Genomic DNA, 144,179 nt, shown 5'->3' on the forward strand with positions numbered 1-144,179 from the left:
CCCAGCTGCCCCCTCATTTTTCTGCTGAGGGACATTCAGGGCTGGCTTGATGTAGGTCCAGGTATTGTGTGTGTATTTGTGCGGGTGTTTGTGTGGTGGTGGTTGTGGTGAGATCGAGGGAAGAAAAGGGAAGGGAACATGTACTAAGTAGTTCACTTTGCTATTCATGTATAGACCTTACTGTTCCCAGCATGGCCCAACCCTTTTACTTCCTAATCTGGCCAGATCTTGGGCTTTATCCTAGAAAAAGGCATGTGTGTCTCACAGGTCTGCAAGGTTCATTAACAACCACAAACAGATGATTTCTGCCTACTTACAGGGCAAGAACATGGGTGTCCTGAGCACTCAGGCACAAATCAGCTTGCTGCTGCTTATTCTTCTTCTCTAGTTGTTTATTTTCTTTCTCACTATAGCTATTCCCTCTTTTTTTTTTTTTCTTTTTTTTTTTTAACTCATGTTTCTGATCAATTTATTACATTAAAAATCTTGTGTTCCATCATTATTTCAAGTCTTTTTCCGTTTAAAATTTAGTTTATCATTCAATAATTAATTCCCAAGAGTTTACACTTTTGCCTTATCACAGACAGAATATGCAAATGATATGTTAATATTTCAGAAAAGTCACAGTTACTAGAAGAAACCTCTTGAAAGTTGAGTCTCTTGGAAGCTTGTTCTGTTTGACACTAGTAAAAAGCAAAAGTCCTAATTAAAATAAAATGACAGTTGTTTATATAAACAGATCATAGTTATTTTAATTATTGCTTTTGGCAGCATCCTAGAAGTTTAATCTTTCCTAAATCCCACTAATGTCTGCTGGCTAAAAGGTCTAGTTACCGTGAAAAAATATTCAGCCACTACTTAACCTAAATACAGCTATACACTAGCATGATGTTACCCAAGATTTCACTTGGATGAAATGGGAAGATTGTTCTCATTTACTAATTCAATTAGAAGTCTGAGGAACATGAGATACATATAAATCTAATTTATTCAGCATACTAATTTAAATAGACTTTAGGTCTTTGAAGTTAAAAGATCTTATTTATATTTCCTTATGTAGAGCAGTTGGTGCAGCACAATTTGCTCAGTCACCTTTTTTTTTGAAGCCAGTTTTATAAGAACAAAAATAATTCATTCATAATATAGAAAAATGGTTAAAATGGTCTGTCCGTTGGGAAGGAACTATAATTCCACACCATCAACATGTTCTTGAAAACATAACACAAAATATCAGAAATCATCAGTAGGCTGGGTTTTCTGGGGTTGCTGAGCTGCATGGTGGGTGCAGCTTGAGTCGAACCATCAGCAGACAGCAAACTCCAACACCAACGGCCAAAATAACAAACAATGGTCAAAAGGAAATTTCCTCACACTTCTGTGAGATTTCTTTAATGTTCTGAACTATTACTTCAAAATTTATTTTAACTACATAATTAGCTGAAATATTTATTTTGTTAGATTTTCTTGCATGAGGGATGATTTAAAGCTACCACTTGACAATACCTTTCTCTTGGATCCTTTCATCATCATCATGCTTTAACAACCTTTCTCTTTCTCCTTGCCCTGTGATTGCCTCTTTTGCAATGGCTGGTGATAAAGTTCCCATTTGTTTTTTATTGCAGCTCAATGTGGACTAAATCTCTTCACTTCTGTGCCTTATTTCTGCTAGACGAATGTTTGGGTTTTGCAAAGGTAATCAAAATTTAAGATACAACTCAAGACATATTTTCTCCTACTGTTAAAAGTGAAATGAAAGTTTGCGTTGGACTCAAAAATATTGCATCAAAATAAAATACAAAATAAAAATCTAATGCTTCCTGGTGAAAATTTTCACTGCTGTCAAACCTTCATTTTTTCAGGTAAAGTTTTCACTCAAAAAGGATCAATCAGATATAGTGGCCACACCGTCAGAGTATACAACTATTAAAGCAACGACTGCACATAGCCACGACATGTTCACATGAGAAGTGTTAGTACTGAGAGCAGCTGGACTACATCCAACCATGTTATGCTGAGATCATGCATCATCACTGAATAAGCATTTTGTTACTTTAGTATAAAGAAGGGTGACATCAGGAAAAAATAAATGTCTGCAAAATGTTTGATAATCACTCTCTGCAAACAGCACTTTACTCTAAGAATGACTAAAACCCCTCAGTATTATAGTGCTAAGAAACTTTACATTCTTGGAGGAAACATTTTTCAGATAAGCTATAAAATTCATCACTCGTGATAACTGAAGATCTTTGATAACATGTATTTTTTATTTTTATCAGAATAGCATAAAAAGAGAAGGAAAAACAAACAAACAAACAAACAAAAAAAAAAACAAGGAAAAAAAAACAAGAAAAAAAAGTTTATTTGGAAGAGATTATTTTAAATCAAAACAATGGCTATCTATAGCTGTCTTCTATAATGACTAGGAGCAGCTTAGGGAAAAAAAAAAATTACATACACAATACATGGTACATTTTACAGAAGCAGGGATCTCAGCCACATCCAGGAAAAAATTACTGTTTGGATTAAACCATTAAATGACTTATAGCTACTGATTATTTATTTACTTGTTTAATATTTTATATCATTTAGCATTCAGTAAAGTGGCCCCTAAATCTCTCTTTTTTCCAATGTGTGTTGCCTTAGTGGGTGTTCTTGAACCACATTAGTGAGTTCTGCCATAAGAATTCAAAGGAGGATAAAGGAAATACATAATCCACATACAATTCTGTAACAAGAATTCATACACTGTGTCAGAAATGATATCAAAGATAGTGACAACATTTTCGGAGGAGCCTAAGAGGAAAGATGGATGTGTACGGAGGTTAAATGGAATAAATAAAATGGACTAAGCTATTTCTTTTACATTAAAATTTGAATCTAACTCTTTTCTAAATGCCTTTTGGGCTGTTGGATATAGATCTCCTGACGGCTGCAGATGTAGTCATAGCAGTATTAGAAAAATACAGATTTTTTTCTTCCAAAGTTCAAGACCTAAGCACTGCCTAAAAAGGGAGACATGCCTTCAAGCATTGAACTTTTGATATTCTTCTGACTTTAATGCATACCAACACTTGGAGTTCAAAGCACAGATTTAGTAACTGAAGGAAAAAAAAAATAATTTCAACCATGATTAAATAAAAATGCATAATACAACTTACCTTTTACTTGTGAAACCTTGAAAATGTATGGCTATCATTTTGTTTTTTTCTTTTCCTTTTGAAAATGGAGCAGGGACAGAAAATGGTGTTATTCACAATCTTCTGAAATACTTCAAAGTGAGCAAACATTTCTAATACATGTAAAAGTGGAGATTTGTAGCAGGTATCAACATGAATGCATTCAACATCTATATTACATGCTTCCACACTGAGATTGATGGCTATCCACCCATACAGACATCAATGCAGATGCATAGCTGTCCATTTCATCTAGGTTACTGTGCTTAAAATCATGTGCTTAAAATCTCTTGAATGTATAAACTACTTAGACTGTTGAGACAAATGTCACGTCGTTAGTGTTGTGTTGTCCAGAACTCTACAAGAAATACATACATATATACATATATATATACATATAAGGTTTAGTTTACAATGTTTGATGCTTGGAAAAACAAAACAAAACAAAACAATCAAACAAAAACACACCGCTACCACAACAACAACAAAAAAGAGGCATTCTTTCTAGTGGTAACCAAACAAAAGTTTCACAACAGGGGTGTGCTGTTCACCTTCCCTTGTGGGCATGAAAATGCTATTGAGAAGAGTCAGAAGAGTACAGTCTATTCACTCGGAAGTACTAAATCTAGTATAATCCTTATTTTTACAGGTGCATATTTCTTACTTTGGAAAAAAACAATGAGAGAAAATAGGTGATCAAATCCATTTGATCTAAAATCAAATGGAGTCTTTATTTAATGTAAAAATGTTCTCATGTCCTGGATTACAGTAAAGTCCTAGTCTCCCTGAATCTGGTTGATTTCAGGCAAACTAGTCAAAACTTACATTTGTTTTAAGAAATAGTTACCATCTAAAATATACTTAACATTTGACACAGGGGAGCCTTGAAGTAACTTGAAGGTGAAGCAAACAGAGCTTGGCTTCCAGCTGGACCACTGACCCTGCTGGCCACACTTGTATTTATAATAACGTTCCTCTTTGCTCATTTGGCAATGTGCTGGGTCTTTGAAGTCTATATTTCCTCTCAGCATCTCTCTCCAACTAACTAAAGACATAGGGCTCTATTCCAACCTTGCCTTCAGGTCTCTCTCGCAGGGCTGTCACTGGTGTTCTGCACATTCTCGTTCTGTGGCAGTCAGCACCCATATAGCAGAGCCCCCAAGGCCCTGAACGTTGCAGCCAAAAGGTGGCTGAAAGCCACTGTTTCTCCATAACACTGGTTCTTCTTAATCTACGCTGGAGTTGGGCAAATAATTTCTCTTTGCCTTGGGAGAAACCCATGAGATGTGGGGAGAAACATGTTCTGCCTCAGCACCTTGAAAGAGAACTCCAACTTCAGTCAATAGCTCTTACCTGGCCAAATATGCAGTGCAATTAAAGTCACTAAAAAGATCTTTTCTGGCACCAGTGTGAGACTTTAATGTGCCCTGAAAAATATCACCTGATCTTCTTGAAACTTTTTGTCATACTCGGGGGTACCTATTCTATTTATTCTTTTTTATTTTCTATGTATCTATTATTGTTTATTATTATTTATCATGCTTTTTATCTCAAGTGAACTTCGATTCAAAAAAAGAAAAAAAAAAGCAAGAGATAGACATTTTCTCACATTAAAAATGCTAAATCCAGAAGTAGGCACTGAAACCTTTTGTGGAAATCTCTCACCAGGTATTTATGTATATATGTACATAAATATGCATATATATAAGATTAAAGGAAATTTTATTCACAGAGTTAGGGGAAGACAGGAATAAATATTGCTGGCCTTCGCATGGCCCTCATATTTATGTTTACATATATTTAAATTCTACAAATGTGTACTGCTTCTCATTAAAATGCAATTAGTTTTTATAAATACCTGTATTTTTAAATTCTTGATGAATGAGGCAAAATATAAACAAAAAGTTCCAAAAATATTTTCCAGGTCATTGTCTAATTGTTTTTGACAAATTAAACCAAAGCATTGTAACCTTAATGAATTCCTAGAACATATTACTCATGGTTTTTTTTGAACCATAGCAGACTGTTTGCCTCAGAGTATATTCTCATTAAGTTCCCATCTTATTACAGCACCAATGTTAAAGGAATGCTCTACATAACTTAAAGTATTTGGAACAATGAGAGCTAAGTCTTTGCTTCGAGTTAAAAATGTAAGTGCTTTGCTGGACCAAAGCCATCATATTTAGCACTGTACCAGGTTTGCCAACATTTCTTTCTGTCAAAATGCAAATTTGTAGAAACCAAAACAGTTTTGGTTTGGCAAAAAGAAATTAAAAATATTGAGAATAGGTAGAATTTCTAGCGAAAGCATGTCCCTTAGCATAGTTTAGCCTAGGGAGTGGGTTTTACTCTGCTGGTAGAAGACAGGGGTTTAAACATTGGCTTCAAGCAAAGACTTTGTCTCATCACACTCTGAATTATAAGAGTGTGGACTTTTAGTATAGAATTTCTTAACACCAAGTTTGTAATAAGAGCCCGTCCCAGTAGGGTGCTCAGTTTTCTTAGTAGCTTCCCCTCACCTGTTTTTCTTGAATTTATTCTGTGCTGACACAAAAAAAAGATTTCAGGATATGTTTTCTGTGTGACAAAGAACTGTTCCTAGTGAAGATCTATCCAGTAATTTGAAAAGCTCAGCCCTCAGTGCGAACAGATTCTCTAACAAACAAACCACACAACGAAGCTTGTAGTATTGTTTTAAGGTAAATATTCACAAGACTATTGTTTGTAAAATAAATTTATTTTATGAATTGTTAAGAAACTGTTATTCTTCAATCTTCCTTCTTCTTTTATGGTCACAGACAGACCTATCTGAAAAAAAGGAAGGAGATCACTGAGTGATTCTACATATCAGTCTGAAGAATATGTGGGACTTTCTGAAGAATTTTGAAACAATTTCAGTGAAATTGATTTTAAAGTCAGCAAGTACAGGACCAGTCTAAAATATCTTTATCATACCAAGCTATAAAGTTTTCAACCATAAGTTTTCTTTGGAGATGGTGGTCTACAAAAATTCAGCTATAGTATGCTGGGTGACACTTCAGGTCCCTCACTTCAGAGCAGGTACATCTGTTGACAAGAATAGCAGTGGATAAAATAAAGGAAATCTGCAGTTCATTGAAAATGCTGAAAGGGGTTGATTTAATCTAGTTGGGATGCAAACCACATCAAAAATACAAAATCCAACCAAACCAACCCAAAACAAAACAAACAAGCCCAAAAGAAAACATCATATTTTACAAACCAGAAAACCACTTTCAAGTGACTCTACTCTTAGCCTGTTTCTTGTTGTAATGGTTTCAACAGTTAAGTAAAAACCCATCAACCCCCTTACCCAATTCAAGATGGAGGGTGCACTGCAGTTCAAGTCACTTAGCAGAACCAATTTAACAATCGCAGAAGACAGATTGGAAATTGCAGATCACTTAATTGCTTTCTGGTGTGACTCTAGCTGGCCACTGATAACTCTAAACCATAGAATTTAATGATGATGTCAGGGAAACCTATTTTTCAAATTCATTTTTCACAAGAAGTTGTCATTTAGCAGTCATAAACAGCAGCAAAACAATATTGTGGCTTGACACTGTTTTGGTTGTAGCAATGATGTGGTAGGAAGTGGGTGTCAAGTTTCCTTGGCAACAAATGGGGGATAAATGACACACTCTGAATCACCAATGAATCATTAACTGAGTTCTGCTTCTGATTTTTGGCTTTTATTTCCAGATTACAAAATTACAATAGTTTTAAAATGATCAATGAAGGCGAACATTTCACAGCATTCACAAGTGTGTGGTAATAACAAAATTGTTATTAGCCTTCTTAATACCATGAAAACATAAAGCTTTTTTTTTTTTTTTTTTTTTTTTTTTCCCTTATTCTTTTTGCTAACTTCATTTAGTATTAAAGAGTGTCCAGGTTCTTTGTAGAAAAACAGAGAGGATGAGGGTAAAAATATGAACTCTGAGTGACCAAGAGCAGAACCACTAAGTTAAGCACAGTTCAGCTTGGTCTGGACTTGACTCACATAATTTATAGGAATTCACACCCTTCAAGCACGTGCTGTGTTACACACTGTGCAGGAGAATGTACTACTCTGTCTTTCACTGCAGTAAAAAAAAAAAAAAAAAAAAAAAAAAAAGTGAATTTCTATACTCTACCAATATAAAGTAATAGCATACCCTAATGTGAACAACTGGGAGCTCCCTCAAATTTAAGGCACAATGCCATAAGTGAAAGTAAGAAATATTAGGCTTTTAAGGGAATTATTAGGTTATCTCTTTGTGTGTGTATGTACATATAAATACATAGGTTCATTATCATGAGTGTTAGTGTTGAAACTGTTTTAAACAGGAATTACAAAAGTTCAAAATATCACTTTTCAGTGTGCTTAATTACATAAATATTTACATATTTTCTATAAAGATGTGTATAAAGTTTATTCTGCATTGATTCTTAATTCCTGTGGGAATTCATTCACATTTCTGTGGTAGCTCATTCAATAGCACCCAGACCAGTCAGAGATCTGTGCTCTGTTGCCCTGGCAAGTTAGAATCAGACAGCAACCAGATCCACCACTGCATCTCAGTGAACCCTATCAACCCTCCAATGATTTTGTCCTTTTGGTCATATGTGACCAAAAGCACTCACTGAGTAGGCAGGACCAGAGAAGTTTTAGTACAGCAAGTGAAGGAATGAGTTCTGCTGGTTTTTCATCTGGGCATTTGTAGATGTGAATATGAACAGCAACTTTGGGATATTTATTTCCAAACTCTGTATTGGCTTTAGAACTGTTTTCTGTTATTGACTGATTGCATTAAATTAGTCATAACATAGAACCGTAATCTCTGCAGCCCTCTATGATAGTGGTCATGTGCACTTTACAGTGCTGTTGAGTGTACAGAACAGTTGAGTTACAATGATACTGAATCCTAAAATGCTTTAGGATTTTTTAGAACTATGACATAGCAACAGTGTAATGACTATGATGAAAATGAAGTGTGCCTTATAGACTCGTAATTTTATGTGCTCTGTATTAACACTTGCATTTCTCCTGACAGAACTTTTCACAAAAGAGAAGCATCATGTTTCATGTCAGTTGGATTTATCTTTTTTATCATCTAAGCTCAAATAACTTCCTTGTGAATTATTTAACTCTGGTTAAAAGAAAATTAACGAATTTAAACCTGTTTCTGGCTGCCATCCCATGGCACAATAAGGAGTAGGTTTAAACTAATACATAGGTTATTATCTTGGGAACACCACCACCACTGCTTTTCTTGACTTTTCTGGTGCATGTTTTAAATTATAGAAGCACGTTTGACTGTGAAAGATCTTGCTGGGTCATTCCATACCCTTTGCTTTCTGAGTTGAATTTGATTGTAAAAGCTTGCTTCCAGCAAAAGCTTTCAAAGCAAGGACACGTTGTTCTTAACTAATGCTCTCTTTTTGTCTTATGAAATCATACATATATCCTGCCAACTTGGAAATCAATGTTGCTAAGAAAAGGAGAGATTATTGATTTTTTTACTGGAGTAGAGTTGCTTCTTCTTCCATATCCATTACACTGAATGGTGGTGAATGAATCTTTCTGCAGATTCAGAAGTGAAAATTGAAGCCAAATGCTTCCAAAACTTCTCCCACCTGTAAAGGCATACTTGAATTTATTTGCACAACTGAATGTTGTACAGTCAAAAGCATAATGTAATCCATATCATGCCAGTTCTTCATGTTGAATAGAATTCTGTGAATCTTAACCATGATAGCATGAAAAACTATTGGCCCAGTTTGGAATAAAGTCTCCATAACCATAAAGAAAACTGATGCTTATAATTTTCCACTGATAAAACCCCAAATTCCTGTGCACTTCAAATTAGTGGGTATGGGTGCAGTGATGTTGACTCAAGGGTTGAGCAAGGAGGGCTGATTATGGTCAGCAGACTACATTTTTGCTGATTCCTAATATATACCGCAAGCCACTCAGCATAGCTTTTTTGTACATCATGGGATTCACCCGCGCTGGAAATTACCAGTGAAGCTTCATCAGGTACTTCTCATGGACTGCTGAGATCCATTCTCCCAAATGCAGAGAACTCCTCCATGTCTTACAGTTATCAACTAAATCTTCACAGAATAGGGCTCTCATGGAAAAAAAAAAAAAAAAAAAAAAAAAAAAAAAAGTGAATATCTGTTTATACAGCAGCCCCCATTGCTGCTTCTATTAGTAACAGTATCCCTGGTACTATTTTTCCACATCTACTTAAGAACTGCACATCTATTTAAGAACTGTTTCATGTTGGCTGAGTTATGCTGGAAGATAGATTTAACCTTGTCTAAATTGAATAAATATTTTAGAATACATTTACATTCCAGAGAGCAACAGAATTCAGCTATGACTGTCAAAAACCTACATGTAATTCTTCAAAAACTTAAAATTACATGGATGTACAACTTTTGTTTTTGAATGGATAGGCTTCTGAATCCAAATGTTATCCATCAACCTGAAAAGAGAGATTGTGTTCAACCTACAGCTAATAGTGTGGTTTTGGTACCTGGGTTACTTGCTGGAATTGTAGCAGTCACTGATGGAACAATATTGGTTCCAGGCTTTATTGTAGCCTAAGAAGGACTGACCTCACACTTCAGAAGCATGTCCTAACAATTAGGCCCTAGGACAAGAGGTTTCACCTTAAAGGGGTGATTGCTGAAGCTGCCAAAGTTAGTGGGAGTGGTTGGCACCATCTGTCTCACTACGCTGGTAGTCCAGTTCTGAACAAAGCTACCAGTAAAGTACCAGATTGCCCCAACCTGTACCAAAGCAAAGTTTTACTAATTCTGGATCTATGTCGAGAAAAAAAATCCATAAATTTTGGTGAACAAACCCAAACATTTGTATTCAGCATTTAAATGTTGACAAATATAGTAAGTGCTTATCCTGACATTTAAATTTTACAAGTACAAAGTTTCTGCTTTTACAGACTCATCCATCTCTAAAGCAGACAGTCTTTCATTTGTGATATTGTGCAATATCTTTTTTTTTTTTTTTTTTGCTTCTACTTCCTTAGTTAAGGGGCAAAATAAAAAGCAATACCTTGGGAGTTTAGGAAGTTATTAAGAAGAGAAACTTATTCAGAAAAGGAACTTCTTGTTTCTCATAGATGCCAAACAGACAGAAGACATCTCTTTTTTTTTTTTTTGTCCTTTTTTTTTTTTTTTTTGGCTACAATATAGCTGAATATTTAATTCATTATTTTCCAGTACAGGACCTAACTGAACATTGTCCTTTGTTTATACTCTTCAAACAAAGCCCTAAGTCTGAATATACAGCCTTTTCCAGACAGATGTTATTATTTTACAGTTGCATCCTCTATAGTTTCACCTGGACAGCTTTGCTTCAGTATTTCATCAGTGTCACAGGTGTAGACCATTTGCTATGACTTCAAGGTTATTATTCTTTCTCTTTGCAGATGAGAGGTAACAGATAAGCTATTATTGTCCCTGAGGGAAAATTATTTTCTCTTGTACCAGCAGTGAGTCAGCAACATGTTATGATGTATGTGATCATCTCACTGAATGAATTTTCAGACAACTGTATGCAGGGTGTTAACTTGTTGGCTGTGCACTCCCTTTTTCTTATTGAATTATTGCATTCAGATAATCCTTCTGGGATGAAAGAACAACACCAATAAAATGGTACGAGAAAACAAAAAGAAGGGCTTATATAGACAACAGGAAAGAGTTTAACTTCATTTTAAACAGGCTTTGTCATATCTTTACCTTCTAAATGTATTTGTTTGTAGTTACAGGATGCATATCTGCTATGTGTTTGACTTCATTGCTTGTTTTTATTTTCTTGATATCTGGAAACACCTGTACTCAGAAGGGTCCCATAGAGGTGAGCATGGCCTCCACACTCAGCATCACCAGAGAGCAATCCAGTGCAGAAGAGGCCCCAGCTCTGGAGCCACCGAGATATGCAAGACAACTTTCTTCTCTGTGCATGGAACTTTAGGGTTCCACAGAGGAGCGTCTAGCAGAAAGTCCAGCTTTTGGGCATATCTCTAAGAACCAAATCATGCACTTTCAGCCATTCAGATATCATTCCCAGATTTGGCTACACTCACTCTGTTCTGTGATGACTGGCTTTTCACCTGCTTTTTTTTCCTTAGCTTCATTTCACACTTCCTTTCTTACCTGTTCCCTTAAACACCATACTCTTTTTTTTTTTTTTTTTTTTTTTTTTTCCATTTAGTTTAGTTATTTCTAGTCAATAAGGAAATCAACATGAAAATACTGCCTTCACACAGCACCAACATAATTATTTTACCACTTCCTCTACCTCTACCTTGGGTCTTCCCTTTTTATTTTTATTTTTATTTTTTTGATAAGCTTTACAGGAAACCTGTTTCTGTGTATTTGAATAGATACTAGGCAGAATGAAGCAGGGCTTCATTCTTTGATGGCCCTCAGGCACAATCAAACTGTATTATATCTTCTTAAAATTGAGAGCTATACTTTGATGACAGGGAAACTCACCTGCAAGATGAGCTTCATTCATCTTTCTACTTTCTCTTTTCCTCTTAGATCAACATGCAAACTTGTAAGCTAAGATTATTCACCTGAAACCATGGTGTTACATGGTTAACAGTCTGACCTTTAAACCCTCATTTTGAAGCTATTTTGTCCAGTTAATGTCCAAATGGAAGTCAGGCACAGAGTACAATTACACTAGTTTGTCAAAGTACTGCACAGTAGCAGAAGCAAGGTAAGTCTTTGAAGGAGATCATTTAGCCTGTGACACAAAGAGAAAACTGGTGTAGTTTTGTCAATGTTATATTGCATTTACAAGTATTTACTCTCATCTTTTAAATTCTTGATGACAAAAGATTGATCTGTTTGGAAGACCATTCCAGATGACTCATCTAATAAGCCAAAGAATGGTTCGTCTGCCTTATCTGCATTTTTTAACATTATTCACAGAAGAAAAGATTAAAATAAGAAAATCCACTAAAGAAAAAGAAAAAAAAGGACAACACTTTAAAAAATATGCTTATATTTTGAAAAGTTATGACTATAATCAGTCAACCCAGTTGTCTGAGACAATTGTGTTTCACATACCTGCCACAAGACTTATCAGGTAGAGAGTTAAAGGTTAATAAGAGTTTTGCACAGCAAATGTAGCCCTTGTAACATGTACTGTTACTTCAATACTACAGTGAACCTTTAAAAAATGTAGAGCATGCTGGCAGGAATGGGAAGAGTGTAAGATGAGAGACCAGGGAAAGAGAAGTGGCTGGAATAGGAGCTGGGAGCAGGGAAAGGGGTGGAGATGATCTGTGAGAAATCACTTGTTGATTGTACTGTGCAGATGGTGCCTGGCATGCTAAAATTAAAAGAAATAACCGGGGGGGGGGGGGGGGGGGGAGGGGGGGAAAGAGGAGGAATGATATTTCCTTAGTTCTATGAGACAGAATAAGCACGTTTGTTTAGACCATGCTTGAATCTGAGTTATTTCAATATGAATTGAATTACCTGCATTGAATGGAGTGAAAGAGCACAAAGAGAAACCAAGGCAAGCAGCAGCTGGACCTGGCCAAGTTATGCACTTGGCTTCATCATGAGATTCACTGAAAGTCTCAGATGGGTTTGCATAGTGAAATGATAACTATTTGTTCCTGCTAGTTTTCTCTTTGCCTACCTGATAAGTTATACCTCAAGTTCCCTTTTGAGATGTGAAAGAAAACAGAGGAACTGGAAAGATTTTCCTTTAACTCAGAGGGGTTTATTGTGAGTTAAAGCAATTTCACCTCTTGCTGAGAGACTGATGAAAATTTAGAAATATCTGGAAATAATTTACTCTTTTTTGTTCATTTTCCCCTGAGGTACTGTTCACTTGTGTCCCTCAGATACATTTGTAAAACTTGTTGTCTTTTGTTATCAGTTCTTATTCTTTGTATTTCACCTTCAGGGAGAAAAACTTCTCTTCCAGGGATGAGTCAGGCTTAAAATAACAGAAACAAAAAAGTAGGTGGACTGCTTATTTTAGATGAAAGAATATATTCTTGAAACTAATTTGCTTTGTCTGTTTCTGTTGCTTATGTCAGACCTATTTACTTCACCTGCACGAATAATCTGACTTCAGTTATTTCCACACTTTGAGCTGAAATTCCATCAAAAGACAAAAGCACATATGTGTCTACTACAACGTACACCTCAAACTTTGTAATAGGCCCAGTAAAGCATTTGGATGTGTTCAGCTTTCTAAAAGTAAATTTTTATTTATTTATTTATTTTTTCTGTACTATGTGAGCACAAGTTCCTATGTTCACAGAATGTCCTGCTTCTCATAATTCTGGAGACTCTGCAGACAAATGACCAGCTTTTCGTCCTTCTGCCAGAGGGAAAAAATTATTAAAGGAAAAAAAGGCTTAGTAAGAGTGTTTCAGTAAGGATTTTGGAATGTGAGGCAAAGATAACAATTTCAGGAAAAAAGACCTCCAAACCAACAGAAGAGAAAAGGAAGATGAAAAGATAAATTATACTTTCTGTTACATTTACCTTTAAATTTCTCCCCTACCTTTAAAAATTCATTAGTTTTTATTCAATAACATGCACAATTTATGAAATGTACATTTACTAAAAGTGCTAATGATACTATCAACATTGTAACAGATGAGAAAGAATTAGGGAAGAATTCTACCTTGGCTGAAGAAGAGAGATGTGAACTTACTAACAGATTTTTCCTTTCTCTTGAAGCACTGTTAGGAAGTTCAAGTAAATAAGTGAAATGTGAAATGAGACTGGATATAGTTCCTCTTCCTTCACACAAGCAGGATTAGCTTTCTTATCAGACATGATTATATAAGGAATTTGGTTATAAGCAGGAATTTGTTTATAAAGCAGAATCACACCCAAAAGAGGATCTGGGAACTTTAATTTTATTTATCCATTTCAGGGACCACCAGACCTGGATTATGCTTTTTTAAATGTTTCTTGGCAATTCATTTAAGAACATTTCAGTATTTTAAGTTTTTTGTTTTGTTTTGTTTTGTTTTCAATATTTTTAGAATTTCAGAACATTTGGTCATAGTGCCTGTCCTGGAGACAGGTAGACACTGATTTTCTCTTCGGGGTTCCTATGGTGGAAGCCTGCTTCCTCAAAGCCTTGCAGAAAACAACAAGAAATTTGATATGCTCAAGTACACAGTTCAGTCTGATGGAGGTTGATACTGCTGTGGTAAGTGGGTAGCACTGGACATTTCAAACTAAACAGAATTATACGTGAGGTCCAGTATCTGTGTACTAACCACAAGGCCGAGTAGTAGCCTAAGTCAGACACTGTTCTGGTGGTTGGAGATGATATATCTGTGCTTCTGAGAACACAAGTATCATGAGGTAAAAAGGAAAGCAGGTAAAAAAAAAAAAGATCCCAGTCTAGCAGCCAGCGTTCACTGCTATGGGACAAAACTGCAGTATCTGGGCCAGGGTTAGGCATGCATTCATGTTAAATGCATAAACTGAATCACTGAATAAAATCAAAATCAGTCCTGGAATGAAGGCTACAGACCCAACCTCTTGTAGATCCTAAGCCTAAAATAAGCATTTGAATTAGAATAATTTCCATCACTGCTGGTTTCTTAACAACTGGTTATTTGAAATCTTAAAAAACATGTTATAAATACATGTAAATATACACATATAATATGTATACATAAACATAAACAAGGTACTTTTTTTCAAATTTTTATTATTTTTAACAAATATCCATTGTAAAAAAAATATTAAAATTTCACTGAATAAAACAGGAGACAATCTAACCCCTTTGTACTTTATATTCCTGTAGTTACTCCTTTTTTTTTTTTTTTTTTTTTTTTTTTTGATAAAGCACTTGCCAGAAATCCATGGTTTGCTTATATTTCAGGACTGTATTGCTAGTTACTTGTTTTAGATAATGAAGCTTCATTTTGCCTGTCAGCCTCCCTTATTTCCATGATTCATTTTTACTAAAAGAAATCGATACCCCTCCAAAGCTGTTTAAGCTTATATGCCTAAATAATCAAGAAATACATTTCCACAATGTCACAGAACTTCCCAAAATCTCTTTCTTCAAATACTGTGTCCTGAAGTTTCTTTAATGCTGTTCCCAGAAAGTGACTCATAACTCTTTATTAATTATGAAAGATGTTAACTTAATGACTGCACTAAAATGTGTTTTTCTCTTCTCCCCATAGCTTGAAGGAAACATAATTGCCAAGTTACTATCTCTAACACTGATCTCGTACTAGTAGTATACATGTAACCTGTTCATGACTGAATCTTTAAAGCTTGGCCAAATGGTGTTTTTTAAATGTTAACATGGATCTAATTTCATTTTCAATACACTGCATCTTTAATTGCATAAATAATTCTAATCATTTAAGGTTAAATACTAATGTCAGTAAAAATGAGGTCAACAACTCTTTCAGACTGTAAGGTGGCTAGCATTTTGCTCAGTTAAAGAATAAGTTTACCGCTGATATGACACATTATTATTATTATTATTATTATTATTTATTTATTTATTTATTTATTTATTTATTTATTTATTTATGCAATGAGATATTCTGAACTGGAAGTAACTGTTATACTCTACACTGGAAGTAATCTGCTTTTCTGAGTTCGATGGATCCCACGGTCAGGAAGTAAATTGGAAAATTGCAGTGTTAGCTTCAGATACATTCTCCTGGTATCATCAATGGCACATCTGAAGAAAAATCTTGTGTTTGTATAGAGATGGTAAGTGGAGCAGTTCATACTCTTAGTTATGTTGTGCCCTCTGGCAAGCCTGCCAGGAGAGTGCTGTGCTTGTTTTGTGAAGAGAAACCTCCTCCACATTCCACCCTGAGCCTATCTATTGTTTTCAGACACAAACAGATGTGTTCCTTACCTAAGGGAAGCTCTCAGAAATATGGAAGTAAAACAGAAGAAACTGATGTGAAACCACAACAGTATTTGACCTGTCTGCATGCATTAAGAATCCCAACTTTAGCTGAAGGCAGAAGTCTGTTGCATTCAGTTTTATTTATTTGCTTAGTTTCTAGCCTGCAGTACATAAGAACAATATAGGATATGAGTATTAACTTCATGCTTTTATTTAAATAAGCATTTTGTTAAATGCATATATTCTTATTATATCATTCTTAATTGCTAAAGGCAGGATAGCTCCTGTTTGTTTAGCAAGAGCTGGTAAGAAGGGTAAACATTTATATTTATTCTGTGAAACCTCCTCACATTCCACAGGCCAAAATCACACAATTTGTGTTGACCAAACTACAGAATTAGAACATCTTTTTCTAATAATTTTGATAGGGTGAATGAATTTTATTTTGGTGCTTCTCTGCTGGAGGCTAACAAAAATATCTATTAGTCCACACTTGGGTTAGGTTTTTGTTTGCTTGTTTGTTTTTACTTCTATATCTTTTATGCTCTGCAACACATTGATCTGTTTTTTCTAACCTTCAAACCAATGTCTGCAGGATGCTCAGACACGTGTCAGACTTCGGATGTCTGTGGGAGGTGAAATGATAGCCCACAAATGGGTCAGGTAGGCAAGACACAGCGATCTCATACAGCAGCTGGGCGTGCACCTTATCCCTTCTATGCCCCAGTTACAACACGGACTGCATGATGAAATAATAAAATGCTTATATTGAGTAACTAACACTAGTGCTGAGAAAAGATAGTGTGTATTGGAGAAGGACAACGGGATGAGGGTATCAGTGAAGTGAGAAAGGGAAACATTGAGCACAATGTAAGTATAGAGGAAGGGAAGAAATCTTAAAATGAGGTGCAGTGCCCAGAGTAGCACTGCACTGAAGCCAGATCTAGGTGTGCAGGGAAAGCAATACACCACAGAATGGCACTGGCCAACCCAGCAGCTCTCCAGCACACCATGCTATGCTGATGTTGATGATGCCTTTGGTATCTGTGTTGTGCCCCAGAGCACAATGCAGATGGCCTGGGTTAGAGACCTCTCTTCATTACTTTAATCCCATAGCCATTTGCAGGATTAGCAGCCTGGATACTACAAAACTTATTTAAAAGCAAAGATGTCTCAGGCATAGGGGAAGTGTAAATTCTTGCAAGTAAGAATTTCTGACGTGAAAGTTTTTTTATGGGGTGTTATTTAGTGACTTTCATGTCAATACTGAAACCTGATGGGCTGAACAGCAGCCTTCAATGGAAAGCAGTTGTGGAGTTCTTTTTTTTCTAGAGTTTTCTAAAAGATTTCACTTCAGAAAAGGACCCCAAACAAAATAAAATAAAATAAATTGTTGAGACAGCCATTAGCTTGATGTCTCCAGTGATGAAGGCCCAATCTTCAAAAAAAATTTCAAAACTGAGATAACACTTTGATGCATTCTCAGCATGCAGATTGACCTTCTTGCTCTAGTTAGCACTCTATTTGGCTTTCATAGGGACATAGCCTTCTATTTGTTACCTGTGGCCAGGCTCTGACCTACTGATGCATCACTGGTGATGCTCCCCAAAGAAAAATCTTCTCTGGACTCCTATCACTAGTGAGTACCTACAGAAGAAGCAGACTCTGGGAAATTTCATGTCCAGCCATTTCTACAGGAGCAATCAATGGCAACTATTTGACCTACTGTGGCTGGACTTTCTTGTCTAAACATGCATTGTTATTCAATACTGCTGATTTCTGTGACAAAATAAGATGTCGTCTTCCTGATGTATGTAGCCAATTAACATAATACAATTCAAGAGCAAAGGTAAATAATATTGTTTTAGTTCTTTCTAATTATGCTTTCCAAATGATGCCAAGAGAAGTTTATGTAGGGGCTTATGCTACTGCAAAGGAGATCCCATACAAAACTCTCCATGCTACTTGTGATGTAGGAAAGCCATTCATAACAGAATGCATCACTTTAAAGCTTTACCCAGGCCTTGGTAATAGAGATTTCACATGCCATTGGCTCAGTTATTTCATTCAGCATAAGCTGCATGTATTATATAAAACTATGTAGAAACTATATAGATTTCTTTTTTTTATGAATATTATTTTAATCCAAAGGCATCAAGTTGTCAGAATAGAAACTGGCTGTGATTCCTCAGTCCTGGAATGATGAAACTGTAGTGCTCCAAGAAGAGGACAAGAATCTAGCAAATGACATGTCAGAAATAAAGGAAGGATTAAAAAAAAAAAAAAAGAAGAAGTTTAGAATGTGGAAATAATTTTGTTAATCTTGCAATTTCCAAATACTTAAATTTTAACATTTAAGTGATTTAAGTGCAAGTAATGTCTCAGTTTTTGTAAAGTCAATGATGCATAGTTTGAAATGAGACTAAGATAAACTAGAACTATCTACAAAAAAAAAAAAAAAAAAAAAAAAAAAAAAAAGAATAATTACTGGTTTAAAGCCCTTTTACTCAGAGAAGGAAGAATTTAATCACAGGTAAACTATAAAGTTTAATTTGTTCATAGAACAAACAAGATTTCCTGTGCAAATTCTCAAGAATTATAGTTATCATGTTAGACTGCTATCTTTGTTCTATATTTGTTATTTCGTAGTGTGTAACATATTAAAACCTTGGTTTCCATGCTACTGCAGTGTGATTCATATCTTGTGGTTAAAAAAAATGGCTTTTGTTTCCAAAATTTCAGCTCTGAGAAAACATCTGCTGAAATGTAGATAGTTTGTGGTGTGTGGATTAAATATGTATATTATAGCCTCCTCCAGTATGAGTAGACACTTCACAAAGCATGTGACAACATTTTTCACAATTAGCACTTGAGTAAACACATCACCCACTAATGTAAGATCTATTTTTTTTTTTTCTACTTAGAAAGAAAGCTTTCATGGGATATTTGCACGTGTATGATTTGCATCATTTCCAGGTTGTACATGTATGCGTTGCTTTTTTTGCAGGATGAACTATACCTGTCATTTAAAATGATATAATCACAACTATTATTCCATAAAATATAATTGTTTCTATTACACACACAAAAAAGGCTCTTTACTATAGCAAGAAGCACTTGTTCAGCTGGAAGTCCAGGTTCAAGTCCTAAGAGCAGAGGGTTTTTCTTATTGAAATGCAGTTAATTGGGCTGAAAAAGGAACTGCATAATGTTACAACAGGAGCACTCATTGGCAGAAGTTTCCAAATATCATTCACATAGCTAGGCCAGAAATCTACCTTTTTGTTTCCCTATGCTTCTCTACACCCTTTCTCAAATGAGGATGAATTCTATAAAGAGCAGAAGATTTCCATCTTTTCTGCTAGATGCTCTTTGATGTCCACAAAATATTCACCTTATCCTCCCCAATCCTTGATAGCTTGGAGAATTCAGTTAGATAAGAAATGGAACTTTTTTCTTACCTCACCTCATATTTCTAACTTCAAAGCAGCCCAGACCTGCACTGGTGTCCTGAGTGACAGGTACAGGACCACCAGCAAGCTGCCTAGAAATTCACCTGCACTATGTGGAGAGGAGATGGAAACAGCTGTTTCTCACTCCGTACACATGGAAAATTTGTTTTGTTCACTACTAGCAGAACACCAATATTCCTGGAGAAATGGTATTATTGTTTGCGCTACATAGTGGTGGATTCAGATGGGCTTCCTGGAATCAATCTGGGGCTGAGACAATGTTGTAAATTTGTTTTGTGACATGGAAGGAAACATCCACAAAGTTTTGGTGTGAGAATTTTCACATGACACAGGTAAACCTTTCACTTGTGATGATTTTGAAAATCAGACTGCCTTATTTGGATCGCTATATGCTCTTATCTTCCCAGCAACTTCAACATGTTTGTATTTAATGCAAAAAAAAAAAAAAAAAAAAAAAAAAAAAAAAAAAAAAAGGTTCTAAAGGTATTAATACAATGTTTTCTAGGATTTTTAGTATTCATAAAAGAAAAATATTTAAAGAAAGCTTTTTTTTGGCTTTGTTTTCCTTTCACGGTAGGCATCATCATCTCCCCAAATAGCTGCTGTTACTTGCTCAGTTAAGGGCTTTCCAGGTTTTTGGATGAATAAGAAATACCGTCAAAATGTTTTTATATTCTTCTTCAGTCTTGATTTTGAGTTACCAGAACATTTTTGCCTGACAATTGCTATCACATAAGAAATTGGTTATATTTCAGTCCTGTTTCCAGTGCATAAACAGCATAGTACATCACTGACAGAACTAAGAGAAAACAATCCCTCCAAGGTCTTTTAGCTGTCATTTCAGCCAGCAAATGTAGAAGAACAGGGAAGAATGAGCTAAACTTTCACCTACCAAACTAGAAGCAGATCACCATGTAGGAGCTTGTATTGCTGCTTGCTGTGTAACACCTGTTTTGCAGAAAAAGAGAAGCCCCCAAGTTCACCATTGTAAAGACTCCAGTGTTGGCTCATTCTCCCACCTGTCAGAAAGCCTGTTTGCAGTCATGCTGAAGACAATTCTTAATCTGGGCAGAGAGAAAACTAGAAACCCCTTATAAAATACTTAATACCAAAGATTTCTTCTTCTATGTACGCATATAGTTTTTTGGGCATGTACATTGTTTCCTCCAAATTACTTGATACTTTATTTAAATGGCACAGATATAAACCAGTTGCCTGACTGTCACCTGAAAGGGTAGAAAGCATAATGAATTGCTTTAAGATTATCATTTGTTCCAGTGAAACCTGAGTGTTGTGGTTGCAATGATAAGTTTAACTGCTTTAGGGAAAGCATTGGGCACCCAGACTGATAATGAAGGGAGGGAGAGGTATGCTTCACTGCAGTGATTACAGCCAGCAAAAACCTGAAAATATTTTCTCGTATCATATACCTCTATTTGTTGTAGCTATTTAAACTGTATTAGCTAGTTCATTTACTTAATTAATCAAAACGCTTATAATGAATGGGAAATTTGCTTCTTGCATAGTGAAAGTGAAAAGAAATGGAGAGGAACAGTGAAAATTTGTATTTACAGACCATTATCTTCCTGCCACAAATTTTTCATTAGGAAATGAGCTGGGAGATGTTTACCATTTCCTAAGCATCTCTAAAGGTAACATCTCTGCACCTTGAAAAAAAAACAACAGCAAGATGAGCTATTTACTCAGAGACTGTGATAGTTCCAGTCAGTAATAGTAAGCACTGTAGGAATAAAGCCTTCTTCAATATCTATACATTTTCTAAGTCTAAACAACACAAAGGCAAATCTCCATAAAATACATCTTTTAAGTGGCTCCCTTCAAATTCTTCACATGCTCTATCCTGAGTGAATTCTCAGAAGAAAATAGTGTGTTAGCTCCTAGCACAGTTACAAATTTCACTGTTTATAAGCATTCCTCAGTAGTTATTATGGCTAGCATTCTGTTTTGTTAGGTATACCAAGCAATTGCACTGAAACTATCTAGGAGGGACAGATAATGCTGCAATGTTTGCAGCAGACTTCACTCTAGGTAACTGGGTATTCATCCTATCAATGTACACACATATGTAGCTGTCTCTGTTTCTGTTTCTTCAGCCTTACTCACTTAACACCAATGTCACAGCTCCTCCTCCTATCAAACAACAACAAAACAACAAACAAACAAAAACAGTCATATGCACATGCTGTCCTTGCTCTACGTACCATACAAAATACAGTTGAAAAGAAAATTTGCGCCCAAATCTTTTTTTTTTTTTTTTTTTCAATACAGGAAAAAGTTATACCTCTTTCACAAGAAAAGAGAAAGAAAAAATGTGGTTGAAAGTGGCACTTTACTCATATTTAAATAACATTTTTAAAATTAGTGTTATACGTATAGGTAACATATGGTATGACAGCTTGTCCACAGGAAATCTCAACTTTGTTTCTTAATTATAAAATTTAAATGCAAACTACATTCTAGATTTTAGAGAATATGAGACTGAGACATAATATATAAGCTCACTTATCCTAGTGTTTTTGTTTTGTTTTGTTTTGCTTTGCTTTTTTTTTTTTTTTTTTTTTTTTTTTTTTTTTTTTGTCTACTTCCTACTACTGAACTACTGAAAAGAGAAATGTGGATTCTGTTTGGTAAGCAGCTTGCTGGTCAGACTGATGTATTTAGCTATGATCCTAAGAGACTATTTCATCATAGGTTACAACTTTCCCCAGCATTGTGTCATGATTTTCTCTAGCTATTTTTCTTTGACTACTTTTTTATAGTTTGGAATGGAGTACACTTTCATGGAGTTTGTAGGAATATCACGTACGTTTTCTTGGTATTAGCCAGCAGTACTAGAACACTTTTGAATTGAGATGCTCGAAGAAAGCAGCTGTGGAGTAAAATGGGTGTTTCCCCATTCTCGGATATTTCAGTAGGCTGAACCTACAATCATATATGCCTGTTACCTCAGTGGGACTGCTCTTGTATGGAAGTGATCAGATATTCTTAACAGGGAACCTCCCTTGGAAAGGGAACTGGTGGTCTGATCAGCATAACACATGCTGTCTTTAAATGCAAGTGTGACCTCATCTGAAGCCTTTTATGGAACTTACGCCATTGGTGGCATTTTTAGAAGTCATATTTCCTTGGTTGTTTCTCTTAATTTATATGCACATGACTGCTAACAGTCTTTGGTTATTCAATTTTAAAAGATTAAAAAAATAAATAAATCTTGGTAGACATGGGGGAAGTCGTGGAGGAAAATGATTCATTCAGTTGCTTTGTGTGGGTGTGTGAGCCTATGGATTTAAAAAGCCACAAGAGCACAGAAAGATATAGTGGGAGGAGAAATTGCACTAAAGATTTTGTCAGCTTCTGAAGCAATGGGTTTAGTTTCACATCTATATTTCTCTATTTGGCTGTATCAGTGAGAACTCAGTATTAGAACGCAAACACAATTTTTCAGTCGTGGTTGGATTTCCGTCATTTTATCTGATTAACAAATATAGTAACGTCTTGTCTATCAAGTGGTTGAACATCTCTGTGGTATAAATGTCAAGAAATGGAAGAATTTTCAGTTTTTACTTCAAAGCTGATATGCCTTAGTGTTTGCACTGCCAGAAACAGTACATTAGATGTTTAAGTTAGACAAATGAATGGATCAAGAGAGTAAGCCTTAAAACAGTACTAGGCTGCTTTGGTCTGAAATACATCCAGGCGAGTGCACACTGTGCAATGACAGTGATTTTTTTAAAAATGGAAGGGTGTGGAGGGAGTTATCAGCCACCTTTTTAGAGATAACCTTTCCTTTCTCAAAGAAAAGGCTTTTAAATCATCAGACATTTAAATCATCAGCACACAGCTGGAGAATGAGAGGCATGAACTGCCAGTCTAATAGCATCTTCCAACCTGGATAAGAAATAAAGGCTATTGGACTGTTATTCAGGGGACTCATCGAGCAGCAGTGAATAGTTAAACTAATTAGCTTGCTTTCTTATTGGTGGAAAGGTGTCAAGAAGGGCAAGGCTATTAACCTGGCACTGCAGGCATCTGAGCAGTATCCTTGTGCTTTTTTACTATCATTGGGCCCAGCTGGACACCCAGAAAAAAAACCAAACAGCTGGCATATAAAAGCCTAAGCTGACGGTTCCACTATCTTTAGTGAGAATGGTAATGGCTAGTTTGTAAAGCTGTAGCCTGCCAGGAGAGGATAGACACTCAAGAAAGGCTCTGCCTTTATCAGTGTCAGTAGATTTTGGTATTCTCAATGGGCTTATGAGGAAGCTGGCTCTTTATTAAGCCACAGGTGAGATTTTTATTTTATTTTGTTCTAAAGAGTCTCTAGAGAATGCCAAATTGAAATGCTAACACCAAAACAAATATGTTTTGCTGAAATATAGCAGACCTCCATGTTAGTGTGGTGGTGCTGACTATAAATCTTCCTTAAAAGACTAATTTCTTCAGGTCACTATACATCTACTGAAATATACATCTTAAATAAACAATAACTAGTCCAAGAACACTAGCAGAATGTTTGTGTGCGTGTGCTTTTTGTTTTTCTTTTTCCCTTTTTTCTTTAATATAGCTGTAAAGAAGGAAATCTTATAAGCAAATGCTTCTCTTTCTAAGTCTGGCTATACTGCGAGCAATAGGAGTTATTCCTGATCCCTGATTCTGTCGAGAGATGAGCAAGGAATTCCGTCTATGTTGAAGGAGGGCTCTGGTTTACAAAACAAGGCCTGCACTTCTCCCTCATGAAGCACATCAAGTCCCCAGCAGAGGGAGCTTGCCTGAGTGTTCAGGAAGGTAAACCAGGCATGTGTGCTAGGAAGGTTTGGCTGCAAGAAACATCCTGCAAGTATTAGCTGAGGATAGTTTCTCTCTGTTAGGCACAAATAGCCTCTTAATACCAGCAACCATAGTGGTGCAAGCTAACCTTGACAATTATAAAATAATGAATGGCCTTGCTCCTGGCTCTTATACTCAGATATCCTAAAGTAAAAAAACAAACAAAAAAAACTATTTTTTAGCTATCAGTGAATTACAATTTTGATTCACTTACTATTTTAGGAGTAGCTTGAGGGCTTCAGATGTGGATTTGGAGATCAGCTGAAGAAGGCTGTCTCCACATACTTGCCTATTGTTTTGATTTTTTGGTCCTTGTGTATGGGAAGCTGCTGACTGCATATAGTCTGACAGGATAGAAATACTGCCCTCTCTTTTTGCTCAGCAGGGTTGACATCTGAGGAAAAATAGCCTTTTAACACCTATTCAATACAAACAATTAGGGGAATGTTCTGTGCCTGCTGATGGAGGTGGTAGATGTTTCCATGAAAAGCTCACCAGACAAAACATGATCCCTTATTTGTTTAAGAGGCAACTACATTAGAGGCTGAGCTGAGGAACAGACTGGAGTGCAAGAAGGTAGGGAACTTGCTCTTGCTAAAGGCCAAAGGAGCCTTGTAGGCTTATTTGTAGGGTTATAGTTCTGTGTATTTCCATGTACAGTGGAGGAAATAAATGAATAATAATTAAAAAAAAAAGAAAGTGGCCAGAGCTGTTGCAAAAGGAAATTGACATGGGGCACTAGAATAGGCCTGCAAAGATTCTATAACAGATTTAGGAGCACAAAATTATTAGTGGGTCAGGCTCTCTAAATTTTCAGTGCCTGCAATTAAGGAAAACATAAGGTCATGTTTTCAATTTACAATTTGTTCCTTGCTGTTTGGCATTGCTGATGATACTTAAGTAATGGTTCTTAGAATAATTTACTCATCATGTTCAGATTTGGCTCAAGACTTCTTTTATATTTGTATACATTTAGAGTCGCCCATGTCTAGAGTTTGTTAATTAGAGCTTTTGAATCTGTCTTCATCAGCATTGCAAAGATAGTTTTATTTAAAATAACAGTAGGAACATAATAAACAAAGAGGAAAATAATCAAACACAACTGTCTTTAAACCATTCCACATCATGTTATATTGGATACCCCATCACATACTTAGAAAAGAGTGATTCTTTTATGGCAGTGAAAACCAAATGCATTCAACTCCTTATTGGAAAGATTAATCAAATTGTATCATGTTGCTGCCTTAATCCCATTAGGATTTAAAGAACATTGGTTTATTCACAGCCTTCTTTCATCTAACGCAAAACAAAACGCTGTATTAAAGTGTTATTCAGAGTCTCTTTAATATTGTAGATCCCAACTCCATGTTTCTCACTCACGCTGAAAATAACTCTTTTTTAAAATATATTTCTAGAAAAATAAAAATAACTTTTTTCTACTTGTCATATAAATAATACTGCATTAACAATCTCAGTTTTTGTCTTCGCTAAGATGGATATATTTTCCGTTTATCTGCACACTAAGGTTTTGGAAAATGATACTTAATTTTGTTCAGTCATATTTCTAGCGATGCCTCTCTTGTGGTTCCCCCTTTTCCCAGGAGCCTCATATTTTAGCTTTTCCATATTGTTATCAACACAGAATCTTTCTCAGTCCCCAGAAGGCTTGGTTTTAAGCCACTTGTTTCCAGTGTGTTTCAAATCTTTGCCCACAATATCATTCCATGCCATACAGAGCAGCTATTCACCAGATGCCAGATGCATTAAGTGCTCTTCAGTTGGCTTCTTTCCTCAGGATTACTAATTTCTATGCCAAACTAATTTCTAATTTTTGGACACATAGCTGCTGATTGTGCTGTTTCCTCAGGGCAGTTGTTACTGGAAACAATCCCAGATGTCAGTGAGTACTATCACAAAACTTTTGAAAAAGTTTGTATCCTGTGATAATCCTGTGAAAAAGTGATGTATCCTTTCTCATCTATCCCGGAATTTTTAAGGGTGAACAACTAAACCTCAGTGCAAATAGGTAACAGTAGAACCCAGAAATTGATGCAGAACTGAAGTGTCATTTTCAGAATCTACTACAGCTATGTTTCAACAACTGGTTTTACATCCTAAATAATATTCATTTAGTATTGTTTTTCTAGACTTTAGGTATATATGACTACGTAGGCATATTCTGAGGATTGATCTTGCTTGTCTACTTTGATTAGGCTTCTTGGCATGCTTTCTCAGGAGGAGATGAAAACAGACCTAAAGCTGTATCACTGTTGTGAGGTTGCTCTGTAGCTGAAGTGTCCACAGCTGACAGAGTGAGGGCTATAGTACATTTTGGGAGGTATAGGAGTGCAATGTGTAGATAGGCCTGCTTAGTGTAAAATGCTATATGATATCTCATAAAGAGGAGCTGTCTCATGCAGGGAGAGATACCAGTAGCATTAGCCTCCATTGGTATGTATATACTACAATGCTGCATTTAATTACATGATCACATGCTGTCTTACTCCATAGCACTCTGTCTTCACTCCTAGCTCTTAATAATTACAGCAGGAGGACTTAAGGTTTCTCAGACTACTGTATGTCCCAGAATTGAGTTTCTTGTTTAAAGTAAGCTAAACTTTGTTTTTGCACATAGTGATAATGATAGATGACAAAATTATCTTTGGTAAATTACAAAAGTACATTCAAGTAGCATACTAATGCCAACAATGTATTTTCTAGGATTCTTCTTTCCTGTTCTTCTCTAGGCTGATCAAAAGCCTCTTACTAACTGCCTCATATCCTACAGCAGATGTTTTGCTGATCCTTTTCTCAGAGAAAACAGAACATAAAAGCAAGTCCTCCCCAGGAGCACGATCTGATCCCTTTAAAAGCTTACTATAAGCTTCCCTTCTGAAGGATTTCATGGGAAGCCACCTGAGAGGAGAGTGTACCTCTGATGTGCAGGGAGCTTTCTCTGGAGGAGTGCTGGTCACAGTGTGGTGCTGGGGAGTCTGCTGTCTCTCTTGCTGCTTCAGTCAGGAATCACATGGAAGCACGAGGTAAAGGCCAGAACGTCATATTTGACAATGTTCACATAGCAAAGAGAGCATACGAAAGCCCCACTGGTGATTTACATGCACACCTGTGTTGGGTAAATCATTGAATAATTCCTAATACAAGGATCAAAGTACAGGTTGCCAAATGCAAACATTGTTCACTTTCACTTCTGTCTGCATTTTAAGTCATATTGCAGGAGATATTCTTCCCATATTAAATATATTTTAGGCTATCTTAGATATTATTTTTGTATCTTTCAAAACCTCTCTGGTAACTACACCGTACCTTAGCATAGTGCTGAATTCTCTAATATATAGTCAGTCCCTCCTGTTTCTATCTCTTAGTCTAAAGAAACTTATTTTAATTCTATATGCTGGTTATTCTGTTTTAAGGCCTGGCTTCCTGATGCTAATGGAAAGGTTACAGCTGTTGAGTCTTCTTTCTGCAAGGCCTGTAAGATTGACTGCTTCCAACCTTTCTGGACATGGAGGGGGAGGAAGAGAACTCAGCTTCCTCTTTCTTCTGTTTCTTATCAAAAGACAGAAGACTTGGGGGGTGGTTAAAGAAATGTCTGGTTTGCACTTTGTTGTCATGACAAGCTAAATGACTAAATAATCAAGACATTACATTTGCTGGTGAAATTCCTGAGAATTTGAGATCAATATCTGTTTAGTAAAATATATAAATAAAACCACATACATACTATTTTTCTATTTTTTTCCCAAAGGCAAGTGAGTGTATGATCAGTTGTCCTGGGTGGAGGTGCAGTCTGAATTAAGAAACTTAGAAGGGTCTCATGTGAGGGGAAAAAAGATTGTTTTAGATTTTCAAAACTACAATAAATATCATTAAATACAGATAGGCCTTAGCCATCTACTTTTGTTTTGCATGCCAGCTTCTTTTGAGCCAGTGTCTGGGTTACAGTCACTAGACTTGAAGGGTTTTTCACACCTGGTTTTCAATGTGTGCAGGTGCTGAGGGTGTTTGTATAGCAGTATTGGATCTCAGTCTTTCTTCTTTTTGGAAACTGCTATTTAGAAAAATCGGAAAAGAAGGCCTTTTCTGTGATCCAATTAACACTTAGACTTAAAAATCTTTTCAAAGTTAGGAAAAGACTGCCTATAATTTAGAAGTGTATCATTCACTTTGTCTCTAAACATCAGTTTTCTTAAATTTTAATTAGGCAGTTGTCTAATGTCATTTTGCACACCAGCCATAGCAATTTGTTGATTTTTCTTGTGAAATCAGCTGACTGGTATATCTTAATTATTGTTAACATTGCTCTTATAGTAAAGCAAAAAAAAAGAAGTAAACCTGAACTGAGCAGACTTGTCAGTGCTGCCAGTGTATTTCTGTGTGTATGCTATGTGAAAAAAGACAAGGAAATTCTGAGAATGAAGAAGTCTGACTAGGTCCAGGAAACCTCACTATTCTTCCTCTTTTTCTTTCTATTTGCTTGGTTTCCCTTGTTTCAGTGCAAATAATAAAATGAGCAAATGTATCAAGTTGAGTGAAGGAATGACTATTTATAGTCACACCCCTATTTTTTTCCACTCCCCATTACAGAGTAAAGCAATTAACAGAACTGAAATCTTAAAACAATTAGCAGCATTTGGCATTAATTTTGCATTACAATCACTATAGATGAAATACAGTAGTTTTATGATAGATGCTGAAATGGGATAGGCTAAATTTTCATTTTGAAGAAGATGTAATTCCCCAGCATTTGCTGCTTTTACTTTAACCCTCAAGAGATACCTGTGGCATTATCCTTATACCCTCCCATCAGCCTTAAGACTATTGTTTCATGCCTTCATTCAATATTTTCCAAACTGTTTAATGCAAAAAAAAAAAAAAAAAAAAAAAAAAAAAAGGCCCATATTTCTGCTTCTGTCTGGAATAACCTTTAAGTCCAATACTTCCCCTGAATATTAGACTTTATGCCTGTTGCTAAAATGTCAGTGAAAAGAGAAACTGGTGTCCCATTTAGTGATGGGAAGTGGTTGAACTTGGTCTCACCACCCAGTCAACTCAAAAGGTCTGCATAGGTTTCTTCTTTTGTGAACTGTGAGGCTCCAGAAGTTTTCCCTGAAATAGGAAGCACTATGAGTCAGATGTATTTTTGCAAATGTCAGTTCATCAAGTCGTATAGCTGTGAAACCATACACATGGGTTTCACTTTCCCACCGAATTATTTGCGCACAAAAAAACCTACACAACTACATCATGACATGCTGAATTGCTTAGGTCTGTTGATAACTCTAGTTTTTTTTTTTCTTTTTTTTTTTTTTTTATTATTAGGAAGCAGATTATGCAAAAACAAGTAAATACAGCAAACTCAGAAGGTGCATTGGAATAAGAAATATGCCTCATTTCCAATAACCTGAAGTACTGTAGATAGGCAGGAAATGTTTGACATTTGAAATTGTCATACTGGAACTGGTCTTTTATAATAGGAAAGGAAATGGGACTCACTTAAGTAAACTTAAGAGGACTTTCTCATGAAAAAAATCAGATTCAAAAGATGTGGAATTATTTTTAATACGTGTAATATTTCAATAGAAAAAAAAAGGGAGAGGGGTGAAGCGATAATTAACTGTTGGTATTAATGCAAATATTGATCCTTATGAGTCTACAAAGTTATAGCACACATTTATACATAGAAAATCTTTCCCTTTTAAACTAAAGGCATGCTGCATTTTCATTGGGGATTTGACAGTACACCCAGAAGTTGCCTTGGGTTTAAAAAAGGCAAACAGACCTGCTGACACAGTGACTTTCCCCTCCCTCTAGAAAGCATTATTACTTTTACTGGATTTTTTTTTGGCAGATAGGAAAAAATTAAGGAACTGGGGTTTTATTTTTTTTCATTATTTCTTATTTGAAAATCATTGATAACTTAGTTTAATTCAAATATTTTTGAAACTGCATCTGATTATTTAGGGTTTATAGAGGATAGTACATATGGACCTCCTATGCTGTAGATTCTTGCAAAAGGAAAAATTCATTCATGCTTTGTAAATATATTTTTAGTGCCTTGAAAGTTCTCTTGGACAAATATTTTTGTGTTACACAATTTGCTGACACTTGAAATCCACTTAAAGTAATTTATAGCTTTGTCTACTTTGGGGTATTTATACATTGTAGTTTATATGATCATGAGTTACACCTCACATGTGGAGGACCACATACAGTTGTTAGGTTTAGCACTGCTATATAAAGCATTAAGCTTATTACACCCAAAAGAATTACATTGTGCTGAGGCAGTTTGTGTTTTGTGATTAGATGTTACAAAGGAAGACAATTGTAGGAGCTAAAAGTGGGAAGTGAACATCGTTAACAGTAGTACATCATAATTAAAGAAAAATATTTGGTTAATTATTTTCATTACATCTTTTCCCTTTTGTTTGGTCCATTTGTTTTTCTCATGCAATGTTGTTTGACTTCTGGATGGTTCAAAGCATCTAAGTTGATTGATCTTCTCAGTCTTATTTCAGTGTTCATACTCGTGTTCCTGTGTTCACAATATGCATCAGAAATTCTGGGTTTTTCAATTTCTTCCAAAGGTTTAAATTATAGACATCTTAATTTAAACTTAATTGAAACCAGGTTTCATTCATGACTGTTTATATTTCACTAGCATTATTTTTATTTGAAGCAAATGGAAAACCTAATGGTTTTCTAAATGCTGAAGTGAGAAGACTACTGAAGCAGTGAGGGAACACATGGGACAAATCAATAAATTCCTGCAGAAACAGGTCAATCAAAACCGGCCCCTTGCCTTCAGATACAGAGGCAGTTGAGGTATCATGGGCAGACTTCACGGTACGGATATTTACAGCTTTCTGAAGACTAGCAAAATAAAATTTGATGAGCATTTTCATCTCAGCATAATTTAGCATATTTATTCCTCCAAAGGTTTTAATACCTCTTAAGAGGAATGATCCTATCAACATAAAGGGGTCATAAGGATTGCTGCATGATCAGATTAACCTCTCTTCTACTCCATTGCCTCCAAGCTTCAGGTCAGTTCTGTTTGATTTCGGAAATAGTTTGTGTTGTTTCCTGGCTACTCTTTCCTTTTTGTTGTCATGATACAATATATGTTTACTTATTACTATGATTTTATATTTTTAGTTATTGGCCTATTCCTACCGCATAGCCTGGTTCCATTAGGATTGTGTCAGTGCTATATTCTAGCTTTTTTTTTTGTAATTTTTACAACTACCTACTTTTTTAGTACCTATAACACGAGTTTATGCTATTAATAATAATCTTTCTTCACAAACTGAGACCAACCACCACCTGTTAACAATAAGGCTGTTTGCATTATTTATGCTAAAAATCTGAGCCTCCTGAACTACACCTGAAGCCTAGGGATGTATGGATTTACGAATCCCAGCTCACTCCTACAGAGCTTTTGAAATGTTTGCCAAAGTGGCTGATGGGAAGGATTTGGATTTCCTGCTGCCATCTGAAATTCCTTATGACAGCCCCTAAAATCCCATGCTTTCTCACTGCCTCTGGCCCTCCAAAGCCTTTAAACACTGGTTATTGGAGGCCTTATGGGGAGAACTGACAGAGGAGATTGACTTTGTTTCACTCAGAGGTGAAAATATGGAATAAAAGCAAATGGGTGTGACAGCATTTTGCTTAGTAAGGGTGTGTACAGTATCTTTATTGTTCAGGAACTATTTATTAGTTACTTAAATTAGTAGTATTATCTGTATGCTTGCTTGCAGCAAAACCACATAAAAGTAATAATTCCTTAAAAGCAACATTTCCATGGGAGCTCCTCTTATGCTTTGCATTGTAACCCACCTAGTAACAACAGCTCTTCAGGAGCAACTTAGCACCTGGACTTCAATATGTTGCTACTGGGGTTTGCTCTTTTGGTTATCTGTATTGTGTTAATTGTTTTATTTGTATTTGTAATGTGGTATTTTAGGAAACATAGTTTATTCTGTATTTGCTAGATTTCAAGCTGAATGTTCAATTTAATTCTGACTCTTCAAGATGACTTGTAATTCACATCTATTATTATACAGAATACAAACTGATGCCTATTTACTTCTGTTTCATAGCTTCACATGGAACAGGTAGTACATGGAAAGTGTCAGAGTGTGTATGTGAAATTTGAGCCTGTATTTTGTTGAATTCATTATGCAAGGTAATGTATAAACCCATAACAAATAGCAAATCTGCATCCATTTTGAACAGAGATGGATATATGTAGTTAATTTATGATGCAGATGAGCTTCATTTATTTCAGCAAATGTACTGAGCATTAATCCTGACCTTATTTCAAATGACATTAAGAAGCACTACAATGTGTTTTTTTAAAGTGTTTGCTTCAGAGGCTGGAAATATTAACCATGCCTAAATGAAGGATTTATTTTCTGGAAAAGAAATTTGGACATAGTGTTGATTTTTCTGGCAAGTCTGAATTTTTGCTGTTTCTGCTCAATCCAAATAAATTGCCCTACATGCAACTTAGGTACTTATTTTTTTCTCTAGAAATAGAAACACTTCAGCCTGAATTATAAGAACAGCTTTCAACTTGCATACTACACCTGTAATTTTCCACTACCTTTCCAATTCACTGTTACTGTTGTCTTCCAATTTCAGCCTCTGTTTTTTACTAATACAGTAAGAGTCACAATAAATGAAACTGCATGTGAGCACTGTCTTAAGAACTATCCACAAAATAATGTATTTTGTAATCATGTGTAATACTACTTTCCATGTTAACTTATACCTTAGATATCTTGAAGAATACAGTTTAATTTCAGTAAGAAAGCAATTAAAGAAGATACTTCTACTCAACTTTTTTTTTTTTTTTTGCTTCTTTTGCTCTTTTTCCTTGTTTTCTCTGTGCCTTCAAAACATCCACATTCATGTGGGGTTACATGAATGTGTTTTTGTGCGGTGTACAGCTGCAGAAGAAACAAAATACATTCTGATGGTGGGTGATGTAGGTACTTTCAATGACTAATGGGTTTAGCTTTGTGTTTTTGTTTGCCTGCTCAAAAGCTAAGAGTTAGATAAAAGAAAGCAGTACAGGAAGAGGTGTGTTTTTTTTTTTTTTTTTTTTTTTTAAAAAAAAAAAAGGCAAAACAATGGTACAATCTCTTCATACCTCTTCAAAGGTCCAGAGAAAAATTCCTGTATGTTGGTTGTATTGGTGTAAGAATGTTTAGGAGGAATGCAACATATAGAAGTCAGTAAGCTTGGGATCAAAGGAAACAGCAAATCTCAAGAATCTGTCAAGTAGGAGGAAGTTTGAAAAGAAAGGAGAATCCATCAAAAGTGTGCCACTTTTATCTGCTTAAAACAAGGTGATTGTTTTCTTTTCAGTGGTGTGATTTGCCGATAAAGTTGAATTTTCAAAGAAATAGGTTGAACCCTTGTGTATAGATTTTTTTTTAACTTCTCCTAAATGTTTTTTGCCTTGCATGAAATAATATATATTTCTCTCCTTTCTAAAGCCCTCTGTCAGGGCAAACTTGCCATGACAAGTTCCCACAAGGAAAGTCCTGTAGGGTCCAAATATCACTTGAAATTCCTGACTGAGCATGATTGCTGTTTGAGACTGTTACCTGATTGCTGGTCTGAGTGACTGGCTTGCAGAATACTGACTTTAAAGGCATAAAAGCTTGAGCATCTGTACAGCTGGTAGTACAGGTGTCTGCTCATCAAAGCAGTGAGCACCACTGGCTTTTTTCTGAATCCTGTCACCAAGGATATAGAATAGTATGATGAAATTGCAGAAGTACATATAATTGGTTAGCTTCTGCTAACCTGATATTCAGCCATATCTCTTCCTTGATTGCATTTAGACTACAGCAATGGAGTAGTCTGCAATTAATCCTGCAGTTCAGCTATCCTGATGCACAGGGCACACTGACTTTCCTTCCTATTGATGTCTTGTTTCTTCAGTGGAAGCTAGAGTATAGGAAATGAAGGAAAAGAGAAAATGATATACAACTGCAGCTCATCCCATCGTAGAAGGAAGTCAGCATGTGTACCCACACTCAGATACAAACAGCACCCCTAGTTTGGGTGAACAATTAATTTCAACAGAAGCCCGTGCAATGCAGCATGCTACTCAGAGTCAATGAGGAGAGTCACTTCTCTTAAATAGGACTGATTTAGGGCAATAAGATAGGCAAGATGCCTATCATGATTTTTTTTTAGAAATTAGCATGCTTTTTCTCCCCATATCTCCTTCGCAATTGTTGCAGTTGCAAGAGAAGACAGGAATAGTGCCATCAGATTGTTGTTTAAGTAAATAATCAGGACAGCAAGCTTGAAAAGGAATGATTTGTTTCCATCTGTGTGCCTCTGTACTTCTGCTAAGCTAAATAGATTGAAGGGATTGGGAAATAAGAGACTAAAATGAGACTAAACAGTGATCTCTATGCTTTTTATAGATGGAAATGACCTAGCTACTCAAAAACAATGTTTTATTTCATAAAGACAAAGATGTATTACAATAAGGAGTACTGTTCAAACCTTATTCTATAAGTTACATCATTTTTATCAAGTATTTCTGAAAATATGGAGTACCTCTGCTGTTTGGATGCATGCAAATATGCTGTTATTGTGGAAGAGTCAATTGAATGAGCACAATATATCAAATATTACCAATATTGGCAGTTCTTTTAGCATATGAATGTCAAGAAAAAGCATACTGTTAGTAATTTAACAGCAAGTATATTATATTCTTTCCTTCCCCGCCTCCTGAAGCATTGCAGCATATATCAGAAGTGCTTGTTCATTGTAGAAAATTCTATTCTAAGTCTGAATACAGTTTACTGTTTGAAATTTACTTTTTCTTCTGACTGAATGTTAGGCATATATAAATTTTTATAGGATAGTTAGATGCATGTATATCACTGAGTTTGCACTGCTTATGGAAAGCAGTTGTAATAAACTTGGAGAGGATTACAATAGGTTGTTCCAGCCACCACAAGCCTAAGAAATCAACAGTATCACCAAGCTTAATGCAATTAGTCATGTCTGTGTGAAATTATGTTATTGTAGCAAGTATTCAGCTGCTTAGGGGTAGATGCTGAAAATCTTAGATGCTGAAGGAACAAACTCAGCAACATCAGAGCATCGATATCCATAGCAAGAACAGAATGATGATGAAATTCTTGTGCTTAATGGCATTTTAATCTAATAAAAGCAGTTTTTCCAGTGACCCACAGCCATGATATTATGGCCTTATCAAGAACTGTAACATTTTAGGACAAAAGTCATATGCTGGAAATTTATTCTGCCCTGCCTATAATAGAAAAGTTTGAGATGAAGGGTAGAAAACAGCAAGCTATGTTTCTTCTCTTGGTGTAACTACAAAAGGAAGGAAAGCAAGGGGAAAACACACACAAGGTAACTACCAGGTTGTGCCCTAATGAAGATAACTGCCTCATTGTGTCCACTATAAATGTTGTCATGACGTTAGTTCAACCTTTGGTCTTAAACAATGGAGACCATGAAATACGTACTTGCTACATATTGAGAATGTTATGGGAATGACCGGAATATTTTATACAAGAGTAGCAATACATGTTGAACAAACATTACCTAGCCATAACATTCTGGAACATGGACTGCTGGAACAATTGTGGCTGGGGAGAGGTTCATACAGGAAGACAAATATCCCAAAGTCACTTTATTTCAGGTCTCCATTTTTAGAAAGGCTTTTTTTTTTTTTTTTTTTTTTAGTTTACAGCAGGAGTCTGTGGCAGAGGGGGGGGGCAGAGGTTTCCCTGTGTATGCCTTTCCCTGAAGCCTTCACTGAGAAGGAATTATTGTAAATAATAGAGTCAAGAGGCCAACAGAATATTTTTTATGCAAACAAGCTGAACATTGCTCCTGTGTCTTTCCCTTTCCTTGTCCATTTTTCAGACTGAATCTAGAACATGGCTGTATAAAGGCTATGTCTACAGTCTGTAGAGGCTAGCAAATACCCAGATGCTGCAGCTCAGCCATACGTATGAAATTAAATTTCTAGGATTCATCGTATGGCTCTCTGCCACAGTAGCTACTGTCATGAACAACTCTGCGAAAGGTTTTATTAATGGAACAACATATGACCAATTGATCCTACAGTCACTTTCCTCAATGAATTATTAAAAATCAATAGGTTCCATGATTCTATGAGCTACTACTGTAACCCTGGCTTTTTTTACGACTTTTTTTTTTTTAATGTCTTCTTATTGGAAACGAGTTTCTCCTCAACCATTTACAATTTTCTCTTCAATAACTCCATCTTTTAACTGTTGGCTTTTTATTCTTTCTGGATTTCCTTGTCTACTCTGCTTATTCTCTTTCCTTTTCTCCAGTTTTATCTATCTGATCAGTTCTGTAGCAATGTACTCCTAGGAAAAGTACCATAGGAGTAATCTACTATACTTTTAGTAGGAATAGTAGAAATATTTACTAGAAAACAGAAGAAAAAAAAAAAAAGGAAAAAAAAGTAAGAGTTGTTGCATTTAATTAGGTATCCTTCAGCTGTAACTCCTGAATTGTTAATGGTTTAGGCAGAAACAAGATCAGAAATGATTTCTTCCCACTTTGGAAAAAATAAAAATTAAAATTAAAAAATCCCACTAGTCTTGGGCCGCTATGTAGACCACAGGTCACCTTAAGCCAAGCTTGAAGGTCAGCTGAAAAGTTCAGACAGACCAGCTCACAGATGTTTGTTGTACTTAACATCAATGAGTCCACCACGTTCAATTCTTGTGTTTATTTATTTTTTTTTTTAAATCCCAGTCTATTTGAAAGTACTATCCTATGTTCCTTGAAGTTCCTTGAAATATTTTTGAAGGCACATCCTTCACACTGCCCATTGCTATAGAAACATCACCCTTAATTTTATAACAGATCCAAATTTACCAAGTGTAGAGTCAGGGAATTCTTACAGGAGAAATCCTAGATCAAAAAATCATGTTTTCTGGAGTCTTGCCGCCTTTAGGATATCTCTTTCAGTAAGCCTCTCTTATGAAAGAAACTGTGAAGTGGCTCCAAATATATGCCCTCAGAGGAAAAAAAAAAAAAAAAAAAAGAAAAAAAAAAAAGCTATATTTTATACATCTAAAATGAACAACTTTTAATCTCTAGCAGATAGACTAGCTAGCAGCTCTGTTGACTAGGGGAAATGATAAACTGCTAAAGCTTTGTGGTATCTTGGTGATGCAATGTATTGTAGCTATAGGGACGTAGTAAGAATAATTGTGTGAAGCACATGGGAAACACTTTTAGTGAACACTATTGTGCTGATATCACTGGAATTGCTAATTGGCACTTGTGGTCATAAAAACTGGCAATGTGTAGGTTTTGAAGCTGTTTTTCCTAATGTTTTCTAGAAGATTAAATAATCACTAAAACTATGCACTTATTTTGGAAAGATCTTTTATACAACATATGCCTATGATAGGCTTTTCCACTTCAGTATTTTATTCATTAGGAATCTTACAAAATTATTTATATAGAATAAAATACAAATACAAATTATAATTAAGTAATAATTAAGTGTAGCTGTTCTTACAAGACAGAGTTTTCCAATTCAGCATTTTCAATGATATTAGTGCAAATGGAAAAATATTCAAAGAACATTCTGAACCTTTCTGTCTGTGTACATAGTATGCTAACTTTTAAGAGACAACTTCTGCATAGCTAGGACTTAAAACCCAACATTTCAGATAGTACTTCAGGCTCTATGTTGAAGCTAATGCTACATAACTGGTAGTGAAAATTAACAGATGAGTCACTACAACCAAAAAGCTAAACACCTCTCTTGCATGCAGGGCACACTAATAAGAAGGTTTTCAGAACACTCATTGCTAGCAAGTGTTAAATACTATGAGGTACTCTGCGGGCCAGACTGAATTAAAAGAACCGGAGATAATGGGACTATAAAGATGATATGTAGCTAGCAACAGTTGTGGCTTGCTTAGGGATACATGTAAACACAGTCTGGTTGGGACACTTAACAGGATAAATGTGGAAAAAAAAGAGGAGATAAAGCAAACAATATATCAACTGGCTTGCGGGCAGTTTTCAATGCATGCATGTTCTTCTGTAGTGCTGAGCAGAAAAAACATGCCAGGACTACTCTCTGCAGAACAAAAGTCTTAAAGTGCTTCTCTAGGACAGATACCTGCCCCTGTTGCCTTCTCTGCAATGCTGTTTGCTCTGTGCAATGTGGTCACTCTCTGGTTTTGTGCCATTCTCCAGAGACAGTTGTTTCCCTGTGTTCCTGTCCTAACAGACTCACTGTCCCCTCTCCTCTTTCAACTTCCTTGGCTGCCTCAGTCACAGCTGAAATCAAAGAAAACCATGCTGAAATGAGGGGAAGTCGTAGTCACGCTGGATAGAAAAATGATGTTATGGGTCTAAATTACAAAACCTACATAAAATTGCAGTCACTTTCTGAGACAGTGTCTCAGTAAGCCCCAGACAGGTCACCTAGCACAGCTGTAGTTTCTCTGTGACAGAAAGCTTTAAGGGATGGGCTGGGCAATCAGCTGCCAGGACACAGGCTCAGCTCATTCTTAAGAACCAGGGACTCAATGAGTGAATGTATTTTCTATCGTGTTCATGAAAATACTTTCAAAAGAACAAACACATGCCACATTTTTTCTCAGGCAGGCTATTTCCTGAGTAGGTATTAAAAACACTGTGTTTTGGCTTTCTTCTTTGCTTGTTCTTTTTTGTTATTAATTATGCAGTGTGTTCATGGAAAGCTGTCTGTGTGAGAAATTTCCATGAATTACAAATTGGTTTTAGCCTTGACCTTTGGCATTTAGATATTGGCATATGTTTGTTATTTTTTCATATTCTTCTCTATGTGTACATTCTATAATTGATAGGTAGTCCCAAGCAAAAGAGAGAATACGAAGCCATTAATGTGATACCTGTAGCTTGTCTTAGTCACAGAAAGGTTTTATAAGGCTAAATTAAAATTTATGACAGTTAGCTATATTTATTAAAATTAGCTCAGGTTTGTTGGTACAGAAGTTAGGCTCTGGCACAGTAACCGTATTGTCGCTTCTAATTTAGATCATTTGTTTTACTCATTAGTCTTACTTTGTGTATACCCTTTCTTCTTAATGAGAGCAGAAAGAGAATTTGCAGGCTACTGAGTTAGCCATCATCACTGTAAGCTTGTTTCAGACCCTCTCAAGCCACAGGTTTTGTTAATATTATAAGCCAATTTAGTGGGAAAGCCCTGTTAATAAATATAGTTCAACAGCATTTTAAAGCAGAAGTAAAAAAAGGTCAGCTCTTCATGTTCTGAGTATAACGGCACAGAACGTCTTGGTGCAGCAAGATCATACGCTGGTGCAGCTGGATCATGTGTTGCCCACATTTGCTGATTGTCATGGTGATTTACTGTTGTGACCCAAACTTTCCTGCCTCTGCATACAAAAAGTGTAAGCTATTTGTTTAACTGTATGGCCAAAACCATCAGAAATACACTCTAGAATTATACCTGTACTAGTGAACTTGCCAGCACCATGACAACATCCAAGACATTAAAAATCAATCATTGGTGGTTCAAAATTGTTAGAATGGTCCTTTACATGGCTTTAGTGTGTTCTCACATAATTCCCAGGAACAGTTTAGGGGTTAACACATGCCTGTGACCATCTGCAATTTTCATTTTGTATGCAGTCACCGTAGCAAGGAAACCAAGAAAATATAATAGCATGTGTCTGTTACACTCTGTGCCAGTGAGCTTCAGCGGCCAGAAAGGAACAGAAGGTATTCGTTGATCCCAATAATCTAACTGTCAGAAAGATGGACATTGTACGATGTATGTAGAAATGGCATTTTTCTTTAAATGGGTTTTGTAGTTACAGACAACTCCTTGTTTATGGACATAACTAACATAAACGTACTCCACTGACAAGGAGGGAGGGGAGAAGGAAGAAGTGGAGGTCATGCTGGTATTTGGAATGACAACATAAAAATTATTCTACCCATATAATAAAATATATTCGTAATGCTTGTGGGAGAAGAGGGTTGGACAAAAATAAATGTAGTTACAGAATCACAGAATGGTTGAGGTTGGAAGGGACCTCTGAAGAGTCCTCTGAAGGGACCTCATCCAGTCCAACCTCCCTGCTGAGCAGGATCACCTAGAGCACATTGTGCAGGATGGCATCCAGGCGGATTTGGAATGTCTCCAGAGAAAGAGACTCTACAACCTCTCTGAGTGACCTGTGCCAGTGCTCTGTCACCCTTACAGTAGAGAAGTGCCCTCATATTCAGCTGGAACTTCCTGCACTTCAGTTTATGCCCATTGCCTCCCACCCTGTCACTGGAAAAAAATGAAGAGAGACCAGTTCCATCCTCTTGACATCCTCCCCTCAGATATTTATACACATTGATGAGGTCTTCTCTTTTCCAGACTAAGCAGGCCCAGCTTTCTCAGCCTGTCCTCATATGACAGGTGCTCCAGTCCTCTCATCATCTTCATAGCCCTCCTCTGGACCCACTCCATTAGCTCCATGTCCCTCTTGTACTGGGGGGCCCAAAACTGAGCACAATACTCCAGGTGTGGTCTCACCAGGTCTGAGTAGAGGGGCAGGATCACCACCCTTTACCTGCTGGCAACACTTCTGAATGCATCCCAGGAAACCATTGGCCTTTTTGGCCATAAGGGCACATTGCTGGCTCCTGGTCACAGCCTGCTGTCCTGCAGGACTCCCAGATCCTCTCTGCAGAGCTGCTCTCCATCAGGTCAGCACCAGTTCTCTAACTGGAAGGCTGTTTCTTTATAAACTTGTTCCAGTCTGCTCATTTCTGTATATCAGAGAAAAACCTGAGAAGAGTAAGCAGTGTGCTGATTTTTACACTTACTATGTAATGATATTGTTCCTTTGTTCCTTTATTTTCTTGTACTTATGGGTGAAACATGGTTCTTGTTTTCCACATTATAGGATCTGAGAAGAATCATGATAGTCTCACAGATGATGCTTATTAATTTCTCAAGTTTTCTGGAAGTGGAATAGTCTTGAATGCTGTCTCTAATTGTGTTTCTATTCTACTCAGGATTTTTTGTGGCCTCTGTCATGACAATTGAGATTACAGATTTCATTGGATTAGTGTAATTCAATGAATTTAAAGTAATTAACATACCATTATTAACCAAAACCTTTCAGCATGAGCAATTTTATAAGGATCAGAGGCAACTTGCCCAAATATCAATTGTTTCAAATCTTTTGTGCTTTGTATGACTCTTCAGCTTCTAGAAATGCTCCTCAGGTTGTATATCTAATGGAAAACTGGGTGTAATTTTAAACACTGACATATGAGAAGCTCCCACAGACACAGTGGAGATGGGGAGGAGGAGAAAAGGAATGCACAGGTTCTTTCCCGTATTGACACAAATACAAATAGCAGGAAAAAAGCTTCTTCTCAATCTAATTCTCATAAAAACTATCTACTGTTCAACTAGTACCTGAAAATAAGGCTTCTATAAAAAAACAGTAACCATAAAGTATGGTCAGTCACATTTCAGAGCTTTTATTTTTCTAGATAAAATTGTTTTCATTTAAGTTCCAAAAAGGCAAGGAAGAATTTTTTTCAATAAACCTGGTTCCTCACAATAAATCATTTGTGTGACTTTCTCAGTCACTAAAAAATCAATATACAGGGTATTCAGTTACAAGTGAACTTCCCTAAATGATTAGTTCCCTGAATTGAGTATGAAGAGAGTTATCTGAGTCACCACAGATATCCTTTCTCAGCAGAACAAAAGCGCCATGGCAAATAATTCCTAAACAAGTGACAGTTCTGCATATCCCCAAAACTTGAACTGCACAAATTACAATTTTAAACCACAGTTCTCTTTTCTCGTCTCCAGGGAGTCAGAAAAGAAATCACAAATAATCAAACCCGATTTCTTCCATGTTATTTGCACTGAAGACAACCAGAACAAGTCAACACACAGAGTTATCTGAGGGAAGTAAAGTTTTGGCCATGGACAGAAAGAGTAGGATAAAGGAGAGAAATGAGTCAGAGATGACCCTAAGATAGCAAGCAGTGTTTATAATTCTTATAAATTCCTCACAAGGGACAAGATTTTTGTTGGTCTTGTGGTGATCCTGTGAAACTCCATCCCACTCAGGAATTTCTGTCTGTTTAGTAAAAGTCCTCTCCTCCAAGCAGCTGCCCACCTCTTGAAATGAGTGAGGGGTCTGTGTAGGGCAGGAGAAGCAGAAATGGAGCAGAACTGATGTTTGGGTCAGAAGGTAATTGCTCATTTTGGAGCCAGGACAGCAGATGTGACTGCTGACCAGCAAGAGCTCTGGAAGCTTCAGTGGATCATAATTACGCAGATATGGAAGAGCCTGTGGCACCTCACCACATGCTAAGGATAGGAAAGGCATGATTCATGAGATACACAGGCACACTTCTCTTAAAAATCTCATTATCGGATAGAATTACAATTCATGACTTTAAAAGTGGAAATGCTGGATTTGAGTAATGAGGAGAAAACTGATTGTTGACGGTTCTAGACAAGTTATTAAGGGACATTGTGATCTTTAGTTTAGACCTAGTAAGCCAGCTGGGTAGCATCCTAGAGATAAAGTAAGAGGAGGTCAGTCAGTTGTACTACTATATACATGAAAATGATCAACATAGGTATTAAACCCTTTAATTGTCCACGTAATATCGGCCACAGTTTTCATTTGTAAGACAAAACATGTTAAACCTGACCAAGTATTACTGCTAAAAAAGAGTGATAATTAAAGAAAGAAACAAACAAAACAACCTTGTGCTGTAAAGGAGGCTGTTAGATAGCTGAATCATAGTTCTATCATTTTAGTCCATTTTACACTGAATATGAGGCAAGATCTCTACTGTACCCAAATAAACAATTGGAAAAGAAAATACTGAAATGATGTGTTGGGCAAAGAGACAGCAAGATTGTCAGGAGAGGACAGATTTGAAAAATCATAGAATCATAGAGCGGTAGATAACCTGATATTAAGTTTTGTTTGTTTGTTTGTTTTTAGGTAACTGTGTGTAAAAGGCTTAAATGACACAAATAGAAATTCTCCATGCATCTTATGATAGTCTGTGTTCTGAACATCTGGCATGTCCTATCTGTTGTTAAAAAGGTATCTGACCCATAGGAACGGATTTCCAATTGCAGGCAGTGAAAAGGATTGCACTGTATGGATGGATGTACAGAAGATATAGTTTCTGCCTAGCAGCAAGTTTTCCTTACTCTCTGCTTCCAAATCTGGGAGTTGAAGTGCAACCACAGACCTCCACTGGTACCATGTAAATTCCCATGGCCCCAAAAAGGAACTCACTGGGAGATGACATCTATCAGAGGAGGCTAAAGCCTGCCTCCTTCTTCATGTGGCCTCCAGTACATTTGGACCTGATAGATGAGTCAGCATGAGTACTTGCACAGGTTGCCCAGAGATGTAGTGGGATCTCCCTTGTTGGAGATCCTTAAGAGCTGTCTGGACATGCTCCTGGGTGGTGCTGCTCGAGCAGGGGGGCTGGAGCAGATGGGCTCCAGAGGACCCTTCCAACCCCAACCATGCTGTGATTCTGCAAAGTATGGGCGTGTCTGACAGTATCTAAGCAGCACAAACGTTGTGATCTCGAGGATGTCTCAGTGGAGAGAGACCTTGGTGGATTTTCATTAGAGAATAAGAAGTTGCTGGAGACTTTGTTCAGTTGCAGTGAGGAAACTCCGACTGGAAATGATCAAAAATTGGAAGAAGAGGAGCTTTAAACAATGTCATTAGGTTTACAATTCAAAGGTAATATAGTTAAAGAGAAGAATGAAAGCAGAGCAGCAATTTGTATTGTATATGGAGTGATCAGAGCATGCTTGTGTTGACAGAGGAAGAAACCAGAGAGCAGGAAGAGGTTAGGGGTGAAAAGAGTAGTGAAAGGGACTGGGAAGTTTAAGCGGGAAGAAATAGAGTGTTTGGCTAGATGGATGGATTTGGAGGGAGTAAATGGCATTTTCAGTTTTAGTCCTAAAATCAAAAGAAAGAGTCTGGAGAAGAGAAGGAAGTAGGATATGGCACACATTACTGCCTATCAGTCAGGATGCTGGCAACATCTAGTGAAGAGAGAAGACAATAAAGAGGAAAGGGACTGCAGAGTGACAGATAATGGCAAATAGCTGACATCCTCTGCCAAGGTGTTTGGCCAGGAATGTGGCAGGAATGCAAAAGCAATGCACTGACCTTTTAACATGTACAGTTCATTTACTATATATATTTTTAATGGATTTCAGCAATTTTTCTTTGCTGAAGATATATTTTTCAAAACAGTATTTGATCAACTACTTGCACACTAGTATTTTTAAGATTTAGTTAAATTAATTTAATCTGAATATTGCAGCTTCAGCACACTCTGCATCTGGGAGAGCTTCCCAGGCAATTAAACTCAAGCAATTAAGCTGGTAAACAAGCGTGTGTTATGCTGTCTAATTCACGCTGTGAGCTTCTGAGGACGAGGCCCATGCCACTGTGGGATGCACAGGATGCTGGAACCAGAGCATGGCTGCAGCCGGGACTCCTCAGCAAAGCTGCTGCATTTCGGCACAGCGCGGCTGCCCCTGAGCCAGGAGACTGGCTGTGCTGAGGTTTGCACAACCGCAGTGCTCTATTTTCCCAGCAGCTGCCATATGGTAATACCTGGGCCACAGCTAATAACCTCTGTCAGCATACCGGAGCAGGAGTACTTGCATAACCACAGTATTGGTTTCAACAGCCAGCGAGGGAATGCGCAAGTGCTCTTAGCTGCTGTTTTAATTCCTGCAGCCTGGCCAGCTTCTGCAGGCAGATGCAAGCCAGCACCAAGGACACTGCCTCAGCCTCCTCCCAGCCAGGCAGGGAGAACTGGGAGAAGGAAAAAGGCAAGGACCTGTGCTAAAGTCAACAGCCTGAGTTTTGAGCAGCAGAGGGGCCAAGGCTGTGGCTGCATCGCTTGGGCTGGACTCAGCCGCTTGCTTCGGGAAGTGGCTGGAGTTTTGTGGGCTTCAATGGGAGCAGAAGGGAGCTCTTCCTCATTCTCAGCACGGGTCAGCCAGGCTCTTGTCACAGTCACGGTTGTGTATAGCCTGTGTTTACACAGGGCGACTCCCCGTCTCCCAAGTTTAGTGCAGAGACAAAATTTATTGTCTTAATTCCGGGTGAAGAGCTCTGCTCTTGTGAGAGGAAACAGAGGAAGAATACAGGAAAGCAAAGCAGTGGCGGGTCACAAATGCATCAGGAGGCTTCTTAAACAGTTTTATTTGTCAGCAGTTTGGCAGCACCTTTTACTTTTTTTGTGACGCTGCTGCTTTCCTTTAAAATAAGTGTTTAGTTTAAAATGTCAGCATAATAACTCACGGATTTACCCCCTAATGAGATATTAACCACATCCTGGGCTAATAACCCCCTTCGTTCCTTCTGGTGCTTAGGAAGTTGCAGCGTTGCCCCAAGTGACTTCCCCCAAGCGTCCTCAAGTCCCTGTCTTCGGTGGAGCCCTGTGCATTTCCACTTGTCCACCCATGAGCACTCCTACCTGGGGTTCCCTCCCAGCCCCTCGTTTTGGTGGCAGCGCCTCGTTTTTGGCTTGTTTACTCGGTGACCTGCAGCCTGAGCGCTTTTTTTCAGCCTCGGGGAAGCGGGAAGGCGAGGAGGCTGCAGGCCTCGGGGCAGGCAGGTGACCGACACAAGCCTCATCTTGCAACCGAGGCGGGCTGGGCTTCCTTTCGCAACCGTGACTTTTATTTCATTTCTTATTTTATTATTTGATTTTCACGTCGCCGGTGCCCACAGCCCACCTTCCTCCCCTACCCCACCCGCCCCCGGCCGCCCTCCTCTCCCCTCGCCCGCCCTTCCCAACATGGCGGCGCGGCCGCCCCCTCCTCCCTCAGCGCGGCCGCCGCGAGGGGCCTCCCCCGGGGGGCGAGGGGGCGGCGGTGCTGTCAGCCGGGCGGGGCGGGACCGGGGCTCGGCAGCGCCGTGCGGGAGGAGCGGGCACGGGGCTGGGCCGGGCTGGGCTGGGCTGGGCTGGGCGGGGAGGCGCGGCCCGGCCCGGCGCCGCGCACACTGACAGGCGCTCGGCCAGCAGACGGCGGCCGCGCCGGGGCGCGGAGTCCGCGGGGCCGGCCGGGTGCTCGGTGTCGCCTCGGCAGCAGGGGCGGGGGGGCGCGGCGCTGGAAAGCCCCGGCCGCCCCCACACCTGTGCCCCGCGGGGGCGGCCAGTGGGTGTCGCCGCCGCCGCCGCCGCCGATCACCTGGGATCCCCGCCCCGTGGCGCCTCCGCCTCCCGAGCTCGCCGCGCCGGGGAAGCCGAGCGAGCTGCGGGCTGGGCGGCAGGGCCGGGGCCCGCGGGCGAGGCCGGGGCCGGGGCTGCGGCGCCGCTGGGGCTCGCCCCCTCCCGGCAGCAGGAGCGAGGCGGGCAGGAGGGCGGGGGCCTTGGAGCGGCGGCAGGATGAACGCCAATGTCACCTACGCCAGTCGCAAGCGGCGGAAACCTGTGCAGAAAATGTAAGCGGCGCTCGGCGGGCTGGGAAGGAGGGCACGGGGGGGACGGGGAAGCGGCTTCCCTGCCTCCTCCCGGATGGGGCTGCCCGGGGGCGGCTGCCCGCCGACTGCGCGGCCCTGCCCGCGCCCGTCAGCACGGGGAAGGAGAGGGAAGGTGGCCGCCGAGCCGAGCCGAGCCGTGCCCGCCCCACGCCGTGTCCCGGGGCCGGTGATCTTGTTTCATTTCGCTTGGTTAAAAGCGGGTCGTCCCCCGCGACCGGGCGGGCGGGCGGAGGCAGCAGCCGGGTGCGCGGCCGCCCCGGCTCGGCAGGCACCTGAGGTGACAGCGCCGGGCGCTCGGCCCCTTCCCGGTGCTGGCCCGGCCTCGCTGCCGCACCGCAGCGGTCACAGCCCGCCGCCGGCACCCCTGCGGGTCCCATGTAAGGTCGAAAGTGGCCAGGAGAAAGAAGTCTGGCCGCGGTTTTTATTTTTAAACTTCAGGTGGCGGGGGGACGGCTCGCTACCTGGGCAGTGGCACGTTGTGCACCTGCCGCAGGACCGGGCGCTGCGCTGGCCGGCGATGTACAGGACACGGGAGATGTTGAACTTGCGCTTTCGACTGGAAGTCGAGTACCTATAGGTCGTAAAAAGTAGTAAAGCCGAACTGCTGGGCTGCAGGGAAAATAACCTAAGCGTGATACAAAGCTCAAAAAATGCCCTCTGTATTGTGGAGGAGTGCTCCTGTGGAAGGTAACTGCCGAAACTCCAAAAGCGTTAAAAAGAAGGACAAATATTTCATGAAACTCTCATGTAAATTGTATGGTTTTAGACTTAGAGCAGACAACCGTCTCAGGGGGAGGGGAATTAACTGGGGTGCTTGCGCCTTTACGGTTGGAGCTGTTAGAATGAATACATACGCATATCCAGATTCTCGGTCTACAAATTAGCACAAGAAGTCTAAACGTGGCTTTTTTTTTAAAGCCCTTGCTGGAAGGTACAGTCATAATGTGAACAGCAGTGTTTGCTTTTCTTTCTTTTGATCACTCATTTCCAAACAGAGGTGCTGAATTAGACTTGCTCTACAGATCTGGATTTCGAGAGCGAAATTAGTGTTGCTTTTTCATGAAGAAGTAAAAAGGCACTGGTAGTGTTTGTCAACTATTAGTTGCTGAAGGCAAATAATTCTTGAGTTCTGATTGCGAAAGGATGAGGTGTTCTGCCTTTTTGGTAAGATCGGTTAATGTCTGGCTTACTATTAAATTCTTAGGCTGGATTAGAGGATGTGAAACTTTTTTTTTTTTGGCGTTACTATAGTAGCTATGTAAATCATCTTTCTGCATAGATGTTCTCTTTATATAATTTGGCCGTGCTTGTCTTATTAGTTGAACTTGAAGGCTCTTTTATTACTACTGGGAATCATATCTCTGTTGAGGAATTTCTCCCTCTAAAGCCAAAGGGAGAAGTAAGTGTTTCCTCTTAAAATAAAGGTATTAATGTTAAAGTTGTATGCTCACCTGTCCGTAGAAGAGGAGGCATTACTATTAACCTATCTTGTTTGGGTTACCAGAAATTATCAGTATGCAAGATGAATTTATTTGTCATGCATCGCTTTTTCTTCTCCTAACAGCTGTACTTTTTGGTTCCTTGTGCTGTTAGACCAACCTTATGTATCACTGCTGGTGGGTCAGAGAGCTCTGATTTCTCATGTCTCCTACTACAGAATGTACCTTTGGGCCAAAAACCACAGGGAGAGGCTGTAAGCTCTTGTAACTGACTGGAGGGAAGGAGGGGAGAAAAGTCCCAATGCTGTTTCCTTGCGCTGTGGTTTGATGCTGCCGTGCTCCAAGTCTCTTTGAACTTGATATTTTGTGTCCCCAGCAGAATTCAGAGCTCTTCCAAAAGAGTTGCAAAATTAAAGAAGCGATGTATTGCTGGGAGTAGTACCTTTTATAATGATTGCTTCTGTAGATAGTTTTTAAAAACATTTAATTTGCCATATATATACCTTTGAAAGGATCCTGATGATTGTTAACCTGCAACAATAGGCAGCTAGCTTACAGAATTGGAAGAAGCTGTTCATACAATGCCTTACTGTGCTTAGGGAAAAACTGAAGGAGAAGAAATACGTCTTGCTCCTGGTGCAAATAACTCATTAAAGCCATGATGATAACTCAGAACCGATTTAGGAAGCTTCCCCTGCAACCACCCAGTCTTTATGTGCCTTGAGAAGACTGAACTTGGCAGGGAGCTGCCCGACAGTGCCAAGCGTTGAAAAGCGCCTTTTGGATTCAGCAGGGAGCTACAGTACTGCGGCTGGAAAAGAAAAGCAATAATGGCAACTGCTCCTGCACTTCATCTTGTTATCTTGTCATCTTAAGAAAGGGAAAAAAAAAAAAAAAAAAAGGCGCCTAGTAAACAATCTGCATTCCAGTAAAATGTAATGAGCTGCAGAAACCACTCGCTGGGAGCCTCCCGTCGGAGCCGGGCGGGTCCCCCTGGTGGCCGCAGCCCGTGGCGGTGCTGCGTGCCCGGGGGCTTGGCGAGCAGGGCATGGCCCCCGCTTTTTCCTTCTTTCTTTCCGTTTTTTTTTTTTTTTTCTGAAGGTCTTGTATTCCTTTTCTCAAGTGATTGGTAGCTGAATCGCTGACTTTACGTGCTAGGAGGATAAAATGCAAAGTTTTATTGAGGTGGGGTTTACTGGAGATAGATCCTAACATTATCTGAAAGAAGTTATATTACTAATCGCTCCACCTTGTAGTTCTTCTATTTCTATATTTTTCTGCCTCTATCTAGCTGTGACTTGCTGTTTTTTTTTTTATTTTTTTTTTTTTGTTCAGTATTTGGATAGGAGCTGTTTTTCATAACTGAATGAATGTAATAGACAAGGAATGGGGTGGGGGGATCTAAATGTTTCATACTGTGCAGACGCAGAAAGTGTAATAGCATGTTTCTTGAAAAAGCAGACTAAATAAGAAATGATACGCTTTTGTTCTGAGTTAGTTTAAAAGTATTCATGATACTAAATATTCCAGAGAAAAATGTTTGACTGGTTGGTTCTTAATTAAGACTACAAATTAAGACACAATAATGTCTGAAAGCAGTGCAGAGATACTTTTAATTTAAAAAAAAAAAAAAAAAACAACAAAAAAACCCATGACTGTTTATGTTTTCTTTCAAGACAAACAAATGAGAAGTGCTAGAACAAGCCTTCAAAATGCAACTTCATCAGTAAAGAAAAACAATCATTAAAAGATTGCTTTGTTTAATGCAGTATCATATATACAACAGTTTACACCTTTCGTTTGAAAGGCAGACATTAAAGCTGTTTGCCATAAGTAGAATAAACTTAGAAATGATAACCCTGCCAGTCTTGGTTTACCTGTATGTTACATGTAGACTGCTACTTGAAAGTGACTCTTTCTAAGGTTTGGTTGGTGTGGGTTTTGTTCTTTGATTTTTTTTTGGTGGTGGTGGTTTCTTTGTTTGTATTTGTTGTCTTTTTTTTTTTTTTTTTGGCAATGCTTCTTGCAAAAGTATACTTTTTGGAAAGAAAATCTGCCATAAATGAATATAGTCAAATGTAGATACTGTGGCCAGCAGTGAAGAGCATGCTTTTTTTTTTTTTTTTTTTTTTTTTTTTTTTTTTTTTACCTTTCTGAATAGGCTTGGCTTGTGATCTGAAACACTATTGCAGTATGTTAGAACTGAGCAAGAAGCTTTCGCTCCTGGCTGGTGTTTGGCTGTCTCCATTGCTCTGTTGGGGTCATTCCGACACCAAGACAACCTGAGCAAACTGAGACTGTTTGGTCCTTCAGGACAAACAGTTGTACAGCATCCGATAAGCAGCGCACCACTGGTTGGAGTGTGGTGTTTCTTTTTTTTTTTTTCTTTGTAAAAACAACCTTATCCCTTCAGCTGCCTAAACCTTTGCTGGCTTCATTGCCTGCTGAAGGAAGCATTGGAAAGTGTATCTTGCCCTTTCAGGATAGGTTAACAACAGCTTTTGGTCAAAGAGGTTGATATTTTGTCTTGTATCTGTTGCTTCCAAAGGAATCATCACCTGAACGTTCATTAATGGTAAATTTGGTTTGGGAAATGAGCATACATGCGTAGGAATCTTTTTCAGTTGTTAAAGTAAACAGAGAATTTGGGGGGAGGTCACCTATGTAGCACATGCTTAGTGGTAACTGGTGTGTTTCATATACCTGAGCTACAGTTAATTGAGTAATGTACAGAAGAAAAACATGTTATTTCATGAAATTTTAAAGATGAGATGAAAAATAAATACAGCTGAAAAGATTAAATCCATCGGTTAGGTGACATGCATATTCTCTTTCATGCTGTTTTTTTTCTAAGTGATAAAGCCATTCTGATGAACTTCTTAATTAGTTTTTAAACGTAATTATCTGTTTCTTGAATGCTCTTCTTGCACATCATTTTATTTCCTGAGTTCATTTCACACTTTGGTCCTGTGAACCAGGCATCATGCTTTTCAGTGTTTCTCTTTTTTTTTTTTTTTTTTTTTTATAGAATTCTTTGTTGAACAAAATAAATCTGTCTTGTTTTCACTTTTTCAAAGGACTGCATCAATTTTCCTTTAAAAATACAACTTAGCATATAAATACTGAGATTTATTTTGGCCTCTTAATAAGAAGACTCAGATACTCGTGCACTTCTTAAGAACATAGTGTTATTAATGTCTGAGTACACACATGGTAAGCATTAGTAATTAAAACTTCTGTTTAAGTTGTTTGTAGTAAACCTCTGAAAATAGTAGTCAACTAATGTTATGATGGCAAATCTCTTCTAATGTTAGAACTAGAATTAGCTGTCCTTGCTTGTTTTACAGCTGTTGAGTGGTAAGGACTCAGTTCAGTTAAGAGATACTGAGTGCACAGAGACCTCTGGCCTTTGATTGATTAGAGAATTCAAATTTCCTGTAAGGTAAAAGATTAAGAACCAAAAAGTCAGCTTAAAATCTGTTCCCTTCTTCAGTCTTTTAGTCTTTTTTTTTTTTTTTTCCTTTATAAATAAAATGTGTGTGAATTTAATCTTGACGTAGCATTCCATTTTCCTTGAAGATAACTTTCTGCAACGCAGCTCGGGCTGCCCGTAGCATCGAGGGTTTATATAAGTGAATGGAAAATGGTTCAAGTCACTACTTATTCCCCTTCATTTACACACTAATTTCTTTTGTCCCTGAAGATACTTGTTCTGTTTATATCATGGATTTTAGTTGTGTCATAAAGGATAAAATTAGGAAAAATCAGTATTTCCTTTGGAAGGAGAGGATAGATGGTAAGATTTATATTGCAAATACCGGATGTTCAGAAATGAATGCTATGGTTAGGAAATCTGTATGCTTTGGACTACTTAGAAGTATGAAAGAAAAATTACTTGAAAGTAAAGCAAAAACAATTAGATCCCACAGTTTGACAAGGTAACTGCACAGTTTCATATAATTTCAGCATAACTTGCCAAACTGCTCATAGAAGTTTTAAGCAAGGCAGGAGGACAGTAGTGAAAATAGGAAGGTAGCATTTAGTGCTTTTTTTTTTGTTGTTTTTTTGGAAAAGATGGCATATGGTGAACAGTTTTCCTGGGGACCTTTGTTTTTTAGAAACATGTTTGATTTGATAGTGGTGAGCTCTTCACTGGCTGTTAATCAGCTGTTATCTGCTAAAGGTTTGGAATTCATTATTCTGTGCTTGTATTTATGGTTGTTTAATACATTAAAATATTTATGAAGCAATGTTGAATGTTGGTGGTGATGTTTGGTGTTCTTGGACTTTATTTTGTTAAGGTTATATTTAAGTTGTGTTATTCTTGTACAAGTGAATATCCTGCCAGAATAAGAGAATGTGAATAAAACTTTACTGAATTATTTTAAGATAGTATTTTATTTTATTTTATTTTAAGAAGTAGTAGTAGAAGAATTTTAATTTATCCTCTTGATCCATCTCTTTTCCTGCATTTCCAATGCTCGTAGTATAGAGCTGTGCTACAACTGTGTCCTAGGCAGTGCTTAGTCTGTCGCAAGGTTAACTTAAGGAGTAAGTAGTTGCTGCATTTTATCCGTTCACTATCATATTATGTTATGGCACCTTCAAGTTACCAGGTTACACATAAAAAAACATGCCCTTTAATGTACAGAAGGGCAGCTGCAGAGCCAGTGGCCAGGTAGCCAGGCGTAAGTGCAAGTTTTTGACAAGTGCTTGTAAAAAGAATGGTTTGAATTTAAACTAAGAAGTGTAATTGAAACATAAAAGGAGGGGAATAAAAAGAACCACAAGCTAAGAAAATGAACGTCCACTCTATCGCTATGTTTTTGACTGGAAGCACAAGATGAGATTATTTTTCAATATGGTTCACGTTCAGCAGCGGCAAAAATAACTGTTGGAGCTTTTGTAGTTTCTCATCTAAAAAAGGGTTTTAAAGACAAAACTTGGAAGCAGACTAAACAAAATACTGAAGAATTTAACTGCTGAAGTCTTTATGTTCAGTATTTTCACGAATGATGCACCTTGCAGAGCCAACATCCCTATGAAAGCAGCCAAATTGTAAGAGATCAGTAATGGCTACAGCTCTCAAATACAATTGTGATGTGGGAGAAGTGGGAATTTAATCACTCTTTAGTTAGGAAACAGTGTGATAAATGTTCTAAAATGTATTATGGCTCGCACAGATAAGTTAATTGGTTTTAGTGTTGGCTTGGTATGGCTAAATATAATTCAAGTGAGGAGGGGGCATAATTCTGTTTTTAGACTACTGCATGTATGAAAAGGTATGAGTATTTGTATTCAGGTATCTGGAGTTGGAGCTCAGGGCAAATATGAATAGAAAACAGCAGGTTTACAAGAAGTTTATTATCTACTTCATAACAGAAAGCTTTTCACATTGTACTATGTGAGCTACAAAGGCATGCCTTTTTCATGCCATACTCAAGTGGAATGCCATCAGCTAGGAGTTGATTTACAGGACAAGTTCAATAGTGGGAGCGAGAGAGATTTTACTTGCTGACTGAGCTGTATCTCTTTTCTTGTGCAGTTTTGAATGCCTTGTTGTCTAGCAAGTTCCTAAGCCTTTTGTTGTGTTCACTTGACAATAACCTGTGCCAAACATTGATGAAGAATGAAGGACACCTGTGAAAAATTGCAATTCAAGTTAAAACTAGCCTGTCAAATGATTTGTGCACAAATATTAATAGATATTAACTGAATTATTTTTAATACAAATGTTTGGAAGAACTGAAGTGAAGTTTAAGTGAAACCATAGGAGGGTTTTAATAAATGCTAAATCTCTTAAGGTTTCAAATGGTCATTACATGGTCAGATAGCTATCGCAGCTCTTACTGCTTCATTTAATAGTGGGTGTATTGGGGGGGAGTTAAATGATCTTAGATTAATTCTATTTTTTTTTTTTCCGTGGGAAACAGAAGTCAGTTGGGAAAAACATTTTGCATGTTACAGTTTAAAAGGCTATTTGTAATGTTAGGTTTGGCAAATCCTTACCTTCATTTTGGGAAGGAACTTTTGTTTATATTTTGTTTGTTTCTTTGCCACAGAGTAAAGCCATCCCCAGCTGAAGGAGTCAAGTCCAATCCATCCAAGAGACACAGGGATCGTCTGAATGCAGAGTTGGATCGCTTGGCTAGCCTTCTGCCTTTCCCTCAAGATGTTATCGCCAAATTGGATAAGTTGTCTGTGCTTAGGCTTAGCGTCAGTTACCTGAGAGCCAAAAGTTTTTTTGACGGTAAGGATTGGGAATTTATGTTTTTGGACTGCTTGTAGAATTCTGTTCATACTGTAGGCTGATTTCAGCTGTTTAAGTACTTAAACTTGTTAAATTTATCTGTATTTTAAGGGAACATCCAGTTGCACGGATATGTACAATGTAACTGTATAAAGTAAGCTTTCCAGTTTCTTGAAAACCAAATGTAACCACTTAAAATCACAAGTCTTTCAAAGCTTTGCATTTGGAAATAGTATCACCCTTTATGAGTCTTCCAGTCCTTTTTCTTAGACTTTCAAAGAGAAGAGATGAGATTTATTTTTTCCTCCTCTGAAAATAGCCTTCCTAAAGCCATTACAGTTCAATACATGTCGTATGAATTCCCGTCAGCTGTATGCTTTGCTTAATGATGCATGAAAAATGCTTCATATAGGGTTTAAGACTTAAGATAGGTTAGGACTTCATATAGGTTAAAAGACTTACATAGGGTAACTGTTAGTACTCCTTCTTATAGTTTATCATGAAGGTGACTTCTAAAGAAATAGAGGCAACGTCCTTCCTGTCTTCAAGCCCTGATTAAAGCAGCATATGAGGCATTAAGATGACAGCTGAGGTTCTCCAACTGTGTGGGCAGGTATTCGCTGACCCCAGCCTGGGAGAAGGTAACACAGCAGCGCTCAGAGTTGTAATTAGGCCAGCAGAACGTGTCCTCCTGTACTGTGTCAGGGTGGCAAAGGAGTTCAACCCCTCTCCTTCATTACCTCAGTTGTTCTGTAGGGTGAAATGTGGTGGTTGGCTGCATGCCAGTCTCTGCAAAAGCAGAAATAGTCTGGTCCTTTGCATTGCTGGAATAAAGCAAAGAGCTGGTATTTAAATAAAACTGTACTCTTTTTTTTTTTTTTTTTATCAATCAGAAGTTTTATGACACTATACTGAAGATAGAATTACATTCCTCAGCATCTGCAGCTGAACAGTCTCTTTTTACTCACTCATTTATTTTTTTGAGTTATTTGGACACGAAAATAACCTCTGTCCTTACCAGCTAAAAATTTAGTGGTATATGGACTGATCTCAATTTCTCATGCAGTGGAAGTGCTTGATTTTTGTTTTTATTTTGTTCAGACAACTTGTACTCAAAGGTTTTGGAATAAAGGGATTAGTGATATTATTTCTGTATAGGAAAAAAAATCATGGCTTTACCTTGTTTCGTGATGTAAAAGGATGGAAAAGCCTATAATCACTCTACACCAAAATTTACATCAGTTGCTTGTTTCAAATTTGAAAATGAAGGTAGCTTTCAGCCATTCAGCAGCAGGGAAGTTGTATATCCATCTCAAGATGCGATTTAAATACTGTTGAAGCATACCTAAGCTGTGTTGCAACTCAGTAACAATGTACTGTTCCAATGATATCCACAACATACAGACACATGTAGCTACTATGGCTATAATACTGGACCACAGTTGTGGAATACTGGTTATTGTGTAATAACGAATTAAGTGGCAGAGTTTTAATTTGCCTGATAGGAATTGTAAAGTATTTTTCAAACAATGAGTGAGTGTATATACTGGGTGTATTACAACAGAATATTTTTCCTGTAATTTCTATAAAATAAAATAGCCTGGTATATGTGAAACATTGTTCAAAAAATAAAAATAACATCAAATTATTTAAGATAAAGCAAGAGTAACGTTTACCTTCATAGAAGCTACATGGTCTTTTTTTTTTTTTTCTGGAAAGAGGCTTCTTGCTATTTCTTTAGAGGTAGGACGACTACAAATCAGGTTAGTAATCAATATCAATCTGAAGGTGTTTAAGAGCTAACATAGGTGGTTAAAGATACACGTAAACAAGATGATGCAATCTAAGACTATGATAGATCCAATATTGCACACAGGAAAATAATTTTTACTATTTTATGGTACTTAAATAGCATGAAATCTATTTCAGTTGAAACTGACCCACCAAAGGACAGATAAGTGCTTTGAAGTACCTAATTAGTGAATAAATACCAACAGCAGCAAAAATAAAGAACCCTACCACCCCAGGTTAGTTGGTTTTATGATCTGCCCATACAGTGCTTCTCACGGAACTGATTTTTGAAGGAATGTTTTCTGTAGTTAAATAATGAGGAAAGCCCTGTAGAACAAATCTGATAAACCCAAGAGTGATCATCGATTGTCACCTTGAGTGCCTGGCCTGAGCCAGCAGGTCCATGTTATTAACACAGCATGCTGAAGTAAAGGGAAACGCTAAATGAATAACAGGATGCAAATGGGGGGGTGTGTAAATTCCTGCGGAAAGTAAAATATAAACGCGTAATCATATGATCTTGCTTGAAAGGAAACCCAAGTTTTTGCTGTAACAATAGATATTTTTTCAAAGAAAACACTTGCATTTTTCCAAGTTTAAATAATCCAGAGTGGATGTCTGTTCTCTGAAGGCGGAAGTCTGGGAGGGGCGGGGAAGAACTGTTTTATGAAAGACATCTCAAGAAGTCGTGTCCATTTAACTAAATGTGCCTCACTTAGATGTCTAGTTGTTCCTTTAAAAGCTAAGTATTAAAAAAAAAAAAGTCTTCCCTCCCAAATCATTAAGATGGTACTGAATTTTCCCTGGAGTTAAAGACAGATGAGTTTTTACATAGCATCAAGTTAGAAATGCAGTAGGCTTTAGCACACTTAACACACTCCAGATTCTAGGAAATTGTTGTATGTCTTTTTCTTTTCCATAACCTTTAAACATTTTCCTTTTCTCTGTTGGTAACTGATTATATTGTGTTGAGCACTTGCTTTTGATTGTTGTAGCTTGTTGTTGAAGTTCCCCAGTGGCTGCTGTTAAGCAATCCTGTATGGCTGTCCTTCAGCTACGCAAGTCCATGATGCCGTAGCTGTCTGTGTGGTCAGGTTACTCAAGTCAGCACGGTGGCAGAAAGTTTTCTGTGTCTGCATCAGGCACTCTGGCATGCTCTTGTATGCACTAAAATTGGAATGTGAAGTTCTGGAGTCAAGAAAGATGTTTCAGTAGTGGCTTAAAATAATGTCTCTTGAGTCTGCTTCAAGCCAGAGTTCTTGCGTGGTCAGTCAAAGCTAAGAAATTATTTGAGGTAGTGTTGCTTTTCAGCTGTGTGCTGATACCTGCATGTACTGACATAGATCAGCAGTCCTCAAAGTCAAGCAGGTGAGTTTAAATCACCGCTGGAGTATTTGGTTTTTGTATGTAAGATACTTTCTGAAAGTGGCTTAAGGCAAACTTGTTATTTTTAAGAGACTGGGATAAATCAGGCAGGTGTCTGCTGATGGTAAAGAATGACTTGGTATGTTCTCCTTGTGTTATTTCACTCTGTTTTGATGTGAAGTGCTAATACATATGTGCATTCAGCAGTGAAAAGCATATAGAAGTAGGGTATGGGACAACAGTTCTTTGTGTGGATGCAGGTTAGTGTGAGTTCAGCATCTGGAGCACAACTGGACGGTCATTTAAGCATAGCCTGTGTTCCCTGTGCATGCTAAAATGAAAGCCCTTTTGCCTCTAGCTCTGGTCCTATGTGACAAATTGACAACTATTTAAATACCACAGCAAGAAAGAACACTTATAAGTCTTCTCAGGGTTTTGGTGAAGCAGTTAGATTAAAGGGATAAATGGGAATAAAAACATAATTAATATGATAACTTTTTTAACGTGTACAGGCATGTTTTTTTTCTACGGTATACTGAGAATTAAGGAGAGGTTTGCAGAAACTGAAATGAAGTAGCTGTACTCTGTATGTGTACCCATAAGTTAGAAACAGAATTGAATGTGTTGCTTATTAATTATTCTTTTATCCATTTTGCTAAGAATTCCTGTGGTTTAAAGTATATATTTTTTTCTCTTGCTTATTGGACAGTTCTGCAATTACAGAAGAAAGTTTCTGTTCAAAATTAGTTCAGAATTGGTTTCTTATGTTGGATGCAAGTGATTCTGGCAAGCACAGCAATAACAGAATAATTAAGAATTTTTTCCAGTAAGTTTGCATTGCCTAATTTTACTTTGTAATATAATTAACACGCATTCTTTGGCATAACATAGCTTAAATTTGCAATGCATCCATTGTCATCACGTAAAATATATTCTTTGATATAATGTGTTTTTCTTGTGATGCCTGCTGTTCTATTGTACTGCATATTCAAGAGAACAGACTGCATGAGGTTTCTGCTCTGAGGAGTGCAGCTTAGGATAAGATGTACAGTACAGATAGTAAAGACAGGTAAAACGGGAGACTCTGTTTATTCTGTCTCATTAAGAATGTTACAATATATCTACAAGCTAACAGATACAAATAATTTTTTTTTTTTTTTATCCAAGTTTTAAATTTTGCTGTGGAGGAGAAACCTCTAATTACAAAACAACTGATGAAAGCTCAGCCTCCTAAGGCCAGTATAATACAGCCTGACTCACTTTTATTTCAGGTGATTGCATTTACCTGGCTTGTTTGTTTAAAGCACCTTTCCTCATGTTTTTTTCAAATGGGCAACTTCCTTTTCATGTTTGCCCTCTTTCTTTGCTCTTCCTCCTCTATGCTTAGACACTTGCCTCCCAAGCCAGGAGAAGCTAAAGCCCTCCAGGACAGCGGTACAGTCAGGCTGCGGTTAATGCTTGCAAGTGTTTATGTTGATGCCAGCAGCTTCTTGTGGGTTTGACTCCTCTTACTTAAATCATCATTGCATTAGGAGGCGTTTTTGTACTCACAAGGTGGAAAAATACCCCCATAGTTTGAGTGTGGTTTTGGTGGAGTGCCATTTGATCTTGACGTGATGAAGTTAAATGGAGAATCCACCACGTCTTGTTTCTAGCAGTTGCATCCTTCTGTTAAAATATTATTCAGATTTCAGTTTGCTTGTTTTTTGGCCTTAGAAGCTACACACTTCTCTGTCTAATCAGATGGCTTTTCTGCATTCTGTATTTCTACCATAGGTATCAATTCATGTTTAAATTTTTGAATGAGCTGTTTTACATTCTGTTGGAGGTTTGGAGGAAAAACGGGAAAACTTCATATATTTCCTCTCATACTGTTTTCTACTCCACCCCATCCAGAGTCATTACAGAATGTGTACCTTGGAATAGTATGGGTATTGAAGTATCAGCCTGTTGTACCATTCAAGTTATTTCCTAATCCGTGCTGCCATACTTGTCTTTTTTTATTCACCCCTCCCCTTTCCAGCCCAGAGTCAGACTAAGCATTTGTGGCTTGTCTGCTACAGGCTATTTTAGCCTGTATTTTACATAACAGAACATAAGTAGGGATTTAGGCTTTGAAGTCCTAAATTCTGATCCTCACAAATGCTGCTTGGAGCCACGTAGATGTGACATCACCTTAAATCTCCAATTGTGTATGTTTTCACTGTTACATGCTCGTTCTTATTCTTAACTTGACCAGAAACGTTTTATTTTTAGGAGCGCTGTGTCACTAGGCGAGTAATGCAGCTACATAGACCTATACTGCTACGGGCTGATACAACTTACGTTTAATATACCTCATACAGAACACCTAAAACTGTAAATTCTTTTCATATCAGAAAGTAAAAGTTTACTCTATCAATATTTTTGTAGGGTAAAAAGGAGAAATTGGATGCAAATATTGACAGTTAATGTCATCTTTATTTTTTTCTTTTCCAGGACTGTTGCAGTGTATTATTTCAGTGATTGATGTTAGTCATTGTTAGAGCTCCCATTGCAGGGAAGAAGAATAAAAGGTTCTCTCTTCATGTCTGTGCTATGTTTATTACTTGATCAAAAATATATGGAAAGTCTGTGTAGGAGCCTCTTATGTTCCACCAAGCTGTTGTAACAGTTCTTGGAAACCCAGTTCCAGTATGAATAGTATTTGGCTTTACTCTGGAGCCTTTGTGATTAGTTTTATGTATACTGTTCTGTGCTATTGCAGTAAATATTCTGCCTTGTTTGCAAGATCAGAGCCTAAAGTCTGTTCAAATTGTATAAATGTTCTTGAGATTGATGTGATGGTTAGTCTGACATTCAAAACCAGAGTGGGTAGCAGGTGGATACCAAGTGTGTCAACCTCAGGAAGTACTGTGACTTCTGTGAATCTATATATTCCAAATCTTGTGATTTTTGCTAATATTTTTATCGCTGTACTATAGCACATAAAGATTTGGAGTTTTGTTGTACTACAAACTACGGTGAAAGTGTAATTAAGGAAGTATAATTAGAGGTAGCATCAGGCTTTCAACATCTGTGTTTCATAGGCTTCATGATTCACCCATCTGAATTCGTATGAGTACTATTTGCTTGACTGTGACCTTATGTCCTGGTAATTTAACACTTCAGTATGAATACTCTTTTTAAAAAAAGTGTACAAATAATCTATGAACTCCAAAACAGCTTTTAATGCTGTGTGCCTTTATGACTCAGCAGTTTTGCTCCTGTGTGCTTGTTGATAGGAGAAATGCCCTAGCTTTTCCTGTTTGACTTTATCTGTATTCTGATAAGGAAATAAGACTAGTTTGTATGATTGAGCTCTGTAGACTTGTACAGTTCTAGCCAGTTATAACCCTGTTTATTTTTCCTAAGTAAACAAAAAAACTTTAGCTATGTTAAAACAGGTTTGGCTCCATAAACGCTTTGATAAATTAATAATTAATGAATGATTGCTTTGTGAATTGTTTTTGAAATCTAACTACATAACTAGAAGTTCATTCTAGTTACCAGACCTTCTTGCAATGGATTAATTTATAACTTCTTTTTAAGAGGATATAAAAAAGGTAAGAGAGAGAGCCAATTTCAAGTGCTTTTAAGAGCTTCAGATGAAGTATTGACAAATGTTTCCTGGGGAAAACCTCATAGGAGTTCTTGTACCTCTGCAACGATGGACTGTCAAAGCTGTATGTTTTAACAATATATTATATTAATGACAAAACTGATTGCAGTTGTTCTAGGAACTTACGTGAAGTAAACCGTAAGAACCAGACTGCTTATCTGAAACTACTTTAAGAAAGTGCAGTTTTGCTGTTTGCCAGCTGTGAACATTAAAAGGTACACATAAATAGGAATAGGTCAACTTTGGTAATTCATGCTGAACTATGTTTTTAATTGAACAGAGAGATGCTCATTTTTTTCCACAGCATAATTTCTCTTGAAATTCAACCCACGTGCCATTTGAATTGCTCTGTATTGCAGACTTTATGCATGGCATCATATGACGTACAATAAGCTGAAAGTTGTGCGTGTATGGGCCCTTCAGACAAATTCTAGCTGATTCAATAAGGTAGGAATTTACTGGAGTGAGTCCGTGGTCTGACTGGTCAAACATTTTTGACTTACCCCATCGGACTCCATTGTCATGTGTTCAGTGTTATGATTCTTGTGGGCAAGCACAAGGTACGAGCTTTTCATGCTGAAGTATTCAGTCTTTGAATTATTGTTTGCTTCTTGATGTCTGCATTTGAGTTGCCAGCTGAAGGATGATGCCTTTCCTTTATTGATTTAAAATGTGCCACATAAATATTTGTTTATATTTAGAGGAAGAGATAATGGTATCTCCCCATCTACTTCTTGGTATACCATCTGTTGTTCGATGTGCTTTATCGGACAAAGATAAGAAATGTATCTAGACCACTGATACGGGACTGATACTTTTTTTTGATAGTCTTTATTTATTGACCTATTAAGTGGGAAACTTTGTAGATAGGTAGAACCGATTATATGTTGTTTTTTTTTGTATGTGTATGTCTGATTCTTGAAAAGGATAACAATGCAAACAGGAATTCTCATTCAGTATGTTAAACAGATGGCATAAATGTTAATGTGTTATACCTAGTAATGTGGAAGGAAAAAAAATACTGATCTTCATGCAACCCATCAGCGTTTGAAAGTAGGGTGCAATGATTATGCTCTTCTGCAAGAAGTCTGAGGCACATGGCTGTAAGAGTTTTTAGGAATGCATCAGCATCTGTACTTCTCAGGTGTCCCCCTTTCCTCTGCTAGCCCCATGCTGTCTCAAGCTTTGTTGGCTGGCTGTGGACCCTCTTCTGGAACACTTCCAGCTGCTTACCTCAGTGCTTAGGAGGGTCAGCTGCCCCGAGGTCCTCAATGTTTCTTTCAGTGTGGATCTACATGTACTACTCTGAAATGGCTACTGGCTTAAGTAGTTCTTCCTCAGTTTTTATCATGTGAGAATGCTAGTCTCGTTAATCTGTACACTAAGGTCAAATCAAGTGTGGTGGACCTGACTACCTTTTAAGAGGAATACCTGATTCTGTGAGCAAGGAAGAGCAGTGGATAATGTTTACCTTGACTTTAGCAAGGTCTTCAGTATCATCTCTCATTCTTTTATATTGCCAAACCATTGAGTCCTGGTTTGGATAGATGGCCTCTAATGGCAGTGGAAACGTGCCTGGAACAGCAGGCTCAAAGGATTGTGAGTAGCAGTATAAAGCCCAGCTGGTGGCCTGTTACTTGCAGTGTTCTTCCGGGTTCAGCATTGCAGCCAGTGCTGTGAATGTCCTCCTTAACAGAACAGGTCCATGGGCCTTTACAGTGATATAAGCAGGGAATAAGTCCTATATCCCAAGTAGAAGACGATCTTGGTCTGGAAGGGAAGCACACTTCCAGAAGCTCACTTGACTTCCCTGCCATGCTTTAAACATTCCAGAAGGTCCTCTGTTAAGTTGCTGAATGGTTTTGAATTGGCACAAAAACATATATTCCACCAAAAGAGATGAAGCTATGTTTTTGCTTCAATTTAAATGAGGAATTTCTGTTAGAAATTGCTTAATCATTAACATCCATGTAAAGCAAGGGTTGGACTTGAATGGTCTTGTAAAAACAACCTCCCAAATTTACCTCCACACCTGTTTGACTATATTCGTGGCAAAACTCAACGTCATGTTTTGTTAGGAGAATAATCGAGTTGTCTGGTTATGTACTATGATATGAAATGTAATTGACCATTTCCTTTTGTTCAGTTGAAAGCTTACAGAAATTCCCCAGGCAAAAGTCTGTGAGGTTTCTATTGAGATATTAATTGTGTGAAGCCAAAGTTCAGGCATTGTTTTTATATTTAATAGTTTAAAAAAAAAAAAAAAAAAAATGTGGACTTGAGTTAAACATTGAGTACCCGGTCCAAGTCTGAGTGAGATGAGTTTGTCTCTGAAATCAATAGACAGTAAACCAACTGTGAACTGTAAATGAAATTTGAAAATCACTCCAGATTCCTCAGCCTTATCATGAAAAATGATTATTAGTGTACAAACCTGAGAAAGCAGATACTTCAAAAAGACTTCCTTAGCCAAGGCTTCAAGCGTTTGTTTCAGAATTTATTAAAAATAAATCTGTGCTGCTACCAGTAATTTTCTACTTAGAAGTAAGAAATCAAAAATAATAACAAATAGATGATGATTTTTAAACACAATGTAATGGCTGATTGCTTTATGGTTATAAATGCTCTGCGTTGTTCCAAACTCTGTAAGAATTAATTGACAGGAAAAAGAAACTCTGTGTTAAGATTTAAGGGTGCAAAAAAACCCAAAAACAAACAAACAAAAAACCAAAAACAACCCAACCAACCCAAAATATGATAGATGGGTACCTCTGGGTATCTAGGCTAAACCTACATCTCATTCCATAAGGAAGTAAATCACTGCATTTTCTCTGATTCTTCATTGCTCACATCTAACAGTTTAGCCAGTCTTCTGACTAGGTTAAAGGTTGGACTAGATGACTTAGAAGTCTTTTCCAACCTGAATGATCCTATGATTCTTTTGTTTTCCTCTTTTTTGTCTAAACCAATGTCATATTAATAGGCCTGATGGTAAGTTACAATTTGTGGGCATATTGCAAGTCTAGCTGGCTTTTTTTCTGTACAGACGTGGAAGATGTACAGAGGAGATGTTGAATGGGAAATACCTCAGAAGAAATGTGTGTGTACCAGGATATGGTTTTGGTGATTCAGCAAGTGACTCTCTTCTTTGTGATAGTTATGGAACAAGAGTTCATTTCCTCCAAGTCTTGAAACCACAAGCAGCGTACGGTTTGGTATGTGGTTGTTAAGTTGCTTCAAAGCCCAAGTGAGAGTTGACAGATTTGTACATTGCAGGAAACATGCAGTTGTTCTATTCTGTTTTAAAGTAAATGATAAAAGCAAAAGTTGAAAGTTCTATTCCCAGTTGGTGTTTTTTAATAAACACCCAGTAAAGTCTGACATCAGGTGACCAAGTGCAATTGGCTAGCCATAAAAGCACTGGACACTAATCACTGTTCTGCTGCTTTATGGAAATATCTTTTGTAGACATGCTTGAAAGTTTTTTGTTGTTGTTGTTTTATTTTGCTTTTCTTAGCTCCTTCACTTGCTCAGGTTCGAATATAAGTTGAGAATGACTGCTGATTCATTAGAGGCTTAGAAATTCCCAGACAACATGTAGGTACCAATGACCTTCTTGGACAAAGACTGTAATAACTTATCCCTAATCCTTCACTTCATGGTACTGTAACCAACCTACCTTCTTACTGCTCCTCAAAAAGGGCTGCTTGCCTTTCATCTATCATTTAAATCTCATTCTGTATCCCAGTTTGGGAGTGTGATGTAGGTATTCTGAGTGAGAAGCACGCACATGCTTATAGGCTTGAAGGTGATGAGATTTTACTGTGTGGTAGTTGCAGCAGCTCCTGGCTTTTGTGCCCAGATCAGGATCCGTGGCTACTGATGCCTACCACACACGTAAAATAACTTGGAAGTGTCTTGCATACCGTGGTTTGGGAACGTCAACTTTAGATAGTGCAAGTGTTTTTGTGAACAAAGACTAAGTCTTCCAAAAGCAATTACTGAACTCGCATTTTTGGAGGTAGGCACGTGTTGACTTAGTGTGGTGTTTCTGGAGTGATTAATTAGCACACTATGAACTAAGTTCAGCATCACTCAGTTAGTCACTTAAGAAAAAAAAATATACAACTTCATTGTTGTTTTTTCCTTCTACTTAAGAAAACATAGCAGTGTGTTAAGCACCACTTTGTGGCAACTGAAAATACGTCCTCGCCTTGTAAGGGAGACTTCTGCATAAACACTTAGCATTCCACGTTGAATAATACGGTTGCTCGTTCTTAAAAAAGCAACATAGAAAAACAAGAACATTAAAAGGAAAAGTTCAGCAATCCCATGTAGGAGAGTTTGAGTTGGTTATAATCAATGTTGTGAGCAATTTGCTGCCATACAGTTTTATTTTGTTTCAGATCCTTGACAGAAGTTTTTTTTTTTTTTTTAATTATTATTATTTTTCCACTTTGTAGCAGTTTAAAGAGGAAAACCCCATCTTCATTAGTTCATGGCTTTCTTAACTCTATTTTGAGAATGTACAGAAGAAAGAATCCTATGAAAGTTGAGGAAAATTACATAGAGAATCAGGTTAAACTTCAAGTTCATCAGTTATGGGAGTGTTTTAAAACAGCTTTTAATATCTTTATGGTATATTTCTTAAGAAAATCTTGTAAAATGTAGTGTTACAATGCTGTAAAGTGCTTTTAAAATCAGTAAACGTGTTTCTTCAATGTTGAAACTTCAGCCATGTTTAAGAATGCAAAGCTACTGTTAATGCTTTTAAAAGAAACATTTACTCTGTGGCTGTCACATTGTACGGAAAAGTAATGCAATTACTCTGCAAGTTACATTTTGCAACGCATTTTGCTCTATGGCCACAGCAGGCATCTTTGTATAAGCCAGCTGTGTTGATTAACATCACCTGCCATGTAAAAGGCAGATGGGAAGCTAGCTTGATTCACTGTCCCTCTATCAATGCCTCAAATAGAGGAACAGAATATTATGCAAGGTAGTAAAAACTGAATTAGTTCTACAAATATGGAGGGAAAAAAAAATCATTCCTTTTGGTTATAATGCATCAATATGCTTTCCACTTGCATTTAGTCTGATTTGTTTAATTTGAAAATGTTTTAAAAGCAGCACTTAAATACTGAACTCGATTCAGATCTAAAGAACAAAACAGATACTCAAAGAACAGCAGAAAAAAGGTTACTAGGCAGTTTCAGTTTGTGATAAGCTGTGATGTTTCTGTCGTTGCTTTTAACATTTTGTATTAATGATACAGAAAGAAGCACTGATTTTTATTTATTTTAAAAGGAAAAAAAAAAGCTGTGGCTAATTGCTTGGCAGGTTGCTTGGACTTTTGAGTACTGTCGTGCAAGGTGGTTTCCTTCTCAGACAACTTCTGCTTGATTAGTTGAAAGTGCTCATGGTAGAACAGGCTTAAAAAAATAAAATAAAAAAAAAACTCTTATTTTGCTGTACAGGTTAACTAATGGTTATTTTTTTCTAACTAATAAAAAGCCTTTTTTGTAAAGAAGGAAAAAAAAATTAGGGAGAAAGTGTGCACACATGAGCAAGTAGAACATCTTTCACCAAATGTGTCTGTGCTGCCTGTTCATAAAATGCGACTTAGTGTATGTTCAGAATGAAAAGTTGGAGCAAGGTTTCAAAAAGTGTTGAATGTGTGAAGCAGATCAGTTGTTTTATTTTTGACTTCTTTAGCAGATGATGCTTGTCTAGTAAAATATAGACTGGGAGAAAAAAATAAAATAAACCACTAAAATAGAACCAAGACTGGATAAAAGCAAAGGACATTTCTGCAAAATCATTAGAGTTCTTGGTTAGAGAATTAAGTAGGACAGACACCTGGTGAGAGAGAGAAAGCTATAAAAATCTGCGTATACGAATGAGAATTTTAAAAGCATAGACTAGCAAAGAAGAGCATTTTATATTAAACAATACCCTGGGAAAAGATGGAATGGTGAAATAGTGTAGTGAGTATTATAAACTATGTAGGAAAAATGAATTAGAGCGAAGAGTTGGATTACAAATAATGTGCCAAATGTAGCAAGCATCACACCTAACTTCTCTAGCTTATGAGAAGAAAGCATTAGCAGATAATGACAGAAGTTCTTGAGCAGGCAAACTTGTAAAAATAGCCTTATCAGATTCTACCTGCCTTGTGTTCCAGAACATGTAAGGATTGTTATAAACTCCTGTCTTGCAGGAATTAAACCCATCTTAACACATCAAAACAGAATACTAAAAAACAAAACAAAACAAAAAACAAACAAACAAAAAAAACCAGGGAAGCGTACAGGGTAACATAGCTGTACTAGAGAGGAAGATTAACAGATTAACAAGAGTTTCTATTCCACACCTCCCAACTTCAAATTACTTTGCTGTCATTTCATTTTATGTCACCTGCAACATCCATTCCAGTCCCACATGCTAAGTGCAAAGGAGGTGGCATGTTTCTGGTGCTGCCATGTACTTAGATTTGCATTCATAGTAGTGCTGAGGAGTGGCTCACGTTGTGAAATGTATCGTGGCTCTGGAACAAGATGGCTCTGGAACAAGATGGCTCAGGTGAGGCTGCTATATCTATATATGCAGATATGGTTTTGGGAAGGCCACTACATGTTATCTGTAGCTTTATTCTGTGTTTTAATAGAGACCCTATCTGATGTACAAGAGTGGGGACAGATTATCTGATGTCTGCTGGATGCCAGTTTTGTTCCTTCCTCTGGCTGAGGTCATGTAGCTGGCAGTCACCAGCCAGCCTGGTGTTAAAAAGCTGAGACCCTCCCTCATATTTAGCCTTTTACCTTACCTTCCTAGTCTAAGCTCAGAGGGAATACAATCGTGTTGATTTTTACCTCTTCTCTCCTGGTGAACACATCTGTAAATTATCTCTCAGAGAGGGCTTGTCTGGTTAAGGGTCATAAATGGAAATGAACGGGAAGGGATGCCCTTCCTGTAGCAGGTGAAAGGGGGCAGATTCAAGTGATACACCAGTTGATAATTTCAAGAAAAATGTGATTAGGTTGAATCATTCAGAAATCATTTCTGCTTTACACCCATCTCAGAGAAAATGGCATTTGCAGATTCTTTCAGTGCTGTACAAAGTCATGTGCTGCTGGAGACTTTATGGCATGTCCTCTGCGTGAAAGCATTTGGGAAAAAGATCTGTCTCCCTCTAATTTGGTAACGACCCCCAAGCCTACAGTTGCTATATTTTGTAGAGTGGGTCACATTCCTTTCAGGATGAAAATAAAACATGGGAATTTACACTGTATATAAATATTTCCATACTTGAGGTATCTCTCAACTATTCAGAAGATGCTTTGGCAGCATTAGCCAATGCCATGCCCACAGTCATATTAAACCTCAAACTAGAGCCGTATTAAACTAAACAGAAGGTTCAAGAGACTTTTTGAGGAATTGCCTTAAATTCTTTTTTTTTTTTTTTCCCTTCCTCCTCCAAGATATTCCTGTTACTACTGTGCTTTATGACCTGCCTAACAGGCATCCTTCTAGGGCTTCATGATCTTCCCCTGGAGGGAATTCCTGCATGTATGGAGGTGTTTACTGACTTCGTATCTCATGACCAGAATTTCTCCTTGTTTACTTTCTTTGATGGAAGGACTTGGTAAATGCTATGAAGACATTTCCTAGCATTGACAATTTGAATGCCAGCTCTGAGAGACTTAAGATGTAGATTATACCACAGAGTGTTTGTGGGCATCCTTCAGACCTATTGATATGTGGAAGGTTCTTTGGGAAGATAAGCAGTCAAGATTATCGCTTTCAATGTTAACCACCATGAAATGACACAGGAGGATTACATCTCCCTTAATTAGAAACTTAATGCTTAACAGAGGGTGTAGCTCATTTGGCAGCATCTGCGAGATGTCTAGGGAATTGCTTGTTCTATATTTTAATGGCTTTATGATTTTGTTTGTGATTTCGTCATTGTAATCAGTAGTAACCAAAGCTCTAAAACTGTAATGACGCTTCACCAGATACTACTTTTTTTATCAAAAATCAACAAAGAAAAATAAAATTTATTCTATAAGGTATATTTACTATGTTTAGATACATACTAAGGCCACAAACTGAACTCTTTTCCTCCAAGGACATTTATAACATCCATAACATATTTATACTGATATTTGCTTGTATTCCAGTAATTCAAAAACAAATCTCAAAGCCTGGTAAATTATCAGCCAGGGCAGTAACTTTGAAAACAGTACTGCTACACCATCACCTTGTACATATATTTCTCCAAAATTAAATGTGATTGTTTCCTTTCGAAAAATGTGATAATGGACTGTGTGCTATGGATTTAATTAAAAAATTGGATTTAAATGGCATCCCACTTAAACATTCTGTAGGGGCAAATTACATACATAAGTGTACCTAGCAGATACAAAAAAAATAATTTTAAAAATAATTTAAAAATCAGCTTTTATATGTTCTGAAATAATAATAATGCTACTCCAGTGTTATACCCAAGTTTTTTTTTTTTTTTTTTTAGTTTTATGAACAGGAACATCTGTTTATAGTAGAAACTTTTTACTGTGCTGCTTGCAGGGTAAGGTGCTTCCAGGATGTCAAGAATTTTGTCACTTGAATATATTCTGCAAAGCTGGCAGCTTTGTATTTATGTATTCATAGTTGGTGTACTACTCTTAAGCGTTTGGAATGTAATAATAGTTTTTTTGGCACTAGGATCTGAAGATGGAAGTATTATTTGGCACATAAAAACAAAGAAGTTGTAAATTACTGCAGTTCTAATTTGACTAAACACCCATAGTTCCTTTCCGATTCTTAAAGAAATACATCACTGAACTCTATCTAATTTGTTTATCATTCATCCTTAGATTAAGCCAAGTTAAATTGTTAAGTCAAGTAGTGTTATGTTTGAGGAGAAGCAAGTATTGGTAGTTTTCATAACCTTTCATCCATGAAGAGCAGGAAAACAAATCTGGTATTATAGATACTGCTTTTAATAACTTCTTTCATTGTTAAAGCTAGAAGTATGCAAATAAGTTCATAGTAATATAATAACCTTTCTCAATCTATCCTAGAAAACCAAGCTCTCCTGAAAAAGGAATGCCTGGAAATTTAGTGGTGTTGGTGTTTTATTTTTGTTTTGAGACTGAATGATATTTTTTCCATCTTAAACATTCTGGATATGCTTTGTGAAAAATAGACTATGGCTATTCCATCTGCTGTTTTCGGTTTGTAGAGGTCACTACCTTTCTCTGCTCACACATTTATATAGTCATCGTCAACAATATTCCTTTTTACTTCCCTTTTACACTTGAACTTTTGCACTTGAACAACTTACCTGGAAGGGAATTTGAAAGTCATGATTTCAGCAGGGCATTTTTTTCTCAACTGACTGGATAGTTGATACATGTATGTACCACAAAACTGGAGACAATCATTTTCACCTTTCCTAAATTGGTGAAGCCATATGAATCACTAATTTTTCTCACTGCTTTACAGAGCCTATTTTTAAAAAATTGAATGTTTGCACCATAGACGGTAAAAAAAAAAAAAAAAAAAAAAAAAGAGCTGTGTTTGAAATACTAACATTTTGTAGGGAAAAAATAGTAGTTACCTGATTAGTAGTAGTTATTTTGATAAATGTTGAGTGCAGGGATATTTAATATTTGGCCATCAAATTTGCAACTATCATTTAACATACACAGAGGGGGGCTTGCAAAATTGGAGACTGCAGTTATATTGCTAAATATGTTCTGCTAAATTTTATTCAGGCTTCTGGCTTGCATTAGCAGTTGAGCTTTGCAAAAATGGCTGAAGCTTGGGTGGCTGTGAATGTCGAGTTGCAGAAGGCTACTGCTGACAATATTAAGGAAGTGCTATTGTTTTTGCTTTACATGAACACCATATGCTATGAACTATCATAGCTTAAAGGCAAATACATCTCTCACTAAAGCTACCCGGGCTACAGAGCTAGTCATATCCACTTCCAGGTGGGAAAGAAAGCTAAGGGTAGTGTTTGAGAGATTTCTTATCTTCACAAGTCAAACCCTTCAGTCCTTTGAGCCATTGCATTTATTTGCCCCTTATATATTGTGTCACTATAATCCGGGAATGAGATTCACTTAACTTCGTATGAATTTTGAATGCAGATAAACTGAACTGTAATCATTTCCAGCGTTTAATTAGGCTGTATTTCTAAGGCTTACTCTTGCTTTCTAATACCGTATTCTACATTAGCAGTAGAAGTGGAATTATAAAACATTCCATTTCTTTTACATACATTTTTTTCTTATTTTAGCAAAGACAACAACATGTGAACAGAATAAATTAATTCTAGCATATGAAAATGATTTGTAAAAATCTTAGAGTAAGCTTAGTAAAGGTAATAGAATACAAGATTTGTTTCCTTTAGTGTTATATATCAACATTGTCCTTAATAGCAGGCTGCTATACATAGGTACCATGTCACATGTGCAGATGAAAAAAAATCTTTTTTATTCTTAGAGCTCTTGAATGTACATGTGTATATATATGACACTGCTGCAGATTTATTAAACTAAATAAGAAATCTATTTGTATGTAAATGTTACCAAACTCTTCAAAAAACAATTTTGTCTCTTGGTGGAATAGAGACATTCTTCTGTTTCCTTCTATAAACTTAGATGATGTATTAACTGAAAAAGTAAAATTCATTCCTTGAATTTTGATTGTCATTGTTGTCTTTTTTTTTTTTTTTTTTTTCTTCCAAAATGATGATGTAAGAGGCAGCAAGGGAGAGGTGTATAGCTCTCCCTGAAAATTCTCACATGGCTGGTCCTTGCTTGTACTGTACTGTAAGGACAGGGTGATAACACAAAGCTGCAGCATTTGCTGTGCTCAGAATCAGCTAACTTCTACAAACTTCTACAAAACACCTCATAGCAGCGGCATGTTGGGGGGGAGGTAGTAGTATCAGAATATGATGCAGCTTAAAACGACTTATTAAAAAAAAAAAAAAACAGTCTTGATGAGTTTGGAATCTTACAGAACAAAGGCCTGGAATGCGGGAAGGAAGTGGTGTTGCTATCATTAACGCTTGACCTCTGAGCCCCTGAGAGCTCAGCATCATCTTGTACTTCGTCATTTGAGCATTTTCCTCACTAACATGTTAAGGCTAATAATAGTTTGTCACACTGTTTTACCAAAACTAATCCTTAGTTAGATATATTAATTTTAGAACACAAAGGTCTTAAGTTTTACACTTAAAAAAGTAAAAACTGATTTCCTATTAGCAGACTAAACAAAGACAGTGAATACTTGTAACTTTCATACAAAATGTATTTTCTCATTAATGATAGATGTCAGAAAAATATATTTATAAATGTATTCAAAAGCCCTTATAAAGCAGATGAAACCATGAGGTTGTCAACAGAATATTTCAGTGTTTTTGCATGTTTTATTCTCTGTATTTTAAATTGTTAAAGCTAAATGCGTACATTTCGGGAATTGCATTGCTTTTTTTCCCCATCCAACATAGTAGACAGAAATAGCTAATCCAAATCTTTTTACCTAAGGAGCAATTCCTTAAAGATATTTTGATGCACATTTGGGGGAGAAAACTAACAGAATTGTTTCTGCTTTTCTTTCTGGCTAAATCCCAAACATTCCAAGCATATGGAACAATTTAGCAGAAAATACATAATTATCAAACAGATCTGTCTTTGCCACCTTGAACACTATTCCTTGTGGCAGAGTAAGTGAAACCTCATGTTTAGATTTTATTTCATTTGATCTTTCACTTTATTGGCAAAAGATTACAAAAAAAAAAAAAAAAAAAAAAAGACAGATGGCACCATTAAAATATGAGTTGATTTGTGCTTACTCTAATAAGAATCTGAATATTGTTGATAAAGGCATGGCACAAACTTCTAACTGAAAATTTGAAGTAAAGAAACCAAAATACATTTATCTTAGTAAGATCCCGAACAATCTATGTAACTGTAAAAACAAATTTAATATCATGCAGGTGTTCACAAACAAATGTATGCACAGTATTACATTTGTAATAAAATAAAGATGCCATGAAATTTTGGCTCTTAGCTTGTTTCTGTTTTTCTTTTCTTTGTGGAGGCCCAAATCAGTGAATGCTAATTCTCCATTACAGTCTCTGCTCTGTGCATATAAATCCGTACTGATGTCGTAACCTTATAAAGAACACTTTTTACAGTGTAAGAAATCTGCTGTCAAAATTAATTCACTGTGTTCCCTGTTAAATGACTTCTGATTTCTCTTAATTAGCTTACTTAATCTGAAGTCCTTTCAGAACTGGGTTTTCTCATTTAGCTTATGTGTTTCCCATAAAACAGACATTCCATAACATAGATGAATGGCTCTGTCAGTGGGGACTGGATCTGGGCCTGGTCTTGTCCTCTGTGGTTAGGCTGGGAACCCGCCTCCTGATTTTCAACTTTCAGGTTTGGGAATCATCTGTAGTAGAAAATGGTATGAAACTTGGGTATAGTGTATATTGATACTGTAAAAATGAGCTACATAACTTTCTCCACACATGTACATATATCAAAAAAAGGCTGCATGGTTACTCCACTAATCAAATTCAGTTTAAAACAACTCAGAATCTAGAAGATCTGAGAAAATGCTTGAAATCAATAGACAATGAAATTGGAAATTTATTGTTCATCATATATGAGCAAATGCTCATATATTCTATATGTCTATGGAATAAAGTTTTGCGGAAATGGACTGAAATGCTTCCTAAGTTGAGATACAGAGCTGTCAGCTCCAGCTCTGCAGTATGCTGCAACGGTACAGCGCAGGTACCTTATAAGCCCCATGGCGAGGTGCAATACTAGAAATGTCTGTTGTGCTGTCAGATTCTCACAGTAAATTGTATTGCTAAATAGTTTGTTGAAGACAAACTAAAACAAACCCCTCTGCAAGTCCACACAAGTTATATAGCTCTTAAAAAGAGTGAAACTAAGGCAAGAAACTGAAATCCTATTTTAGAAGTCTGAGGTACTCTCTCTCATCCTTGTTTTTTGTGTGGTTGCCCTTCAAGGCAATCTACTAAGGCAGAAGCTTTGCTTATATGACTCAGTGGGCAAAAATGTTTTAAAATATTTTAAAGGCAAAAAATGGTTCTTTCTGTTGGAACTGGATGAGTGTCTGGTAATTCACCAATCAAACTTTTGCTTTATCTTTACTGTGGCTGTATTTACACACTTCCTGCTCAATTAATTGGTTACTTCTCCAAAAGTAAATGAGTTGTACGGCACTAAGTGTGTGTTAATACTCGAAGTGTGATACTAAGGTATATTTCAATATTTAGTAAAATAACAAAAACAAAACACAACCATCTCTGGTGTTAGAGTTTATGAAGAAGCTTTGCAAAACTCTTAGCTGTGTTTTGGCTGTGGTTTTTCTTTTATCAGAACACTTCTGCCTGAGAATGGAGGTGTTCACCAATCCACTCTTGGACAACCCAAGGCAGGCCCCACATCCCTGTGGGGACGAGGTGACAGGAGGTGGAAGTTCCCATTTCCTTCAGCTCCTTCTTCTGTAGTTTGGCATGTTTGCTCTAGGTGTCCTTCCTCAAAGGGCTACTCACCTCTTTCTCCTTCCCTCTTCTGTGATGAATAGGATATAGTTTTCTGCTGCATCACAGTCTAACCCTTAACCAGCTCTATAGTGCTTGATCAAAAAATGCAGGCTTCTGTCCTGTGAAAGCTCTTAAACACCATCCTCAGTGAAGTGCAAGGGCTGAAATTTAGTCTAGCCTTTTCTTTTTTCCATTTTTCATCTCTGTATGTAGAAAGCTATTGAAGTCATTGCCATGTTTGTTAGATTTGGACTGTAAGCATTCTTAGATCTTTAATCCAATGACTTTACCGTTCAGTTTAACCAACCAGAGTTACCAGGCAAGATGATACTGAAATAATCATGAAACCACAAGCTTCAAACTATGTGTTAGCAAATACAATTTTCATATGAGCCACTAAAATCTCTCTCCAAGGTTCCCAGTTATAGAATCTGACCTTCTGGGTCTTTCCTGCATTAATCCTTGCAGTGCTGCTGCAGTTGGAGGTGATTCCTGTTTGATAGTTAAGGAAATGAAGCATACAGCGCCTTCCACCACATTGCACAGGAAGACTCTGTCAGAACCACAAAACCATCCATCCTCTCAAATTTTATATGCACTTTTGTTAACTTCTGCTTTGTCTTCAGCCTCTCTGTCTCACTCACACACACATCAGCCCCATGTATATGATGTGGTGCAGTTTATAATCCTATTATACAGAATTATAGCATAATACACATAGTATAACAGTGTGTGTTACAAGAGAAATATACCAAAGATTAAAACCTGTATAAAGCAATACATTTTTTCTACTGTTTATTGCCTTTTTCAGTCTTGATACATACTTAAGCTGTCTTGAAATCCTGTCATAAGGTTGGAAAAGACAGCTGTCAGTTTTGGAGACTGCATTTTTCTGTTGCAGTTTTTTAAAGGGTTGGTGTCTTCTGAAGTCTGTGGTGTTTCTCTAATGTAGCAGTGGAAATCCAGCATCTTGTCATCATCATTCTGGTTTGGGAAGCTGCGATATGTTTAGCTCATCTCAAATGCACTCATTAGGTAAGGTATGCTTCCTGCCCCAGCTACCTGCTGTTACCTGTTCAGCTTTCTGTAGGAGAGGAAGGTTAAAGTTCACTTCTAATAGGCTTTCTGCAGGTAAAAAAAGAACACCAGGGAGAACAGAAGCTTTTCAATAGAGGTTTGCCCGTATTTCAGGTGTTAGAAAGCAGGGGTTTATGGTTTTGTTCTTCGTGTTTAGTATTTACCTATGTAGTTATGCACTTGGCGGAACAATGCCTTCTCAGTGCAAACAACTATTAAAACAGATCTATTTTAAATGAGTTTTATGGTTGAAATTGTGGTTCATTAAACATGTAAGTTAACTTGCAGTAAAACAGCAAATAAGTTACTTACTTGTTGGTTCACCTTCTGCAATTCTGACCTTTTATTTAAAATTTTGTTAATCATTTGTATGAATTCTTTCTACAGATATGTAATTCAATAAAAAATAACACATTTAAATGAAAGTCTTCTTTACAGAAGATACATATTAGAGCGCATACTGTATTCAAGTACAACTTATCAAAACCAGACTAAAAAGGGGAAAATAATGTTATGACATAACATTATTCCAGGATAAGGTTTATCAGCAAAGGGTATACAGGTTTTTCAAACCCTTTGAAAAGTTCTTCTGCTTTTGTTTGTTGTTTGTGTTGGAAAATTTTATCAAGCATCAATATTAGATTTAGATATTATATATATATACATATATATATACTGTATATATATATGTATATATATATAAATACATACATATATATATAACTGTATATGTATATGTATATATATGTATACAGTAGTAAAACAGGAAACTCACTGTCTCATAAATAATGTTGTGATTCAGAACTGTAATTTGTGGGAAATCCATGGCCCCCTTTGAGTTTTGGACAGTGAAATTTGATTTAAATTTAGACAAGGAAAGAAAAAAAAAAAAAGAAAAAGACAATCCTGCCAAGTTTTTGTCTGCCTTATGATTTATAGCTCTGAAAATTAGAAATGTATCTTTGTAATAGTCCTGGAAACCTAGTAGCACTGGTCTGAGCTCGCAGACTTGTCAGTTTAGAAAGGGCAAGCAACAGACTTCCTTATGTTGAAAATAGCTTCTGTGATAAATGATTTAAGATCATAAATGGAAAATAGTATTTTGCATTTTGGAGCTTTGCTTTTATAACATGGGGAACCTAAGGTCATTTTAAAAGTATATGGGTTTTGTTAGGTTAATCTGAACTATCACATGCTTGAAAACCATAATACTTGGTCTTGAGAAAAATGTTAGATGCTGTTTTTATTCTTCATTTATATTGGTTATGATAAAGAGACTATTTTAGACTCCTGCAGCAATTGATGTAATATGTACTGCTTTTTCTCTTTTCTATTGTTGAGCGTAAAATGTGCATGAAAATGTCTGAAGCCTAAGTACAGTGGACCTTTGGTTAGTTCTGTAGTTCTATCTTGAGTAATTTCAGTGCAATATTTGCAAAATATTTACTGTTTAATTTTTGTTTTGTGTGTCTGTTTTCATCTGTGTTATCCAAAGTCAGTTCTAAGTAAAACTGTAATACTGGAAGTTCTTTATCCTAAAGTACTAAAGTACAAATCATTCATTTTAGTGTAGTAAACAAATACAGCTTTATTTTAGTAGTTGTTTTGGTGGCAACTCCTAATATTGAAACCTTTTGTATTCTAACATTTGTAATCATCCACTTTCAGAGAGATATATTTTTTTTTCTGCCTTTCTAGCTTAAGCTTTTTGGGGTTAAACCTTGCATTTCTTCCTCCTTTAAAGAAAATTTCTTGTTGCCGCATATGTCCTCACAGATTACCACACTTGTGCTCTGTCTGCCATGTCTGATTGTACAACTGATGAATATGCATTCAGTTGGTTTGGATTTGGGTTAAACTAGAAAGCTCTTGATGACTGAAAATTCAGGAGTGCACGTGTAGAACTGGCATCATTTTAACTGCTGGCCTGTGGCACTGAGGAACCCCAGTTTGAGGCACCATCACAAAATCTGAATTGCAAGCTAGAAATTGCTGATTTCTAGAGATTTGTATGCATCAGTAGGAAGTCTGTACAGCAGTTAAATTGTAAACTCTCAAAGACACAGGAAATTCTCAGTCTGGCCACTTACTTTTGCCCTTGTTTTTTTTTTTCTCCTTTTTCTTTTTTATTTTATTAGTGGAAATACTTTTTCAGGCTTTTTTTTTTTTTTCCCCATCTCTCTTGTTAAAACTTGTTCTTGTACAAGTGTTAGTGTCCCTCAGCCTCCTTTCTCTTCCGTCACCAGCTGTAGCCTAGTAATTCTTCTTTGAAAGTATTCATGGTGATATGGTTTATAGTCTTGTGACAGCTGCCTCGTGGTGTTTCCTCTTTCTTGAACCAGGAATAATTTCCTGGAGGCCAAGTGAAGAAACACCTGTCTTCTATGGCTCATAGGTTCTTTCAATTGCTTAGTCTAAAAGTGTAGACATCTTTATATGTCTTAACATCAGCTTAAAATAAGTTTAGGAATCAAAGCAACATCCTTTGAATCTGAGAGTTGTCTGTCAGCAATTTTTTAACCTTAATTTGGACTTTTTGGAAATAGCCAAAATTACAGATCCTGAATATGTTTTGTTGGTATGTTCCTATTTTAAGACATAGTCTTTAAAAAGTGAGCCCATTACTGTCATAATCTGACATGTTTAGTCATTCCCATGCTTAAGAAGAAAAATAAGTCCTTTGTCACCAGTTACTACCAAATGTGCAATTTCACCCTCATTTTAGTTATGTTTGCAAAATTTGGTCATTCGACTTTCATAGCTACTTTTATAAATTGTTTCCTGCATGTACTGGCCTTGCTTTCATCAGAATAATGATTTTATTTTATATATTTTTTTACATTTTTATTAATGTATTCATGTATTGCTGTTTTGTTGCTAATGGGAAATAGATGTTGTTATACATCCATCCACAGTTTAATGTAATTTACAAGCTGAACTGTGTATTGTAATGCAACTTACAAGGAAGACTGCCCTTAAATTGTTTCCTCTTCAGGCATATAAGAAATGAAAATCACGATACACATCAAAACTTTCATTTTTAATAGATAAAAGAATAATTGGAAGCCAAGATATTGGAATTGGAAATGGAAGTCTGGATTTCTTCAATACTCAGTATTTGGATATATTCTAAACAAGGATGCTGTGTAAAAACCTGATTGTTTGGAAACTCATTTCACAGAGCAAGAGCTAGCTTACCAAATAAATGACATAGTTTTGCTAAATTAGTAGAATAACTATAAATTTAATTGACAGTTATCAGAATTTGTGTGAACAAAGTAAGAAATTTTCTACATATGTTGCCTTTTTTTCTTTTGTCAGTTCTATGAGGTAAATATCTGATCAGCTGTTAGCAGGATATAAATAAACACTATAAAGATAAATTGAAAATTATTCAGAATTTATAAATTAATGGATAGGAAGTACAAAATTTAAGTGTGCAATATACTGAAAACTTTTTTTTCTTCTAAAGTAACATGTATCTTCTGAAGTTTACTTGTGTCTGCAGCCTGAACAGAATTCAATTCTACATCTTTGCGTAACATAACTAAAACTTTGGGGATGCAAGTGTGATAATTCTGAATTGTGTTTTTCTCTTGGGTTTATAAGTACAGAACAATCGTTAGTGCATGCGTTTTAGTAATGAAACCTGCAGTTTATTCTCTGTAGAACAAGTGTACCTGTGTACAAAATACACACTCAGTGCACATTTTATATATCTTTCAAAAAATAATATCTTAAATATGTATATTTTTTCATTGGGTTGCTTAATAACCTGTAAACATTTTTCTCTTTAGAGTCTCAGAAGTAGTGGATACAAAATATTCCATGTAATCTTAAGTAATGGATATGGCTAAGGTTGCGTACAGATATAGATGGATACAGAATACTTTCTCCCATTTAAAATGGATCTTCTGCCAGTATAAGCAGTTTAGCATATGTTAATGATTTAGGCAGGAGTTTAATATTAAACTTGGTTTTCTCAGTAGTGCTCTCCTGGCCTTTAGAAATGTCTTGTTTTGGTTGGTGAACTTTGTGCTGGGGGTTAGTATTTGTGACTGAGACAAGTAAGACCACCCCCCTCATGAGAACTGTTGTTTGTTAAAGTAATCTAGAACAGACTAGTTGAATTTATAATTCTACTGAAGAGGTTATGAAACAGTCTAAATTGGCTCTGACTGTAAACTTTGACCTGTTTGGCCGAATTGTGGGAATGGTGCCAAAATTTGATATAAAACAGTTCTGGGAAGCTCTTTAAGATTAAATTCCAGGACTGCATAACTGATGTACTAATGATATACTTGTGATATTAGGCAAGTGTTCCTTCGATACAGTTTTAGGCTTTAACAGATCATTCACCTAAAAGTAAAATGATACCCACTCAGATTTAAGTGATTGCATCTCAATGTGGTTTCAGAAGGCCCAGTTAAAATTTTGTGTCTTGGTATCCCTTTCTTTGTACCTCACTGGCATGAGCTAGCCTGGCTTCTCAACTTTTTGCTCTGCCTTTTCTTTGTGAATGTAAAGGTAGCAGAGAAGGTCCTAACCACTGAGTAGCTTTCTGTGATTTCCATGAAGCTTTTCAGCCAGCAATCTCTGAATCATTTTTTTTTTTTTTTTCAGCACTCTTATAGCTGGTTCAGGCAAATTTTGAGTTGGAGCCTGTGTAATCATACATTTCTTCACTGATTTAATAATAAGATACATTGGGTATAGAAATACTCAGGTTTCAGTTGAGATAATCTCTGCAGGCTCCACAGCTGAGCACTGGTAAGAGTGCTGGTAAGACTTTTATAATTTATATCACAAAAACCTTCGTTATTCACTCAACACAGAAATAATTACCTTTAAAAAAAATAGTATTTTTTATTTTTCTTTCTGATGCTTTGCAAAAAAAACCACATTTTTTAAGTTGAGTATTTTCAAGATTTGAGGAAAATAGTGAAATAGTTCATGGTCCAGATGAATTTAGTATTGCCAGTGCTATGATACACATTGCTGGAGATCCTCATCTCTCATTCCATGGCCAGACAACAGAGTATTCTGTCAGACTGCGTTGTTGGTACAGGTAATGCTGAATTAACTATTTGAATGTATTTGCACTTGCTCTGTGACAAACTGCAATCCTCTGCTGTTGTAACTTTGTGTAAACAGAGTAAAGAGTCACTATTTCTAGGATTCCTGCTGAAGTTGCTCATGTATGGGGATATCAGTTGCAGATGACTGCATGGTCTTTGGTTTTTCTAAACTGAACTCAGTATACTACTGGAGATGGGACTTCAAAGCAGCTGGCTGTCAAGCGACGAAATAACAGCAGCGGTTCTCTCTGAGAACAGGAGTGGCAGCCTGGAAGAGGATACCAGTTGTGGGTTGCACTCTGGGGAAGTTTATCTGCTGCATAGAAACCCCAGAGATCAAGTGTTTAAAAGCAGAAAAAGCACTAGAAAATGATGAACAAAGCCTTTGTTGAAGAATCAACAGCATCAAGATGAATTGTGTGGTGGTAGATAAACTTTTTTTTTTTCTTTTAATCATCACTCATGTTCCTTACTATGCTCCTGTTGCTAGGAGTTAAAACCATTGTATTGCATAAAATTCCCTGTTAATTTGTTGGTCACTGCTCACAGTTACTGGGGACTTGGAGTTATTGTTTCTGAATGGATCCATTGAGTAAACACAGTTGATGTTAAATGTGTCTTAGTTCAAGAGCCTGATTTGAAGAGATGAACACTGAGAGGTTTTTTTCCCAGTAAAGGTGAAAGTGAAAGGACTCACATTGAGGGAAATGTAATTTAAAAGACCAGTTAAGACCTAGATCTGTTGTTATTTCTAAAATTCCAGAAGCTTAAAAGCATGCTGGTTGTCTGCATGGTAACAAAGAGATTAATTTCTGAATCTCTCAACAGATCTGGAAATTCATCCTTCTGTCATAAATTACTGGTTGATTCAGCACACTCCTTATAACTCATGCATTGTAGGGTATGTCCCAAAGCAGTTTCTCTACTGGATGCTATTCTCTGGAAAGAAGGAAGACTGCTTAATATTTGCTCCTCTTAAATAATTAGGTGTTTTTAACACCTAATGATGGCTTTTGGCAGTAGTTAAAACTGAGTTGCTTGAATTCTGCTTCAGACCTGAAGAAGCAGTTGTGGCAGAGAATTTTCTTTTCCAGACATTGTCTGTCTAAGAAAGTACTCTGAATCTGTACAAGTTTCTCACCACTTGTATTCAACAGTTCGAACCAGAGATAAGAAGCTGGTAAATGCTGATGTTACCATTGTTATTTAATTTGTCTTTCTAGAGACAACTTAAGACTGATTTAGGATCTTGTGCATTTTCTGTTTTGAATGCTAAAGCATTTCACAACAGTTAAATGTAATAGACACTATAACATTGTTCTATGTCTAGAAATCCAATTAGGCCACTGTCTAGATTTATCTCTAGGATTTAGTTTTTACTTTAAATCAGAAAAGTTCAGGCAATGGAAATGATGCTTCTATATGGACACTGGATTAAGTGACAATGATTAACCTACATGAAAACCTTGTGCTTACAGTTTAGCCCTCTTGCTAAAAATGCATAGCAAAAAATAATTTGTTTTTACAGGTATAAACAGCTCTGCTTTATATTTTGTTGTTTTAAAGTTATTAATGTGAAATTCAAAGAAGTAACCCACTCTTTCATGTCTTTGAGAGTATATACAGAGATATTATAATCTACAGTATTTTCTATTTACTCTATGGGAGTATTCATGTTTATGTTTCCTGAGGCTGAAAATTAGAGGGGATAGGCTCAAGGATGTTGTACTTGATCTGGATTAAAATAACTGGTAGATTATGTTCACTGTAATGTTACCTTTGGATAAGTTACCTTACTTGTTTGTTATCCTAACTGCTCTGCTACTTTACAAATGCACTCATTGAGCTAGTGAATCTTGTTATATGTTTGTCGAATGAATTTTTAAATATTATGGCCTGGATTCCTGTGAGAACACAAGTTTTCTCTTAGTTTAAATGGAAGGGGTTTTGTTTGTTTGTTTGTTTTTCCATTATATGGCATGTTTTAATCATTCACATGATTACACATACAACTTCATTGTTTCAGCATCTCTCTCTTACCTGCCAGCATGCAGTATGGCTGCTTGAAATACTGAAGACTTGAAATATTTTTAGTTGTCCTTATTTAGTATTGTCTGTTACTAGATCTCTAGTTGATGTTTCTGAGGCCACAGCATTGTCTGCTGTGACCTTTGAGCCTTTTCAGAATTACTGCTTTGCAGGATAGCCCCCTCCATCCCCATACCGTAAGGCCAGGGCTGTGGCCTTAGACTTGCATGTTGTGGAGACCAGTTTGTTCTGAGCCACACATTGGAGGTTTGTATCCAGGTAGCCTGGGTTGCTCATTGTCAGGGAGTCCTCTTGTCTCTGTTCATTAGTCTCGTAGTATTTATGTCAGCTTGAAATATTGCTAGATTTTTGTGTGTTTGCATAAAGATTATTGATTAAAAAGTTTAATCACATATGGCTGGTAATTATCTTAAATATACAAGTATCATGTCCTTTACAGGATACATTTATGATGTCACTCAACAAAAACTAAAATAATTTTTGTTTACTTTGAAATGTGCACTTCCTGTGAATACTTTTTTTTGGGGATACTACTTTCTTTTAAATATTTGTTATTTGGAGTTCTGTATCATCCACTCTGTTGTCTCGTCTCCTCAGGAGGAAATTCAACAAGCTGTTTTTAAAATACTGACTAAAATTTATAAAGTCTTTTTGATCTAAAATACCCATATTCGGTCAACTCTGTGTAGCTCTGTTGGAATAAAAGGGCTTTTGTCATGAAAGTGAGCATCTCACTTGTTATTTTCAAAAATATTTAATAGAAATACTTAGTCATCTTTCCTGTTTTTTCTACATAATTTATATTTTTATAATTTCCACTGAAGAAGAAACCAGTTGTAGGGTTGCTGGGAATTTTTTTTCTCAGACTTCCTTCATTCTCTCTTGATGGACATGAGAGCTTTGGCTCTTTTTTTTTTTTTTTTTAAATAAATCCTAATTTGCATTAAATATTCCTAATTAGTTGATTATTACGGACTATTTCTATTAAAAAAATTAGCCATCAGTAAGTAATTCATTCAGAAGTATACATCTTACACTTACACATGGCTACAGGCTGTATAAAGAAGGAAGAATTTGGAAATGGTCTTGGGATAGAATGCAGCTTTTGCTGCGTTATTCTAGATAGAGGAGTTGTGATGAGTGTCATCTTGGGGATTTTGGCATTTCTAAATCCCTGCTAAGGGTAAAGTTCTATAGTCTGTCCTGCTCTGTTTGCCTTCATTCTTTTCTAATCTAGATATTTATTTATTTTTTTCAGGAATGTTTCTTTTTCAATTTCAGGATGTTAGGGGTTGTTTTTTTGTTGTTGTTTTGCAAAATAGTGAAATGAATGGATACTACCTTTCATTCAGATTTTTGTTTCTACTAGCTGGCTTTGCTTTTAATTTATTTTTTTTTCTAAAAGTGGCTTTTTTCTAGTACCAGCTAAACTTTTTTTTTTCTTCCACTAAATGGCATTTAGTTTTTATACTGTACACATTAAAGTAATGAAAACAAGGGAAGAGTACTCCTACCTAAGCAACACTTGCACTTCAGTTTTTATGACCCTTTATTAATTTAGATCAGGATGATAAAAACTTTCCATACATGAGTTAACCTTCTTCAGGCTTGGTCTTTGAAAGCGTGGGTGTTTTAGAGCTGTAACTTAGTGATATATCTTCAAAGTCTCAAAATGTGAAGTTCCCTGTAATGCAATGTCTTCACCCTTCATCTGTCAAAGCAAGGTAAAGGGATGGGGTTTATCAGAAGATGTGCACTACTGATGATCTATACATTTTCCACTTTATTTTCTTTTTTCCATCCTGGATTGTCAGCAGTTTTCCATCCATCTTAAATTACAACAACTTGCTTTCATCCATCTTCTGATTTCTTCAAAAGCCTTAGGTTTTAGTTCAGCAAAGCATGTAAGTTCGTGTGTAGCTCTGTGCATTTTTTGCCAGTAGTGAGGAATACAGCCATACCATTGTGTAGGCTGTGTTGCATATAGGCTCTATAGCTCTATGAATTGATGGATGAAGGACAGAATATCATTTAGTAGATAACCTTATATAATTCCTCCCCCTCATTTACTATTTGCACAATATAAAATATATATACATATATATATATACATAATATATATATATTATAATATATATATATTATAATATATTATATTATATATATATTATTATATATTTATATATATATTATAATATATATTATTTATATATATATAAATATATATACATAACTGTATGGTGTATGTATACATAACTGTATGTTGCAACTTCGAAAGCTGAATATGGATCTTCTCAATAAGTATACAATAGAAATTAAAAGGATATTAGGTTTTCTCCTCCTGTTTCCACATTACAGATCCAGTCAGAATAATTTCAGATTTGAAAAGTTTTTTTTTTTTTTTCTTTTTAGAAGTAGGTGGAAAGTAGATAATTGAATTATGGACAATCTTTTAGTATCTAATTTTACTTGATAATGTCCTGTTTATGAGAGCACACAGTACAGAAATAGGATAGGATATGTTTATCTTTGTAGCAGTGCGGTGTGATTCTTCATCCCTTATTCACTGAGTTTGTTTTTTTGTGACGTGGATAATGATTATTCGTGGTTACAGTAGTTTAGCTGAAACTGGAAAGTTAATTCTTTGAATAGTTAAATGGCCAAAAATAAATAAATAAAAATGTTTATTTGAAATGGCTTTCTTTTCTTCATGTTTTCTTTAATGTATGATACTCATTTAGAGTTCCTTTGTGTTTCCTTGCTCTCTCTGAAGGGAGCTTTAGTTCTAGAGCACTCTCTTATCTAAGGTACCTAGATGTCTGAATTTAGATGGGATAAAAATAAATGTAATTGTTATACCTTAAAGCAGGATTGTTGTAATATATGAGGTTGTGTGGAAGCAAAAATATCCTTTATTAAAGAAAAGTGTTGAGCTAAAAGTGTGCCTTATAGTAAAGACAAGGAACAAAACAGATTTGGGTAGTTTATAATAACACTGATTCTGTTTTGAAAGTGTCATAGAAACAAGATGGGTTATCTTTAAAGGTAAGGAAAAAAGACTGACATTGAAATGGAGATCTTCCATTAGGCTGACTTCATAAACATTTTTTCTTACACAAAGCAAAATAATGTCATGAGAATTTCTAGTGAGCCTTTCGAAGATCACTCATCTTTGTTCTTTCTTTCTTTCTTTTTTGTAGTTGCATTAAAATCTTCAAACTCTACAAGACCAGAAAGAAATGGCATTCAGGAAAACTGTAGAACAGCAAAACTTGGAGAGGGGATGCAGATCCTCGAAGGGGAACTCTTACTGCAGGTATGTTTTGAAATGAATCTGTTAAGTGACCATTTAAATTCAAGTAATAAAAAGAGACTATATTTAACATACTAGTTATTCAGTGGTGAGTTTACAAAGGAAGTTTTCCTGTTGTCAAATTACTTAGTCATTTTCTTTAGGTTAATACTATGTCTTCCTTGCACTTTTTGCTGGAGGTACTAGTGACTTTGAAGAGTGGTTGTTAGACCGCAGGGACCTATGCTTTAAGTCAAATCTTAGTGTTGTATTTTTCCATCTCTTTGCATCTATTTTTTTGGTTTTTTAATATTGATATCTTTATTGACCTTTATTACAAAGATTGGTAGATAATTAGTCATGTACTGCAAGTCTGATGACTGTCTAGAAAAAAATTCTCTTCGAAAGACATTAAGCTTGCTGGGATATTTTGAATTCTCGGTGGTTTGAAAGAACCTAGAGTTTGTTGCATAGGTTCAGGAGAAATGTTAAAGTATTTCCATTAACTTAGCAATATGAACTACTGGAAAGAATTAATGAAAAATAGTGTTTTTAAAAATTATTTAGTTTATTTTAATATCCTAGAATGTCAAAACATATGAAATGTGATACAATATTAGGTCCAGATTAAATTCAAGAAATTACTAATATAAGCATTCCAATGTTCTAATTAGTTTCACAAAATATATTTCACTGTGACCTTCAACTCCATTTGAAATACGTTCATAATCTATTTTATATGCGCATTTTCCAAACTGACATACCATAAGTGTCAAATTATTAGGTCAGTGAGAGACAGTGCTTTGCTTAGAACAAAATAAATGTGACTGTTCAAAGGGCAGAAATGAAAACAGCTTCTAAGAATCCCACAAAACAATTACTGTAAATTAATGCTGGTGGAAAATTGTTTCCCAACCAACTGAAAAAACTAGGACACGAGTGTACTTTTCTAACCTCAATAAAGTATGACAGAACTGTAACAGGGTTGTTACAGATAAGCAGCTTTCTTTTAGATGGAAATTATTTAAAAAGGCACAGTATATGTTTGTATTGGAGACATCTAATTGTTTGATATGAAATTCAGTTACTTTACTTGACTACTAAGTTCTATCTATGATGAAACTGCTGTAGCAAATGCCTTTCCAATATGAAAACAAAATAGATTGCATATTTATTACTGTAAATTCTGGCCCCTTGAGAAGTGAGGAAAATTAATGGAATTTCTCAATTTTTAAAAAATTATTACAAAAAAAACCCCAACAACTAATTTATGAAAATATATAAACAGACTTTTCTCAGGGAATTAAAAAATTAAATGATGAAAATGGGAATTATCTAGAAAATATTAAACAACATTAAGATGTGAATGATAATACCCATCCTGCGTTGTGCCTAAACCCAGAAGTCTTTTAAGTTATCTGGGTTTCCATAAACTACAACTGATGATGAACATTTCCTTACTATAATCTACTTTTTGTAAGGATGGTATGAAAATATACCATATTGTTCATTTTTTTGTATTTACTCATCAGGTGTTTTTTTTCATTTTGGAACAAACAAAATTGGGCTGTCTTTAGTTTCAAACATAAAAACTATTTGTCTTAACAATTCAACGTATGGCAGAAGTAGAGATTGAGTGCATTGCTGTGCCTCCCTTAAAATTAAGATTTATCTCCCTTAAAATTACTTAAATTATTTCAGTCTTAATTTAGATGTATAGTCTGTAGTAGTATAAGCAAGTTTATGATAAAATATGCAAGTGGAATTTACATCCTCAAATTTTTAAAACATCTTTGTTCTTGCTAGTAACAATTTTATAATTGCCCTTGTGTTAGGAATATTAAGAGTACTTTTGTATAAACAAAAATATTATGTCCAATGATCTAGAATAGTAATCATTGTCAAATTTCATTATACCTTTAAAGATGATTAGTTTAGGATTAGATTTTGCCAAAACCTGCATTGTAACCAACATCCCATTTATTGACATATCCTGGATACCTGCATATTTTAAGGGACTTCTAGCAATGTTTTGTCTTAGATTTCTTGGCAAAAAACAATCTTGTCTTTTACAGAATTTTTGGCTTACAGAAGGTATCTGATTTCTGTAGCAACAGTTCCATTTCAAAATGAACTGCCTAGCAGAGCCACTGTAAAATGTGACTGAATTCCAGGTACAGGAGCTGTTTGCCTTTGTCACAGATTGGACAAAGAAGAATCTTTCCATGGCTTTGCATGAAACAGAACAGAATAACTAATTTTAACATGTGGTGCAGAATTACACAGTGTACAGTTCAAAGAAGTTTTATATCAAACACTTCATGTGAAATTCACTGCAAAGTAGGTCAGCAGAGGACACAAGCACCTGCCATTGCAGATTTCCCACCCTCTTGGGATTTGTATGAACTTTATCAAAACCAAGGATTTTATGTAACTGTTGGGACACTGCTCTGAACTTCAAGATCTCTTGGTTTGACTACACTGTTTCATATTTTTTTTAAGCACATACTGTTTTCAGATAAATTTCATTAAACTAATACATGGAGGTTCTAAGAGCTTGTGAATATAAATGAAAATAGAGTAAGAAATATCTACAAATGAAATAGGAGCAACTGACAGAATTTTAAAACCAGTGTAATCAGATAGTTGTCTTAATTAGACAATAATCATAAAAGAACAAGAAATAGTAAGACAATACCCTGGCTAAATATGGAAAAGCAGCTATGGTGGTTCCCATAGTTATGGGGGGTTAATGCTTTTGGAAGAATGATGCTGTTTCATAATAAAAATATATATTATTATTATATTACAGTAACAAATAGGATATCCTTCACTTACTTTATGTTTTCTCCTAGTTACGATAATTTTGCGTAACGAAGAGTTTTAAAAATGTTTTTTGATCATGCTGGCCAAATTCAACTTTGAATGTAGCTGAGGAAATTAAGTGGCACAACATACTTAATTCCGTCCCTTGAGACAGCCTTTTGTTAAATCTTGACTGAAATCCACAGAAGTAAATCAGCACCTTTCAGATGAGCTGCCAAGTCACAAATGTTCTGTTTGCTATCACAACAATCGCCATGAACCATATTGATTTGGAGTTCAGATAAATGCCCTTTGCGTGACTTTGAACAAGGAGCCACTTAGTCTGCTTCTTCATGGAGGGGGAAATCTCTTCGAAAACATTGTTTACTTGCAATAGTCGGCTTGTGCAGAGGTCTTCTATTTTAAGTAAGCTATAAAATGTTTGTTGGACCATTTGGGGCTCTTGATCGCTTGATTTCCTGTCCACTTAGGCCTGTCTGCACTATGAATAGAAGAGATTTTGGGAATCAGTTTGTGATGCAGCTCCCTTTAATACTGCAGACGTTTGAACATCCTGAAGGCTTGAGCTGAAGCATTGTGAACTGTGGTTGATGTTAGATAAATCCATAGGCCTTCATACTGCTGCCCCTCATCTCCTATGATAAAGAGTAAATAAGTCATCAAAAAGCTTTGGCTTCTCCCCTGACTATTCCATTGGAATTTTTCAAACATTTTTCTTCTTTAGATGGGATTTTCTTTATTGTATCATACATACTGTAGGGAGAGATGATGATGAATCCTTCTGTTTACGCTGTTAGATAAAGATATGTTTTTGCATTCTTCACATTATGTGAGACTAGGGTACAGGTAGACTTAGAGCCGCAATAATTATCTGGAATTTTGTCTCTGAGGCTGACAGATTGGTGTGTTTCCTCCTCAGGCATTAAATGGTTTTGTGTTAGTTGTGACAGCAGACGCTCTGGTTTTTTACGTCTCTTCTACTATCCAAGACTACCTGGGGTTCCAACAAGTAAGTTTATTTTTTCCTTTTTTTTTTTTTTCACATAAGTTTTGGATAGTTTCTGAGGGCATCAGTACTCATATTAGGATCTGATTGTGTAATAAAATTCACAGTCAGATATTTTGAGTTGGATTACTTTGAAACTGTATTACTTTTCTAACAGCTTACGTAGCCAAAATGGGATCTCAAGCCAAGCACAACAGGAATATGATTTCCAAAGCTGAGTTAGGCAAGATAGGAAATTCTCACACTTAATTAGTCTTTACTGGAACAACTGTTTGAAATTTATACTGTGGTGTTACCCAGTTTATGATGCTGAATTAGACGTAATTCAATGGGAAGGTAATTATTTTAATGGAAACCTTTCATACAAAATTAAGTCCATATGCTTTGAGGTTTTTTAAGAATGTATTCAGAGATTTTTAGTAACTTTAGATTTTTTTAGTGTGTTCTCTCTCCTGCCCCCCTCATTTATTTATTATTTTAAAACAAGCATTTGTTATTTACAATTTATGGAGCAGATCACATATGGCTTTGCAAACCATGTATCAAAATAGCAAAAAGACAAAGATCCAGAGGACACATGTTCCCTAAGGAATGCAGCTCCCAGGATTAGTTGATGTTAAGATGATACAAACTGTGGTGGTTCTTACCTCTGCATGAGAGATAGGGCAAAGTTGCTTAAAGAGATTGAGTCAAGGATGGCCCAGTGATGCTAGCTTGGGCAACCTCTGACACTTTTTTCTTCCTGCATGCAGAAATTCTGCTAGCCAAGAGCCTCCTTCCCAGTACAACCCTTCTTTGGGTAGTACGGTGTAGAACTGATATGGAAGTAGCACTTGAATTACTGGGCATTGCATAGATGACAAAGGGAAATTTGATTTAATGATGAATACATAAACTGAATACTTTATGCTATGACATCAGTGTTGAATTACAAATGGGCTACATCTCCGCAAGATACATTTGTTTACTGCACTTCTGTGGCGAAATATCTGTACAGAAACATCTACAGTTGTCAATTTATAACTGTTTCTACATTTGTTGGGTACTGCATGATGATAGATTCAGATGCTGTCTAAAAATAGGGAGAAACTCTGCTAGGTCTGCAATTTTAGCTAACTGATAAGAATTAGTTGGGGAATGTTTATGGAAAAGAAAATATTCCAAACAAAACATTATTCCTTAGGTTTCAGAGTCTTTTGGTGTTGGGAAACGAAGAAAAAAGCATGGAAAAGAAATGTGCATAGAAATTCTAAAGCAATGCCAGTAAATCAAGTACATGATACAGAAGTGAAATCTTAAAGGTCCAAAAATTAGCATTTCTTGCATTTTTAATTCTGGAAAACACCGATTCTTTTATGAAGTTCATCAAAGCAAAGTCTGAGCTAGGCTTCTGCTTTTGGTAGCTCATCTTAATCTCTTTAGAATAGTTTTATTTAAAAACATTTTGTGTGTATATTTTTTTGATTGGGTTTTAGATTTATGTAGAAAGTAAACATTTTAATTCCTCTCAGTTGACTGATGCTTTTCTTGAATATTATGAGTGTTTTTTCCCCCTTAATTATGTGTGTTGTTGTGTTTTTTTTTAATCCTGGGTGTTGTAACTTTGTCGTTCAGATCACATTCCTAACCACGCAAGTGGTGATATGAAAACTTTGCAATTACTGATTTTAATACATTCTTCAGGCTTTTAGGCAAACAAACACAATATTCAAAATCTATCTGGCTTAGTTTTGAAAGTTCTGTTGTTCAGGGACTTTGACTTCTTTTGTATTCCTGCAGCACCTGGAATGGGTCAGGTCAAAGTACTGGCTGGCAATTATTTTATTTACAAGTACGTAAAATGAAATGATTTAAACAAAACATGAGCATAATAGTTCCAGGCTTGCTTAGATAATAAGTGGTTTTAAAAATTAAAAATAAAAAAGGGAGGGAGTGGTTGGAAGGTAATATCTATATTTTCTATTACTATTTTTTGTGTTTGCAGTCATGGATGTGACTGATTCTTTCTCTGTGCTGCTAAAAATTGTTTCAGGAAGCTTTCCCATGTGCATGCAAATTATGTTTTTATTCTATATATGTTTTTTATTGCTATGGCAATAGCACTATTATCAACCAGACAATATCATAGTCTCAGAGAAGTTTCATATTCTTCTTTCCTTCCCTCTTTTTTCCTTTATGTATGTAGTCTGATATTATACACCAGAGTGTATTTGAACTGATTCACACAGAAGACCGACCTGAGTTTCAACGTCAGCTACACTGGGCATTAAATCCTGCTCAGTCTGCAGATTCTGGACCAAGTGTACAAGGTGAGAATGCCGCTAACTTTTATATTTGCCTGTCCAATTATTTTTTTTTAATGGGTATACATAAACAAACAAGCAAAAAAAGGTGTGGATCCTTTTATATGAACAAAAGAATGAATAATGTATTTTAAATTTATTTAAATGTTATGGATGTGTTTAGCCAACAATTGGAAGTGCTATTTGTGCACTGTAAATTGCACTGCTGTTCATAGGACAGCATCATAAACATACTAATTTTTCTCTGAAGTGGAAGACTTTGATTTGGGGCATAAAAAAATGAATGTTATGCGTGTTTGATATATGTACAGTGGTAAATAGAAACCTGCATGTTTTTGTGGCAAACAGGGCAGTAAGAAGAGTAAGAAGTGGACAGTTTCTTTTGTTGATATAATAAATGAGGAAGATGTGTTTTGTTTTGTTTTTCCCGTGTTCATCTTCAGTTATACCTCATCTTTAATTAATGTATGAATGGGAAAGTGCTTTCTTTCTAAAAAAAAAAAAAAAAAAAGGATTTCTAAAATCTGCTGTTCCTGATTACAGATCATGACAGCACATTTATTAGCTTAGGAAGACCATGAGACAATTGGGTATGAAGCTCTTCAGGCTGGTAGATATATTCCAGGAATATTAGTTAAAGTATTATGTTAATATGGAATAGTGCATTCCTGGCTGTGGAAGACTTTTACTCCTCCACATCTGCTACTATGCTAAGTAAGCTGCTGCACTGACCACTACTTCTCCTGGGAATAAAAGATGAAATAGATGAGCCTTTAAGACCAAGTATTATGCTGGCTAGAGTTTCAGGTTGTCACAAGTTACCATGACTGATGCTTATGTGAGCAGCTATATTGAGAAACTATCAAGGAGAAATATGTTACCTAAATATTGGAAGAGAGATGTCTTGTTATAGATGGCTACATGCAATAACGTAAGCATAAACCTGCCTGACAATAATGACAAAACTGTTGAGACAACTGTAATGCTTAATTTCACACAACAGCTGTTTAAATATGTAGGTAAAGGCCTATGTTACTATAAGTTACTTGATTGTAGGTTGTTTTTTAGTCCAGAAAAAAAAGTCCATATTCTTTTTTAATTTACCACTTATAAAGCAACTTGATTTAAAACTGTAACAATTTCCCATTTAATGTTTTATAGTAGTAAATCACAAACACTGTGATTTAACAGAAAAAAACTCTTAGAAACCAGCTAATATTACTTGTTTGGCTCACAGCTCAGTGCATTTCAGTTTCTCATTTAGCGGTCAACACTTAAGCTATCTGTAGGTCAATCTACACGAGCCAGGGGAAAACGTGCTACACAGTTAATACTGCAATTCAGCCTAACAAACAACTGCTGGCACTTAGGATTCCTGTTTTTATGTGGTGGCTTACTGTTTACCTCGGAGTGAAGTAGTGTTCTGTAGAGATTAAGCAAGTGTATGTGAATTTACAGAAGGTTGTGTTTGAAAAGCACAATACTAGGCCGACTAGGCCTCGTTTTTTATTGAGTGATGGGAGTACTCCAAATGCTGAGCAGCACTACAAACAAACGTTTGTTTTGTGTTACTAGCTTACTAAAAGCTGCTAAATTATTTTCATGCCTTCAGTAGTGTAAAATGTTAGGCTGTTGAAGATTTTTAAACTGAATTCAGATTTATAACTGAGGATAACGCTATGATCACAAGGAACTTCCCCTGTTCCCCCTACCCCCTGTTTTTGTTAATTTAATCCATTTCCTTTGTAATGTATCCAGCAAGCATTACGTAGTTATTTATAGATACATAATAATTGTCCTCAGGCTTAATCACAGATTTCAGTCTCAGTCTGGGAAGTGGCTGTGCTTCAGTTAGCCCGGACTGGATGCTTCCCACTCAGTGCTCTGGTATGCCTCAAGACCACTGTTTTCCTCAGCTGTTCCTATGCCTCCCTGCATAGGAAGGCATAACTCAGTGAAGTCTGCAAGATTCTGATTTTTCAGTCCCAAATATCCCCTTCAGGGCATTAAGTTTGGATTAGCTTTTAAAGTTCAGTTGCCAAGCAATGATCTGTAAGACTCTTCACTTTCCTACAGCATGTCAGTTCTCCAGGGTTCTGGCACTAAGACCTCTCTGCCTCAGGTCTGCCTGGGAATGTGCAACAGTACTCTGTCCACAAATGTAGGAGGCTTGGGCTTAAAGCCTTCTAATTCCACAAGGATCAGAAACTCCTACTTTGAGTGCCTTCCCCCTCTTCTCCCAAGCTACAGATCGTTGCTTCTTCCACCAAAGTCTTGTTCCCTCTTGGGAACTGCCTGTTGTACTGAGGGAGTTGACAGACACTCAAGAGAACTAAGATAAGGTATTAGCATTCAAATGCTAGCCATGTATACTGCTACCAAACGAGTAGCACTGAGCTGCTTCAGTAGCAGAAATGCTGAAGGGCATGCCTATGCACTGCCGAGGTTTCCCACAGAAAGCCTTGCACAGCATTTTGGTTTCAAGGGCTCCTCTCAGTAAGCAATCCTCAGCCAGAAGATTTCTCTGAGCCGGAGGACTTACCAGAGCCGTTTGAGGAGCCTGCAGTTGATGATTTAAGTCTTTCCCTACATCCCCTTCAAGAAGTTGCCCTTAATCTCCATGAAAGAATCTGCTGAACAAACAGAAAGCCTTTAAGGCACCCTAAACTACTCAGGGTTCTCAACATGCCCTTGCCTGGCCACTAGATTTTCCAGGCAGCTCTTACATAGACAGTAACCAACTGTTAATACTAGTTTCTCACAGGGATTGTAGGCTTTCTGCCTCACTAGCTGGAGATTTCTCAGTTGTAGCTGGCCCTACAGGAGTAAAGTCCTGGCAATAGCAAAAGGACGTAAATATTGGGAATACTTGGAAGAAAAGGTATTTTAGGTGGTTCCTTGGTACTAATAGTTGTGGAAAGTAAATATTGGTATCTACAGTGTGTTAACTATTTCAAGGAGACCTCCACTAATGGGTTTGCGGGGATTCTCAGCAGTGTTGGAGTTTGCATTTTTGAAAAAGGAACTGGAATTTGCAAGCTGCTTCTTTGCTCTTTCTTTGTTATCCTTGCTTCTTCAGAAGGCTTCTAACCCATTTCAGCACCTCTTGGAGAAGCCCAACCTCAAAGACAGAAGTATTGAAAATTCCCACCAGCAATTAAGCAAACCAATAAAAATAAAAACAAAACAACATCAACAAAAAAAAAAAAACAACAAAAAAAAAACACTGCAGCAGTAGGGAGTAAGGAAGTAAGTTTGCTTTTGTCTGTTGAGAACCATCCATATGATAAGGGAATATGTTGTTTTCTGATACCAAGGTTAGGTGGCAAACACCCTGAATGTGAATATCTGTAGGATCATCTCAATATGGTGGCCTTGGCTATCATGCAGTTCTGCAGATGGCTGTAATTTCAGCACATCCCTTTTCATATTCACTATTAGCTACAGTGCTTTTTTTTTTTTTTTTTTTTTTTCTTTTTCATCCGTAGCTGGAGGTCTGTTCATCAAAAATTGACCTTGTGTAGCAGAAAAAAAGGAATCTCCTGATTCCGTTGTCTGAAGAGCTGGGTGACTCAGCTTTCTTGTTGGATTTATATGTCCTCTTGATGAGCCATCAGTGATCTCATTTGACTCCAATTCAGTCCGTTGAATTAATAGTAGAGTAAACTGAACTGGCAGTTAGTCATGATTTGTTTTCCTTTGGGGTTGATCTGTCATTGTGCAAAACAGCTAGCCTATCCATAAGTTTTTCCAGCTGTCCAAAAGACAGAATTGTATTTCAGAGAACATAATGTGTCTGGTAAGCAAGTGGCATGCTACCTCCAACTCTACCTCCAAGTCAAGATTCTTTCTATGATGGTCTTTTTTACATACATGGTAATTAATTCTCTTACAGTATATAGAGTATTTTAAAATTTACAGAGTTTTAACACACTAAAACAATGTTTTTACACTGTTGTTTTTTCTTAATTTCTGTGTGTTTGAATTAGGAAAGAGAATTTTGTGTTTTTTAATATGCATTGTAAACAAGATTACTTTGCCAAATTTGCTTTAAGTAGACATGCTCTAGTATCTCTGTATGTGTGGTCCCATGCAGAACATATGTATTCTATCAGCAGTTTATTGATCTACCTCCTGTTTTTACTTTATATTCTAAATGCTTAAGTCTATTTCCTAAATCCCACTTATTATTTTAGAATAAGCACATGCTTATTCTAAAGTGGTAGAAGACTGTCAGGTTGCTATCCTAGTACTCCAGGTTGTGGAGGCTTTGGAGAGCCTACATCATTTTCATGATCGACAACTCAGAAGAAATATTTTCACTATTTAGTAGTAAAATATTAGCGCTTTTTTGTTGTTGTTATTTTTTGACATCTTCTGAAAAAGTTGCTCAGATTGATTTATTGCAGTAAATCTCTAAAGGTGCTTCTTTTTATTTATTGCTACTGATGGCTTTCACCTAGCTGTATGGACAACAATGGTTTCACATACCATCTTTGATACTATCTTACTGACCTTTTGAATACTCAAATTACTTATTATGGCTGAAAATGCCGACTTTTCACGTTTGAAGATTGTGCCATTGCAGCATTGGGACTGTACTCTCTGGTCATTCTGCTTTCTGCAACTGATTCAGAATCTAGATTATTGACTAAAATAATTATTATTTTTTTAAAGTTGCATACAGTTTTAAAATACTCTAACGTATAAAACATAATCTCATTAGAAGAACTGATGCTTAACCTAGCATTGTAACTGGTAGAAGTTCTGAGAACGTTTCCAGTTTACATTGTTCTTGCTCAGGTCACGACCTAAGGCTTTGTTTATGAGGCGGAAGATGATTTGTTATAGATAGCCTTCACTAGGTGTTCTTCTAAAAATAATCCTTATAAATAATCCTTTCCTGTAGGAGATAATGGCTTTTCACAGCCAGCAACCTATTATAACCCAGACCAACTTCCTCCAGAGAATTCTTCCTTTATGGAAAGGAATTTCATCTGCAGGTTACGATGCCTCCTGGATAATTCATCTGGGTTCCTGGTGAGTATGGAGTTATGTAAAAACTTTCACACATGCTGTAATCTACATTATGCTTACAATATGTACAGCAAGTTACTTTATTTAACTTTCTATTGATATCTGAGTGCTTGAACCAGCATATTCCAGTTAGCGATACTAAATGACAAGTAGGGACTGTATTCTTGGGTTCCCATTTGATGTGTTGTTAGAACTAGGGGCAAGTTCTCTCATTTCTCATGGCTCAGTTTTCTCTGTGAAATATGAATAAGCCCTTGTGACTGAGAAGAATTCATAAGAAGTTATGTTAATTGCGTATATGTATAATGATATGTTCATTGGAATATTAGAAGATCCAACTGGCATTTGCTTTTGCGTGTATTTATTTCATAAAGCAGCCTTCTCATTATTTCTTTTTTTAGAGAGTTTACTTGTTATTAGATCTCTAGGTTATATGTTCAAGGTTATAACAGCAGTACTCAGTACTTGTTAGCTAACTTTTGTGTATGGCATGATACAAAGCTTGAATCCAATAGGTTATAAAACAAAGGATATATTTTACATCATAACAAAAATATCTGACTCTTAAATACCTCCAACATGTAACAGTTACTAACAGTTATTTTTTTGTCATCTTAAGGCAATGAATTTTCAAGGACGGTTAAAGTTTCTCCATGGACAAAACAAGAAAGGGAAGGATGGCACTACTTTGTCTCCTCAGCTAGCTTTGTTTGCAGTAGCTACTCCCCTGCAGCCACCATCTATCCTTGAGATACGAACCAAAAACTTCATCTTCAGAACAAAACACAAGCTGGATTTCACACCTACGGGCTGTGATGCAAAGTAAGTATAAATTATAGCACTCTACCCATATGCTGATGAGAAACATTTCAAAAGTGAATTTAAAATGTATAGCTAGTTACTGTTTCAGTAAATACTGATGATTGTTTAGGATCCATTATTGTTTTTCTCTTCAGCCCTACTAGTAAGTTCATAGAAATGGTTTCTAGTAACTGAAGCCAACCTGGGGGACTAGTATAAGTTTTATGATTTGTTAACTGTGTTTTTATTAGAAATGTCTCAACAAATGACTGATACTGCAAAAAAAAAGTGTAGTTAGCATTTATGTCTGAGATGTTCAAGCCACAATTAACTTGCTTGGCATTCCTTCTGTGAGATGGTTCATCAGCAGTGTTGCAAATTTTTTTATTTTTTATTCTTTTTACCTTCCAGAGGAAAGATTGTCCTTGGATACACTGAAGCAGAGCTGTGTATGAGAGGAACGGGATACCAGTTTGTTCATGCAGCTGATATGCTTTATTGTGCTGAAAATCATGTCCGAAGTAAGCTCCATTCCCTAAGAAAGGCTGTTAAAAATCAATGCTTGGATTATATTTACACTGAAAAATATTATGAAAGACTCTTAAACTTATGCAGTTATTAACAAAAAGAATACTATTCATCTTATGTGATCTTTCCCTTCCTATAAGAATTTATACTGGACAAGGAAATGTTTAATATTCCTATCTAGAGCCTTTTAGGTTGTGTATTCCAGTTTCTGTCACATCTTGCTCTCGCACTTCCTTCTGTGCTCAGTCAGACTTCTGCTATTTCAACAACTTAATTTGGGCAAAGAGACTATTTCAAAGATAACTTTCCTTAGAAATGTAAGATTTTAAAGAGAAAAATATCCTGGTAGCTTGATTTGATATAGATAACAGTATGAGGAGAAAGTGGCTGATAAGTAACCATTTGGTAGACTTCTTTCTTCCCTTTTTTATTAGGTGTAACATGGTTCTCTTTCAAAGTTACAGAAACATCTTCAAGAGATTTTGATGCTTCTCTTCTACTGTCTTCTCTTGGAAAACTGTTTTATTTCTTTAGTCCCCATGTATACAATTAATTAAATCCCTTCAGGAGGTTAATTCTTAACCTATATTAAGCAGATTTTGTATTTCAGGGATAGCTCAGTCACTGTTGCCTTTCACTTGTTTTGTTTGTTTGTTTTAAGGAATAAAAAATTTCCAAAATAAGGTTGGTTGGAAACTTAGTTTGGAAACTTTGTCTTAGAAATGTTTTTTTTGTTTGTTTTTTTTTCCTCAATATCTGATGCTAAGTTTAAAAATAAATACATAAAGAATAGTCTTTTATCAAAGTTTAGTTTTGGTTAGGATTTGTGAACTTTTCTACTATTTTTATTTGATTTTTCTGTCTACAAAGACAGTAGTTTCAGCAATGTATAACAAAAACAATAGTATGTTTATGAAGCATTGCTAGTAAAGTGAAAACAGGAGTGTAAAATGGATTTTCAAGTATTAACCAGTCAAAATGTGAAAGAATTTGATTCAGAGTTAACATATAACAGAGGCTAGCATAGCCCTAGTATAGGGCTAACTCAAAGTTTTCTAATTTATAAAACAGTAGTCACTTTTCAGCTGTAAAAGAGATTTACACTTTTGTCATCTACACTTTTAATAGTCTCTATTATTGCAGAAATAATAGATGAGGCTCTATACAGGATGTTGGCTGTCTGTAGTGGATATCTTACAATTACTTGTAATTTTGGCTTTTATTTTACCGGTAAAAGATACCTTGAAAAGTGATCAATCATCCCATTGCACTAGGAATACATTAGTGTTGTACAGAAATAGGTAAACAAGGACCTAAAATTGTAAATTGCTCTACAGATGGGATTATTCTCATAACAAGCCAGGTTTTCCTATTTTTCTTCACTTGACAGTAAATGGTATGTTTGCTCTTCAATTTTAGTGATGAAGACAGGTGAAAGTGGAATGACTGTCTTCAGGCTTCTAACCAAAGAAAATCGGTGGGCCTGGGTACAGGCAAATGCGCGACTTGTGTACAAAAATGGAAGACCAGATTACATCATTGCCACGCAAAGACCTCTTACGTGAGTCATCATGAAGCAGTATAAAGTATAAAGCAGTATTCTTCAGAAACTGAGCATTTTTGATCACTCTTGTTTACCTTCAAAAATCCAGCTGCAGTTTTGTAGGGGAAACAACAAAAAGCATAAAGAATTTATATATTTTGTAATTTATGGTGCTTAATCGAGTTTCATATAATATGGAATTTAGCATTATTATACAGGTTAAATGAATTTTCCCAAAGAGTTTGTAAAATGATTACTTGCCATGTCAAGAAAAACATAACATATGGAACAAAGCCCATTTATGTTTATTTCAGCCCCTAATGCACAGCAAATGGTGTATGCTATCTAGATTTAATTACAGATGTAGTATGTAAAGGTCATATTACAGTCATAAGCTCTTTATTTCATAATCTGCCTCTTGGTTTAAGTCAGCCAAGTTGAGCTGAAATAGCTAGGAATTTGAAAAATGCCTTCGATATTTATTTATTAATTCCAGGAGACAAAAAGATTACTGTAACTGTTGAGTACTGCAGTATTGTGCTATATATTGATTTACTTTCAGAGACGAAGAAGGGGCGGAACATCTACGGAAACGTAACATGAAACTGCCCTTCATGTTTGCCACGGGTGAGGCTGTTTTATATGAGGTAACTTTCCCAATGTCAAGCCTTATGGATGCTTCTCAGCCAAGGAATAAGGCCACAACGGGAAAAGGAGGTAAAGCTACGCTACACGGCGATTCTGTGGATCCCAACTCCATTCTAGGTGCCATGTTAAGGCAAGACGAGTCTGTGTATCTTTGCCCTCCAGCATCACACAAACTTTCCTTTGAGAGGAACTTCTTCACAGACAGCAGGGACGAACTGGGCAGTGTTGTAAGCAGTGACTGGACGGATAGTTTCCTGCCTGCTGGAAATCACAGCATCCTCAAACAGGAACTAACTGAGTGTTCCCAGGACAGTAGTGTGCCGCTTCCTGAAGACAGTGCGGCACTCTTTCAAGATAACAAAACCAGTGATTTGTACAGCATCATGAAAAATCTTGGTATTGACTTTGAAGATCTAAAGTACATTCAGCAGGATGAGGAATTTTTTAAAACTGAATTATCTGGTATGGATGATATTGGGGACATAGACATAACTGATGAAATCCTGACTTATGTTCAGGATTCCTTAAATAAGTCTGACTTCTTATATTCAGGCTGTAACCAGCAGCAACCTGTGGTCCAGAATGCCAATTGCTTGGTACAGCAAGAATTAGATCAGCATCAAATTCATGAGCATCGGAAGCAGCTCATGGAGCAGCAGCAACAGCAGCAGCAGCAACAGCAGCAGCAGCAGCTCTGTCAGAAGATGAAACATATGCAAGTCAACGGGATGCTAACAAATTGGAACTCTGGCACCAGCATGCCTCTTAGCTGCTCACAGCAGCAGCCCCAGCAATATGTATTCTCTGGCATGCATGCCACAACTCCTGAGTTTTCTTACAAATCAGAAGTAAACACTTCACCTTATGCATGTAGGCAAGAGTTTGTTCCTTATAAGCAACCCACAACAATGATGCCGCAGCTTTCTAATTTTTCCCAAATGAATTTTCCTGTAGCAAGTTTTGAGAGATCAACCTACTCTGCTTCTTCCAACTTCGAAGATTTTCTCGGTTGTTTGCAGCAGGTCCCTGAAAATCATGATTGTGGGATAAACTCTGAGTCGGTTATGCTAACTCCTCAAACGTGCTATGCAGGTGCTGTTTCTATGTACCAGTGCACGCAAGAAGCACAGCCCAGCTGCATGGATCAAATGCAATATGATCCTATGATGGCAAGTCAACAAACATTGTTGAACAAGGTATGGTAAGCAACATTGTTATATTGCTTGAATCACATTTTTATGGGGTTTGAATGGCTCCTGGGATGCAATGTTTGCCATACTTGAATCACTGAGTTTGAAACTGGTGTGTTAGCAGTGAGTGAATGTCTTTGCTGTAGTTGTTCATTAGACTGAACAAGGTTGCGTTTGGTCAAGTTTCTTTGTGCATATATCCACATCCTGGTAGTTCTTCTTGGCAGTATTAAAGCAGGAGTGAGTGAACTAGTCTATTGTACCTACCAGTAATTTTCCCAGTGGGAGCCAAAAAAACAAAACAAAACACAACAGATTAGGTCATAAGCTTAGAATTGGCTTATACATTTTTAAGGGAAAAGGATGATATCAGTAGAAAAATGGAGCTTTTCTTTAGCACAGATTTCAATTTTAAGCACAGTTCTTCATAGGTAAAATTAACTTAAAAATAAAAGATAAATCAGTTATTAACTGATTTTGAATAACCTTTGTTGAAGTCCTTTAAATTGTAACATTTATTTCTGTTACGATGCTCAAGTACAGAGCCACAATTCTTTTTTGGACTTCAGTGAGTTTGTGTTCTAAAGTACTGATCCTGCTGTAAATGCTTGTGCATGTGCATAAGCATTTACAGAATTAAAGTATTAATTGGCATTTTAACCTACACAAGCCAGAGGTGAGGAATGCGAGTAGAATATATCCAGTTTTTTTGGTATGCTCAGTACAAGTACAAAACATCCTTCTAAACTGTTTCACTAGTGGAAAAATGTAATTGCAGAATTACAGAAATTGAGCTAAAACAGTTCAGCAAGTGTCCGAGGGCTGAAATAGCATGACGTTACTTTGGCAAACTGCAGGCACAGGCTTGCACAGCACTTAGCTGTTTGTTGCATGGCTGTGGTCAGTGTTACTAATCCTGCATAGTGCTTGATAACAGGGATGCAAAGCATTTCCAAGATCATCAAAGTTTATTCCTGTAATAGGATAGAAATGTCCTTTCCCCAAAAGCTGTACTGGTGTGGCCCATTGGTTTCAAACAGCCAGCACCTCAGCAATTCAATTTCCTCCTTTCTAATGGTTGGTTTAAAATATATTTATTTGATTGATTATTTTGTTATGCTGCCTTAATCATTTTTGTTATGCCCCCTTTTTGTTCTTTTCTTGATTACTTTATCTTCTCTATCTGTAAAAAGTTTGACTAATGACTAAGAGATCTCTAAATGCAATAAATGAATTTCTTTTACATTGTATTTACGGGAATGTTGTGCTACCATAGTAACATTGCTTTTAGCTTGGTTGTCATAAAAACACGAACAAAGGGTACTTTGTGAAAACATAGCCTTACTTAAGTTGTTCAGAGGCAAATTAAGCCCCTTTTGCTATGGTATACCCATGCTGAATGGATCTGGATGGCATTGCATAAGCAGAAGCCTAATGCAGAACTGCTGTTACGCTGTAACATCATTTAGCTCCTTGTCAGTTCCTGTTTACATCTGAAGAGAAGTGCTGGACATTTGTCCAAATTAGCTTAAAAGAGCAACACACTACTTGATAAGGAAGGCTTATTGCCCCTTCCCTTTTTTGTAAAAGAGTGATCAGAGATAGGTGAAAGCCATTTCCAAGTCCTAGTGGGTCCACAACTTACTTATACCAATGAGTGTTGGTGGCTGGGAGGAAGAGACTGCTTGCTCCTAAACCAAGTAGCAGTGTCTTTTTGCAGCCTATACTAATACATACTGTTCACATTGAAACAAGAACAAAACACAACCAACCAACCAAAGGCCTCTTGTATCAGACTGTACTCACTTTTGATCTCTATTCACACCTGTCAATTAACATATTTATGGACTGAGGGCAAAGGAAGGCTCTATGTAAGTAAAGATGTTATGTTGAGAACTGTTTTAATATATAAAAAAAAAAAAAACTTATTCATTTTGCCTAGAAATGTAATTGCTGGAAGGAAAATAACCATGTTTATGATGTATACTTCTATTGCAGAGATATAAGAGGAGTTAAGAGAACTTTAAAATAAGTGAACTCATTGAAATTAGTAATTCGGAAGTATAGCTACACTTAGTATATATACACTTGTATAGCTACACTACACTTAAGTTGTAGTCTTTTAAAATATCTGTGCCAAAGCATTGATGGCAAATAAAATGTGTTTATTTATTGTAAGTAGAGAGAAGGTGTCGCTATTACGGTAATAAAATTATTAAGGTTTGACTTTATTGGCTGCTGGTAACTTCAGTAAGGCTGTAAGTAAGCTGATACTGGGTGTTACTGTTGGAGCTGCAGTCACACAGCCAAACCAAAGCAGGGCATTCTGCGTGGCTGGATTTGGCCTGCTGACATCAGCCACAGGCTGGAGAGAGGACGGATGTCTGCTATGCCAGCAGGGATTGCTGTCCTTTCTGCAGCCTCCTACCTCCCATCAATTTCAACACAAAAAGACAGCAGGATTAGAAAGCCAGAAGGGTCTGTTGTGATCATCTGCCTTGACCTTCTGCCTAACTTGTAATTAATCTGTTCTACCAAAATTAACTCCTTCTTTGAACTCGTGCATTCATGGTAGGATAGTAACCACTGTAGTCTCCATCACTAAAAGCCTTTCACTCATCTTATAAAACATAATGATATCATCTTCTTCCAGAATTTATCCTAGTTTGTTCGTGTATCCATCGTTGTTAGTATGGCATCTTTGATTTAAAGCCAAATCCACATGGTTGTAGAATAGTCATTAGGAATTTTAGAACAACAACTGCGTGGTTTGTCAAATTTCAGTGTTTGCCTAGCAGGAAAAAAAAGTGTCCACAAAATCAGCATATCTTGATAGATGAATGAGAGAATATATAATATGTTTTAAGGACAAACGTTGAATGAATGAATACTTCCAAAATAAGCTACTCCCAAAGAGATGATGGAAATGTTTAAAATATTTTGTTTTTATTTTCTTTGCATGACTGAATGGAGTATTTTGTAGATAAAATTAGTTTTCCAGAGCATGACGGTAAGCATTACATCAGATGGTTAAAATAATCCTATGAACAATTTATGTCAAGACTGATGAAAGCCATTCATTGCTCTTACTTGGTGTTGTCAATATGAAGACCATTTGTTAAAAAAGCCCACCCTAAGATAGCTCAGCTTGTGGATTGAATGCAGTACACTTACAAATAGGACTGAATATGCATTCCTGGAAGTGCCGTAAAGTCTGGATCCCATTGCAGACATGAAAATATGTAAATAGGTTGCTTCTAAAATGTGACAGCTGGATGTGGAACTTAAGATTACTTAGACTGTACTTTCTACAAATGGAAACTCTATTATGCTTTAGATAATGATGGTGTTTCTTTCCCTTGGCCTGAAGTGGGACTCTCAGTGACTTCAGCAAGGTTGGTTTCACTGGTGATTCAGACCCTACTTTGATACAAATTATGTTTTTGTCATTCATCAGCCCCCTCCTGCTCCCCCCCCAAAAAATTAAAATAATTGAAGATACTCATTACATTTTAATATGATCTTATGAAAACTGTGCATTTAGGCAGATTTAAAAATAAATAAAATTGGTTTCCCATATTAACCATTTATATTGTCTTTTTTCCTACCAGTTTCAAAACGGTTTCAATGGAGGAAATGTAAATGAAGCATATCCCTCTCAGTTAGATGTGATCAGTAATGCACAAACTGCCACACATCTTCAGCCTCTTCATCATCCAACAGAACCCAGATCCTTCTCAGATTTGGCATCTAGTGGATTTATGTAATTCAGAACTAGAGCTCCATCTGTGACTTTGTCTGGGCATCAGGCTGCTCTGAGGAAAAGCTCGATAAGTCTATCTTTGACCATTGGACTTGAACAGCTAAATTACATTTTGAAAATTTGAGGTTGGTTGCACTATATGCTGGTGGCTATGTAATCCAAGGCCCTAACTTCTTAGGGTGACAGGTGGAATTAAAACTCTTGACTAAAAGTATGCATGTGCTGTTTTCCATCAGATTGACTGTGTTGTTCCAGTATGGATTACATATGTATTACAGACTATGTCATGCTATACAACATAAGATAAGGCAAATGGTTTTGTTGTTTAGAAAAATAATTGGGCACTTTACAAATAGCATCAATGGCACAAGGAAGATGATTTCACACTTGGATTATTTCCAAACTTTATTTAAAAATATATATATATTAAAACGCTCTGAATTCATGAGAATCAAAAGCACTTAATTTAATGCATACTAAGCTCTTTAATCACTTATTTTATATTTAAAACATTTTGTTTTAAGTCTCCATTTCTAGCACTTTAATAGAAGGCTTAATACAATGATATGATATGCAACTTCAGGTTTTCTATGAAACAGATCCCTTGCATTCCTCCTTTTCTCGTCAACCTTAAGTGCCTCACAATTTAGCTACCTTGTTTCTGACAGGAGCTTATTTTAGCAAAACTCACTATAAATGTCATCTGTATTATGTGAACTTTTATCTAACATCTACAGTGCTACTGGCTGTACCTTTTTTTTTTTTCTTCCCTAAAGATAATTTGTTTAGAGTATGTCTTAATTCTTTATCTGTGGATTTGTTACACTATTATCTGGAACTATTAAATGTTCTGAACTTAGTTCAGCTAAAGAGTTTTGGTTTATTCTATACTGCTTTTCTGCTTTCTTCAGGTAACAGGGTATATTAAAAAGCAGATTTTGCTGAGGGGGAGGAGCAGTTCCTCAGGATTAGTTTTAGATTATTAATGCTGAAAAACATGTGCCTTATCTTGTGTTAAAACACTCATAATGTTCTTTAGAAATAATACAAGGCTGCTCTATGCAAATACTTACATTAAAATGGATATTGAAAAGGTTTGCATTTTAAACAAGGGGGAAAGGAGTCTCAATAGCAAGTGGTATTGACACTTTGACTGCAGTTTTCAATGTTCATAGTGGGAAGGGGTCAGTTTTGGTTTAAACTTTATCCCTAGCAAATTGCACTGCAAAGGACTGAGAGGTTACTCTTTTAATGTATGTGGATCCATTTTAAAAGCTTTGTGCAAAATATAAAATTGGAAAAAGAAACAAAAAGTCGTTGAAGAAATTCTGCTTGTAATAAGCTTTATTTTCAGGAGGAAAAAAAAAAAACACAGGCAAAACATCATTCTGGTTTTTGTTTTCCTTTTTATCAGAGAGGATTGTTAGAACTTTAGACACCAATGTTTGGTGCAAAATAATAGTCTACATGAAAATACAGAAATGTGTGTATGTTCAAAATATTTCTGTATTCTTGCGTGTTGTATAGTTCATATATAATAAAATGTCTTTGTAACATATTTTAAACCAGTTAATTTTAAAGTGTTACATCATTACATGTTAAGAACAATTTTATTACCTTTGTTGTATATAATATAAAATGGCAATGTAGCCAGTTTAAAGCAGGCAAAAGTAAATCAGCTCCCTCCAATTAGTTGTTAATATCATTTAATACAAGGACAATCACTTCAGGTTGGAATTCTTCATTCTTAGATGTAATGTGTTTACTTCAAGGAAGAACAAGTCTTCGATTCTGTGATATAATATCCTAGGCCAAATGTAGTTCAGTTACAACTTTTCAGATGACTGACTTCACTTTTTCTAAGTGAAATTACCATATTTGAAAGGGACATTAAGGAAGCAATTACTATTCGGGAAAAGCCCATAAAGAGATTGTGGGTTGTAATACGAGGTTGCTTTTTTATTATTTTATAAACGTTTCAGATTTTGTTTTCAACACAAGACATCACTAAGCTTTAGTTAATGTCTTTTGAATTAATTGGTCATCCTGTCACTTTTTTTTTAATGTAAGGTCTTGTTTTAAGCCAATATCTGAAACGTCTTCCATATGTAGTTAGTGTATGTTTGAGTTTGAACTTGAAAATTAGGAAAGAAAAGTAATGCTGTAAAACCAGAAGGTTCAAAGGGATAATGTATGTTTTACATCTTACAAACCAGTGTATGTTCTGTTTATGAATTTAGTTAAACCAAATACATGTCCTTTCACTAAGTGCCAAGGATGCAGTACTACAATTGTGCTGCCTTACTTACTGTAAACAAATTAGTTGTTTATATACATATCAGCCTTTTTTTTTTTTTTTGCATTATCTTATGTGTACAACATTGACTGCATTAGTGCACTCTTGATCTGCACCAAACTGTACCTACAGTGCACAGATGTTTCTAAATTGGATCTCTAGTAGCCCTTCAGGTCTGTTATAAGTAAGATATTAACCCCATGTTAGACAGTATTACTATCAACTTTTGTACAAGTTTTCTTAGCTTGTTTTACTTTCCAGTTCTTATCTTTCATTTGCTATGCCTGCACATACCATGCAGTACATCTTTTACTTTAAGGTATGGTTTTGTAGCGCTGTTGCTGACCTTCAATAAAGTTTGTAAGACATAATATATGGTAATAAAATAATCACTTGAATGTAGCTGAAATGCATGTTCTTTTACTGCAAAATGTTCGATTTCAGCAGTGTACAAAAAGATACGTTATCATACAGTTAGTAATATTTTTTGAGAACTGGTCATCTGATAGTTTACAAAACTATTGTTATTTATGTCACTGTGGACTTTGCACTTCTCTGAATATAAGATGCAAATACAATGTGTATAATTTAGAGTGCTGAACAAGTGTGTATTTGCCCATGGAATTAGTATTTTCATTTGATAATCGCATGAAAATGAGTTTGTTAATAAACATTGTAAACAGTGAGCCACAACTAGCAGTTGAAAGGCTTCTGTATTTGTTGCCTTGTGAACAGTAAATTTGTAATTCAGCTGTACTGAGACAGGAATAGATCTCTGCATAGATGCTGCTAAAAATAAGGTAAGCATTTTCTGTTTTGAGATCTGTGGCTAGCTATTGGTGGCCTATTTGCTGTTCATTGCTATTTAGTTAATACTGATTTTAAGTTACATTCTATTCTAACAATTCTATATTTTTTTTCCTAATTATTTATATTACTCTTTACTGTAGGGTATATTGACTTTGTGTGATAATAGTCTTTTAAAATCAGTTACAGTACTAAAGCAGATGCTTCATAATTCATAATGAATCAGATGCTTCATAATTCCTCATGCAGTTTAGCAAATTTAAAGTAGTTCTTTGGTTTAGTGACATGATGGACTAGAAGTTAATTGGTTTCAAATATGCTATTATCTTATAATGTATATGTGCACTTGCTGCCTTATTCAGAATCAGTACTAGGCTATAAACTCTGCATGTAAGTCCTCTTGTTTGCTCTCCTTGAACAGCACAAACATACAAGCTAAAATACAAGAGTAATTCAACAAGGCTGCAAATCTATTAAGTAACATCTGGAAGTAATCAGGTAATAATATGAGCAACACAGGCCATCCTTTTTATAGTCTGTTGTGTTTGTTAAAGGGATATCTTCAAGCCACATGTCAACCTGTTCCCAGAAATGCTTTGTTCAGTTTTCTTTGCAAGAGGGAGTTTTCTTCCGTACTAAGCCATTTTCATTGATTTATGGAATTCCACTTCTATTTTTAATTCGAGGTGAAAGTTCTTGGTGGTTCATAACCTGAGTAGGTTACATCAAAGCCCATGCAGTTTGTTGATGAAAGTCATTGCCTTCGCTGCGGCTCTGTCACAGGGAGGTTTTCCCAGGTAGCTCTTTTGGAGATGGATTTTCCTAGTGAGGAACCTTGTTTCCCACTCACACATTTAAACCAAAAGCTATTTTATTCATAGGCGTCTTTGTTCACCTATGAAAGGTCTCTCGGCTGGCTTATTAAATTAGGTCAAAGTTACCTTCTAGAATAAAAAACTGATTTGACTTTTAATGTTATTGTTCTGTCAGCTGATTAAATTGACAACTTACATTCCTGCTGTCTTCCTGCTGTCCTGGGAGTCCTTCCCTGCAAACTAGTGCTAAATAGTAACACTAAAAAGTAACACTAGATCAAAACAGCTTTAGACATCCAGAATACAAGTTGGCTTTGAATTGTGAAATTCTATCCATTGTACAATCCTCTTTATCTGAACATTAAACAATTTCCAGCATGGGCCAGTGTTCACTTTTTCCCTTTCACTTCTGATGTTCCAGTGAGCACTGTTCACTTTGATTCACCAGGGAATCTGGGCCAGCTCTCCAGAAATAAAATAAAAATAATAAAAAAGTACCTATTCTTTCTCTCAAGCACATACTGCTACATTATTGATTTAGTGGTAAACCTACATTTAATAAATCCTTTTCTTTCTCAAAGTTGACCTTCATGATAAGTAGAGAAGGACTGCTACAGTGAGGCATCAAAAGATTCAACCTATGATGTGAAATTGAAGATTTGATCAGTCCATGGTATAATGAAATGAATCATCTTTTATAGCAAACTTTCTAATCAAGGTCTGACAAGCATTAAGCAAAGCTATAAAAAACTTAATTTCTAAAGTAGCCAGTCTCTGAGGAAGACAGAAGTTCCTCAGCACTAAAGTCACTGTGGTGGTTATAACTTAGGCTGAAGCCAACAGGTTCTTATTTCTCTTGAATCCAGCTGGGCTGCAAGTGGAAGTACAAGCAGTATTCAGAAATCACTAACTTAAACAGATTTTTTTACACCAATGTAAAGGTTCTGCATGCTCATGACTGTCTGGATGTCTAAGATCCATCCAAACAAGTTCATGAGATGAGTTTTCACATAAAAATCAGAAGAGGAAGCCTGAGAGATATTGGGAGCAATCCCTTTGTGCTGTGTAATAATAATATTTAATATAATAATTCTTCCTGTATTTATGAAAAGACAAAAGAGAAGAAAAACATTTTTGTTTGCATTTTCCCCTGTCCACTGGCTATGGACATTAAGTCTTCCATCTTGGTCTTGCACCTTGTAGGTGGCATCAGCCAGAGGAACTTGGCTCCTTGCTAGTAAAATTAAGAGCTGAATTAGAAGAAACTATTAAATTTACTTTGTGACACTAGTCGGTGAGGGTTAAAGAGAGAGGGAAATGCAGGAAGCAAAAGGATGGCCCCACCTGTACTGTAGTTGAAAGACATCTGAGGGTATTTATGTTCTTTTCTAGTTTCTGAATCATGTGGAGAGAGCCACATATTTCTTGAGAGCAAAATTTAAATCTCCAAAGTCTCTGCTCAGTTGCCAACTACCTCAGTTCTTCTATAACCATTGGCAGCACTGAACTCCTTGGCTATCAAGCCCTTGAGAAGTTGCACACCAGGTGTTTCCTGCATCTCTGTGGGGCCTAAAGCAGTAAGTGATTTCAGAACATACTGAACAAATTTATCCAAGAGAAGGCAGCCAGAAAGAAAGTCTTCTGTCAAAATTAACTAATTGGCAAGCAAAACACATAAGTCAGCTCCCTCCTCTAAGTTGTTTGGAGTTAGGATATGAATGAAATCAAGATCTCTAAAATGGTTCATAGGATATCCTGAAATAAAACAAACTCTCCAGTTAAAAATGTTCTACTTTAAACAAATAGTTCACAAATAGCCAAGAAAGAGAAAGAGGGCAAGAGATGTATCCTTCAGTTTAATGGTAGGACATTCGCTTGGATTCTTCAGCAGAAGGTGCTGAGTGCCCAGTGACAGTCTAGACCAGCAATTAAGGCACTCATTTTGCTCTTCACCAGGATCATCATCTTCTGTCTCTTGAGGGGAGAAGTGTCATCAATTCTTGATGGAGATTTAAATGTAAAATAATAATTAAAAAAAAGACCTGACCTTCATACTTAGTTTTACAGCTGCAGTAGCTGAAATATGCTAGAGCTGATCTTATCAGAGAGGTTATTCCCTTTGATTTTAGCTATCCATGCTTGTGTATATGTTTTTTAAAGCACGTTTTCAAAGTTCTCTTCAACAGTATAATCATCAGCATCAGGCTTGTTTCTACAAAAGCTGTAAATTGCAGTCCATAGTGGGTGGAAGTAGCATTGCTGTGTAATATGTACACATGCACACACACAGCATGAAGGCACGTGATCTTGTGCCAGAGATTGTTTTAATTACACTGGCTTCTAATTAAACTTTGGAAAGCTAATTTGAGCCTGTGACACCTCATTCAATGCAAAAAAGTATCCACATTAGGCTTCAGACCTGGACTTACAATTAGCACATAAACTTTTATGTACATAGTTTTATGGCTCATGTCTACTTTCAGTCTCTCAATAGTTCTTAAAAAAAAATAATTAAAAAAAATCTCAAGCAAAGAAAATTTTTGCTAACGTAATACTTCAATTTTAGTATTGCTAGGTAAAGTAACAATGGCAAGGACTTCAGACCAAGAATATTACTGTTAAGCAGCAGAAATATGGAAATGATCAGTTAAAAGAATGTGGAAAAACCTCATTAACATGCTTCTAAAGTCATGCTTTTTTTGTTCATCAACTTGCTTCCATTCCCTCCCTGTTTTGGGAATATCTAAAACCAGCATTTAAAATGTTTCTTGCTAAAGCTGATAAAAATGCAGATTTTCTGATTCAGCTCTGACTTCAAATCTCTGGAAGTTTAAAGTGGTTTAAAGTCAATGTGCCAGTCACTCTTTAATAATAACATTTGGGCCAAATTGAAACATGTAGCAAAAGACCCAGATCTGAGTGGATGCACCCCAGGAATGTTTTTAAGGGCTTTGTTTATTTATTTATTTTTAGGACATAGAGTATTCCTGTATTAATAGTCACTCTTGTCTGCTGACTCTCAGGAGTCACGTAACCCTTGGATAGTAACTGGTCTATCAGATGCTAACAGAATAAGAACAGTTTAAGCTTATCATTTCAATGCCCTGAGTGTTGTTTGTAGCCTCTGCTACTTCCTAATTAAGACAGCTGAGTGACTTCTGCAGGAAGGGCCAAAGTATTGTAGGAGTGTGCTCAGATCGCCTGGGCAGGTTGCTCCCGCATGGCAGAGGCAGGTAAGGAGTTTCGATAGCCTGTGGGAGTCTGCACAGCAAGAGCTGCTTTGCGGCTGGAGCAGTTGCTCGTTTCCTCAGGGAACAAGGTAACCAGACTCCTGCCGAGATGCTGCACACCAACTGAAATGGGATGGACGGATAAGGCTCAGAAATGCTGCAAAGGCTTTTAACCCCTTAACAGGCACTGCAGGGAGATCCATATTGCAGAGTGCAACTCTCACAACAGAGCCCGGAGCTGGCTACAGGCTTTGAGACCAGGCTTGGCTGAGAGAACCAAGGAGAAACTGGTGACTCCCTTTTTCACAGCAGCCTCGTAGCTGTGGGACAGCCCTCCTTCCAGGGCCTGGCTGTCAGCAAGGACTGAGAGCAGATGCTGAGCAGCAGGCACACTGGTTGAGCTCCCACCCAGAGACGTGGGGTAATGAAATTTCTCGATGCTCAAAACGAGCTGACTTCCCTCCCTGCAAACAAAGATCAGTTAACAATTGTTTATTGGGGGGTAGGCAGGGAAAATTCCAGCAAGTTGGGTAAACAGGATGATTTATAACACCAAATGCCTAAAGCAAATACCAATCTATTTTAGAGTCTGTTTTCCTCTGATGAAGCAACTGTTGGGGCAGCTCTTGTCCACTTAGCAGTATCACTTCGGTAGCAGCCCCAATTCATCAAGCCGTTGGTAATGTGACCGATTTGCACAGCTGCTGTGTTTGTTACCCACTTTTTCCAGCTCTGCTACACTTCACTGCCACTGCCGTTCAGCACTTTGGTGAATGGTTGCTGCTACTGCAGCTCTGGTAGCACACAAGTAACAGGCATCTAATGGATGGATTGACATGGGGGAGCTTAAACAGCTTTTCCTACTTTGCAGCACACAGAAAATTTCATAATAGTTCTGTATTCACATCAGTGGATTGCTTTTTCTTTAGGCCTGGGCTGTCAGGCTTGTGGCTGAGCTGGCACATGGGGTGCTTCTCTTGGGTCTGTCCTCTGCCATCGCAGCTTCTCCTCTGTCTGCACTGTGTAGTGGGAACAGGGACTTCATCCTAGAGCCAGCCTCAAGGCAACAGCTCAGTGCTTCTTGGCAGCTGCTTTTGAGTCACATCTTCCCTTAGAGCAGCCTGTCTCAGCTGCAACCTTCATGCAGCCCTCAGTCAGTTCTTCTGCCTGGGAGGAGCCGAGCCCCAGCCAGCAATGACAGGTAGGCAGCGGTTCCCTGCTGAGACAAACATACCCAGCCGGGTACTGCAGCCCTCTCACGTTCCCTGCTGCCTCAGAGGAGTGGAGCTTCTACATACTGCTTCCACTCATCACCTCTCTGAAGCCTTTTATAACTTCCTAGTTGTAACACAAAATTTGAGAAACACTGCTCTAAAAATAGCATGCAACAAATGATGGAGGTCCTTCTTCCATCCCTCAAGAGCCAGTCTTTGACCTTTCCTTCACCATCCTGTATTTTTAGTAGTATAATTTCAGATACAATTACCTACACTCAGCTTCTGAAATCATGCATGAAATGCTTTTTCAGAGCCGCATTAACAACTAGCTGCTCAGCTTGCTGGAATTAGAAACCAGAGATGTTGTTTTATTTACAGTATAAAATCAGACTGTGGTTTTGGTGTAGATTGCTATAATAAAGAGGAAAGGTCCCTTTGGTGTTCTTTAATTTATGACACACTGTAAAATGTCCAGGCACATTTTACCTAGTAGCAGAAGGAGAAAAAATAGTAACTCTTGGCTGGAGATTAAAAAAGTCTCACACACCATGAGCATATTTTGAGATCCTGCACATTTGGGAGCAAATCAGCTACTTATCTGTTTCTGGGATCATGCTCATTTGTAACCACAGTGCAGGCTCTGTGGCTTTTAAGATTTTTTTTGTTAGTCTGCCTAAATAAAATCGTTCATATCAGATGAATGTCAGTACAGTGCCATTAAGATCACATTAAAGAGGTCTTAAGGCCAACATTTTGGGCCTTGCAGGATGAATTGCATCCTGTTCTGATTTTCCTGATTCTTAATGTCTCAAAGCCTGCTTTTTAGGCACATTAGAAGCTAAAAATACTCAAGCCTTGTGAATTGCAACTACAGCATGCTCATTACCCCAATCATGTAGCCATGTCACCATTCTGCTACAGTATTTCCTGGTGAGCTGCATAAACAAGCTATGACCTCTGGCTTTCTAATAGTTTGTGATAAGACTGCGTAAGCTCTCTTTATCAGTTGTGAACCTTCACAATTGCTATTTCACAGTAAAGCCTTGAGTATATCACCTGATTCAATTTAATCAACTGTATCAGTAAACAGAAATACTACCAGTGAGTCAGAGTGATGCAAAGACCTCTTACATCATCTCTCCCCTCTGCCTTGCTGACAGAACAGGATTCCTCACTCTTGTCCAAAAGCTTCATCTGTCTTACTATAGCAACTCAGCTAAATCCTCTTCACTGATGAGAGCAGACAGCCTATACAAGCTCTCCATGGAAAAATTATTTCCTTCCATTCATCCTCTCTTCTGCTCTTCATTTTTTCCTATAAGTCTCTTTGCATTCAGACCTGATGGTATTGTCCCCCAGAGAGGCACATAACAAAATATTTATTGGCTATCACCCTCAGTCATTTTGTAGATGGACAATATGTATTCAGTGACTGTGTGACTGGTATTTCCATAGTACATGCAATAAAATGGTTAGTATAAAGAGACAAATTAAAAGAAATAGACCAATACAGCAGAAGGGGCAGGTAAACTTCTTTGTTTTTTTTTTTTTTTTTCTTTTTTTTTTTCTTGAAAAGAAGAAAGCGCCTTCCTCAGGAAAGTCTTCAATCCTTTCCCTTGTAACACAATCCCATTTTTATTATTGTACATCCAAAGTACTTTAATTTTATCGAGGGTTTTTTTCCTTCCTTCCTTCCTTCCTTCCTTCCTTCCTTCCTTCCTTCCTTCCTTCCTTCCTTCCTTCCTTCCCTCCTTCCCTCCTTCCCTCCTTCCCTCCTTCCCTCCTTCCCTCCTTCCCTCCTTCCCTCCTTCCCTCCTTCCTTCCTTCCCTCCTTCCCTCCTTCCCTCCTTCCCTCCTTCCCTCCTTCCCTCCTTCCCTCCTTCCCTCCTTCCCTCCTTCCCTCCTTCCCTCCTTCCCTCCTTCCCTCCTTCCCTCCTTCCCTCCTTCCTTCCCTCCTTCCCTCCTTCCCTCCTTCCCTCCTTCCTTCCCTCCTTCCTTCCTTCCAACTGAATATAGTCCATTACATCACTGCTGGACAAAGAGACATTACTTGAATCAATTCTTCATCATATTAGAGACATACATACATGGGAAAATCTCATTTCTCTTCTTTTTATAAGGAAATTTCTTTTGCATGCCAGATTTGTGTTGGTTTGGTTGTGCTGAACATTATATTGCAAACTCATGTCAAATGTACTCTCCAGTGTCTCTCCCTCCATCACTGAGAATTGTTTTCTTCATATTTTGCAAGTATGAAAGCTCACTCAGAGAAACTTAGCTAAGTGATACCTAAAAGAGCTGACAGCCTGCATTTCCCAAACAATACCAAAAAAAAAAAAAAAAAAAAAAAAAAAAAAAAAGCAGAGTTGTTCTGCATTCTGAAGAGAATGCAGCGGGGAGTTTTCAGATAAAATTGAGGAAGAAAGGTAAACCAAAATATTAAGGGATGTTGGGGGAATACTAGTTGATCCAGGGATGGTCCCTTGGGGATCACTTGGAGGTACCGTTGTGTTGGGCAGTCAGACCTTGACTGAGCTAGCTTGTACTCTGGGAACAATCTATAGGACTTAATGGATTTCTCCCATCTTTAATTCATGACTGTTTAGTCCATGACTTGGGTCTTTCATTCTATGGGAAAAGCACGTGCATACAGCCTAGGGGTCGATACTTGCCTGTCTGCTTTTTAAAATGTCTCCTAGTTGCCTGCTGAATTGCTTTTTCTTTTTGGTTTTGTGCATTTATGAAAATCATACAAAACCTTTGGAAGCTACTCACCAACATGTTTCAAAATCAATCCAGAACTGTTGGAAAGGGGAGGTGTTCACCCTGTAGCTGACAGACCATGTGCGTCATATCTCTAGCCTGCAGTAGTTGTTCACAGCTATCATCAAGATGCTCTCACAGCAGATGAACACACATCTCCCTTTACTCATGATATTGTTTTACCTCATAGAACTTGACAAACTGCAGCATAAGTTTTCTAAGAATCTTTACAAAAATTGCGTGTAAATCCTATATTTGCTGCTCCAAAATATTTCTGGCAATGTTTTGTGGAATCCTTTATGTCTACAGGGAAAAATAAAACACAGCACACAGTATAGAATTACCCACTGGCTCTGTCTTCCCCTCTATTCCTGCCAGTGTCCTTACCTTGAATGTTCCTCCTCAGCCGGAGGCCCAGTCACAGCGGATTTAGTTCAGTCTGCAAAGTAAGAAAATTAGCCTGTTTAAAGGTGACAGGTGAGTTTAAAAGTAACCTACCTTACTTAGGAACAATATGCCTCAGGAAAAAGATCAATTCTGCCTACCCATGTAGAAAAATGCAGACTATATTTGTAAAAATAACTGCAGTCTCCACATGCACCTAAAACAGCTCTGGCAGTCCCTGGCTCTGAATTTTACCGCTGGGTCTCCTAATTTTGCTCCCATTCCAACAGTAATGGTTACTGCCTTTGAAACTGAAGACAGTTGTCATTCTTATAAAACAGAGAAAAGCTCTCATGCCTATTTTATACACGAATATGGAATAAGCTTAGTAAACATACTGATCTCTCCTCTCCTCTCCTCTCCTCTCCTCTCCTCTCCTCTCCTCTCCTCTCCTCTCCTCTCCTCTCCTCTCCTCTCCTCTCCTCTCCTCTCCTCTCCTCTCCTCTCCTCTCCTCTCCTCTCCTCTCCTTAACCTTAATTTTCTGATCTACGCTACAACCTTTTTGTCACCAAAGCAGAGAAGATAGAAAATATTACATTAGAACAAAAATAAGGTTCTTTCCACATTTCAGTCCTGGCACCACTCATCTCATTACACGGATATTTCTCATCAATGATTATATACCACTTGAAGTGTCTGATGCAATAGAAAGAACAATGTACATAATTTTCTAAACACCTTTGGAAGATTGAAAGATTATCTTTCCTACAAAGGGAGAAATCAGCTTTTTTTTTTTTTTTTTTTTTTTTTTTTCCCTCAGCTACTCATTATCTGTAAGGTTTCAGAAAACAAAATCCCTGCCCTTCACTGAGAAAATTAAAACTTTGCTGTATTAGCAGTCTACTGACACAGTCTTACTAGCATGCATCTTTTCCTTTCTTGCTCAGTGATAATGTCATCCATTTTATTCTTTACTCTGAGGAATGAAGAGTGACTGTTTCAAATCATTCATTGTTGCAAAGGGAAAGGATCTGTTACTATATGTAATGTTAGATGAAGCTTTCTTTGATATTTATAGAATATCAAAACCGTGACTAAGGTGTAAGATCAAGATCAGCCATTTCATTACTCAGGGTATACATAGCTAGTGGTTACACAAATAAATCTTGAAATTCTGAACTTGTAAATTCAATCTCCCTACCCACATTAATGAATGACACACTGGAAGATATTCAGAGACCTAAGCACAGGCATCTAGTGCCATTTCAGAAGCTTTAGGCTAGCCAAGACATCTACATAAGCATTTCACAGCCTTTTAGAGCAGCAGCTGGTAGGCCAGAGCATACAGATGCCTAAGCCAGGCAGATGAATCACTGCCACATTGTGGAATCCTCACATTGCTGAAGAACACTTAGGAGGAAAAAAGTAATAAAGAATTACGTGCCTTTTACATTCTGGCACGATCAACATGCTTAGCATGTTAATAGTCCAGCAGTTTGAATTACCTACCATCTCACAGACCTGGAAATTAGGAGGGCAAAACTGAATTTAGTAACTTTTTTTTTTTTTTTTTTCCAGTTCATCACCATGTCATAGTCCTTTATTTTTGCTCTATCATCTGGTGAATGTTGGACTTACATTTATAAAACTTTTTAAAGCTTTAGTGTAACGTTTTAGTGCAAAGTTTTAGTGTAAAGTTTTGTCACCAGAGCAGTTGGAAGCAACTTACCTGTACATTTTTATGTGCAAATGTTAAACTGCCAATCTCATTTTACTAAAGAGAGTTGTGATGCTTTTGTCCAAATGTGACCACATGACAGCACATCAGTTCTTACCTCCAGTGCTCAGCCTTCAATATAAAACCATTTTGATTAAGTGTCCAACACAGTTAGCTGGATATCGTGCTGCTTGTAAGTGTCCTGTGACCAGAAGACCTGTCTTGGGAATTTGTTCCCCTCTCTGTGATGGGTAATGAGAGCACCAGCCTGAAAGCTGTTGCTGTTACGTGAGCCAGACCATTTGCTAGTACCACTGTGTGTTGTAGCAGTTGTTCCAAGATGCCTTGGGCACACACAAAATCCAGATAGAGCAAGCCCAGCACTGCAGCTCTGCTGGAACTGCTGGCACCCAACGCAGTTTTCTATGTTAATTCTTCTTCCTTTAGGTCTCCGACCTGGTCAGGGAGTAAGGCAATTTCTGAAGACATATTTTTGAAGCAAAGTGTTTTAAACCCGGCTGTGATCTCTCAAGCATATGCTCTGCATGTATCTGGGTAGCATCAGTGAGCTGGAACAGTGCTGGACGTTTTTCGTAAGATGTTGCATCCACATCTCCAATAGAAGCTCTGCCATAACTGCTCCCCTCTTATCTCCTATTTATCATTCTGAAGAGTCTTTCTGTTTGCAGCTGAGGTAATGGGCCAAAGACAAGCTTGCTGACCAGGCCAAAAATTCTGTGAACAATTATGCACCTTTTTACATTCTGGCTGATAAGTGACTCAAAAAACTCCGAGGACTCTGTGGAAAGGATCACCTGGGACATATGCAGAATGTAACCTCTCGTATAAGCTGTTGTAAGTGATTAAATCATGTAGGCTATCTATCCAAGAGAGCATTATAGTCTAAATAAAATAAAAGTATGTTCAGGGAGGTTCCAGGAAGTGTACTGAGAATCTGCATCACCCCCGTTAGGGGAAAGAGCCCAAGAACACCTACGCCTCTCAGGTCTGATCTCACAGGGGAATCAGGCACTTTTTTATGCATGTTTACAATACATACACATGCACACGCAGGAACTGAATTCCCGCTGAAATCAGGTTGCTGGAATAGATGCGGTCATAAAAAATATATATATCTATACAGTGTTTTATAGAGTCCTGATTTTTAGAAAATATTCCTGTCACTTCTTCCAATAAGTCTTTTTCTTTCATAGATTTCCTTCTGGTCAAATGTTAGTACTGTCAATAAAAGAGGTATCTTACTTTTAAAATACATGCAATTTACCTGAAGCTTTAAATTAACTTTGAAAAACTTGTGCTTCAAAGAAGTGCATAATAATTATCCCACACCCACCAATAATAACTTCACTTTCTCTCAAAAGTAGTGGTACAGCATTTTTCCTTGGCTTTGTGCCAAATGCAGAGGCATTCATTACGGTTTTATCACTTACTTTATTTTTTATTTTTTAACATAGTCTGATTTATCCAAATACCAACATGATGTGTTCCTGGAAGATCATTTACTTACGTTTTTGTACAACACATTTCCTTGAGGTCCTACACACAGAATGACTGTTCTGTGAAGTCATGTAGCCACTGGTCACATGTGCCAGACTGTCAACACCACAAATCTATTCTAACATTTGGGTCCCAACAAATGCTAGCTAAGGTTGGGCATCCAGACTCCTTTGCACTTAGTGTAATGATTGCATAATATTTTGTTTTCATCCCCTCGACTCACTCTAATAGTCTTTCCCCATCCCTCGAATTACCATTGTAAAAGTCCCCTTTTCTATTTAAATCCATGTTTATCATGTTTTATCATATTTATTTGGATTCAGATATCAGCTGAGGACCACTGGCATGCCTTGAGGAAAAAAAGAGTATATACAGTGTCACATCAAGTAAAGTGTTAACATAGTTTCATTTAGTTCCATAGTCTTCTTTTAGGTACCAAAAAGGGAACTAAAATCATGTGGCCACTTCCTCCGCCTATTGCAATGGAAGAAGTATGTCCACAAAATGGGAAAATGAGGGATTAGGGCATAAAAGCCCCTGCATCAACCTCATTCAGTCCCAAGCTAATAGTAAAATGGGAAGCAGGACTAGATTGGGGTCCTATTTCCTGTATTTAATTTTTTACTAGACACTTCCTGTCTTTTCCTCTCGTCACAAATATGTTAAAATAGATTCAGAGGAATGCAGACTATTTTGATGTGTTCTCAAAACTACGCTTGTCCTTTTTTTGCCAGAGCAGGACTCAGACAGAGAAGCTGCTGGGCAGCAATGACAGACAGTCATGGGCCAGCACGCATAGGACTAGAGCATGTGGGGCAGCAGCAGAACTTCCAAAATTGAGACATAAGTTTGAGTTCCCAAGCACCTGAGATGATGGTTATGGAGACATGCACTTCAGGACTGGAGAAGCAGTGCTGGGGTGCCAGAATAAGATTAGATCTTGAGCAGTTGTGTTAAGAGAGGGCTATAAGAAAATGGGAGAAAAATCCCTATGTGAGCTCAGATGTGCAGGTGTCATCTCCTCATTCCTGCCTATTCCCATCACCTTTTTTCTCCTGCAAAGATGTCAGCACAGACCAGCTGTAGTGTATCATTTGTGGAGTCAAAACTGCTTGTTTATTTCTAAACTTTCTGTTTTCAAGACTGCCTTGGCAGATGTTGTTAATACTACCTCATGAAATCAGGCAGGATGAAGTGCCAGTACTACCAGCATGAAATGGCACAGGCATTGAGCCACCCCATACAACTTCTAGAGATTCCTGGTCTGAGCAGGGAAAACGAGTGGGCTCCCATGGAAAAGGTTGCTTGTTTTTTTCTTCTATTGCCTTTACGCCAGCAAATTTCATTCCAAAGTGAGCAGTTCACCTCCCTCCATAATTACAATTCAGTTGATGAAAATGAGGAACCTGCAGTCCTGGTTGCTCTCCTGTGAAACACTGAGTCATGTAATGGGGCTGACCCAAAGCACTGGAGATTACCCCAGTGATAGCATGTAACTACCTCCAGCTCCCCACGTAAATATGAGGCCCTTTATTTTAATTAAGGTGGAGTCAAAAAATAAATTGTCTTCATATTCCCTGTGTGCAGAGCTCAGCATCTGAGACTATTTTACTGAGCATTTGAAACTTCTTTTGATTTACAGATTCATGGATGAATCAGAGTAAGCCGTGCCAGCTAGTCTGCATGGTCATAACTCAGTGCTGTCTTGACTCATACTATGCAAAAAGGGCAACATGAACAAGAGCAAAGTGAAAGGGTGGAGAGTCAGCACCAGACAAAGACACCTAATTTTAGAAATCTGCATGTGAGATTGGTGTCAGTAGCACAATTATTGTCATCAGGAAAGATCTCAGTCTGCAGTTAGTGAAGCCTGGAGAGTGATTCAGACTGGAGTCTGCTCTGGTGTGAACAGAACGGCTCTCTGGTTCCACCTGGGGAGGCTTTCTGAGTCACCGAGGGTAACCTTTCAGTGTTAAAGGAGTCTGGTCATAGCAAGTTATCAAGCATCATTGAATTTTTCTAGCTAGGAAGAATTTTCTGATTTCTGGCCTGACCCTGGTTGATCAATGATTATTTATCCTCCAAAACAGGAGAATTCAGACCATGCAGAGACAAAACAGCAAGACCTGTGTGATTTCCCCTCACATCATGCTTCTTTTGAATTACTTATGTCCAGCTCAGTACTGTTTTGACTACTTCAGAAGTTTCAGGCTATGAGCTGACATTTTTTTATGGATGAGTTTCCTGCTGTAATACTGTTGCCTTGCACTGCATAGAGGAACCATGTATTCTTCATCTAAGCAGTGGAAAATTGTGGTGGTGACTGTATTTTCTTTCACTGCTTTACCTCATCCTTTGAACTTTCTTTGTGCTGGCTGGTGACCATAATAACCATGAATGTCACTGCAGACAGTAGATGATACAGCCCAGTGATATATGACTTGTGTAATATTATCCCCATCATCACGTCTATTCTGCCTTTCCTTAAAGTTCCAGGAAATTAGATTTGCTTCTGTGTCAAAATGTTAATTCTCTTGAAAAGGTATCTGCAAGTATTGTGCTTTGCTTTTTGTTTTGTTCAGGAAGTCCTGTTCCAGAAGCAACCTGATGTCCATTTTTTCTAAACACAGATGTTTTTAAAACTTAACAATACTTTCTGCCTTAATCTATTCTTGAAAATCTGAAATTTTGCTATATTCTTCTTTTGTGTTGTAAGTAGTAACTTTCTTGCAAAACAAAAAAACAAACAAAAACAAGTAATACAAACAAAGAACAACAAAACCACTAAAGGACATGTCCTGCAGCTTTCGGATTGCACAAGATCAACAGCTCTTCCTGATGTAATACAATATCCCTGAAATAGGAACAAAGTGAAAGTTTTGAACCAATTTCTTCAGTGACTCCTGCAGACAGCCAACTGTCAAGATGTAGGATAAAATAAATGGAAGATGACTGAGACAGTTCTGAAACATGTATTCAAAGTGCATTTTACAGTTATTCTATTTCATTCTCTTTATGTTTTCATACCTTGAAATATTATACCAGTTGTTATATTCTTAAAGAAGTTATTTGAAGAATGGTTCACAGTCCATTTATTGTTATTCTGTACAGAGATGTGATGAAATCAATGTACTCTGCACTGCAGGCATAATGTAAAGCAGATGGATTTTCCTCAAGCAATGACTACATTAAAATCTGAACTATAATACAATGTATATAGTGCTTCTAGATTAAAGCTCTTGCATGCCAGACTTGTAGCTTTGATTCTCTCTGATTTTAGCGCTTAGCAGGATTTATTTCAGTGATTCTGCCTTTGGGCCAAAATGAATCAGCTTTTATCTAGGATGATCATATATTGGCTAAGCCCTGTAGCTTTTCTTTTAATAAACATGTAACTTTAACCTACCATTACATGTACATAAAACATTACAAATCAAGCTTGCACACACTACAGCCAAAACAGAATCCATTAAAGTTCAAAATGTGGTTCATTTGCAGAATGAACACTTCTGGTGTGTGTCCTTTTCATTTCCCTGATTGTCTTCTAGTCAGCTTTCTTACAGTTGAATTCATTCTGCTCCAAGCTTAAATTGATTTGCAGGCACCACAGAAAAGTGTTTGCTGGCTCCTATTTTCAGAGTGAAAACTCTTCAGACAATTGCAATTTCAAACTAGGAAGTGACACTTTCATCTGTGCAAAGTGACTCTGATTTTCTCAGCTTTCTTGGTAGCACATATATCAACTTTCAAAAATGTTTATGTATTTATATAGCTTAATTTCTTAAATATATTTGTTTTACAAAACTTTTTGAGTTCTGTTTGGATTCTAAAATACTAGATATTACAGGATGTCATTTTCACAACCAAAACATAAGCTCCTCAACAGGACTACCTCAAGCACTGTACAACACGGTAAAAGAGAAAATACAATCATTCATACAAATAAATCACTGGGGGTTTCCCTCCTGCCTATTTCTCCTACATGCAAAGCGGAGGCCTACTTATCATTTCCCGTAGGTCTTGCAGCTCTGAGGTTTATATTGACTCATCACAAAATCATTTATACTAATAAAGAAAGAAGGCAAAGCTTTCTCTCTAAACGTAATACTGCCTTCTTGCTGACTAGTTCAAATTCAGAAACACGCAGTGTAAGTTGCTCACTGAGTGCTAATATAAACCAGTTAAAAAAGAACAACCAACAGAAACAGAGCAGAAGGCAAAGACAAAGCAAAGAGCCTTCCTACACCCTCAGGTTTCATGTGAAGATCATGCAGCACGTGAGTGGCAGTGCATTTCCTGCAGTCGCTACAGATGATCAGCAGGTCTGTCACAGGTCTTCAGCAAAGGTCACATAAAAAGCTATATATACTTGAAACAATTTATACAAGGTAATTAAAAGGTATTACAAGGTAATTTAGCATGGGTGACTTCAATGTTGTCTGTCCTTGAGACATTCCCACAGCAAGCTTCTCCAGACCTGCTCTCCAGGGGAATATTTCTAGAGGCGTGAAGTACTCAGTTCCAAGTGCCAGATTCCTGGTCCACAAAGCCCCTGCTGACAGTAAGAGATTTACTGGTTTGTGGAACCAAAACCGCTGCTTCGTTGCACTTAGTCAGAAAACAGACTTCAGAAGATCTTTATCGAGTACAATAAAAATGTTTGGTTACCACTGACCTGGGTTGCTTTAAGCTAGCTATAGAAAGATGAAAGATGCTGTCTCACAATACTTACCTACTGAAATTTTCCAGTCTGGATTGAAATATGATCATTTTAAGCACTGTATTGTTAGAACTTGTTCACCCCACCACAATTAATGCAATGAGAATGCATCTGTACACCAAGTTGTTTGATCATCATTTCACTTTAAATGGGGGATATACAATTACTGCACTTCAGAAACTCCCTTTTTTATTGAAGAACTCATTGTTCTCTGTGAGATTAACTATGACTCTCCCATGTTTTTGCCAACATTTTCTTCTTCAGATGGAACAGTGTTTTATTGTGACTGACAGGAATTCTACTAACCTACATTGACTTTGTTTGAAAGGGGTAATAACAAATAGGCCAAGAGACTGACATCTCCCTGTGCTAATAAATCCCATGTCTAAAGCTATTTTAGCTAGAAATGTATTATCTTCCTAATATAGGAAATTCACTTCTTCGCAGAAAGTGGATTTTGTAGAATCTTGGGTGGAATAAAATAATAGGATTATGTATTCAAATCTTCTCTGTCTTTTGTGCAACATACAGTTTGCTTCCAAGCAATTGAGAAATACAAGTTTTAGAAAGAAAAGAAAAATGTTTATTATGAACCCATGCTAGAAAATGAAAGAAAATAAACGCTGTTTCTACTTCTGAAAATTTCGATCACTGTTTAAATTAGTTCAATCCTCCTTCTTACAAAGGAATCTTTTTTCTTTTTTTCTTTTTTTCTTTTTTCTTCTTTTTTTTTTTTTTTATAAGAAAAAAATCACAACAGAGCTAAAAAAAAAGTACACATCCCAACATGAGAAGAAATAGAAAGTCACAGAAAACATAATCATTACGGAGCTTACTTTTGAGGACCTGATGGTATTACTGCCTGTAAGTGGTACAGCATGATCCTTCATTCACTTGTATTGAAATAAATGAAAGGTAACAGCCGTGTAATCAAGGATATCATAGAGAGAAATTAAGTGACATTAGCCCATATGTATGTATACATACATATGAATACATATATAATATATATAATATCCATTGTCATTTTGCAGAAAAATGTTCATGGAGGTAATTTTCATTTTACCCCACCCAGCAGAAAAAGTAATGATTCTGTGGGGCAGTAATAGTTTCATTTGGAAATATGCTGTGGTTTAGTGTTGAGTTCATTTACTTTTTGTTTAAAATTGCTTTTCATTGCTTTACTATGCAGTTAAACATGTATTTGTATTACAGTACAGCTTAGATATGGTGGCTTCTATATTTGGGGAATACATGGATAAAGAAAAATTAAAATAAAACAAAACCATATGCCAAGTATGAATGCTTTGAACCTTTGCAACAACAGAGGAAGTGAAATGTGAATTCTCTCCTGTGAAAACATTTGGGGAAAGTATGAAATTTGGGAACTGGCTGGATTCTACACTGCTTGTTTACCAGCGGAGACACAAAATCACAAGAAGTTACACAATCCACCGTAAAGCATTACCTGTGATCCCTTCACAAAGAAAGACTTTGGGGCAGGAAACATATCATAGAAAAACCCACCCCAAAACCTGCAGTTCCCCTATAGAATCAGCCCTTTCCTCTGGGAACCAAGGCTTCTTCCACAACTCTAGTTAAAGACAGAAAATGTCACCAAGCCTGGGAGGTCATGGAAGGGTCCTGACTGAAGCCTTGGAGAAGATTAGGAAATATTTGGGTAATAATTTGATCAGCCACAGTTGTGGTGCATGGCATGAAACTGGGAGGAAAGGCCAGGTCTGGACAGGGGCCTCCTGGAGAGGACTGGGACCTGTGAGGGTGGGAACAGGTCAGAAGAGGAGGTAAGGGGCCAAAGGGATGGAGTTAACAAGAGGTAAAATAAAGGAATATAAGCTGACAGAGTGGAGAAGAGCATTTTAGAGAGGGCAGGGTTGATTCTGTGGACTAGTTAATGTACTTTAAGTCACAGCAACCACACCCTGCATTCAAGCTAAGGGTCCCAAGCAGAATTTGGGTGGTGAATGCAAAATAAAGACACTGAATACCACCACAAAACTGCCACATAACTCCACCAGCACCCAGACATCAGAGATGCTTTCCTCCTTCTCTGTAGAATTTCCCCACCACCAGGCATCACATCTCAGCATGCTCCTGTGGCAGGCCTGTTTCTGACAAGGCTATGCAGCTGGGCTCTGGGCTCGCCCCTTGGCCACACGGGGTCCTGAGGCAAGGCATCTCTTGGCCTGCATCCCCTGTGGGACATGAGCTGGGAGGCATCTTAAAGCATACCTTGCCTGGCTGTGCCAGGGAGCAATGGAGCAGATATGGGTGTAGTAGCAGCTACAGCAGTGTCAGAAGAAGAGACCTTTATTAAGTGTCAGAGCACAGTTATCTTGGCAGGGACAGATGCTGGTAATGAAGGGAAAGGTGTGATTTTGTTCCTTGCAAAACAATTTCTATTGCTATTTATTTTTATAGAAAAATTACCAAATAAACACACAGACACTTTACAGAATGTTGATTTATAGCTTAACCTTCTAGGACTCATTTCCTTTTTTATCTCTTCTTTATTGATTTTAGCCCCCTTGGTGGCATACTGCAGATGACAACACCCTAACATTTATTATGCTCACATATCTTTATCATATGTCAATGCATGGCTACAGCAACAGAAAGCAACAACAAGGAAGTAGTGTTATCACAACCACTGTGTGTAGTCACTGCAACAGCCAATTGATTACCTTATTACATATATACTTTTAGCCACATACAAAGTTCAGCCTGCAACCCCCATGTGTCGCAGTCTTGAAAAGCTGTGTCCTCGCTCAAAACTGTGACACCTCAAGCTCTGGACTTCCGATGGTGTTCCCATGGGGCTCGGACCAGGCTTTCTCCATGGTCAGCCTTCTATCCCTGCATGCCCACAGCCATGACCCCAGGCGCAACCTGAGCCCATACCACAAGGAGGCCGCCCCTGTGTGCCCAGGGAGGAGTGCTCTGCCGGGCACAGGCTGCCTGCAGGACACAGCCATGGCAAGAAAAGGCTGGCACCTGGGCACTGCTGGCCACTGCTCACTTCGATGACTATCTTGGAGATAGTATTTTTCCACTGGAAAAATAGTTTCCCTATTCCTTTCGACTTTCATGTGTTGAGAGTGCGTGGGATGGGAGCCCGTTCTCTCTGACAAGCACTTTAATAAGTTAGTCATTTATTTCCTTGTTGTACTTTCACCAGTCTTTCTGTCCTGAGATAAAAGTGAACAAAGAACTTTTTTATGCCTTTTAAAAGCTGCCAGTTGTTTCTTGCCCAGGCTACTGTTCCATCAGTAGCATTAAATGGGTGGGAGGAAAAAAAGGATGGCAAATGCACTGAGCTGGGCTTAAATGGGACCTCGCCATTTTATTTGTATAGGAAGGAAACAGAGAAATCTGTGAAACATTTCTCAGACTAAATTCATACATCCCAAGTTGGGGATTGCCACTAGGATGATGTGGGGAAAAGATGGGGTCAGGCTTGTGGACATCTGACAGCTTTCACACCTCCACAATATCCCTTGGAGTGCCCACAGCCATGACCCCAGGCACACCCCAAGTCCATACCACAGGGCAGTTGCCCTGGTGTGCCCAGGGAGGAGCACACTGCCAGGCACAGGATGCCTGCTGGTTGTGGCTGTGGCAGGAAAAGGCTATTATAGGCTAGAAAAAATAGGTTATGCTTTTTTTTTTTTTTTTTTTTTTTTTTTTTTCCCAGTGATCCTTGGAATTTCACCACAACTGGATTCATTTTGAGCAAAAGAGACAAGGAGTCTCAGCACCAGCACCCAGCATGCTGAGTGTAAGACAGACAGTGATTTAAGGACTCAAGAAGTAATTAGAACCGGATTGAAAGAGCTGAAAGTACCAGTGAAAAAAGTATATATGACCCACCTTCACCTCATTGGTACCTCAGCACTTTCCAGGTCTCCAGGCTGAGCAGGACTCTGGTACAACTGTGACGGCCCCAGCATCCATATGTGCAAAGCTACATATAAAGCTCTTTATATTTAATGTCCTATAAAAACAACCTGAGCCATTTGCCATGGGCATTGCAATCCTTCCTTATTATAAAACTAGGATTTGTTGTTGCTGTAACAACCCCAACAGAATCACCCCCACCATACAAAGTGCCTTTGATCTATTTACCCCTCTCTTCCTTCACTGCTTCTGCATGTGTCTTGGCATTAGACAGTATACACAATTTGGAAATAAATAAATAAATAAATAAATAAATAATCGCTCTTTCATCCTCCTTCATTTATTCAACAAATCTCAGGAAGGGTTATCTTTTTATGGAAAGGAAACATATAAGGAAAGCTAAGAGGAATACAGATTTAATTATTAAGTAGGGAATCCCAAATTGCAATAATAATGCATAAAAAACAACAGAACATGGGATGGTATAATGCATTATTATTAATTTTATTATCATATAATGTATAACTTCCTTGATATCCTATGAATGAGACTAATTAAACCAGCTGAGAGTCTACCTACAATTTTTAAGGGGATTTAAAGTGTACATGAAAGTATAACAGAGATGCCTGTAATCCATTGTAAACAAGACAAAAATCCAGTGAAAGTGTATGCCTGCAAGAAACACTGTACATGCTCTGCAGACAGCTTCCAAACCACAATATCTTAGCAGCTTTCATTTTCCAAAACAAAGCCCAATAAACTATATAATACATTGCTACATTGCCAAAATAGTTTTAACCATTATGGTTAGATAAGCACAAACATATCCAAACTGAGTAAGTTTTTTTTGTTTTGCTTTGTTTTTAATGTATATGCATTAGAACAAACATATTCATTCTTGTCTTATCCACAGGGTACAAGAATTACTAACTCTACTGTACACCACAATGGGGTTTATAGCCAAAAATTTAGTCTATTGTATTGCAACTAAACTAGTTCTGTTTTGGCTATTAAATTTTGTTTTGTGCTTTTTCTTCATCTGAAGAAAAATAATACAGCTAGCCAGCTGCTCATTTTGCTCATTTGAGGCACCTCAATGATTTATTACTTGTGTTTAAAGTAAACGAAAAAAAAAAAAAAAAGCGAGAGTTATCAGTTCAATTTGAAACATAACCTGAAGTGAGTGTATGTATGTTAACCATTTCAGGTTTTGCAAAGCATGATCCATAACATGTCTAAAACATTAGTTCTGCCTATTCTTCCTTGCAGTCAGTAAGACAGAACACAACAGCATCATAAGATGCTACTGCTAGCCATCTGAGTCAAGAGAAAATATACCCTGATGTTTGGCACAGCAACCTGGCCTGAGATGACACCTATAAAATAACCAGTCAACTTGACTGTGGCATTTATTCCCAGTCCTATATTCACACCCTGGACATAATGACACTGATGTGTCTGAGAATTTCTTACCATCGCCTGTAACTGAGTGGAGATGGGTGCTCACTTGCCCTCATCTGGTGAACATTATATTAATCATCTCTTTGAGATCCAGATCCAAATTCCAAGTTAATGTTCTGCAATTGTTTATTATGGCTAAAAAAGTTCCCTTTTATGGGAAAATGTGTGTTGAATAATCCCATTACTTTACATGTGACATCCTAATAAACCTCACAAATAAAAATAATGCAATAAACAATGCAGTGCAAAACTCATACACATCAAAAAGATTGTTGAATGATACAGCAGTGGGAAAACTCATCTCATGCTCTCTTCTCCCATCAGTGGACTTGGAGTCCACTACACTATGACTGTGGTGGCAGAAGCTGGCACGTGCACCCACTAACCATCACCTTGAGTTTGCATCTTCTCAGTTGTTCCTGTTCTGCTCATATTCATGACCTATTAAGACAGCATGATGTGAAACAAGGAGTCTTTCCCTGGCATGGGTTACAGATTTATGCCACCACAGCTGGCATTTTTGTTTATGGAATGTTGTTGCAGATCCCAGAAAGACAGTGCTACATATGGGTGATGTACGTCTAATTTTTCATGCCTACAATTTATTTATTTTTTCTGACCAAAACTTAACTAATAATTATTGTGATGTTTCTGGAATGACACAGCTCTGTAACAAAACATCTTTTAGTCATAATATAAATAAGTTTTATAAGTTTTAGGTGTCTACATTCCAAAACAAGCTGTGTATTTAATTTCCATAAGTTCTTCAAAAATCCCAGGCTTTGTTCATGTGATAATCAACATCATCTATGTCCTTCAAAAATTTCACAGCTAAGCCCCTTAATTCCGGACTTAGCTCTCACTAATGCTAAGACACTAGGGAGCTTGATCAAATTTGAATCTGGACCATGTGATAAACTCACAAGTGATCTTTAACTCTTTATGATTACTTTTAGTGTAATTTCTCAGACACTGAATCCAGTTATTAGCAGTAGCCATTAATTTCCCATGAAAATTATCCGAGTTTATAAGCCAAAATGTCGTTTTTTAAGAACAAGCTAAATCTGGTTCCAATAAATTTTTTGTTCTTTCAAATTGCTTGATCTCAGACTTGATATTAAAAGTCCTAAAAACAACTAAACATTTAAAACTCTTTCTTCAACTTTAAAGTATGGGAAAATTACAAGTCTATTAATTCTTTCTTATTTCTTTAATCCTTTCTTCTGATTTCTTAAAAACAACAATGACAACAAAAAATGCTAGTAGGCCCAAAGATTCAGTAAGCATTAGGCACCTATATTAATGTGCTCTAAATTAATGTGCTATGAATTCCTAGCACAAACAAGGAAGTGTAAATGTTGACATTTGCCAGCTGGACAAGCTGAGACCTGGCCTTCCATTACCTTACAATGGAACCAGCAAGCACACGCTCACAATGTAGCCAAACATTGCTTTTCAGTGTGCACTAATTGATGTATTCTGGCAATCCATCTCTCTTCGTCCAGGCAAATCTGTAAGTTCCTTGGGAAACCACCTGGCAAAGTGTCCAAAACTAGTTACCTACTGCATTTAGAATAGAGTTTCAAATGTTGCGGGAAAAAAAAAAAATCATAGTCCTGTGCTTGGTTGCAGTTTTGGTGGGCTCTGAGTATAAATGCCAACCTTCTTTCATACCATCTACACAGTGTCTATGTGACAAAGGCTTCACTGATGTGAAAAAGGTGCTCTTCTCTGGATGTGGCAGTTTCACATATCTTCAGCAGACTGGGCAGATTTTCTTATCCTGGAACTGCTGATGTAAGAGAAATGATATGAACAGAAAGGACAGAGAATTGCTGACATAAAAGGATCAGGAAGTTAAGAAAATATCTATTGTTTGTATATGCTTCCATATGATAACACTTCAAAGACAAAGGAAAAAACAGTGATTGAGAAATAGTGACGCTATTGAACACTAGTGAATAGTGTTGCTTTTTCTGTTCAGGAAGATGTAGAAGGTGATCTGCTGAGGGGTTTTGTCTCCCTCAAAACAAACAAGCAAAAAGTAAATAATAACATTTCTGAAGCACAAATTAATGATACACCACAGATAACTATGACTTCCCAGATACTCCGATCTTTTTGGTAGAGGAAAATATACCATCTGCAAATGAAAACAGAGAGACATAAAGATCTTGAAAACAATGCAAACAAATATAGACAACATATTTCTATTGCTAGAATTATCCTCAGGCTCCAGGATAAAAGACAGTGTTCAAAGACAGTGAAACATTTGTTTCAGGAGGATTAAAATTGCTATGAATTTTGCCCAAGCATCAGCGTGTACCACATTTCTATTGAAAGCAGAACAAAGTCAGGGAGAGGTCACAGTCACTGCTTATTTATTTACTTATATATTTTTATAGGTTTGGGATTGTGGAAACAAAATTGCAAAGACTGATACACACAAAAGAAACATTCTAGCTTGACATTAAAAGCACTAGAGATTTGCTTTAGAGAAAGATTGCAAAGACACCATGGGTTAGGAGAATTTTTTCTGTTCCTGAAGTTTGTGGGATTTTCTATTGCTGCAATGAGTTTTCTATAACTATCTGGTAAGCAGTTTCATATCTGGTACAATTTCCAATTCCTGACTCAAAAGTGTCAATGCTTTTAGCCTTTCTGATGGGTCAGCACTGCATTTCTGCGGCACCATACCCAAATCAGTAGGACTTCAGAGAGCCTGCACACTCTCATGGAGTGCAACTGAGGTGAGGAGATAAACAGATGTGCAGCAGACAGCAAGGAAGTGTTTGCTGCACAGATCAAAGTACTCAGAAGTGGCATCACTAACACCAAACTATTTTGATCCTTTGGTATGAAAGAGGTAGGCATTAAGCAAGTATTTAAGGCACTGTTTTGCAAAGAATTTAAGTGTGTGTTTAACTTAGAGTGCTAACCCCCTCCCCCCCCCCAGATCAATAGGATTTGAGCATATGCCTTGGTGTATGCATTCTGTGAAGTGCTTTGAATATTTTGCAACTGTTGGTTCTGCCTGTACAAAGGCTAGCATAGGAAAAAGTATACTTTAAATACAGAGAGCATGGATATTCTTGAAAGTTTCTCATGAGATTTACTTTCACAGTCATCAAAGATAATACAATAGAATCATAGAATGATTTGGGTTTGAAGGGACCTTAAACTTCATCTAGTAGAACCCCTCCCTTAATCAAATATAAACATAACAACAAATGATAAAATTCTGTGCAGACTGAAATGAAACCTCATTTCTAACAGATAATATGCTTTTGGAACAAGTCTTTATACTGTGTGGGAAGTACCACATGCCAGTTTTACATATTCATACAAACTATTATTTCCTAGAAGCAGTTGTTGACTGAAAGTTACTAGAGAAGAGTTTTTTCCATGCTTTCAAGGAGATTAAATATGTGCCCTGTGGAAACTTCTGGGCAACGTAATACTTTCTGAAAAATCTCTTAATTATTTTTCACATGGCAGATATGTCATGAAGGCTCTGTGACCAGCTAATAATGACTGCTGCTGCTGAAGAGGAGCAACTAGAGGATGTACAGATGAACCAACCCCAGGTCAAGGAAACACATTGCAGATGGACATTCATGTGCAAGGGGAGCACAGGCCATCCATGCCAGATAGGCCTGAGACAGAGGGAGCATGCCTTAAGCGAAATTCAATAAGTATTTCCCTACTTCACAGCTAGAAAGTTTTAAGTTGTCTCTTCCCCATGTGACTGCTGCATCGCAGCCTACCCACTCCCCATCCCCACAGGTCCCTTCAAGCCCTTCAGACATACACCCGCTCAAACCTCACCCCTGCTTACACCCCTGTGGTATGGTTTTACACATCTGTGTCCTACCACAGCCTCCAAGCAGTTCTTGAGATACCACAATGCCAGAAGAGGCTCAGAAGCTGTTATAATGGACAAGCTATGGCACAGAAACTTACTGGGGGTGGGAGGTGGAGGAGGATGGGATGGACAGACGGACAGACTAAATAATCCTGGAGCACCCAAACACATGGTGCCTCTGCAGCCATTTAAACTGCTTGAGCTTTAGGCCAGCTTTGTGTCAGCATTGCATATTTCTTATAGAACAGATGCTTGTTTTATGTTGTTTCTTCCACATTTTCTCAGCATTGAGCATTTTGCAATTAACTCCATCCATGACAAATAAAACCTGACAGGATTCAGTGCATGGGAGGCAGATGTAAATGAGCAGCATTGCTTTGACCAGCTCTATCTGGCTGAACGTCAGCAGCAATGTGTCTGTCAAACTCTGCCATTAAAAAAAAAAAAAAAAAAAAAAAAAAATCTGCCTCACATCTTGTGACCCGGTGTGTGTGCTGCAGAAGCCTGTTAGAGGATAGCAATCCTCCTAACCAGGGAAGGAGGGAGCCTGCGATGGAGCAGCTGTGGCAACTCAGTGCAGCTTCATTTAGCTTTTCCCCATCCTGCAGCAAATGCTAAATCTACCCCACTAAAGAGGAGTTCAAACCGTGAAGATATTCCTTACAGAAGAGGATTATAAAGGCCTGTGATGAGCTGGAATGGAATTAAAAATAGCCTGTGAAATGAATGTGCTTTTCTTAGTCTGCTTTGAGAGGTTTCATAAGGCATTTGCTTCTTAAAGCAGTACTTGTAATCTCTCATGGATAGATCCCAAGTTGTCCGCTGTGTAACAAATGTAGATGGCTGTTCAGACGGAATGTGGTCGCCTTGTCTGGGGTCTTTTTTTGTGGTGCCGGGGTGAAGGGAGCATGTGTGCATGTGAATATGTGTGTAGGAAAAGGGGGGCTCAGCCAGTCGATCAGATTTCATTAGGTTTCTAACTGCCAGCTTTAGGCTAGTGGTTTTGGAATATTACTTGGGATCATTTCAAGTATTTTCAGCTTTGAAAAGCAAGTTGTTGTAGTTTCTAATTAAAAGGAAGTAAAAAAAGGCCCCTTTGTCAGTTAATAAATAATGGTCATTGACACTTCAGTTCAAAAAAACAGGAAACTCTGGAGCTTTCCTTTCTCCCATCTCAGCTAAGGGCTCCTGGCAAGAGACAGTGTCCCCAGCAGAGGACCACCTGCGGCTTGGGAGCAGCCAAGTTCTTAAGCTGAGATAGAGGAATTTTATACATGACCATGATGTCCACTTCCACTCCAGGCCATCTTGAGACCAGATGCATCTCAACTTTCAAGATACAGAAGTGGAGGGTGCCAGATTTACAGTATAAAACACCTTCTTTTAGCATTACTCAGTCCGTGGGATCCCTGGCTGCTTATTTTATCCCTCACAATATTAGAAAAGAATATGGATTCTGCCAAGTTTAGTAGTTTCATGTAAAACACTGACAAATAAGCTTAGATGCTAAATTCCCTGGGAGCTTTCTTATGCCTGCAAAGTACCATACACACTCCTGCTAGAGTATATATAATATATATCTTCATGGGTATGGTATGCTTAGAAGGTATGCTTAAACTTTCTTTAATTTCTTGCCTCATTCGTGTCACTTATTCCATCATGCTGTGAGTCATGCTATCCATCCATCAACGTCAACAAGCAGGATGGACTTTCATATATGTCTATGTGCAGACTTCCTTGCTTTATGGCAACATAGTTGGTATTGGTATGTTTTCAAGGGTGCCTACCACTATTTTATCCCCAAAAGTGTGGCAGTGTAGATCCAAAAAATATTAGACCTCTAAGGGCTGCTAAGTCAAGTGAGATAAATTGCCCTGTGGATGTATTTATTTCTCTCTAGTGCTTGTAGAAGCCTAGGCGACCCGCTTATACTCTGTGCCTATTACTTACATAGCTAAAATTATAAAATATTAATCCAGCCCAATTCCCTGTGTCACTTTGGAAATTTCTTACACTTCCCTAAGACCATCAAAAAAGACCTCATAGATATTTTAGTAATTCCAGAAATTTTGGAAAGCAATAATTTCTTCATATCTTCTCCAGACACATGGAGTTTGATTTCCTACATACTTGACACTGCTAAACTAAAATTACAGGTGAAATTCAACCTCAGTTTAATCAAGAGAATGGGAAAATAATAGGTCTTGTATCTGTTATGCTAGTGCTATACACTGTTGTAGAACTCATTATATATAAATGTCTGGAAATTTTATATGTAGATATCTGCCTAGACAATAGGTGAACTTAAAACCTAGCACTAAAATGAACCATGGGTAGAAAGCGCACTGCATTTTCTGATTTTTTGGATTCAGTGAGGGCAAACATAGCCAGGCACAGCTAATCCAAGCTTTGTACTTCAACATGAGAAAGGTGGGTTAGTAAAAATTTCTCTGGTCTTTCAGACACTTTTCTACTCTGTTCTATTTCTGTGATAATGATCCAAAAAAATTTGGACAAGTCCCTTCACAGAAGTTTTACATGACATCAGCTTTTCCTGTGACCAGCTCAAAAAACAACTGTAAGAGGTATATATGGAAACAATAAAGACCTACTGATTTTTATGGAAGTGCAATGCCATCCAAATAAAATCCACCATCTATGGAAACTTTCATTAAAAACATAACCCTGAAAGACTCTGTTCTTGCAATTCAACAAAAAGAACTCTTGTTTTCTAACGTAAGTAAGAGTCCTGTAATGTCAGGGTTATCACAGAAAAAAAAAAAAAAAAAAAAAAGCAATTCAAAAACACATCAGAGAGAAACCTGAATGTGAATATAATGAAGGACAGATGTTGTTATCTCATGGAAGATACTGAGATGAAGACTTTTTGCAAGGGGAGCTCAAGAATAACCGTTTTATACATCATATGCCATTGCAAAATTACTATATATTTTTTCATTATATTCAATAATATGCCTGTATGTTACATGGAACACAGAACTTCTTGAGCAAGAACATTCTATCCTTCAGCTGGTGTCAATGTAATAAACTCTTTTTTTCCACTGTCTGAACATCTTTCAGTTCCCTGTACCCTAAGCCCCAGCAGTCCTAGAGCACAGTAGGTGTTGCAAGAAGTAAGTTGGTGTCAAAGGGAGGGACTGGTTGGTGTCAAAGGGAGGGGGGCAAAAAGCTCTAAAGGGTTACACATATGAGTGGAAGAAGCCCTGGAAATTCCCAGGAGAGCTGAAAAGTAATTTTACAAAAGCCCCTGAACATGCACACCTAGTACCTGAACACTGTGGTTAAACTCCTCCTGTGAATCTTCCACATGCAGAAAATTAATCTCAGTTTATCAGAACTATCTCAGTGAATGTACAAAAATATGATTGCTGAATAAATGGCTGAAATAAATATTTGAGTTGCCTATAAATAATATAATGCCCTTTGAAAAATAAATTTATTAAGGTAATATTAATTCAATAAAAGGGCAACAGCATTAATAATAAAATTATATCATGGGTAAGGACTTGGCTATAAAGCAAGAAGAAATAGCTTTCAACATGGAAAGTGATTATTAATATCTATTTTTAATGAGCTAAAACAAAACAAACAAAACAACAAACAAACAAAAATACCAACAAAAACAAATCAAAACAAAACAAAACACACACACAAAAAGACACTAGTGTGAAAAATGAGATGTCCCAATGTAATTTAGATCAGAAAGAAATATGTAGTCCTGGAACTGTCAAAATGAGGATCAAAGATGGCTTGCAATCTTTTTAGATGACTAACTAGTTTATTTTTTCTGGTGTCTTCAGTTTTGTTACTGAAGGGAAAGTTTTAGTTTTAGCTGTTTTGAGTCCACAGAGCTTTATCAGAAGAATTAGTCTGGGTCTCATAAACCATTATCTTTGGTGCTTTTCAATGCCCAGACCTGTTAAGAACACAGTTGCTACATATCATCTGCTGACTTTTTCTTTTCTTTTCTTTTCTTTTCTTTTCTTTTCTTTTCTTTTCTTTTCTTTTCTTTTCTTTTCTTTTCTTTTCTTTTCTTTTCTTTTCTTTTCTTTTCTTTTCTTCTCTTCTCTTCTCTTCTCTTCTCTTCTCTTCTCTTCTCTTCTCTTCTCTTCTCTTCTCTTCTCTTCTCTTCTCTTCTCTTCTCTTCTCTTCTCTTCTCTTCTCTTCTCTTCTCTTCTCTTCTCTTCTCTTCTCTTCTCTTCTCTTCTCTTCTCTTCTCTTCTCTTCTCTTCTCTTCTCTTCCCTTCTCTTCCCTTCCCTTCCCTTCTCTTCCCTTCCCTTCTCTTCCCTTCCCTTCCCTTCCCTTCCCTTCCCTTCCCTTCCCTTCCCTTCCCTTCCCTTCCCTTCCCTTCCCTTCCCTTCCCTTCCCTTCCCTTCCCTTCCCTTCCCTTCCCTTCCCTTCCCTTCCCTTCCCTTCCCTTCCCTTCCCTTCCCTTCCCTTCCCTTCCCTTCCCTTCCCTTCCCTTCCCTTCCCTTCCCTTCCCTTCCCTTCCCTTCCCTTCCCTTCCCTTCCCTTCCCTTCCCTTCCCTTCCCTTCCCTTCCCTTCCCTTCCCTTCCCTTCCCTTCCCTTCCCTTCCCTTCCCTTCCCTTCCCTTCCCTTCCCTTCCCTTCCCTTCCCTTCCCTTCCCTTCCCTTCCCTTCCCTTCCCTTCCCCTCCCCTCCCCTCCCCTCCCCTCCCCTCCCCTCCCCTCCCCTCCCCTCCCCTCCCCTCCCCTCCCCTCCTCTTTCTCGATATTGGTGAGGAACCCTGTGAAAGAGTCTTTAAAACATTTAGCAGGGTTTTAGATAACTAAGTTACAGAACATGGTTATCATGTAAACAGTCTCTGCTAAGTACACTGAGTTTGATAGGTAATATCTTTTACCTACTGTAATTGCTTGTTCTTGCAGATTGCAGAGTAATCCAGAAAGAATTCCATAGTCATTCTCCATTAACAGAAAACAGGAGAGGTTGCAATGTGTACATTCTCTCTCTGATAACACAGGCATAACAAAAAAAAAAAAAAAAAGTAGGGGTGCCACAGACCTGTTTATTTCCCACAACAGAGGTTGGTAGTTTCAAAGCAAAGACATCAGACATACTAGTGTGAGTATGGAGTAGTGCAGCAAGTCTAGACAAGTACAGATAATAGCAAAACATATTAACTGCATTTCAGGTGCACTGGCTGAAAGTTTATTGTTGATATTATCCAGTCCCTTTCAAATCTATTTTGGTGTGAACAAAGTATTTCAGTTTTAATATATTTTTTTTTTTTTAATGTGTTTTTTTTAACATGTTCTTTTATCCATTCATTTGTTTAAATTGTGTGTTTTACTTTATCAAACAGTAATCTTTTTTGCATAAATATTTTTTCTTTTTTTGTGGTTATCTAATAAAAATTATTAAATTTGCTTATTTATGGAGAATGACTCTTAGATTCATTCATGGTGATGTATGCTTATCAACTTTGAAAGTTCTAAGTTGGATTCTGAGAAAGATTTGGTGCAACCCACAATTAATTCCTAATTTATTAATTATGAAATACTAGTTTAATGAATCACTTGACAATACCCTTACTGTGATATATGCACACATCATAAAACAAACATAGAACAGGAAGCAAAATAAAAAAGGCTGTGCAATATAAGCACATATGTAATCCAATAGGCAGATCAGTTGCAAAAATATAAGTCAACTAATTGCATGCAATTAATTTACTCTAACCTACAACATTTTAATCCTTTGAAGGATGACTGACAATTATATTCCAAGAAAGAAACTTTTTCACTCATATTTAGAGTTATGGAACCTTGCTGTGGCTGTGCTTGCAGCTGTGCCATGAACATTGTACATCATGCCTTTGTCAGCTTTTGTTTTGCTTGTGATTGCCATAAGGAGTGCAAGGCATGCTGCCATAACTGATGGGTTAGTCAAGTATTTTGAGAACAGCTTAGCTGCATTTGTTTTGCAACAGTACCTCTGGCTTTCTACTGAACTATGGTGAGCAGATTCACAGAGGCAAGACACATCCCTCTCTGCCTTTTCAAGTAAAGGGAAATAGCAACAGCAAACATAATGGATGAACAGTTTGCCTGGGATGACCTCAAGTTTCTGCTTGGTAAATGGCCTAGGAGACCACACTTCTGTATGAGAATGTGAAGGGATGAGAACAAGAAAGGAAAACATGGATAACTATTTCAAGGATCCCAAACTGTTTTTGTTAGTATTTATCAAGTACAATATGTTCTGGAAGTCTAACTTCCCCTTGTTTCTTAAAATCAAGACTTTTAAAATGGAAATATTGCAAGTGTACCAATCTGATATTGGTTAGGCATAAGATTGCTAACAATCACCTAATACCTCAAACCTTGGCCAAGGGTTTCTAGCTGCAAGGAAAAAGACTGGCAGAACCCATAAGTTTTACCTCAGGCTAAGCCTCTCAGGTTCTTCTCCATGTTTTTCATCTTTCCAAAAGTATTTTTTTTTTATAAGGCTCCCTAATTTGACTGTTTCCATATGTTTTTTATGTAGCTTTTGCACAACTGCCTGGTGTTCAGAGAATAGGTTCTGTTCCAGGTGCTGTCAGAGAATGGGGTGAGCTGTGTCGTACCTTGTGCCCTCTCACCATGGCTGTGGGGCTCACAAAACTTTTCCCCTCCCCAGGTGCTCTACCTGGCTGAGGAGTCTTGCTGTCCCTATAACCTTCAAAGAGCCACTAGACCCATCACCCTGCCCCCTGGCTGGCCTCAATATGTTTGGGGGAATGGATTCACAGATGTACAAATGGGCAATCCCCAACGGCAAAATTGGTGCCAGACAACTGACAGGGTGCGTTTAAACAACTGACGCCCAGGAGGCTTCAAAAAGACAGCCAGATGCAAGTGAGGCAGTTTAAGCTGGCTGAAAGAGAATTCCCAGGCAAGGGCAGGATTTAGCTTTTATCTAAAAGGTGGTTCATCACCTTTTTTGATTAGAGGGACAGAGGATTCCCTAAACATACACTTCATGGCCACGAATCATCTTCAGAAGTAGGACTAATACAAAAATGTCATTAAAACAAAACAAAACAAAACAAAAACCACCAATTGTCATCACAGCTGAAATAGCTAATCCTTATGTTCATGTCCTTACATCTGATTTGAAGCAAGCCTTTGATATAAAATTGTTTTCTTCCCAAGAGAGCTCCCTTACACCTAGATTGTAAAATAAGCTGAGCACAGTCTTAGTCTGTTTGTTGAAGCTGTTCCACTTTACACACATTAGTAGCTGTATGACCAGAGTCTGGATTCTAAATATAGTATTTTTTACACTCTGTCCCAACTCAATGAATATTTAAGTATTATTTACACAGTAGAAAAGACTAAGAGGATATCAGAGCTGAACCACCTCTAGCTTTGCTGTGGTTATGTGTTTAAATCCCATACAGAGATAAGGTAGAGGAAAGATCTGAATTTGGATGTTCCCATCCAAGCTACACCCTCTCAATATTGACTTCTCAATGATGAAGGACAGGGGAAGACATGGGATTTTTATCAGCATGTTTTGCTTGAAAATCATCTGATAGGCTCCAGAAAGCAGTTAAGAGGGAAGACATACTAACATTTCTGCAATGTTCCGGAGCCTAGTCATGAGGTACACACCTATTTTTTTGATGATGTCAAGATTTTGACAGAAATGTGAACAAATTTAGGTACCAAAGGTTGTAAGCACCAATGATAAGAAGGAACATGAACTGAATGGACAGAAAGGGAAGTTTAATCAATCCCTCCAGACTTTCCTAGCTTGATTTTTCCCTCTGATATACATATTAGCTGGGGGTTTAGAAGACAGAAAAAGGAGACCCACAAAATTTGGCTGCTTTCTGTCAGCTTCAATGTATGTCTGAGAAGTTCCCTTGTGCCAAACTAGTGACATTTTCCTCTCACCTCCAAACTGGCTACTTAAGAGCTGTGTCATCTATGATTGCCTAGAAAACAGACTTAACTGCCTGAAGAGAACAGTATCTGGGTATTACAGGGCCTTATTTACAAGCAAGGTCATAAACGCCCTTACAAAGAAGCATGTAGATGATGACTGGGTTTTTGCATGGGGACACCTATCAGCTAAGGAGTGGTATGGGATGTAGAATTGTAAGAAACATGGAGAAAGTGAATGAAGTTATATGCCTCTGTTTCAAGAAACAAAAGATCATTAAATAAAGTTAGCAGGTGGCAGGTTTGAGCAAATAGATGGGTGTGGCTCTGTACCTTCTTAGCAAAGCTGAGAATTTCCTTTTAAATGAGCTCAAAGGCAGCATTAAACAAAAAGCTATCACTTTAAACTACAAAAATCTTTGGGTTTCACCTTGTTAGAAAATGTGAGAAAATTCTGGAGAGATTCTCCAGATATTTCCACATTTGCTCTGCTAATGTGCAGAGTGATTAGTCTTTTTTGGAGGCAAAAGGCTTTTCAGCTTCTACCAACTTTGAAATACTAGCTAAAAGACAGATTTTTGATATGCCCCAGTGTTTCAATTTCTCACTTGAAAATATATACATTTATCTTCCATGGATGTAGCTCCTCAACTATATTTACTGCCAACCATAGTCAAGACAGAATATTATTTTTTCTTGATTTTTCCTATCATCCTGAGGACTGTAGTGCTTAAGTAGGATTGCATCTGTATGTCTCCCAGCTCAGTGAAAGCTGGGTGCATGCAGCAGGTTCTGGCTTTGTGCCTCCAAATATCAACTAGAATGTTCCTCTGACAGGACCTAGACTTCTTCAACTGAGCTGTTTCATCACCACCCAGCACAATTAACAAGTTAGCAGGTCTTGGAAACAATTAAATTAGCTAGTCAAAATCCCTATCCCTATAAACATGAGGGGGTTGTTAAGATTATCGTTTTGCGTGCTTCAGTTGACAGCCTTAATAACTTCACCACAGCTCTGTAATTTTATATATATATTTATATATATAATTATTTTTTTCAGGATCAGAATTTAAGATGTAACTGGTCTGGGATGGTGCCTTCTCTTAGCTATTTGAGAATCCCTTTGGGACAATTTTCCACTCCTGGGTCCATTGAAGGGAGTGGTTTACCACATATTCTAATAATAATACTTTCACAGTTGACTCTTGTCTGCAGTGCTGCCAAAGTGATGGGGACAGATTCTGTGTACATGATCATTTCATAGCTGCCATTCATAGCACCTTCTCTCAGGTTCTGCAAAA

At 37.2% G+C, this 144,179-nt stretch overlaps 1 protein-coding gene across 3 annotated transcripts; it reads left to right on the forward strand.

The window, feature by feature from the left end:
• Positions 1 to 46,536: 46,536 nt before the first annotated feature.
• AHR (aryl hydrocarbon receptor) lies at positions 46,537 to 108,950 on the forward strand. Of its 3 annotated transcripts, XM_082753059.1 has the most exons (11): positions 46,537 to 46,981; positions 54,522 to 54,709; positions 86,516 to 86,631; positions 90,353 to 90,442; positions 92,625 to 92,748; positions 97,652 to 97,782; positions 98,399 to 98,601; positions 98,992 to 99,101; positions 100,528 to 100,669; positions 101,214 to 102,495; positions 106,101 to 108,950. In XM_082753059.1, the coding sequence occupies exons 1-11, from the start codon at positions 46,926 to 46,928 to the stop codon at positions 106,254 to 106,256; spliced, it is 2,598 nt and encodes an 865-aa protein (XP_082609185.1). In that variant the 5' UTR covers positions 46,537 to 46,925; the 3' UTR covers positions 106,257 to 108,950. The 3 variants fall into 3 exon arrangements, with proteins under 3 accessions (XP_082609185.1, XP_082609186.1, XP_082609187.1); XM_082753060.1 differs by lacking the exons at positions 46,537 to 46,981; positions 54,522 to 54,709 and adding an exon at positions 61,512 to 61,569; XM_082753061.1 differs by lacking the exons at positions 46,537 to 46,981; positions 54,522 to 54,709 and adding an exon at positions 61,598 to 61,720.
• The last annotated feature ends 35,229 nt before the right edge of the window (positions 108,951 to 144,179 follow it).

Source organism: Aythya marila, assembly GCF_965140915.1.
Source record: "Aythya marila genome assembly, chromosome: 2".
NCBI lineage: Eukaryota > Metazoa > Chordata > Aves > Anseriformes > Anatidae > Aythya > Aythya marila.

What these genes read in the sequence shown, in the direction of transcription:
- AHR (XM_082753059.1), top strand. Translation starts at nt 46,926, where the DNA reads ATGAACGCCAATGTCACCTACGCCAGTCGCAAGCGGCGGAAACCTGTG. An exon ending in ATAATTCATCTGGGTTCCTG is followed by an intron (nt 97,783 to 98,398) that starts GTGAGTATGGAG and finishes TGTCATCTTAAG; the next exon opens with GCAATGAATTTTCAAGGACG. An exon ending in CCTACGGGCTGTGATGCAAA is followed by an intron (nt 98,602 to 98,991) that starts GTAAGTATAAAT and finishes TTTACCTTCCAG; the next exon opens with AGGAAAGATTGTCCTTGGAT.